This window comes from Tubulanus polymorphus, chromosome 10 (assembly GCF_964204645.1).
Source record: "Tubulanus polymorphus chromosome 10, tnTubPoly1.2, whole genome shotgun sequence".
Classification (NCBI taxonomy): Eukaryota; Metazoa; Nemertea; class Palaeonemertea; order Tubulaniformes; family Tubulanidae; genus Tubulanus; species Tubulanus polymorphus.
This window is the reverse complement of record NC_134034.1, coordinates 6,189,128-6,333,306: the sequence shown is the minus strand read 5'-3', so window position 1 is coordinate 6,333,306 and position 144,179 is coordinate 6,189,128. Positions and strand designations below refer to the sequence as shown.

Below are 144,179 nucleotides of genomic sequence, written 5' to 3'. Positions count from 1 at the left end.
ACTATCTTTTTAAATTTAACGGTGTTCGCGAGGCGGCGGACGAATTACTGGTTTTTAGTAGAGCGCAGAGTTTCAGTTGATAAAACTCACAATATACGCACTGGTACTCCGAGCCTGCGTATCTGAATAAAATCATATCGCCGTGTCGATGTAATTCTTTCCATGGTCGTTCACTCGCTACCTTTTGATCTTCTTTGGTTTGCGTCGAACCGTCTCTCACGTCGTTGTTCTGTTTAATCAGAGTAGAACTGGTATTACTAAGCGGCATTGTCGGTATTTCAGTATTGGTGAAGGCACATGACTCAGTCGACTATTCGGATTCTGTTATACTTGACGATGATCCGTTGATCTCGGGAAGCTTCACGCATGGAATTATCGGCTTCTCTGCGGCGAATGATTCTAACTCGGACACACACGGTGACTCAATGTCAGCTTCGAGCAGTGGTTTGGTCGTTTGGTCGTCTTCTTCTATTTTCGACACAGCAGATGTTTTTCGTTTAACGGAAATTATCCGCGCGGAGCCATCCAGTCGTGTCACCGTCGTTTTAGAGAGTAGCTGCAGCGGGCTTGGTGGCATTTCTTTCCTCATTTCTTCTAAAATTCTTTGGAGGTCGTCGTTCGTTGGAAATGGGGTTGGTATATAATCTGGATTCTTAGGCGTCGGTATTTCTTTGGTATTTGTGGGGGTTGCGAATGGGTCTTCTTCCTTAATAGCTGTCGATGTCTTCTGCCTTTTGTCGGAACCTTGTTGTCCTTTCCCGATTTTCTTTTAGTCGGATGATTGGGGTCTCCGGGCGACTTAAACACTGGATCTCTGGAGGGTCAAATTCATCATCGTCGTCTATCGCGACGAGTTTCACTTTTTCGATGATAAACCTAGTATCTTCTGAGTGTCTTCTGTGTGTCTTTCTGGCATGTTGTCGAATCAGGTCTCGACGTCCGTTCTACAGAGTTTGCATCGATATTCATACCCCTGATGCGGCTTACTTTGGCATTTTAAATCATGTGCCTCGAAATTCCTCATTGACGCAAAATCTTTCTTACAGTGGACACATAGAAATGGCGTTGTCCCGTGCATTCTGAAATGTATAATGATATTCAAAGTTACAGAGCGAGTAGCCGTGGTGGTACAACTCTTCTTCCCGACCTGGTATAGGTGGGTGGGTCTGGACTAGGTTTCCGGAAGGTCAATTCAGCGAATTGCGGTCTTGTTTCATTTTCTCGCTCGTATAATGTAAGTCGGTCGAAATGCACTCGTTTAATTTTCTCATCTTTGTGTATCTCATACACTACATCATTCACTTTACGGTTTTTCATACCCGAACATCAGTTACCGGTAGTTCGGGGTGAATTTAGTCGAATCATGAACAGCCGATCGATAGGCCATAGCGATGAACGGCAATTGTTCGTCCCAGTCAGAGTGGTTTTGATTAACGAACATTGACAAGCTATTAATTAGTGTCTTGTTCATTCGTTCGATCATGCCGTCGGATTGGGGTCTATAAGGGCAAGTTTTCGTCTCCTTAATTTCGAGAATCTTACATAACTCAGCCATGAGCTAAGACTCGAAGTTTGCCCCTTGATCGGTGTGCAATTCGAGGGGACACCCTAACTTACAGACAAAATGCTTTACGAACGTGTCGGCAACGGTAAGTGCCTCTTGATTCGGTATCGGAAAGAATTCGACGTATTTAGTGAAATAATCACCGATAACTAGATATATGAATTACCATTATCGGTCTCAGGTAATGGGCCTAATATGTCCATGGCGACTCTTTCGAGAGGTAAACCTGAACTTGAGGGTCGTAGTTCAGCCCTAGTTTTTCGAGCTGGACTATTTCGTGTTTGACATTCGCGGCAAGCGACGCACCAATCATGAACATCTCTGGCTATGTTATTCCAGTAGAATCGATCGTGAATTTTATACAATGTTTTCTTGATGCCGAAATGACCAGCTGTTTTTGTCGCATGAAGTTGGTCGAATACATCTCGGTGGTACGGTTTTGGTAATAACAAGAGTGTCGATGTAGGCAAACCCGAACGCTCTTTCTTTATATATAGAGCACCGTTGATAAGATGTAGCTTAAACCATCTAGCCCAAAGGAACTTTGTGGCTGAATTCTGCCCTGATACATTCTCCCAATTTGGCTTATCGTTACTCGGACCGAAATGGCGTATGATCCACTCGAGGTCGGCGTCAGTAATAGGGAAATATATCGAAATATATCGAAAAATAAATTCTCGCACACTCGAATTTATTTTCCGACCTTCCAACCTTTGACTTGAAACAACTTATTCCCTATTATTCTTAAAATATTCATCTAATAACTTCTAAAATCAATTTTAATAAAAAATATGTTATTAAAATAGAGAGTAAACAAATACACAGTGAATTCTTAAATAGAATAAAAGATACTACAAATGTCAAATCAGTAGATTATAAATTTAAGAAGTTAAATGAACTAACAATTCATAAGAAATATTTAATTACTACTATTGATACAGTTTCTAACAAATATGGAGATAAATTAGTTTTCCATTTAGAATATGAAGGATTAAAAGGAAATAAATATAAATTCAGAGCATATTTACCAGATAGATTTCATAGATTATCAAGTGAAGATTTAGAAGAATTATGTTCAGGTGATTTCTATTTCATATATAAAGGTAAGAATGAAAAAGGGCACCATGAAATAGATTTCGAATAAAATATGTAAAATAAATGGTAGAATTAAAAAAATATAGAATATACGTTGATTCTAGAAAACTATTAAATTCTAAATCTCATAATTTACTAGTACAATTAGATAGAGAATTTGAGAATTGTGTAGATTTAAAATTAGTAAATGTAAGTTTATGTAATTTTTTTTATAATATATCGGATAAAACTTTCGAACTTTGAGGTTTTGAAATTTATATGAGAAATAAGAATAAATGGTTTCATCTATTTTTGAAAGCAGGATTATATAATTTAGAATCATTAGCGCAGGAAATTAATAGAAGAGCTCGGTTGAAAATCGGGAGTACTGATGAATTTGGAATTAAATTTATCAAAATTGATAGTTCTAATCAAATAAGAATAAAGTTATCTACTGTACAAAATAAATTTATGGTAAACAAACCAATAGCTAAAATGTTAGGAATTAAACCGCATATTTACTGGAAACGCAGAAGGTAGCTCAAATACCTTTTACACACTTTTATATTTATTGCAATTTAATTGACCCAACAAAAACTTTCGAAGCAACTAAAGATACAATTTTTAATTCTAGTATATTAAATATTTTACCCTAAAAAAATGTTAAACAATTTGGAACGCAAATAGATTATAATTTAGCTGAGTGTGATTTCAAGCCATGCATTCCAAAATTTAATAATTTTAAATTAGAAATAAGAAATCATAATGGATACTTAATTGATTTAAATAACTATCCTGTAATTTATGAATTAGTTATAAGATGTAATGAATAAATTTTTCATTATATAAATGAATATAACTGTTGGACCGAGTATATGTTTTGGATTGGATTTTAAACGTGAGAAAGAAATGAAATTTAACATTAATGATGTAATAACTCATATCAAAAATATTACATTTTTTAATGAAATAACATTTGAATATGAAACAACAATCGATAAAAAAACTTTTAATGTAGAAAAGATTACTGATTTAATTAAAGAGTCTTCAAGATTTTATGAATTAGATGAAGATTAGATTATCGATGATGTTAAAAAAATTAGTAACTGAAATATATGATAATCATAAAAGTAGTGATGAAATAAATGTTGAAATAATTATAACTTAGTTAACTAAATATTTTGTAGATGGTAATCTTTTTGATTAATAAATGAGTGATAATAAGTGGATAATAACTGGTTTATATAATAGAGCATTACTATCAGTTGGAACTGTTGGTTATACATTATATATATATTGGTATTGAAAAAAGTATTTAAAATGGGAAGATTTTCAATCAGTCGATGAAGCTATGAGTTTATATAACGCAGTAACAAATAAAGAAATTAATCTAAAACTGTTTAAAAAAAAAGAAATTAAAATTATCAGATTATTATACGCCAAGTAGTGATCAACAAAATTATGAAATAATTTGGATTTTAGGTGGAACTCCATTCTCAGAACAAAAAGCTGTTTTTGGTTTGTCACATTCTTGGATTAGCACTTGCCAGTAGCCACTGGTCAGATCCCGAGAGGAGAACCATGACGATCCCGAAAGTGCCTCGAGGGTAGAATCTATTCGCCCCAATGGGTGACTGACTGTCTTTAGTTGTGACGTCGTTTAATTTCCTGTAGTCACAGCACAGACACAAACTGCCATCACTTTTCTTGGCTAGGACGATTGGGCTAGCCCAAGGCGAGTGGGATGGCCTTATAAGACCTTGGTCACACAGCTCTGCAGTGTACCCCTCAACAAATTGCTTGTAATGGGGCGGCAGACGTCGTTGATGCTGCCTAATCGGCTTCTGCTCCCCGGTATCGATCTCAAACTTAATGAGGGGTGTCCTCCCAATTTCAAATTCCCCGAGAAAATACACCCTGATACTGCGCTAGGACCCTCTTCAAATCCTCCCGATCACCCTCCGAAATCTCGAGACTATCGACATTTAGTTCGTCGTAAAGACCCTTTAAATCATGGGGATCCTGCTGGGGCTGAGGCAGTTCCGTATCTGACAAACCAGAAGTGTCTTGCACAGTGAGTACATCGACTGATTCGATAGGCGAGAAAATACCCACAAAGTCCCCTCGACGGACCCTAAGGGTGTCATCTGAAAAATTCGCCAGGCGAACTGTTACCTTCCCATCCCGCGGACATACCAGAGATTTGCCAGCCAGGCACAGAGTACTGTTCCCTCGACCAACCATACCAACAAAATTGTTATTTACACTATATATCTGATTGAAATACGCAGTGGCCGCGACCTCATGGCCTCCCGGAATATAACAAGTCTCGGTCAGGAACAAACGACAGCAACTAGGTCGTGCATCCTTGGTCTCCAATGGTACATGGGTAAGGCCATACTCGAGAACTCTACCAGGGTAATCAATAATGCAACCATTCTGTTCAAAGAAGTCACTACCTAGCAGGCACTCCTGAGCCAAGTCATCGGCTATTAGCATGGGGACCATGAATCTACAGGTTCTCAACTGGAGCTCTACCTTGGCCACCCCATTAACCTTCATGTTCTCACTCGTGGCAGTGGCTAATTCGAAGTCGACTGGCAGCAGATTTCCCTGATCGGTCCTACGACTTTTCTCCCAGAGGTTTTCAACAAAGTCACAGAAGCACCAGTGTCTAAGAGTATAGACGTACGTGTTGAACCATTAAGAATACCAGAGCAGTAAAGCCCAGTGTCTCTCAAATCGACACGACGGACCATTTTCTCATCCACGGCGCAGCTCGGACCTATTGACGCATCTCGCTGGTCAGTTGTTATTGTGGTTACGACCTACCTTCCTGTGACTTTATCAACAGAGAGTTATCTGGGCACGGAGGTAAAATATTTAAAACTGTCACCTGCCTCAGAGGAGAACCATCCGAAATCCCATCACCCGGTTGACCGACCGACAGTGAGGTATCTGGGTAAAAAGTTAAAACATTTGAAGTTGCCTGCTTTTCTAGATATGTACGACCTGTCGTATCGGTTCCACCAAAAATTTCGTTCCCAATTTCCGTTACGCAAGGGTCTAGTGAACTATTTACAATTATTAAATTATTTACAATTTGGGCTCTATCATGTAAGGAATCGTTAACGGGTGAAGGAACATGTTTCCGGATTCTACGATGTGGAGGCAGATATTTCTCCATCATATATGTGGAGGATCTCTCTATTGGCGGCGATTCCCTTGCACCCTGGAGGACCGCCTGTAATCGTTTCCCTATTTCCCGGGGCAATTCCTGGCATAATGACCTCTACCAGAACATGTATGACATGCAACCTGCGGACATGTTTCCGCTGTATGAACCGGTTCTCGACACCGCCAGCATATGTTGTCCCTCCCCTCCCCTGGGAGTTGGCCTGAGTCTGTGTGTTAACCCTGGCCTCTAAACCGTCCATCCGGACATTCAAACCCTTAACGAGGCCCACGAGTTCCGAAAGTAGCTCATCCGTCTGACTGGCCTTCACCTCATTTACGTGTCGACGAGGGGTCTGGACTCGTGTCTATCAGTCAGGAGCCGCGCAGTCTCATGACCCCGAGCCAATGACACCGATAGAGACTGTACAACTGCTCCCTAACACTCGAGGGTACCGCCACACCTGCCAAGAATTGGTCACGTGCCAACTCATCCTGCAAACTGTGATCAATCCCTGGGCACGCGCTCTGTGTGAGTTGTCAATGCATCCGCGTATTGCCCGATGTTTTCTTGGGGTTTCTGCTCTCGAGATTTCAACATCATTTTGAAATCGGAAGCTGACCGTGTCAATGACATACGGTCCTTTATCCCCTTAACGAAACTATTGTAATCCAGGGATGGGGCAAGACGTAGGTTTACGCCTGGTATGACTCGTGGTCCAGGTACGTTAGTAAATGTTGTTTCTTAAGCTCACTGCTACATACACCGGACAATGTGCAGTAGCTCTCAAAACGCTCTAACCAGACGGGAAAATTATGCCCCATACTGTACATTTTGGGGCACGGGACTTTTACTCGGGCATCCTCCCTGGTCCCTGATGGCGATTCGGATTCCCTTTTTATGCTACGTGAGACCTATTGGGTAATTGAGCTTAAAAAGTCATCCAAACCTGCAGTTGGATAAAAATAAAATTTCAAAAGTTAGGCCTATTTTATGAACCTATCAACCTATGTGCATAAACTGTAGCTAGTGTCTGAAATTATCCCCGCTATTAAAGCAAGCGTATAACAACGGTTTAACTACCCACAGAAATATTTGCGATATCTATATCAGTCATCCCCTCGGCGTAGTTTTAACAAAGAGGGAATCACTTAAATGATGATGAATGCTCGCTGCTCCACGACGTAGAAATATGCTGTTCTATAGTCACAAATCCCTTCGTTCTGAGGCATCAGGTCCAAATTAAATTGAATAATTTCGACTGTCTATTAATAACAACTGTTGACTTCCTAAATTCAGACGTTTGATTGGAATCTGATGTATTTGGGTCACTATTTTGCACTTTAATCGCTGTTAGTAACACCCGATTCTATACACTACACCATGTTGCTTTGGTCTGGGTTCTCAGAATGACGTCACACTTCCGGTTTGGGAAGGAATCAGCACGGCCGATCAAAAGTTTCGTTTTAACACTAATTGAAGAATTAAAAATTAATTTCTTGACCACTAAATCAATAAATAGTTTACAATTGATGAAAGAAAATACTTTTAGCCATAACTCAAAAACCTCTTCATGACCACTTTAAGCATAAAGCACTAATTTCCTGTGACTCACAGTCTAGCTGGGTACTACAGAAAATAATTGCAATTCCTGTGCCCAAATCAACTTGTGAGATTATAACCCTTTAAGGTAAAATTCCTTACTGCATAAATTAGCCCTAGAAAATTTGGGCCCTTTGCCGTTGAACTGCGAGTTGGTCCTAATACGGTGCATACAAAATTAATTGATTTAAATACGGTACACACCGTTATTTTAAATAGTTTCATGGAAGCTGGTTTGGTTTAAGAAGTTTTTAAAATTAAACGAACTGTCAATTTGTTTGACGTTTTGAAATTAGTAAATTGTAGTCGTAGCCTCAAAATTTAGTAAGTAAAAGCATAAGCCCGCTTGTGATGGATGATAGACCCTACACTGTCTTTAACTATCATGGACGTATTATAAACTAATACGTCCATCATTGATCTATATGATGATGTTCATGACGCAACATGCATACTATTTTGGTTTTTTTTCAATGGTTCCATGGTTGGCTTAACATACATTATTAATTTAGTAGGATTTTCTTATGACCTGGTATAACATTGTCTGATTTTATCATTTTAAGTCTAGCAAGAAAAGTAAACATTCACTTCTTACAATTCATTTTGTATATTTGCATACTTAGTGGATATTCCTTTTTGGATAATGTTGGACAAAGAATCATCAAATGGGGATAACGGAGGAAAAGATTGTAGCGATTCTTTATGATCGCGGAATTGGTTATATAAAGTCTTTGTATTTGAATTTGTTCCCCTCATCGTACGCGCACGTGGTTATGTTGGCCCATTCCACAGGAATAGGCACCAATTGGAGAAAATCACGTCATCGAACTTCCGGCTTACTGTGTGCCTACATTTTTAACAATATACATGAAAGGATGTTTTTATTAAAACCGCCAGATGAATTCTGAAAACAATGATACCTTATTTAGCTTTACATGTTAAACAAAGATTTTGTGGCTATTCAAATTTTGGATACATCAGCAAAATGGCATGTCAAGAGTTTTATCGATGTTTGCTATGTACCTATACAAAGAGAAAACGTGTTGGAAGCTGGTCCAGGCCGTCTCTTGGTGGAATTCACATGGAAAAATTACGTCATAAGTCTGAAATAAAAGTTTTCGCATTGACCTTTATTCTAGCATTACTTTTTCTTTGTCAATGAAATACTCGTAAATTACGTTACCGTTTTTACCGTATATAAAAAGACACATAATATTTCATTACACAAACATACAAACCTTCCATGTGACTTGGCAAATATCCGAGATAATAAAAAATCTTCTTTGTTTTAGAGAGTTTACTTTTAAATGAATTGTAGTGAAATCAGTTTTGATAATTGGATATGTTCAGTTTAAGATTTAAACTACGTTGCCAATTTATGGATATTAATACACATCTGAGTTACAAACTGCCAAGATTGATTAATAAGGCTTCTGTCCAGATTACAAAAATATCAAATGAATCTCAACAAGTAATTGGAAAATGACGTTTCCATACCAGAGGGCGAGAGGGCGACACACCACTCATCACCACAAGTAATTTTTTCTTTTAATAAATGGGAGATAGAAAAGCATTCTTAGCAACAATAAATAACAAAATAAAACCAGCAAAAAACAATTTGAAATAAAAAAGTTAGTCGATGTTACAAAAGAAATTGAACACAAAATATTGAAATTAGAAAATATAAAAACTAAATATGGAGAGAAAGTATCAGCAAATTTAAGTTACTGTAATGTTAGTACAACGAGAGAATTTAAAGTATTTTTACCTGATAAATGGGTTGCATTGAGTACAGAGGAATTAAAAGATTTAGAAGGATTTAAAATAATTTACCATGGGAAAGATAAAGACGGGCATCATGATTTAGAAGTTGTTGATTAAAAAAATAAATTGATAATGAAATTAATTAAATATTAAGAATCCGAAATGACTTATCTGGACAATTTAATTGCTCCGCATAGATAGACAATGGTAGTGAGATATTCAATTAATTAAAAATGAAATTATTTTTTGCTTTTTTTTCTAAAATATTAATCCATTTCTTTTATTGTAAATTTTGGAATTTCAGAAGTATTTTCATTTTTGATAGTAGTAGTTTCAGAATTATTAATAACATAAATGTTATTTGATTTTTTTATACCAACTACACCCAATCAAAATGAATACAATTACAAAACCAGTGGTGAAATATAAATATTTATCAAATATTATATTATCAGAAGGAGTAGAAATAAAAATATTTTCATCATTATCATTAACATTTTCATTATTTATTTTTTCTTTTATAGCTTTTTTAAATTCTCTCGATTTAATTCCTAATTGCCAAGACCATTCAATTTGTTTCTGTGATCTTGGTTTTTTCTTCACAGTTAATTCCTTCACTTCTTCCACCTCGCTCATTTATTATAGAAAAATTTTTACTTTCAATATTTGAAAATGTTATGACTCCAGTTGATAATTATGTCATAAATCCACCTAATTGAAATGATTAATATCCAATCCATTTATTAAATTCATTCATAAATAAATAATCATTTTTTAAATCGGAATATAATCTATTTTCATCTTGAATTGGTAGCATATATTTACATAATTTACTATAACCTTTTACTACATTTTCTGATATCGCATCATTAATTCTAGCTATTCATGCAGTTTCATAAATCTTTAATAATCTAATAATTTCATCTGATTTCATTGTATCTATTTCATTGTAAGTTGAATTTTTACTAATAAAACTTTTACATTTCCCAGATGCAATTAATATTTCTAAGTGATGTTTACAATAAAGATAATATTCATAATTATTGTTTGTAGTAATATCATTTAAAGCACCATTATTATCTGGTGTTAATTTTGTTTCTGTTATACCTAAATCATCCAAAGGTTTTCAATTGGAACATCACTTTTTTAGATTTTCTTTTCTTTTCGCCTCCCATTTATATAACAAAAAAATTGTGTTGTTACAACTAGAATTTAACTAGAATGTATCTAAAAATATACTAGATTAACAAGCTAGTCGAAATATTATTGTTTTTGTTTATTTCTTGTTGAAATTTATTTGATTTTTGTTTCAACTACGAATAACTAAGATTTGACTAGAATGTGACTAAAATATACTAGATTAACAAGCTAGTTGAGTTTAAATGAATTCATATTTAAATGGGTGTTGTAATCGAAATAGTAATTTTGATTTTTTGTTATTTTTCAATTTATCCATATATTCATTACGTAAATCATGTGGAATAATATCATTTTCCTCAAGCGCATTTTTCATCGATTTTCTATCTTTATTGTAGAATAATACTAAAAATCTAATTTTTTCTCTAAAATCTTTAACAATTGAATTATATTTTTGATTTAAAACCCACGTTGTTATCCCAAAATGTCTTCCAGAGAAAGCTAAATAACATAATTCACTCTCTCTCTAATTTTTGAATCATGTAAATTAGCACAATCATCTATGATAAATAATGTATTTGATCCTTTATAAATATCAATTGCTATTTTAATACAATTATCTAAATTTTCTTTAACTGTTTTAGGATATGATACAATAAATTTATTATTTGTAGTAATATTTCTATTATAAGTTTGATTAAATTCATACGTTGGACAAAATAATACTATATTATCAAAATAGTTTTTATAAATAATAAGTTTTTCCACAATTTGTTACACCAGAAATTAACATATTATGAGGCTCTAATATAAATAATTCCTTATTCATTTATATATTTTTAATTTTACTCGATAATATCCGTTCATTGAATTTATCTGGCCATCCAACCCATTTTACTAAAGAATATTTTTTTCTATTAACAGTTTTTGTTTTTAATACTTTTTCAATTTTATATTCTTGTTCTAGATTTTCAGTAGTTAAACTTAATTCTTCTTCGTAAAAGTAGCCATCAACTTCTTCACCATCTAAATCTTCTAATTTATAGACATATGGTTTTGTTGTTATCACCTTTTTTATTTTATATATTTCTCTAGTAAAATTACTATCGTATCCTTTGTCAAATATCTTTTTATACTTAGAAATTCTAACATTTCGACCAACTTTAAATTTAGGTTCACCAAAATCATCTACAAATAATGCTCCATATAAATTATTCAAAACAATTTATTCCAACCAAGTTTCATTCCAATAGAAGAATGATAAGAATTATTTTAACCTTCTATCAATTTTGGTAAAACCTCAATCCATTTAAAAGTATTATTCGCTGTAAAATATTTCCACATTCTTGTTGTTAATGTTCTATTAAATCGTTCAACAACTGCTGCTTTTTTATCCGACTTTGTTGAAAAATATTTAATATTATGATAATCCAAGAGTTCATGAACAGATGAATTATCAAATTCTTTTCCATCATGAAATTGTATTTTTTTGGCTTTATTTTACCACCTGAAAGAAATTTTCTTAAAACATTTGATATTTGTACAGCATCTTTTCTATAAAGTAGGAAGCTCCATACATAACGACTAAAAATATCAATTATATTCAATATCCACCAATAATCATCATTATCTTTCTTAACATTTTTCATATCAATTAAATCTCCTTGCCACTGTTGATCTACATAACTTACCATAGTTTTACGAGTTTTATATTTTCTAACATTTTTTTATGCGTTGTGTTTGTTGGTTGTTCTAACATAAAATCATTTATATCTTTATATTTAACTAAATTTTGTGGGATTATCTTATCTAATTTATCTTGTTTTACTTGACGTCATATATTTTTGGTAGAAGAATAAGCAACCGAACTCTCAGGGTTATAATATAAATTTTTTAAATATTGTTCTTTAGTATTTCGAGTTTTTTTTATCCCCCATTTATATATCGTTAATTGCGTTAATTTAATTTCGCATCAGATATAATATAAATGTGCATTTTGAAATTTTTGTCTCCTTTTTTCTTTCTCTCGAATAATTGTATTCCATCTTTAGTGTTCTGTAATTTTTTCCCAGAACCATGTAATGAATTATCCTCTGTTGTTCTTAAATCTAACCATAATGCATATTTATTGCTGGTATAATAATCAATTTGATTAATATTACAATTTTCAGATGATTTTTCAATTCTCATTCCTTGACAAAATATTATATTTGCTATACCTTCAATAGTTATTTCTACCTTTGATATTTCAGGATTATAATAATTATCAACATTTATTGCACCATTGGAATATGTTGCAATGGTAAGAAATATTAATATACCTTTAATAGATCTTCTTGGGAAGTTAATAATCTCATTAATTATTTCATCATTTGCTTTAATAGTTACAGTTTTAAATGTATCAAGTTAATCATATAATAATGAAAATCCTTGATTGTATTGAGTTTGAATTATGCTTGAAATATTTTCATCAGTTGCTGTATCATGTTCTAAACATATATTCGATAATTTATATCCCATATCTTTAACAACGCTAGATAGCACAATTTCATTAACAGGAGCAAATGTTATCTCGAATATAATATCTTCTTGAATTGCGTATTTATATATAAAGGGGCATTATTATTTATCAATTCAAAGTCCAATGGAATTTTATATTTGCTTCCATAAATCTTTTTTATCAAATTATCTGTAGCATTAGTTATTATTGCATTATTAGCTTCTGATCTTAATTTATTATGGTTTTCTGTTTGGATGCCTTGAAATATCATATTATTTCTCTTTTGTTAACCATAAATCTTTATAATGCATAAATGAATTATAATCATCTAATGAAAAAACTGTTTCTGGTCCAATCTTTATAGTTAATTTTTTAATCAAATATCTCCCAACATTATCTACAACATAATTATTATTATCACCAGTTACATTTATATCAAATAAATACTATTTGGAACATAAAAAGTATTTTGATTTAATCTCGGGATTCTAACATATAAAGTATCATCAGGATTAATATTAGAAGGATTATGAGTAATTATATTATGAGATCTCTCTGCTTTAATAGCATTAGATATTCTAGAATTCTTAGAAGGATTTATATAACTCCCACTCATTTATTTAACAAAAAAATTAATTTTACATTTTTTATCATATTCACTAACCCATAAATAATAGCACTAACAATTGTAATTAAAAATAAAATAATATGTTCAGCAGCAAAACTAAGAATATTTCCTGCAGATTTTAATACAAACCAATAATTGATGCAATAATTCCGGGTAAAGCTGCAGCAGATTTTTTAGATAGTTCCCATAGATATTTTGCTAATTTTTTAAAATAATCTTTAACTTTATCTTGTATAGAATTTTTATGACTTGGAGGTTTATCCGGTTTATTGGGTGTAGGCGTAGATTTTAATGAATTTGAAATAGCTAGACCAATTGTTGTAAATAGCATAGTTACAGCTGTTAGAATTGAAAGAATTGTTATAGCTTCTAACTTAGTTAATAATCTTATTCTATCTTTTAATGATATTTCAGAATTTGGTTTTATCAACAAGTCTTTAAAAATAACTTTTAATCTATTATTAATATTATAATCATATGGTTTTTTTTATAATTTAATTTCTTCTTTCTGAAATTCCATGTTATATTCTAAATCATCTTTTTCTTTTTCTTAATATGCATTTCTTTTTTAAATTCAATTTCTTCAATACCTTTATTATCTTTATCTAATTCCAATTGTTCTATTTCTTTGATTTTATAAGTTCTATCTTTTTCTAAAGTTCTAATTTTAAAATCTCTTATACTTTTATCATGCGCAATTTTATCAGATGCAAGTCTTATACTAATAATTTCTCTAATTGCTTTATCAGAAAATATATCTAATTCTTCTAATTCGTGTTCTGTTGCGTCAAGTAATCCATTCGGTAAAAGTTTTTCAATTGGAACTTTATTTGATTTAAGTTTACTAGTTTTCGAAGTTATATTCTGTTCAGAAGTTTCTGTTTCTAAATTATTTTTGATTATTTCAAATAATTCATTAATTCTTTGTTTAAATATCTTTTATTTTGATTTATTTCTGTGTCGGTAACATTTTCTATTTCATTACTATTACTTATTCTTTTAATTCTAGATGATTCTAAATTACTCAAAGTTGATTCTGCTAATATTTTAATTTGATTTTTGTAAGTGATATTAATATAATTATCATCTTTCAAATGTTAGTAATATCACCATCTAAAGATTTTAATTCTTGTACTAAATATCTGGCACCTCTATCATTTATATTATATCCAGATTTTTAAATATAGGTTTAAAATTATTTATATATTCATTATATTCTAAATTATACTTACAAAATCTGGATTTTCATTTTCAATATTTAATCTCCGTCCAGCTCTTCTATCAAAATCGCCTGTTGATATTATATTATCATTAAAACCACTATCTGCTAAATTATTATTATATTCTGGCTCATTACCGTCATTAAAACTTTTTTCATTAAAATCAGGCGGTTGTTCTTCAGTTATGCCGGGTTCATCAGAAGTATCCATTCCAATATCTTCTCCACCTTCTACATCCATTTATATAATAAAAAAATTAAAATTAAAAATAAAATATAGCTGTAAAGCAGCGATAACGGGTTTTCGGCACAGTCTTTGAATCCTGTTCAATGGTTAATACAGTTTTATAAGAGGAACCTCGACAAACAGTCAATTAGACCTTCTTGAAATCATGGACAACTGAACCAGATGTCCTATTTGACTCTGGAAAATCGACTGTTAGGCGATAATTACTCTTTATGATTTTGACAAAGCATTTAATAAGGTACAACATCAGCCATTACTAAACAAGGCTATTAGCAAACAGTATCAATGATAGGTTGCCGAAATGGCTCAGCATTATCTCTGAACGAAAACCTGTAGCCGAAATCAACGGGACGCTTCATCTTGGATTAAGTCGTTCTAACTAGTCGAGTCACGCTAGGTAGTATCCTAAGTCGTCTTCTGTTTAATGTCCTGACAAATGACATGCTCAGTAATCCAAAATATACCAGACCGAGTAAATTTCCAAAACGACCTTAACACGCTGTTCGACCAAAAAACTTAATGATCCGACAAGAAAATCTTGTACGCTTTTCGTTTGAACCAAAACTTTTCTTCATTCTGAAAGCTATGTTATTGTTGAAATGAAAAACTTTTTGTCCCGGCAAAAAAATTTGGTTGAGCGAAAACAATTTTTTCGAACGAATGTTTGAATGAAAACAATTCTGTTCGATTGAACAAAATACTTCATACTTTTGGTTCGGAGAAAAAACTTTTTCCAATATACTTGTTCCAACGAAAAACTTAATGTTCTGAAAAGAAAATTCTGATCAAATTCAAACGATTCTGTTCAATCGAACAATTGTTCGAACAAAAATCCTTTCGTTTGGACAAAAAAAAGTTTGTTCGACTTTGTTCTAACGTTTTTTTCGAATTGGTTCAATCGAACAGAATATTATTGGTTGGAACGAAATAAATTTTGTTCCGACAAAAGAATTTTCAAGCGAAAGGTCTTTTGAACAAAAAAAAAAGATATTTCTGGGGCTCCGCAGTAACTTAAGGCCGGACGTAGGTCAGCCTTGTGACGGGATGCGATCTTCGCGTTGCATCGCAAGTTTCGGTGCAAGTCGGTTGCGATACGATTGTCAGCGACTGTGTGCGACTAGTTTCTGCCAGTCGTAAGAGCGCGTCGGTTGGTTGTGACAGTCGTGTCGCGTCGCAGAAAGTAGAACACGTGCGACTCCTTGTGACTGGCGTTGCTGAAAGTCGCAACCCGTCGCAAGGGAGCGTAGGTCGATGAGTCGTTGCGACACAATCGTCGCTGGCGGTCGCAGTGATAGGCGTCGCAGCGAATCACAAGCCGTCGCAAGGCCGACCTACGCCCTGCTTAAATCATAAGAAATTAATGAAATACCAGTTTCATTTATGCTGAAAAGCTCAAATGAAAAGTCTGGCTTATAAAGCTGTCTGCTCAGACGAAATTTTCAAAAAAATCTTCATTTTTGGCAATAAAATTGATAATTGTGATTGATCGTTGCAAGTCACAAGCAGTTAATCACTCATTAACATGCATTTTAATAAATCTTGATTCCTCCTTTACAGTGAACTTAGCTTAAACCTAGTAGAGGCTACTAGCCTATGTAGGCCTATGTATATGCGTAGGCCTAAAATCTGGACGGATTGCGTCGTAGGCCCATTGAATAACAACCGACCTAAATATCGTACATTTTGTTTTGAAGTTCAATCCAATGAGTCCGTTAATAAACGCAATAATTATACTGTGTTTAGTAAAGCTCAGTACCGGTAGGCCTAAAGGCGCGTAAAACTCGATAAACACTTCAAGCGACACAGCGAACGATCTCCTTTCCCCCACAGCGAACGCTTACTCCGAATGTCAAGTATGAGTCCAGCATACGGAAAGGAGTGTGTTATATACTTGTATTTAGTAAATAGCTTGTGCATTTGACAATGATCGGTATGTACTGTAGGAAATATAGAGTATTGATGGTATTGATATAGAGGTTGAAGCCCGCGGCCGAATAAAGTAATATATTTTTTTATTTTGATACCTCGTCGACATAACAGCTTTTCTCCGCTATATCTCTTCGGCGTGTTTAGTTTAGGCCTACGATTCCCCGGTACACTAAAGATTTATCTTAGTAAATACACGGTTAATTCGGTAAAGAAAAATAGGTATTGTTAAACTAACTCCTTGAAACCCGCAGCCAAATCACTGGTAGCAATAAATTAATTTGTACTCGATTTGATTCTCATGATGAGGAGAAACTCGCAGCTGATCCCCGGAACGACGATGTAGTAACACACGTCGATTTGTCGATGTTTACGGCTCGACAGTGCTTTTAAAATCTAAAGTAGTAAATTTCCAGTGTATCGGTAATATGATTTGATGAGGAAAATGGGCTATTGTTGATATTAGTTTTTAAAAAACCGCGACAGAATGTGCAATCTGTGGGTAATAAATTTGTTAATTTATGCTTGAATTGATAATCGAAGTGACAGTCGGCCTGCGGGTTGATTTCGGGATGACGACTCGAAAAACATGTCGCCCCATTGAATGGGGCTAAATTTTCGATGTTTACGGCCCGACAGCGCTTTTGTAACGATGATTCGTGAAAAAACACGCAGGCTATTTGTAGATCTCAATGAGCTGAACGATATTATATGGATTGTATATGAAACAGCGGTAAGGTAACAAAGCCTATGTTCTTTTGGTAAAAATAGTGTGGAAGAAAATAATAATAATAAATATAGCTGCAAAGCAGCGATAACGGGTTTTCTGCACAGTCTTAGAATCCTGTTCAACGGTGGATTTCAACAAAGCATTTGACAAGGCTCGACATCAGCCATTACTAAACAGGCTATTAGGAAACAGTATCAATGATAGGTCGCCCAAATGGCTCAGCAGTTATCTCTGAACGGAAACTTGTAACCGAAATCAACGGAACGCCTCATCTTGGAATGAGACGGTCTAACTAGTGGAGTCACGCAAGGTAGTATCCTAAGTCGTCTTCTGTTTAATCACCTGACAAATGACATACACAGTAATCCAAAATATACCAGACCGAGTAAATTTCCAAAACGACCTTAACACACTGTTCGACCAAAAAAGTTAATGTTCCGACAAAACCACGGGCGACAAAACCAAAATTATGAATTGTCGCGGGTGACAAAACCAAAATATTGAATTGTCACGAGTGACAAAACAAAAATAATGAATTGTCGCGGGCGATAAAACCAAAATAATGAATTGTCGCGGGCGATAAAACCACAATAATGAATTGTCGCGGGCGTTAAAACCAAAATATTGAATCGTTGCGGGCGATAAAACCAAAATAATGAATTGTCGCGGACGGCAAAAACAAAATAATGAATTGTCGCGGGCGACAAAACCAAACTAGGGGTCCAGGGACACCATGCTCACTTGGGAAGTGGTTTCAAATGCAACTATCTAACAATTTCAATACATAACGCCCTCTAGTGACCATATACAAAAACCAATGACCTTGAAACCCACCACAATCATAGAACATGTGAGCAGCTATGATTTTGTAAATGATTGTGATAACAAAATATGCCTCGTTACCAATTTAATATGGAAATACTAAGTTATTCTACTATTCAACGCCCTCTGGTGACCATATGTAAAACCCAATGACCTTAAAACTCACCACAATCGTAGTACATGTCATGAAATACAATTTTGCAATTGATCATAGTAACAAAATATGCCTAGGTACCAATCTAATAAGGAAATACTAAGCCATTCTACTATTCAGCGCCCCCTGGTGACTATATGGAATAACAAATGTCCTTTAAAACTCACCACAATCATAGACGATGTCATGAACTACAACTTAACAATGGATCATGGTAACAAACTATGCCTAGGTACCAATCTAATAAGGAAAAACTAAGCTTTTCTACTATTCAACGCCCCCTGGTGACTATATGGAATAACTAATGTCCTTAAAAACTCACCACAATCATAGACGATGTCATGAACTACAACTTTGCAATTGATCATGGTAACAAAATATGCCTTGGTACAAATATAATATAGCGATACTAAGTTATTGTATTATTCAACGCCCCCTGATGGCCACATACAAAAACCAATGACCTTGAAACTCACCAAAATCATAGAACACGTTATGGGCTACAACTTTCCAATTGAATATAGTAACACAATATGCTTAGGTATCAATAATTTGTGGAAAAACTTTTTCCCACCTACGAATGAGTACTGATGACACCAAGATGGCCGCCAATTGCGTCATAATTGGCTGATCAAAATACCTGTCCCGGGTATAAAACATCCCTCTCTAAAGAATACCCATCAGCAATTGCAATGAGAAATGGCAAACCAGTAGGAAGCTACAGGACCTATAATTCTGGCCAAAATTGACATTTTTGGGCACTAAAAAGGTCATAGGACGGCCATCTTGAGTCAGATCGACCCAATTTTCTTATGCTGATGGGCCTTTGGTAGATTCAAATATAAACGAAAGATCAAGGTAATTGATCAAAGCGTCTTCAAAATTTCCCTCGAAAAACTTCGAAAATGTTTAAAAAGTGCTGATTATGGCAAACAACAATGGCTGCCAGTCGACCATCTTGAATCTGACAGGGCCAGGTTTTGGGCTGGCGATGTGTCTAGGGTAGATACATGTATAAACCAAATATCAAGACATTACCTTGAATCGTCTTCAAAACTTCCCGAAATAACTGGATTCCGTCTATGGACGAAAAGTGAACGCAATAGCCCGCTGGGACTAAAGTCCCAAGTGGACTGAAAAAGAATTGTCGCAGGCGACAAAACCAAACTAATGAATTGTCGCGGGTGATAAAACCAAAATATTGAATTGTCACGGGCGACAAAACCAAACTAATGAATTGTCGGGGGCGATAAAACCAAACTATGAATTGTCGCGGGCGATAAAACAAAAATATTCAATTGTCGCTGGTGATAAAACCAAAATATTGAATTGTCGCGGGCGACAAAACCAAACTAATGAATTGTCGCGGGCGATAAAAACAAACTATGAATTGTCGCGGGCGATAAAACCAAAATAATGAATTGTCTCGGGCGATAAAAACATAATATTTAATTGTCACGTGTGACGAAACCAAAATAATGAATTGTCACGGGCGACAAAACCAAAATAATGAATTGTTGCGGGCGATAAAACCAAAATAATGAATTGTCTCATGGGACAAAATTATCGCGGGCGATAAAACCAAAATATTGAATTATCGCGGGCGACAAAACCAAAATATTGAATTGTCACGGGCGACAAAACCAAACTAATGAATTGTCGGGGGCGATAAAACCAAACTATGAATTGTCGCGGGCGATAAAACAAAAATATTGAATTGTCGCTGGTGATAAAACCAAAATATTGAATTGTCGCGGGCGACAAAACCAAACTAATGAATTGTCGCGGGCGATAAAAACAAACTATGAATTGTCGCGGGCGATAAAACCAAAATAATGAATTGTCTCGGGCGATAAAAACATAATATTTAATTGTCACGTGTGACGAAACCAAAATAATGAATTGTCGCGGGCGACAAAACCAAAATAATGAATTGTTGCGGGCGATAAAACCAAAATAATGAATTGTCTCATGGGACAAAATTATCGCGGGCGATAAAACCAAAATATTGAATTATCGCGGGCGACAAAACCAAAATATTGAATTGTCGCGGGCGACAAAAAAAAAATAAAACCAAAATAATGAATTGTCGCGGGCGACAAAAACAAAATATAAAACCAAAATAATGAATTGTCGCGGGCGACAAAACCAAAATAATGAATTGTTGCTGGAGATAAAACCAAAGTAATGAATTGTCGCGGGCGATAAAACCAAAATATTGAATTGTCGCGGGCGACAAAACCAAAAAAAGAAAAGTCGGTGCGACAAAACCAAAATAATGAATTGTCGCGGGCGACAAAACCAAAATGGTGAATTGTCCAGGGGACAAAACCAAAATGGTGAATTGTCGTGGGCGACACAACCAAAATAATGAATTGTCGAGGGGCGATAAAACCAAAATAATGAATTATCGCAGGCGATAAAACCAAAATATTGAATTGTCGCGGGCGATTAAACCAAAATAATGAATTGTTGCTGGAGATAAAACCAAAGTAATGAATTGTCGCGGGCGATAAAACCAAAGTATTGAATTGTCGCGGGCGACAAAAACTTAATGTTGAATTGTCGCGGGTGACAAAACCAAACTAATGAATTGTCGCGGGCGACAAAACCAAAATGGTGAATTGTCGCGGGCGACAAAACCAAAATAATGAATTGTCGCTGGAGATAAAACCAAAGTAACGAATTGTCGTGGGCGATAAAACCAAAATATTGAATTGTCGCGGGCGACAAAAACCAAACTAATGAATTGTTGCGGGCGACAAAACCAAAATAATGAATTGTCGCGGGCGATAAAACCAAAATAATGAATTGTCGCAGGCGACAAAACCAAAATGGTGAATTGTCGCGGGCGATAAAACCGTAATAATGAATTGTCGCGGGCGATAAAACCAAAATAATGAATTATCGGGGGCGACAAAACTAAAATAATGAATTATCGTGGGCGATAAAACCAAAATATTGAATTGTCGCGGGCGACAAAACCAAAAAAAAAATTGTCGCGGGCGACAAAAACAGAATATAAAACCAAAATAATGAATTGTCGCGGGCGATAAAACCGTAATAATGAATTGTCGCGGGCGATAAAACCAAAATAATGAATTATCGCGGGCGACAAAACCAAAATAATGAATTATCGCGGGCGATAAAACCAAAATATTGAATTGTCTCGGGCGACAAAACAAAAATAATGAATTGTCGCGGGCGACAAAAACAAAATATAAAACCAAAATAATGAATTGTCGCGGGCGACAAAACTAACAAGAAGGATTGTCGCGGACGACAAAACCAAAATAATGAATTGTCGCGGGCGATAAAACTAAAATAATGAATTGTCTCGGGTGACAAAACAAAAATAATGAATTGTCGTGGGCGATAAAACCAAAATAATGAATTATCGCGGGCGATAAAACCAAAATATTGAATTGTCACGGTTGATAAAACCAAAATAATGAATTGTCGCGGCGACAAAACCAAACTAATGAATTGTCGCTGGCGATAAAACCAAAATATTGAATTGTCGCAGGTGATAAAACCAAAATATTGAAGTGTCGCAGGCGATAAAACCAAATCACTGGTAGTAATAAATTAATTTGTACTCGATTTGATTCTCAGAATGAGAGAAACTCGCAGCTGATTCCCGGAACGACGATGCAGTGACACACGTCGATTTGTCGATGTTTACGGCTCGACAGTGCTTTTAAAATCTAAGGTAGTAAATTTCCTGTGTATCAGTAATATAATTTGATGAGGAAAATGGGTTACTGTTAAAATTAGTTTTTAAAAACCGCGACAGAATGTGCAATCTTTCGGTAATAAATTTGTTAATTTATGCTTGAATTGATAATCGATGTGACAAGAAACGTGCGGTAGATTTCGGAAAGACGACTTAGAAAAACATGTCGGCTCTTTGAATGGGGCTCAATTTTCGAAGTTAACGGCCCGACAGTGCTTTTGTAACGTTGATTCTTCAAAATTCGCACGGAGTATTTGTAGATCGAACTGAGCTGAATGATATCAGACGGATTGTATCGGCAACAGCGGTAATGTAAAAAAGCCTATGTACTTTTGACAAAAAATGTGTGGAAAAAAATAATAATAATAATAATAATAAGAAACACGCGAATCTCAATAGGGTTTTCTGTGATGTAACGGAAAACCCTAATAATAATCACGCGGATATCAATAGGGTTTTCTGTGAAATAACAGAAAACCCTAATAATGAATTGTCGAAAATAATGAATTGTCGCGGGCGACAAAACTAAAAAGAAGGATTGTCGCGGGCGACAAAACCAAAATAATGAATTGTTGCTGGCGATAAAGCCAAAATAATGAATTGTCGCTGGCGATAAAACCAAAATATTGAATTGTCGCAGGCGATAAAACCAAAAACATTGAATTGTCGCGTGGGACAAAACCAAAATATTGAATTGTCGCGGGCGACAAAACCAAACTAATGAATTGTCGCTGGCGATAAAACCAAAATATTGAATTGTCGCAGGTGATAAAACCAAAATATTGAAGTGTCGCAGGCGATAAAACCGGGACAAAAAAAAATTGTCGCGGGCGATAAAACCAAAAAAATGAAAAGTCGCGTGCGACAAAACCAAAACAATGAATTGTCGCAGGCGATAAAACCAAAATAATGAATTGTCGCGGGCGATAAAACCAAAATATTGAATTGTCGTGGGCGACAAAACCAATATATTGATTTGTCGCGGGTGACAAAACCAAACTAATGAATTGTTGGGGGCGATAAAACCAAAATAATGAATTGTCGCGGGCGATAAAACCGCGACAAAAAAAAAATTGTCGCGGGTGATAAAACCAAAATAATGAATTGTCGCGTGCGACAAAACCAAAATAATGAATTGTCGCTGGCGATAAAACCAAAATAATGAATTGTCGCGGGCGATAAAACCAAAATATTGAATTGTCGTGGACGACAAAACCAAAATATTGATTTGTCGCGGGTGACAAAACCAAATTAATGAATTGTCGCGGGCGATAAAATCAAAATAATGAGTTGTCGCGGGCGATAAAACGGAAATAATGAATTGTCGCGGGCGACAAAACCAAAATTATTGTTTTGTCGCGTTATTTTAGTTTTGTCGTTTTGTCATAATGTCGCCCTCATTTGCATATACGTGTTTTTTTTACGCATGGCCCTTATCAGCCACCATACTAAAGCCTTAAGGTCGCGTAAAACTCGATAAACACTTCAAGCGACACAGCGAACGATCTCCTTTCCCCTACAGCGAACGCTTAACCTAGTAGAGGCTACTAGCCTATGTAGGCCTATGTATATGCGTAGGCCTAACATCCGGACAGATTGGTCGTAGGCCTATTGAATTTAACAACCCACCTAAATATCGTAAATTTTGTTTTGAAGTTCAATCCAATGAGTCCGTTAATAAACGCAACAATTGTACTGTGTTTGTTTGATACAGTAAAGCTCAGTACCGGTAGGCCTAAAGCCGCGTCAAACTCGATAAACACTTCAAGCGACACAGCGAACGATCCCTTTCCCCCACAGCGAACGCTTACTCCGAATGTCAAGTGTGAGTCCAGCATACGGATAGGAGTGTGTTATATACTTGTATTTAGTAAATACCTTGTGCATTTGACAATGATCGGTATGTACTGTAGGAAATATAGAGTATTGATGGTATTGATATAGAGGTTGAAGCCCGCGGCCGAATAAAGTAATATATTCTTTTATTTTGATACCTCGTCGACATAACAGCTTTTCTCCGATATATCTCTTCGGCGTGTTTAGCTTAGGCCTACGATTCCCCGGTACACTAAAGATTTATCTTAGTAAATACACGGTTAATTCGGTAAGAAAAATAGGTATTGCTATACTAACTCCTTGAAACCCGAATCCAAATCACTGGTAGTAATAAATTAATTTGTACTCGATTTGATTCTCATGATGAGGAGAAACTCGCAGCTGATCCCCGGAACGACGATGTAGTAACACACGTCGATTCGTCGATGTTTACGGCTCGACAGTGCTTTTAAAATCTAAAGTAGTAAATTTCCAGTGTATCGGTAATATGATTTGATGAGGAAAATGGGCTATTGTTAAAATCACTGTTTGAAGACCGCGACTGAATTTGAAGTATGCGGCAATAAATTAGTTCATTTATACTTGAATTGATAATCGAAGTGACAGTCGGCCTGCGGGTTGATTTCGGGATGACGACTCGAAAAACATGTCGCCCCATTGAATGGGGCTAAATTTTCGATGTTTACGGCCCGACAGCGCTTTTGTAACGATGATTCGTGAAAAAACACGCGGGCTATTTGTAGATCTCAGTGAGCTGAACGATATTATATGGATTGTATATGAAACAGCGGTAAGGTAACAAAGCCTATGTTCTTTTGGTAAAAATAGTGTGGAAGAAAATAATAATAAATATAGCTGCAAAGCAGCGATAACGGGTTTTCTGCACAGTCTTAGAATCCTGTTCAACGGTGGATTTCAACAAAGCATTTGATAAGGCTCAACATCAGCAATTACTGAACAGGCTATTAGGAAACAGTATCAATGATAGGTCGCCCAAATGGCACAGCAGTTATCTCTGAACGGAAACTTGTAACCGAAATCAACGGAACGCCTCATCTTGGAATGAGACGGTCTAACTAGTGGAGTCACGCAAGGTAGTATCCTAAGTCGTCGTCTGTTTAATGTCCTTACAAATGACATACACAGTAATCCAAAATATACCAGACCGAGTAAATTTCCAAAACGACCTTAACACACTGTTCGACCAAAAACTTAATGTTCCGACAAAACCACGGGCGACAAAACCAAAATTATGAATTGTCGCGGGTGACAAAACCAAAATATTGAATTGTCACGGGCGACAAAACAAAAATAATGAATTGTCGCGGGCGATAAAACCAAAATAATGAGTTGTCGCGGTCGATAAAACCACAATAATGAATTGTCGCGGGCGTTAAAACCAAAATATTGAATTGTTGCGGGTGATAAAACCAAAATAATGAATTGTCGCGGACGACAAAAACAAACTATTGAATTGTTGCGTGCGACAAAACCAAAATAATGAATTGTCGCGGACGACAAAACCAAACTAGGGGTCCAGGGACACCATGCTCACTTGGGCAGTGGTTTCAAATGCTCAACAATCTAACAATTTCAATACATAACGCCCTCTAGTGACCATATACAAAATCCCATGACCTTGAAACCCACCACAATCATAGAACATGTGAGCAGCTATGATTTTGTAATTGATTGTGATAACAAAATAAGCCTCGTTACCAATTTAATATGGAAATACTAAGTTATTCTACTATTCAACGCCCCCTGGTGACCATATGCAAAACCCAATGACCTTAAAACTCACCGCAATCGTAGTACATGTCATGAAATACAACTTTGCAATTGATCATAGTAACAAAATATGCCTAGGTACCAATCTAATAAGGGAATACTAAGCCATTCTACTATTCAGCGCCCCCTGGTGACTATATGGAATAACTAATGTCCGTAAAAACTCACCACAATCATAGACGATGTCATGAACTACAACTTTGCAATGGATCATGGTAACAAACTATGCCTAGGTACCAATCTAGTAAGGAAAAACTAAGTTTTTCTACTATTCAACGCCCCTGGTGACTATATGGAATAACTAATATCCTTAAAAACTCACCACAATCATAGACGATGTCACGAACTACAACTTTGCCATTGATCATGGTAACAAAATATGCCTTGGCACAAATATAATATAGCGATACTAAGTTATTGTATTATTCAACGCCCCCTGATGGCCACATACAAAAACCAATGACCTTGAAACTCACAAAAATCATAGAACACGTTATGGGCTACAACTTTCCAATTGAATATAGTAACACAATATGCTAAGGTATCAATTAATTGTGGAAAAACTTTTTCCCACCTACGAATGAGTACTGATGACACCAAGATGGCCGCCAATTGCGTCATAATTGGCCGATCAAAAATACCTATCCCAGGTATAAAACATTCCTCTCTAAAGAATATCCATCAGCAATTGCAATGAGAAATGGCAAACCAGTAGGAAGCTACAGGACCTAGAATTCTGGCCAAAATTGACATTTTTGGGCACTAAAAAGGTCATAGGACGGCCATCTTGAGTCAGATCGACCCAATTTTCTTATGCTGATGGGCCTTTGGTAGATTCAAATATAAATGAAAGATCAAGGTAATTGATCAAAGCGTCTTCAAAATTTTCTTCGGCCGACAAAACCAAAATAATGAATTGTCGCGGGCGATAAAACCAAAATATTGAATTGTCGCGGGCGATAAAACCAAAATAATGAATTGTCGCGGGCGACAAAACCAAAAAAAAAATTGTCGCGGGCGACAAAAACAAAATATAAAACCAAAATAATGAATTGTCGTGGGCGTCAAAACCAAAAGAAGAATTGTCGCGGGCGACAAAACCAAAATAATGAATTGTCGCTGGAGATAAAACCAAAGTAATGGGTCGTGGGTGTAATGGGTCGTGGGTGATAAAACCAAAATATTGAATTGTCGCGGGCGACAAAACCAAACTAATGAATTGTCGCGGGCGAAAAAACCAAAAAAAGAATTGTGGGGGCGACAAAACCAAAATAATGAATTGTCGCGGGCGACAAAACCAAAATGGTGAATTGTCCAGGCGACAAAACCAAACTAATGAATTGTTGCGGGCGACAAAACCAAAATAATGAATTGTCGCGGGCGATAAAACCAAAATAATGAATTGTCGCTGGCGATAAAACCAAAATAATGAATTGTCTCGGGCGACACAACCAAAATGGTGAATTGTCGCGGGCCACAAAACCAAAATAATGAATTGTCGCTGCCGATAAAACCAAAGTAGTGAATTGTCGTGGGCGATAAAACCAAAATATTGAATTTTCGCGGGCGACAAAACCAAAATAATGAATTGTCGCAAGCGATAAAACCAAAATAATGAATTGTCGCGGGCGATAAAACCAAAATATTGAATTGTCGCGTGTGACAAAACCAAAATAATGAATTGTCGCGGGCGACAAAATCATTGTTTTCTCGCGTTATTTTAGTTTTGTCGTTTTGTCGTCATGTCGCCCTAATTTGCATATTCGTGTTCTTTTATCTTATCAGCCACCATACTAAAGCCTTAAGGTCGCGTAAAACTCGATAAACACTTCAAGCGACACAGCGAACGATCCCTTTCCCCCACAGCGAACGCTTACTCCGAATGTCAAGTGTGAGTCCAGCATACGGATAGGAGTGTGTATATACTTGTATTTAGTAAATACCTTGTGCATTTGACAATGATCGGTATGTACTGTAGGAAATATAGAGTATTGATAAATGGTTGAAGCCCGCGGCCGAATAAAGTAATATATTCTTTTATTTTGATACCTCGTCGACATAACAGCTTTTCTCCGCCATATCTCTTCGGCCTGTTTAGTTTAGGCCTACGATTCCCCGGTACACTAAAGATTTATCTTTGTAAATACACGGTTAATTCGGTAAAGAAAAATAGGTATTGTTAAACTAACTCCTTGAAACCCGCAGCCAAATCACTGGTAGTAATAAATTAATTTGTACTCGATTTGATTCTCATGATGAGGAGAAACTCGCAGCTCATCCCCGGAACGTCGATGTAGTAACACACGTCGATTCGTCGATGTTTACGGCTCGACAGTGCTTTTAAAATCTAAAGTAGTAAATTTCCAGTGTATCGGTAATATGATTTGATGAGGAAAATGGGCTATTGTTAAAATCACTGTTTGAAGACCGCGACTGAATGTGAAGTCTGCGGCAATAAATTAGTTCATTTATACTTGAATTGATAATCGAAGTGACAGTCGGCCTGCGGGTTGATTTCGGGATGACGACTCGAAAAACATGTCGCCCCATTGAATGGGGCTAAATTTTCGATGTTTACAGCCCGACAGCGCTTTTGTAACGATGTTTTGTGAAAAAACACGCGGGCTATTTGTAGATCTCAGTGAGCTGAACGATATTATATGGATTGTATATGAAACAGCGGTAAGGTAACAAAGCCTATGTTCTTTTGGTAAAAATAGTGTGGAAGAAAATATTAATAATAATAATCACGCGGATATCAATAGGGTTTTCTGTGAAATAACAGAAAACCCTAATAAATATAGCTGCAAAGCAGCGATAACGGGTTTTCTGCACAGTCTTAGAATCCTGTTCAACGGTGGATTTCAACAAAGCATTTGGTAAGGCTCAACATCAGCCATTACTGAACAGGCTATTAGGAAACAGTATCAATGATAGGTCGCCCAAATGGCACAGCAGTTATCTCTGAACGGAAACTTGTAACCGAAATCAATGGAACGCCTCATCTTGGAATGACACGGTCTAACTAGTGGAGTCACGCAAGGTAGTATCCTAAGTCGTCTTCTGTTTAATGCCCTGACAAATGACATACACAGTAATCCAAAATATACCAGACCGAGTAAATTTCCAAAACAACCTTAACACACTGTTCGACCAAAAACTTAATGTTCCGACAAAACCACGGGCGACAAAACCAAAATTATGAATTGTCGCGGGTGACAAAACCAAAATATTGAATTGTCACGGGCGACAAAACAAAAATAATGAATTGTCGCGGGCGATAAAACCAAAATAATGAATTGTCGCGGGCGATAAAACCACAATAATGAATTGTCGCCGGCGTTAAAACCAAAATATTGAATCGTTGCGGGCGATAAAACCAAAATAATGAATTGTCGCGGACGACAAAAACAAACTATTGAATTGTTGCGTGCGACAAAACCAAAATAATGAATTGTCGCGGACGACAAAACCAAACTAGGGGTCCAGGGACACCATGCTCACTTGGGCAGTGGTTTCAAATGCTCAACAATCTAACAATTTCAATACATAACGCCCTCTAGTCACCATATACAAAAACCAATGACCTTGAAACCCACCACAATCATAGAACATGTGAGCAGCTATGATTTTGTAATTGATTGTGATAACAAAATATGCCTCGTTACCAATTTAATATGGAAATACTAAGTCATTCTACTATTCAACGCCCCCTGGTGACCATATGCAAAACCCAATGACCTTAAAACTCACCGCAATCGTAGTACATGTCATGAAATACAACTTTGCAATTGATCATAGTAACAAAATATGCCTAGGTACCAATCTAATAAGGAAATACTAAGCCATTCTACTATTCAGCGCCCCCTGGTGACTATATGGAATAACTAATGTCCTTAAAAACTCACCACAATCATAGACGATGTCATGAACTACAACTTTGCAATGGATCATGGTAACAAACTATGCCTAGGTACCAATCTAATAAGGAAAAACTAAGCTTTTCTACTATTCAACGCCCCCTGGTGACTAGATGGAATAACTAATGTCCTTAAAAACTCACCACAATCATAGACGATGTCACGAACTACAACTTTGCCATTGATCATGGTAACAAAATATGCCTTGGTACAAATATAGTATAGCGATACTAAGTTATTGTATTATTCAACGCCCCCTGATGGCCACATACAAAAACCAATGACCTTGAAACTCACCAAAATCATAGAACGCGTTATGGGCTACAACTTTCCAATTGAATATAAAAACACAATATGCTTAGGTATCAATTAATTGTGGAAAAACTTTTTCCCACCTACGAATGTGTACTGAAGAAACCAAGATGGCCGCCAATTGCGTCATAATTGGCTGATCAAAAATACCTGTCCCGGGTATAAAACATCCCTCTCTAAAGAATACCCATCAGCAATTGCAATGAGAAATGGCAAACCAGTAGGAAGCTACAGAACCTAGAATTCTGGCCAAAATTGACATTTTTGGGCACTAAAAAGGTCATAGGACGGCCACCGTGAGTCAGATCGACCCAATTTTCTTATGCTGATGGGCCTTTGGTAGATTCAAATATAAACGAAAGATCACGAAAACTTCGAAAATGTTTAAAAAGTGCTGATTTTGGCAAAAAACAATGGCTGCCACTCGGCCATCTTGAATCTGACAGGGCCAGTTTTTGGGCTGACGATGTGTCTAGGGTAGATACATGTATAAACCAAATATCAAGACATTACCTTGAAGCGTCTTCAAAACTTCCCAAAATAACTGGATTCCGTCTATGGACGGACGGACGGACGAAAAGTGAACGCAATAGCCCGCTGGGACTAAAGTCCCAAGTGGACTGAAAAAGAATTGTCGCGGGCGACAAAACCAAACTAATGAATTGTCGCGGGCAATAAAACCGAACTAATGAATTGTCGCGGGCGATAAAACCAAAATATTGAATTGTCGCGCGCGACAAAACCAAAAAAAAATTGTCGCGGGCGACTAAAACAAAATATAAAACCAAAATAATGAATTGTCACGGGCGACAAAACCAAAAAGAAGAATTGTCGCGGGCGACAAAACCAAAATAATGAATTGTCGCTGGAGATAAAACCAAAGTAATGAATTGTCGCGGGCGATAAAACCAAACTAATGAATTGTCGCGGGCGACAAAACCAAAATAATGAATTGTCGCGAGCGATAAAACCAAAATAATGAATTGTCGCGGGCGATAAAACCAAAATAATGAATTGTCGCGGGCGATGAAACCACAAGAATGAATTGTCGCGGGCGTTAAAACCAAAATATTGAATTGTTGCGGGCGATAATACCAAAATAATGAATTGTCGCCGACGACAAAAGCAAACTATTGAATTGTTGCGTGCGACAAAACCAAAATAATGAATTGTCGCGGACGATAAAACCAAAATAATGAATTGTCGCGGGTGACAAAACCATAATGGTGAATTGTCGCGGGCGACAAAACCAAAATGGTGAATTGTCGTGGGCGACAAAACCAAAATAATGAATTGTCGTGGGCGACAAAACCAAAAAGAAGAATTGTCGCGGGCGACAAAACCAAAATAATGAATTGTCGCTGCAGATAAAACCAAAGTAATGAATTGTCGTGGGCGATAAAACCAAAATATTGAATTGTCGCGGGCGACAAAACCAAAATATTGAATTGTCGCGGGCGACAAAACCAAACTAGTGAATTGTCGCGGTCGACAAAACCAAAAAAAGAATTGTCGGGCGACAAAACCAAAATAACGAATTGTCGCGGGCGGTAAAACCAAAATAATGAATTGTCGCGGGCGATAAAACCAAAATAATGAATTGTCGCGGGGGATAAAACCAAAATAATGAATTGTCGCGGGCGATGAAACCACAAGAATGAATTGTCGCGGGCGTTAAAACCAAAATATTGAATTGTTGCGGGCGATAATACCAAAATAATGAATTGTCACGGACGACAAAAACAAACTATTGAATTGTTGCGTGCGACAAAACCAAAATAATGAATTGTCGCGGGCGATAAAACCAAAATAATGAATTGTCGCGGGAGATAAAACCAAAATAATGAATTGTCGCGGGCGATGAAACCACAAGAATGAATTGTCGCGGGCGTTAAAACCAAAATATTGAATTGTTGCGGGCGATAATACCAAAATAATGAATTGTCGCCGACGACAAAAACAAACTATTGAATTGTTGCGTGCGACAAAACCAAAATAATGAATTGTCGCGGGCGACAAAACCAAACAAATGAATTGTCACGGGCGACAAAACCAAAAAAAGAATTGTCGGGGCGACAAAACCAAAATAATGAATTGTCGCGGACGATGAAACCAAAATAACGAATTGTCGCGGGTGACAAAACAAAACCAAAATGGTGAATTGTCGTGGGCGACAAAACCAAAATAATGAATTGTCGTGGGCGACAAAACCAAAAAGAAGAATTGTCGCGGGCGACAAAACCAAAATAATGAATTGTCGCTGCAGATAAAACCAAAGTAATGAATTGTCGTGGGCGATAAAACCAAAATATTGAATTGTCGCGGGCGACAAAACCAAAATATTGAATTGTCGTGGGCGACAAAACCAAACTAATGAATTGTCGCGGTCGACAAAACCAAAAAAAAGAATTGTCGGGCGACAAAACCAAAATAACGAATTGTCGCGGGCGGTAAAACCAAAATAATGAATTGTCGCGGGCGATAAAACCAAAATAATGAATTGTCGCGGGCGACAAAACCAAACTAGGGGTCCAGGGACACCATGCTCACTTGGGCAGTGGTTTCAAATGCTCAACAATCTAACAATTTCAATACATAACGCCCTCTAGTGACCATATACAAAAACCAATGACTTTGAAACCCACCACAATCATAGAACATGTGAGCAGCTATGATTTTGTAATTGATTGTGATAACAAAATATGCCTCGTTACCAATTTAATACGGAAATACTAAGTTATTCTACTATTCAATGCCCCCTGGTGACCATATGCAAAACCCAATGACCTTAAAACTCACCTCAATCGTAGTACATGTCATGAAATACAACTTTGCAATTGCTCATGGTAACAAAATATGCCTAGGTACCAATCTAATAAGGAAATACTAAGCCATTCTACTATTCAGCGCCCCCTGGTGACTATATGGAATAACTAATGTCCTTAAAAACTCACCACAATCATAGACGATGTCATGAACTACAACTTTGCAATGGATCATGGTAACAAACTATGCCTAGGTACCAATCTAATAAGGAAAAACTAAGCTTTTCTACTATTCAACGCCCCCTGGTGACTATATAGAATAACTAATGTCCTTAAAAACTCACCACAATCATAGACGATGTCATGAACTACAACTTTGCCATTGATCATGGTAACAAAATTTGCCTTGGTACAAATATAATATAGCAATACTAAGTTATTGTATTATTCAACGCCCCCTGATGGCCACATACAAAAACCAATGACCTTGAAAGTCACCAAAATCATAGAACACGTTATGGGCTACAACTTTCCAATTGAATATAGTAACACAATATGCTTAGGTATCAATTAATTGTGGAAAAACTTTTTCCCACCTACGAATGAGTACTGATGACACCAAGATGGCCGCCAATTGCGTCATAATTGGCTGATCAAAAATACCTGTCCCAGGTATAAAATATCCCTCGCTAAAGAATATCCATCAGCAATTGCAATGAGAAATGGCAAACCAGTAGGAAGCTACAGGACCTAGAATTCTGGCCAAAATTGACATTTTTGGGCACTAAAAAGGTCATAGGACGGCCATCTTGAGTCAGATCGACCCAATTTTCTTATGCTGATGCGCCTTTGGTAGATTCAAATATAAACGTAAGATCAAGGTAATTGATCAAAGCGTCTTCATAATTTTCTTCGGGCGATAAAACCAAAATAATGGATTGTCTCGTGCGACAAAACCAAAATAATGAATTGTCGCGGGCAAAAAAACCAAAATAATGAATTATCGCGGGCGATAAAACCAAAATATTGAATTGTCGCGGGCGATAAAACCAAAATAATGAATTGTCGCGGGCGACAAAACCAAAAAAAAATTGTCGCGGGCGACAAAAACAAAATATAAAACCAAAATAATGAATTCTCGCGGGCGACAAAACCAAAAAAAGAATTGTCGGGGCGATAAAACCAAAATAATGAATTGTCGCTGGAGATAAGACCAAAGTAATGATTTGTCGCGGGCGATAAAACCAAACTAATGAATTGTCGCGGGTGATAAAACCAAAATATTGAATTGTCACAGGCGACAAAACCAAACTAATGAATTGTCGGCGGCGATAAAACCAAACTATGAATTGTCACGGGCGATAAAACCAAAATATTGAATTGTCGCGGGCGACAAAACCAAACTAATGAATTGTCGCGGGCGATAAAACCAAACTATGAATTGTCTCGGGCGATAAAACCAAAATAATGAATTATCGCGGGCGATAAAAACAAAATATTGAATTGTCGCGGGCGATTAAACCAAAATAATGAATTGTCGCGGGCCACAAAACCAAAATATTGAATTGTCGCGGGCGACAAAACCAAAAAAAGAATTGTCGGGGCGACAAAACCAAAATAATGAATTGTCGCGGACGATAAAACCAAAATAATGAATTGTCACGGGTGACAAAACCATAATGGTGAATTGTCGCGGGCGACGAAACCAAAATGGTGAATTGTCGTGGGCGACAAAACCAAAATAATGAATTGTCGTGGGCGACAAAACCAAAAAGAAGAATTGTCGCGGGCGACAAAACCAAAATAATGAATTGTCGCTGCAGATAAAACCAAAGTAATGAATTGTCGTGGGCGATAAAACCAAAATATTGAATCGTCGCGGGCGACAAAACCAAAATATTGAATTGTCGCGGGCGACAAAACCAAACTAATGAATTGTCGCGGGCGATAAAACCAAAATGGTGAATTGTCTCGGGCGACAAAACCAAAAAAATGAATTGTCGCAGGTGATAAAACCGTAATAATGAATTGTCGCCGGCGATAAAACCAAAATAATGAATTGTCTCGGGCGACAAAACCAAAATAATGAATTATCGCGGGCGATAAAACCAAAATATTGAATTTTCGCGGGCGACAAAACCAAAATAATGAATTTTCGCAAGCGATAAAACCAAAATAATGAATTGTCGCGGGCGATAAAAACAAAATATTGAATTGTCGCGTGTGACAAAACCAAAATAATGAATTGTCGCGGGCGACAAAATCAAAATCATTGTTTTCTCGCTTTATTTTAGTTTTGTCGTTTTGTTGTAATGTCGCCCTCATTTGCATATTCGTGTTTTTTTATCTTATCAGCCACCATACTAAAGCCTTAAGGTCGCGTAAAACTCGATAAACACTTCAAGCGACACAGCGAACGATCTCCTTTCCTCCACAGCGAACGCTTACTCCGAATGTCAAGTGTGAGTCCAGCATACGGAAAGGAGTGTGTTATATACTTGTATTTAGTAAATACCTTGTGCATTTGACAATGATCGGTATGTACTGTAGGAAATATAGAGTATTGATGGTATTGATATAGAGGTTGAAGTCCGCGGCCGAATAAAGTAATATATTCTTTTATTTTGATACCTCGTCGACATAACAGCTTTTCTCCGCTATATCTCTTCGGCGTGTTTAGTTTAGGCCTACGATTCCCCGGTACACTAAAGATTTATCTTAGTAAATACACGGTTAATTCGGTAAGAAAAATAGGTATTGCTATACTAACTCCTTGAAACCCGAATCCAAATCACTGGTAGTAATAAATTAATTTGTACTCGATTTGATTCTCATGATGAGGAAAAACTCGCAGCTGATCCCCGGAACGACGATGTAGTAACACACGTCGATTCGTCGATGTTTACGGCTCGACAGTGCTTTTAAAATCTAAAGTAGTAAATTTCCAGTGTATCGGTAATATGATTTGATGAGGAAAATGGGCTATTGTTAAAATCACTGTTTGAAGACCGCGACTGAATTTGAAGTATGCGGCAATAAATTAGTTCATTTATACTTGAATTGATAATCGAAGTGACAGTCGGCCTGCGGGTTGATTTCGGGATGACGACTCGAAAAACATGTCGCCCCATTGAATGGGGCTAAATTTTCGATGTTTACGGCCCGACAGCGCTTTTGTAACGATGATTCGTGAAAAAACACGCGGGCTATTTGTAGATCTCAGTGAGCTGAACGATATTATATGGATTGTATATGAAACAGCGGTAAGGTAACAAAGCCTATGTTCTTTTGGTAAAAATAGTGTGGAAGAAAATAATAATAATAATAATCACGCGGATATCAATAGGGTTTTTTGTGAAATAACAGAAAACCCTAATAATAATCACGCGGCTATCAATAGGGTTTTCTGTGAGATAACAGAAAACCCTTATAATAATCACGCGGATATCAATAGGGTTTTCTGTGAAATAACAGAAAACCCTAAATATAGCTGCAAAGCAGCGATAACGGGTTTTCTGCACAGTCTTAGAATCCTGTTCAATGGTTAACACAGTTTTATAAGAGGAAGCTCGACAAACAGTCAATTAGACCTACTTTAAACCATGGACAACTGGACCAGATGGTCCTATTTGACTCTGGAAAATCGACTGTTAGGCGATAATTTCTCTTTATGATTTCGACAAAGGATTTGATAAGGTACAACATCAGCCATTACTAAACAAGGCTATTAGGAAACAGTATCAATGATAGTTTGCCGAAATGGCTCCGCATTATCTCTGAACGAAAACTTGTAGCCGAAATCAACGGAGCGCCTCATCTTGGAATAAGTCGGTCTAACTAGTGGAGTCACGCAAGGTAGTATCCTAAGTCGTCTTCTGTTTAATGTCCCGAGAAATGACATACACAATAATCCAAAATGTACCAGACCGAGAAAATTTCCAAAACGACCTTAACACGCTGTTCGACCAAAAAACTTAATGATCCGACAAGAAAATCTTGGTCAAATGAAAACAATTCTGTTTGATCGAACAATACGCTTTTTGTTTGAACCAAAACTTTTCTTCATTCTGAAAGCGTTGTTATTGTTGAAATGAAAAACTTTTCGTCCTGGCAAAAAAATTTGGTTGAGCTAAAACAATTTTTTCGAACGAATGTTTGAATGAAAAAAATTCTGTTCGATTGAACGAAATACTTAATACTTTTGGTTCGGAGAAAAAACTTTTTACAATATACTTGTTCGAACGAAAAACTTAATGTTCTGACAAGAAAATTCTGTTCATATTAAAACGATTCTGTTCGATCGAACGATTGTTTCGAACGAAAAACCTTTCGTTTGGACAAAAAAGTTTGTTTAACTTTGTTCTAACGATTTTTTCAAATTGGTCCAATGGAACAGAATATTACTGGTTTGAACGAAATCAATTTTGTTCCGACGAAAGCATTTTCAAGCAAAAGGTCTTTTGAACGAAAAAAAGATATTTCTGGGGCTCCGCAACTCGATAAACACTTCAAGCGACACAGCGAACGCTTACTCCGAATGTCAAGTGTGAGTCCAGCATACGGATAGGAGTGTGTTATATACTTGTATTTAGTAAATACCTTGTGCATTTGACAATGATCGGTATGTACTGTAGGAAATATAGAGTATTGATGGTATTGATATAGAGGTTGAAGCCCGCGGCCGAATAAAGTAATATATTCTTTTATTTTGATAACTCGTCGACATAACAGCTTTTCTCCGCTATATCTCTTCGGCGTGTTTAGTTTAGGCCTACGACTCCCCGGTACACGTATGATTTATCTTAGTAAATACACGGTTAATTTGGTAAAGAAAAATAGGTATCGCTAAACTAACTGCTTGAAGCCCGCAGCCAAATCACTGGTAGTAATAAATTAATTTGTACTCGATTTGAATTTCATGATGAGGAGAAACTCGCAGCTGATCCCCGGAACGACGATGTAGTGACACACGTCGATTCGTCGATGTTAACGGCTCGACAGTGCTTTTAAAATCTAAAGTAGTAAATTTCCTGTATATAGGTAATACGATTTGATGAGGAAAATGGGCTATTGTTGAAATTAGTTTTTAAAAACCGCGACAGAATGTGCAATCTGTGGGTAATAAATTTGTTAATTTATGCTTGAATTGATTATTGATGTGACAAGAAACGTGCGGTAGATTTCGGAAAGAGGACTTAGAACAACATGTCGACTCTTTGAATAGGGCTCAATTTTCGATGTTTACGGCCCGACAGTGCTCTTGTAACGATGATTCTTCAAAATACGCACGGGGTATTTGTAGATCGAAGTGAGCTGAATGATATCAGACGGATTGTATCGACAACAGCGGCAAGGTAACAAAGCCTTTGTTCTTTTAGTAAAATAGTGTGGAAGAAAATAATAAATATAGCTGCAAAGCAGCGATAACGGGCTTTCTGCACAGTCTTAGAATCATGTTCAACGGTGGATTTCAACAAAGCATTTGATAAGGCTCAACATCAGCCATTACTAAAGAGGCTATTAGGAAACAGTATCAATGATAGGTCGCCCAAATGGCTCAGCAGTTATCTCTGAACGGAAACTTGTAACCGAAATCAACGGGACGCCTCATCTTGGAATGAGACGGTCTAACTAGTGGAGTCACGCAAGGTAGTATCCTAAGTCATCTTCTGTTTAATGTCCTGACAAACGACATACACAGTAATCCAAAATATACCAGACCGAGTAAATTTCCAAAACGACCTTAACACACTGTTCGACCAAAAAACTTAATGTTCCGACAAAACCACGGGGACAAAACCAAAATTATGAATTGTCGCGGGTAAAAAAACCAAAATAATGAATTGTCGCGGGCGATAAAACCACAATAATGAATTGTCGCGGGCGTTAAAACCAAAATATTGAATTGTCGCGGCGATAAAACCAAAATAATGAATTGTCGCGGACGACAAAAACAAAATATTGAATTGTTGCGTGCGACAAAACCAGAATAATGAATTGTCGCGGGTGACAAAACCAAACTAGGGGTCCAGGGACACCATGCTCACTTGGGAAGTGGTTTCAAATGCTCAACAATCTAACAATTTCAATACATAACGCCCTCTAGTGACCATATACAAAAACCAAAGACCTTGAAACCCACCACAATCATAGAACATGTGAGCAGCTATGATTTTGTAATTGATTGTGATAACAAAATATGCCTCGTTACCAATTTAATATGGAAATACTAAGTTATTCTACTATTCAACGCCCCTGGTGACCATATGCAAAACCCAATGACCTTAAAACTCACCACAATCGTAGTACATGTCATGAAATACAACTTTGCAATTGATCATAGTAACAAAATATGCCTAGGTACCAATCTAATAAGGAAATACTAAGCCATTCTACTATTCAACGCCCCCTGGTGACTATATGGAATAACTAATGTCCTTAAAAACTCACCACAATCATAGACGATGTCATGAACTACAACTTTGCAATTGATCATGGTAACAAAATATGCCTTGGTACAAATATAATATAGCAATACTAAGTTATTGTATTATTCAACGCCCCCTGATGGCCACATACTAAAACCAATGACCTTGAAACTCACCAAAATCATAGAACACGTTATGGGCTACAACTTTCCAATTGAATGTAGTAACACAATATGCTTAGGTATCAATTTAATGTGGAAAAACTTTTTCCCACCTACGAATGAGTACTGATGACACCAAAATTGGCTGATCAAAAATACCAGTCCCAGGTATAAAACATCCCTCTCTAAAGAATACCCATCAGCAGTTGCAATGAGAAATGGCAAACCAGTAGGAAGCTACAGGACCTAGAATTCTGGCCAAAATTGATATTTTTGAGCACTAAAAAGGTCATAGGACGGCCATCTTGAGTCAGATCGACCCAATTTTCTTATGCTGATGGGCCTTTGGTAGATTCAAATATAAACGAAAGATCAAGGTAATTGATCAAAGCGTCTTCAAAATTTCCCCATGAAAACTTCGAAAATGTTTAAAAAGTGCTAATTTTGGCAAACAACAATGGCTGCCACTCGGCCATCTTGAATCTGACAGGGCCAGTTTTTGGGCTGACGATGTGTGTAGGGTAGATACATGTCTAAACCAAATATCAAGACATTACCTTGAAGCGTCTTCAAAACTTCCCAAAATAACTGGATTCCGTCTATGGACGGACGGACGGACGAAAAGTGAACACAATAGCCCGCTGGGACTAAAGTCCCAAGTGGACTGAAAAAGAATTGTCACGGGCGACAAAACCAAACTAATGAATTGTCCCGGGTGATATAACCAAAATATTGAATCGTCGCGGGGATAATACCAAACTAATGAATTGTCGCGGGTGATAAAACCAAACTAATGAATTGTCGCGGGCGATAAAACCAAACTAATGAATTGTCGCGGGTGATAAAACAAAAATATTGAAGTGTCGCGGGCGATAAAACCAAAATAATGAATTGTCTCGGGCTATAAAACCAAAATATTGAATTGTCGCGGGCTATAAAACCAAAATATTGAATTGTCGCGGGCGATAAAACCAAAATAATGAATTATCGCGGGCGATAAAACCAAAATATTGAATTGTCGCGGGCGACAAAACCAAAATAATGAATTGTCCCGGGCAACAAAACCAAAATAATGAATTGTCGCGGGCGACAAAACCAAAAAAAAATTGTCTTGGGCGACAAAAACAAAGTATAAAACCAAAATAATGAATTGTCGCAGGCGTCAAAACAAAAAACAAGAATTGTCGCGGGCGACAAAACCAAAATAATGAATTGTCGCTGGAGATAAAACCAAAGTAATGAATTGTCCTGGGCGATAAAACCAAAATATTGAATTGTTGCGGGCGACAAAACCAAACTAATGAATTGTCGCGGGCGACAAAACCCAAAAAGAATTGTCAGGGCGACAAAACCAAAATAATGAATTGTCGCGGGCGACAAAACCAAAATGGTGAATTGTCCAGGCGACAAAAACAAAATGGTGAATTGTCGCGGGCGATAAAACCAAAATAATGAATTGTCGCGGGCGATAAAACTAAAATAGCAATTGTCTCGGGCGACAAAACCAAAATAATGAATTGTCGCGGGCGATAAAACCAAAATAATGAATTATCGCGGGTGATAAAACCAAAATATTGAATTGTCGCGGGCGATAAAACCAAAATAATGAATTGTCGCGGGCGACAAAACCAAAATATTGAATTGTCGCGGGCGACAAAACCAAAATAATGAATTGTCGCGGGCAACAAAACCAAAATAATGAATTGTCGCGGGCGACAAAACCAAAAAAAAATTGTCTTGGGCGACAAAAACAAAGTATAAAACCAAAATAATGAATTGTCGCAGGCGTCAAAACATAAAACAAGAATTGTCGCGGGCGACAAAACCAAAATAATGAATTGTCGCTGGAGATAAAACCAAAGTAATGAATTGTCCTGGGCGATAAAACCAAAATATTGAATTGTTGCGGGCGACAAAACCAAACTAATGAATTGTCGCGGGCGACAAAACCCAAAAAGAATTGTCAGGGCGACAAAACCAAAATAATGAATTGTCGCGGGCGACAAAACCAAAATGGTGAATTGTCCAGGCGACAAAAACAAAATGGTGAATTGTCGCGGGCGATAAAACCAAAATAATGAATTGTCGCGGGCGATAAAACTAAAATAATCAATTGTCTCGGGCGACAAAACCAAAATAATGAATTGTCGCGGGCGATAAAACCAAAATAATGAATTATCGCGGGCGATAAAACCAAAATATTGAATTGTCGCGGGCGATAAAACCAAAATATTGAATTGTCGCGGGCGACAAAACCAAAATAATGAATTTTCTCAGGCGACAAAACCAAAATAATGAATTATCGCGGGCGATAAAACCAAAATAATGAATTGTCGCGGGCGATAAAACCAAAATAATGAATTGTCGCGGGCGATAAAACCAAAATATTGAATTGTCATGGGCGACAAAACCAAAATATTGATTTGTCGCGGGTGACAAAACCAAATTAATGAATTGTCGCGGGCGATAAAACCAAAATAATGATTGTCGCGGGCGATAAAACCAAAATAATGAACCAAAATTATTGTTTTGTCGCGTTATTTTAGTTTTGTCGTTTTGTTATAATGTCGCCCTCATTTGCATATACGTGTTTTTTTTACGTATGGCCCTTATCAGCCACCATAATAAAGCCTTAAGGTCGCGTAAAACTCGATAAACACTTCAAGCGACACAGCGAACGATCTCCTTTCCCTCACAGCGAACGCTTAACCTAGTAGAGGCTACTAGCCTATGTAGGCCTATGTATATGCGTAGGCCTAATATCCGGACAGATTGGTCGTAGGCCTATTGAATTTAACAACCCACCTAAATATCGTAAATTTTGTTTTGAAGTTCAATCCAATGAGTCCTTTAATAAACGCAACAATTGTACTGTGTTTGTTTGAGACAGTAAAGCTCAGTACCGGTAGGCCTAAAGCCGCGTTAAACTCGATAAACACTTCAAGCGACACATCGAACGATCCCTTTCCCCCACAGCGAACGCTTACTCCGAATGTCAAGTGTGAGTCCAGCATACGGAAATGATTATGTGTTATATACTTGTATTTAGTAAATACCTTGTGCATTTGTCAATGATCGGTATGTACTGTAGGAAATATAGAGTATTGATGGTATTGATATAGAGGTTGAAGCCCGCGGCCGAATAAAGTAATATATTCTTTTATTTTGATACCTCGTCGACATAACAGCTTTTCTCCGCTATATCTCTTCGGCGTGTTTAGTTTAGGCCTACGATTCCCCGGTACACTAAAGATTTATCTTAGTAAATACACGGTTAATTCGGTAAAGAAAAATAGGTATTGTTGTACTAACTCCTTGAAACCCGCAGCCAAATCACTGGTAGTAATAAATTAATTTGTACTCGATTTGATATTCATGATGAGGAGAAACTCGCAGCTGATCCCCGGAACGACGATGTAGTGACACACGTCCATTCGTCGATGTTTACGGCTCGACAGTGCTTTTAAAATCTAAAGTAGTAAATTTCCTGTGTATTGGTATTATAATTTGATGAGGAAAATGGGTTATTGTTAAAATTAGATTTTAAAAACCGCGACAGAATGTGCAATCTTTGGGTAATAAATTTGTTAATTTCTGCTTGAATTGATAATCGATGTGACAAGAAACGTGCGGTAGATTTCGGAAAGAGGACTTAGAAAAACATGTCGGCTCTTTGAATGGGGCTCAATTTTCGATGTTTACGGCCCGACAGTGCTTTTGTAACGTTGATTCTTCAAATTCGCACGGAGTATTTGTAGATCGAACTGAGCTGAATGATATCAGACGGATTGTATCGGCAACAGCGGTAATGTAAAAAAGCCTATGTACTTTTGACAAAAAATGTGTGGAAAAAAATAATAATAATAAATATAGCTGCAAAGCAGCGATAACGGGTTTTCTGCACAGTCTTAGAATCCTGTTCAACGGTGGATTTTGACGAAGCATTTGATAAGGCACAACATCAGCCATTTGTAAACAGGCTATTAGGAAACAGTATCAATGATATGTCGCCCAAATGGCTCAGCAGTTACCTCTGAACGAAAACTTGTAGCTGAAATCAACGGAACGCCTCATCTTGGAATAAGTCGGTCAAACTAGTGGAGTCACGCAAGGTAGTATCCTAAATTGTCTTCTGTTTAATATCCTGACAAATGACATACACAGTAATCCAATACATACCAGTAAATTTCCAAATCGACCTTAACACGCTGTTCGACCAAAAAACTTAATGTTCCAACAAGAAAATCTTCTTCATTCTGACAAAAAATGTGTTCGAATAAAAAGCTATGTTATTGTTGAAATGAAAAAAAATCTGGTTGAGCGAACACAATTTTTTTCGAACGAATGTTTGAATGAAAACAATTCTGTTCGATTGAACAAAATACTTAATACTTTCGGTTCGGAGAAAAAACTTTTTTCAATATACTTGTTCGAACGAAAAACTTAATGTTCTGACAAGAAAATTCTTTTCAAATTAAAACGATTCTGTTCAATTGAATGATTGTTCGAACGAAAAACCTTTCGTTTGGACAAAAAAAAGTTTGTTCAACTTTGTTCTAACGATTCTTTCAAATTGGTGTAATTGTATAGAATATTATTGGTTCAAACGAAATAAATTTTGTTCCGACGAAAGAATTTTCAAGCGAAAGGTCTTTTGAACGAAAAAAAAGATATTTCTGGTGCTCCGCAGTAACTTAAAGCCAGACGTAGGTTGTTCTTGTGACTCGATGCGATCCTCGCGTTGCATTGCAAGTCGCTTGCAATACGATTGTGTGCGACTAGTTTCTGCCAGTCGCAAGAGCGCGTCGGTTGGTTGTGACAGTCGTGTCGCGTCGCAGAAAGTAGAACACGTACGACTCAATGTGACTGGCGTTGCTGAAAGATGAGGACGCCAGTGATATGACGACTGAGTTTCAAGTCGTCAAAATGTCACGATATGTCGACATATTCATGTCGAATTGATGCGATATATTGACATAAATATGGCGACTTGTCGAGTTGGAACGCAACAACTCGAGTCCCTTTATCGCTTCCGTACATCTTTCATTAAGTAGGATCACTTGAATGATCGCTTTAATATCACTTTAAAAGAAAAAGAATCTGCCAAAATGACCTTAATATTCGACACTATATCTACGGAAGCGATAAGGGGCCTCGAGATGACGCGTTCCAACTCGACAAGTCGCCATATTATTGTCGACATACCGCGATATATCGCGTCAGGTCGACATGAATATGTCGATATATCATGACGTTTTGACGACATATTTCGTTTTCTCAACCATTTTCCTCGCGACAAGTCGACATATTCATGACGACTTGAAACTCAGTCGTCATATTACTGGCGTCCTCATCTTACATTTAGACATCTTCAACGTCTTCAAATGACGGCTTGTCCCGTGGAAAATGAGCAAATAAGCGAAATTTGTCGTGAAAAGGTCACGATACGTAGACATATTCATGTGGACTTGACACGATATATCGCGATATATCGACATAAATATGGCGACTTGTCGAGTTTGAACGCGACAACTCGAGGCCCTTTATCGCTTCCATACTATATCAGATTAATCGACTTCAAAATAGGCGAATGCATAAGTCTTTATTACGTTATTAATTGGCGTAATTATTCAAAAGCTAATAATGTGGGCGACAAAACCAAAAAAAATAATTGTCGCGGGCGATAAAACCAAAATAATCAATTGTCGCGGGCGATAAAACCAAAATAATCAATTGTCGCTGGCGATAAAACCAAAATATTGAATTGTCGCGGGCGACAAAACCAAAAAAATGAATAAAACCAAAAAACCAATAAAACCAAAATAATGAATTGTCGCAGGCGATAAAACCAAAAAAATGAATTGTCGCGGGCGATAAAACCAAAATCATGAATTGTCACGGGCGACAAAACGAAAATATTCAATTGTCGCGGGCGACAAAACCAAACTAATGAATTGTCGCGGGCGGTAAAACCAAAATAATGAATTGTCGCGGGCGATAAAACCAAAATATTGAAGTGTCGCAGGCGATAAAACCGCGACAAAAAGAAAAAAAAATTGTCGCAAGCGATAAAACCAAAATAATGAATTGTCGCGGGCGATAAAACCAAAATCTTGAATTGTCGCCATTGTCGCGTGCGACAAAACCAAAATAATGAATTGTCGCGGGCGATAAAACCAAAATAATGAATTGTCGCGGGCGATAAAACCAAAATATTAAATTGTCGTGGGCGACAAAACCAAAATATTGTTTTGTCGCGGGTGACAAAACCAAATTAATGAATTGTCGCGGGCGATAAAACCAAAATAATGAATTGTCGCGGGCGATAAAACCAAAATAATGAATTGTCGCTGGCGATAAAACCAAAATATTGAATTGTCGCGGGCGACAAATCCAAAAAATTAATTGTTGCGGCAGAAAAACCAAAATCTTGAATTGTCGTGGGCGACAAAACCAAACTAATGAATTGTTGCGGGCGATAAAACCAAAATAATGAATTGTCGCGGGAGATAAAACCGCGACAAAAAAAAATTGTCGCGGGCGATAAAACCAAAATAATGAATTGTCGCGGGCGATAAAACCAAAATAATGAATTGTCGCGGGCGATAAAACCAAAATATTGAATTGTCATGGGCGACAAAACCAAAATATTGATTTGTCGCGGGTGACAAAACCAAATTAATGAATTGTCGCGGGCGATAAAACCAAAATAATGATTGTCGCGGGCGATAAAACCAAAATAATGAACCAAAATTATTGTTTTGTCGCGTTATTTTAGTTTTGTCGTTTTGTTATAATGTCGCCCTCATTTGCATATACGTGTTTTTTTTACGTATGGCCCTTATCAGCCACCATAATAAAGCCTTAAGGTCGCGTAAAACTCGATAAACACTTCAAGCGACACAGCGAACGATCTCCTTTCCCCCACAGCGAACGCTTAACCTAGTAGAGGCTACTAGCCTATGTAGGCCTATGTATATGCGTAGGCCTAATATCCGGACAGATTGGTCGTAGGCCTATTGAATTTAACAACCCACCTAAATATCGTAAATTTTGTTTTGAAGTTCAATCCAATGAGTCCTTTAATAAACGCAACAATTGTACTGTGTTTGTTTGAGACAGTAAAGCTCAGTACCGGTAGGCCTAAAGCCGCGTTAAACTCGATAAACACTTCAAGCGACACATCGAACGATCCCTTTCCCCCACAGCGAACGCTTACTCCGAATGTCAAGTGTGAGTCCAGCATACGGAAAGGATTATGTGTTATCACGATAGGTAAAACACAATATCCGTGTTGACGCGATGAGGAGAGAATCCCACAATGATAATAAAAAGTCCGAAAATGAAACTTCGAGATAGTAGTTTATTCAACGTTTCGACTATATCCTAATGCTTAGTTTGCTTCCCTTTAATCTATTTTAGCGTGTAACTGTTTCTACGTTAATTTTCCTTTAGTTTGTATCATCTCTGATTACTTGAATTAGTCTCTTTGTCCCTGGATTGTATATATATCTCATAATTTCTGTAGTATCTCATTATTCCTGAAGATGACTATTAGGATATAGTCGAAACGTTGAATAAACTACTATCTCGAAGTTTCATTTTCGGACTTTTTATTATCATTGTGGGATTCTCTCCTCATTATGTGTTATATACTTGTATTTAGTAAATACCTTGTGCATTTGTCAATGATCGGTATGTACTGTAGGAAATATAGAGTATTGATATAGAGGTTGAAGCCCGCGGCCGAATAAAGTAATATATTCTTTTATTTTGATACCTCGTCGACATAACAGCTTTTCTCCGCTATATCTCTTCGGCGTGTTTAGTTTAGGCCTACGATTCCCCGGTACACTAAAGATTTATCTTAGTAAATACACGGTTAATTCGGTAAAGAAAAATAGGTATTGTTATACTAACTCCTTGAAACCCGCAGCCAAATCACTGGTAGTAATAAATTAATTTGTACTCGATTTGATATTCATGATGAGGAGAAACTCGCAGCTGATCCCCGTAACGACGATGTAGTAACACACGTCGATTCGTCGATGTTTACGGCTCGACAGTGCTTTTAAAATCTAAAGTAGTAAATTTCCAGTGTATCGGTAATATGATTTGATGAGGAAAATGGGCTATTGTTAAAATCACTGTTTGAAGACCGCGACTGAATTTGAAGTCTGCGGATAAATTAGTTCATTTATACTTGAATTGATAATCGAAGTGACAGTCGGCCTGCGGGTTGATTTCGGGATGACGACTCGAAAAACATGTCGCCCCATTGAATGGGGCTAAATTTTCGATGTTTACGGCCCGACAGCGCTTTTGCAACGATGATTCGTGAAAAAACACGCGGGCTATTTGTAGATCTCAGTGAGCTGAACGATATTATATGGATTGTATATGAAACAGCGGTAAGGTAACAAAGCCTATGTTCTTTTGGTAAAAATAGTGTGGAAGAAAATAATAATAATAATAATCACGCGGATATCAATAGGGTTTTTTGTGAAATAACAGAAAACCCTAAATGGGTTTCTGCCTTGCTTGATAAGGAGTGCCATCTAGGGGTCAGCTGATAACATGGCTATGTGGACCCACATGGGCTACTACGCGTACCAAGGTTAGGGGAAATCGCCAACGGTTAAAGACCTAGGAGCAAAAATCGTTGTTTTCACAGTCCCCTGGTGGCAGTTGTATGAACTAATCATGCAGGGTGGCATATTACACACATGTCTTTGTACTTATACCAAGTTTTGTGATGCGAAAAATGGATGCTGAAATCGATTTTTCAAAATTTACGCCCCCTAGTGGTTAAAATGGGAACTAATCATATGAAGGGTTCGTTTCGTGTAGTAACCAGGTACATGTGTATCAATTTTTATAGAAATCCATTGATACCCTTAGTCGATATAGATGAAAATGCGTATTCCAGCGTCTTATAGGTGGCGCTACTTGCGAACCATATGAGCTATATAGTTATACCATACATCAATACAAGCGTCTCGCAAGGGCTACTGGTCACTCGTTGCAACCACAATTCTATCTCCACCGGTTAAGGAGCTAGGAGCAAAAATCTCTTTGAAAAATTTGGGGGCCCATTTTCGAGCCCGTAGAGCCCAAACGGTTAATCGCAGATAGGGCGTGCCATTGACTTTTTTAGCCTCCAGGCTGTTATGAACAACTTTCGTGCTCGGCCGAAGCTGAAAACTCAAAGACAAAATTTTTTCTCACACAGTAACTTTTCGATGTCCGAATTTTCAAAAGTAAAACGCCCCCTGGTGGGTGAACGTGGTCCCCAATCAAAGATCCCTTCGACTCACCTCAAGGTACCTGTGTTCCGTACATCTCACGTAAGTTTCAAGTAAATCCTTCACGCAATAGTCTTGTTACTAGCCGAATTCGAAGTATTAAAGCCTATATATGATGCTCTCTATCTTGTGCTGCCGAATTCGAAGCTACATATGATGCTCTCTTACTTAATGTGTATACGACACAAACAAGCTATAAAAATTCCTCAGTTGCGTTCAGTCGAGCAATGTCCTAATTCAACAATCGACTCTAGAGGAGATAAAAATATCACTATGTGTTTACTACAGATCTAGAACAACTCAGCTCTATCAATATAAGGACACAGACACAGACACACACACGTAGGCGCTGTGGGAATAGGACACGTATACAATATATATACGTATATGGATACTGTTTGAATCGGGCTTAAATTTCGATGTTTAGAGGCTCACAGTGAGTAAACAGTGCAATTCTAATTAATATCATATACAGTTTTGTCAATGCAGCGTAGTACTTGTGATACAGAATGGTTTCACCGACAGTGAAAGTAAATTGCAGTTGTTTATATCCTTTCAATAAGAACCAGTGTGAAAAAGAATATAATAATAATAATAATAATAATAATAATAATAATAATAATAATAATAATAATCAGCAGGAATACAATAGGGTTTCTGCGAAGGCAGCAGAAACCCTGATAATAATAAGAAACACGCGAATCTCAATAGGGTTTTCTGTGATGTAACAGAAAACCCTAATAATAGTAATCACGCGGATATCAATAGGGTTTTCTGTGAAATAACAGAAAACCCTAAATATTCCTCCTATTACAATTCCTATACAAGTAATAGCTAACTTAGTATTTTCATGGGATTTATTATCATTATAAGTTTTAATTATTTCATGTTGAATATTATCAGTTTTAATATTTTCTGTAGTATTGTAATCTTTTATTTTAGAATCATTATCCAATTTAATATTTTTAGTTTTAGTTTCTGTTGATTGAATATGTTTTTTAATTTTTGTCACCTTCCATTAGTTTTGGAGCAGTAATAATCTTTTTATTTATATCATTTAATCCAAACTTATTATGTATTGTTGCAGTTTTAATTAGATTATTAAAATCAATTATTATTTCCCATTTTTAATATTAAATCATTTGAAATAATTAACAAATTAGGGCCTATACAATAATTTAATCTTGCATGAGATTTATCTAAATAATTTAGATATCTTACAATGTTGTCTGGAATGGGTATATTTTCATCATTATGAATAGAATCTTCAAATAATACTTTGAATTGTTTTTGTGTATCGAATGATGTATTTAAATTTCCAATTATCGGGGATCTTGTTTCAACTTGTGCACCTAGAATACAATACATATCAAATAAGTTCTAATTGATTGATTTATTCTTTGTATACCTGATTTTGTAAAATCTTCACTATTTTCTAAAATGAAATAAACCCAACCATTATTGTTTTCTTGTTTTAAATTATCATAAAATTTCGGTAATTTATTGAAATTTAATGTTTTTAAATCCAAAGTTTCTATTTTGCCATAGCCTAATTTATTATTATAGATATTATAAAAACTATTAGATGGTATGGGAAGTGCTCAATATTGTGCAATCTTTTTAGGGCAAGGAAAACATCTTATTGTTCCAATTTTTGTTCTAAAATCATAATTATTTAAATCTATATTATATTCATTACAAATTTTATAAAACTTTGATAATAATATTATTAATATAATATCATTATCTTATTCTTTAAAATACCTAGATCCTGGTAAAGGACACTCTAATTCATTTAATATTAATCTTATTTGAAAGTATGTATGGAATCTAAATAAACTTTGAATTAATTTATATTTAGAATTATTCAAATGATCATTCCAACTAATTCCACAACCTGTTGTTGCACAATAAACTGCAAAATTTAATTGGTTCTGCCAATACTTCATACTAGATTTTAATAGCCATTGTTTTTCATCTTTCAATTTTTAAAATTAATTAGATATACATGAAATATATTTTCCATCTTTGCATTAAAATTATTAGTTTCAGTAACATAAATATCTAAATTAATTAATGAATTTAAAACTTCATTTCTATATGAAATATCTTTATTAAAATCTATTGCAGGAATATTATATCTAATTGATTTATTATATTGGAAAGCTTTTGGAAAACTATCTATTTATATAATAAAAAAATTAATAATTTATTAATTTTTTAAATAATTTATCTTGTTCTTTAACTGTTATATTACCATTTAAACTCATTGTATAATCTAATGTATGTTTTAATTTATTAATTTCTTTCATATAAGATTTTATTTTTTCTTTATAACTTGTTATATTTAATTTTGAACTTATGCCGGTTAATACACTTGAACTTAAACCTAAAGCTCCAATTGAGATAGCTAAAGGTGTTAATGGCGAGAATAATGCTAGAAATGTTATTACAGAACTAATTGTAGCTGAAATACTAATAATAAAATAATATATAATTTTACTTTTTAAATATTTTTTCTTTTTAATCTTTAAATCATTTTCAGATTCTAATATTTGTTTTTCCAAATATAATTTTAATTTAGTTTTATTTTTATCATGAGGAATAATATCAATATTATCAACTTTATCATCCATTTATTTAGAAAAGAAATTACTAATTAGTAAATTTATAAGCAACAAATAATACAATAACTGTTCCACCTAAAATCCAAATTATTTCATATTTTTGTTGTTCACTACTTGGTGTATAATAATCTGATAATTTAGGTTTATACAGATGTAATTTTTCTTTATTTGTTACTGCGTTATATAAACTCATAGCTTCATCAACTGATTGAGAATCTCTATTGATTACATTAATAAAGAATTATATAATCAGAAAATTACACAATGTAGTGTAATTTTGTCTCTTTTCTCTGTATTCTTCTGCAGCTTTATTGTATTTCTCTAATGCTAAGTTATGTCTTCTTTGTTCTGCTAATGAACTATTTTTATCAATATGCTTAAATAAATACCCACCACCAGTAAATGCTAAAGCGTTAACAATTGCCGATCCTATAATAGTTATAATTGCAGGAGCCATTTATTTAGTAAAAATATTACGTATTTATATAGGAGGAATATATTTATATATAAATAATCAATTTTTAAATTAGATAAAGTTACTGCTAATGTTAATTTCAAAATATCATTGATATCAAATTGATCAACATTAATACTTCCCATTTTAAATACTTTTTTTAATACCATTGTATAACCAACGGTTCCCACTGATAATAATGCTCCATTATATAAACCAGTTATTATCCACTTCTGATCCGCCATTTATTTAGAAAAAAATTTACTGTCTTCAAAATATTTAGTTATCTTAGTTATAATTATTTCAACCTTTATAATATTATTAGTTTCATTTTCATATATTTCAGTTATTATTTTTTTAATATCATTAATAATAAAATCTTCATCTAATTCTTAAAATCTTAAAGACTCTCTAATTAAATCAGTATCCTTTTCTACATTAAAAGTGTCTTTATGTATTGTTGTTTCATATTCAAATGTTGTTTCATTAGTAAATGCAATATTTTTTATATGAGTTATTACATCATTAATATCAAATTTCATTTCTTTCTCACGTTTAAAATCAAATCCAAAACATATACTCGGTCCAACAGTTATATTCATTTATATAATGAAAAAATTACTCTCTACATCTTATAACTAATTCATAAATTACAGGAAAACGATCCAAATCAATTAAGTATCCATTATGATTTCTAATTTCTAACTTAAAATTATTGAATTGTGAAATACAGGGCTTAAAATCATTCAGCTAAATTAGGATTTAATTGTGTTCCAAATTGCTTAACATTTTTAATGGTAAAATATTCAATAAACTAGAATTACATGTTATATCTTTAGTTTCTTCGAATGTTTTTGTAGCATCAATTAAATTGTAATAAATATAAAAGTGTGTGTAAGGTATTAAGTTTGGTGTAGCATCAACATTTGAATAAAGTTTATCTGGTGTAATTCCCAATAGTTTAGCTATAGGTTTTTTAACTAAAAATTGATATTTTTCATCATTAGTTAACCTTACCTTTATCTTATTAGAACTATCACTTTTTGAAAATATAATATTAAATCTGGAATCACTACCTAATTTGTGCAAGGCTTTTCTATAAATTTCTTGAGGTAATGTATCTAAATTATATAACCCTGGTTTTAGAAAAAGAGGATACCATTTATTTTTATTTTTGTTAATAACTGCATAACCTCTATGATCAATAGTTTTATCTGATATATTATAAAAAGAATTAAATAAACTAATATTTATTAATTTTAAATCTACACAATTGTACTAGTAAATTATGTGATTGATAATTTAACAGTTTTCTAGAATCAACAAATATTCTATATTCTTTTAATTCAACCATTATTTATAACACAAAAAAATTACCTCGAACCATCGAAAATTAATCTTAATAAAATTGTTCCGAAATAATGGATGAGAAGATAGGATGTGAAATTTGTGGTGAACTTCAAAGAAAAAGTAATATGGCTCGACATATGAAAAAACATGATAGAAATTATAAACCCCCTAAAATAAACTGCCCAAATTGTAATAAATTATTCTCAAGAAATTATGTTAAAAAACATTCAGAGAAGTGTAAAATTGATGACTCAAAGGTTAATGTTGATAGTAACGAAAGTAATAATGATTCGGTTGAAACTGAACCTGAAATTATTTGAAAAAGACCTTTCTTATTCTATGACAAGAATAATATAAAAGATCATTTCTGTGAGCCTTGTCGAATAAAATATAGCACTGAAAATGTAGAAGATTGGGAAAATCATCAATTTCGTAAAGCACATATAGTTTACATTTCTGATAAATTTGAAGCAGAATTCAATGAAAGAAAAAATAATATATTAGAAAACATAAAATATGAGAAAACGTTACCAGATAATGAAGAAAGACTTGAAAAGTTGGAAAAACAATAAAATGAATTAGTAAGAAAAACATATTATTGCAAATATTGTAAATTGATTATTACAACAAGTAATTCAAATCTACATAATAAAACAATGAAACATAAAGAAAACGTAAGAAAATACCAAGAACTTAATGAAGATCTATTGCCAAGATATGATTAAAAAAATGCCCACAATGTATTTATGTGTACTTAAGACAAGAAGATTCTGTGGTATTTTCTAATGAATGTGGATGGCAAAGGAATTTATGGGGTGATGAAAAAACCAGAGATATTCTTATAGAACCAAAATGAAAATATCTAGATGCAATTTTTAAGATATTTTCTATGGAAGATCATACACCAGAATACAAGCAATGGCTTGACAAAATGAAAATGATAGAAAATAAAAATGGTGAAATAATTAAAAAAGATATAATAAAAACAATTATTCCATCATCATTTAACACAAAAGAAAGGAAAATTTATTTATATTGATTATTTAACGATTATTATAAAAAACCTAAATTAACAAAAGAAGATATGGAAAATATAAAAGAAACATTCACAAACATATTAAAGTTTTATGTGGATAATAAAATAACAGATTCAATTAATTATGAATCCTGTTTAAATAAGATTGTACATTTTTTAAACATCGATATTATAATTCCATTTGATGAATTAATGAACAAAAAGAAACAAAGAGAGCGAGATGAAATGTGGAATAATATAGAATTTTATTTAAAAGAGAAATATGAAATGGAAGAACCTAAACAATTAAGTAAAAATGATGAAACCAGTAGTGATTTCGAGAATGATGATATTGATTTTCTTTTTTAATGGCCACAAGGTAATGTTTTTATTCCATCACCCAAAATATATCTTTTATCATCGAACGGATTTAAACTAGTTTTTTCAACTTCATTAATGTACATCTCGTCATCTTCTGATTTTAAACAATTCATTTTATGTTTCATTACAATTGAGTTGTATAAACACTTTATATAATCTTGAAATTCTATGTGTTTATCAACCACATGTTTTGTTATTCCTTTTAACTTTTTAGCTTCATGATCTTTTGTTCTATAACTATACATTTTCTTCTTATCCCAACAAATTCAATCATTTCATCGTCCCTAATTCATCTTTAGATTTACCAGGAATTTTTTTATTATCATTGCTAGATAGTTCATGATCTTTTGGATAATTGCTAAAGTCAAAATGATGTTTTAATGTTTTTAAGTCTTTTGTTATATCATTTGTCTTGATTTTTAGTATGTAGGCGTCCGTATTGACCGCTATTAATGGAAATCCACAGTTAAATGTTCCATCTTCAGTTGATAAATCATAAACATAATCTGTTGGGTTATATATTTCAAATAAATCTCTAACTTCTTCAGTTATTTCTTTTTCTGTGTGCCTTAGAATAAAACAATTTGGTTTAGATTTAATCAATCCAATATTCATATTAAAACCTAATGAATTGCATAATATATTTAATCCTGATATACAAACTTTTCCTTTTTGTGCAAATGTTATTACTGGAGAACTCGTAAATTTTTTAGCACCATCTGCTGCGTAGAATCCAATGAAGAACTATTTTCTTAAATTATCTTTTGCATTTAATACATAATCTGGAACTATCTTTTCTTTTGTTGAGGTATTACTTTGACTATTGCATGAATATAGAATTCATCATTATATTTTATAACAAAATCTTTAGGATTATTTACAAGTATTTTATGAACTGCTGATGATTTCATAACATCCATGATTCAAAATGTTTTGTGTGAATAAACTTCTTCACAGTATTTCTTTATTCTTTCTAATAATTTCAAATCTTGATTGCATAAATACCAACAATATCGAGTGCGACTAACATAATTATTCACACCTGCTGAACCATCGCCCATAAAAAATCCTTTGATAAAATATTCTTATTCTTCTAATGTTACAGGTTCTATGTTATAAATATTATCAATTATTTCATCAAATGACATATGATTCATTCTTGGGTAAAATCTCTTATGTAATAATTCATCTCCAATTTTTATATCAGTTGGTTTTATTTCATCACCATTATTTCTAATTAAACTTTGATCCTCGGTAACATCAACAAACCCAAATTTAGTTCTAACTCTATAAATTCTTTTATTTGTTTTATGCCTTATAATATTCTTTAATTTTTTCCATCCATTTCTTGTCCACACATCCGTTAATCCTTTTATTTGTATTAATTCTTTTTCACCATATGAAATATAAAGTTCATTTTGTTTTGGAATTATTTCTGAAATTCTTCTTATTAATATTTGGTTATTGTATTTCAATAATATTGGGGTATCAGCTGTTACAGAATCAAAATATAATATTTCAATATGTTTTTCCCCAAAATGTGGTTGTAAAACATTATAATAAAAATCATACATTAATAATTTTGATAGTTCTAAAACAGTTGAACCAATGAATATAGGTTTATTAAATTTCATTGACGTTCTGTTTAATTTTACTGCTGTTAAATAATCTTCAAATCTTTTATTTCCTAAATGTCTAGGACTTGATTGTAAATGTCTCAATCATTCGGAATTATTTACTAATTCAATATCATTTCTATTTCTAATATATTCACATGTTTTCCATAAAAACTATTATTCATTAATTTGAAGAAATCTTTTTCAAAATCTGTTTTTGATATGGTTCTCTGTTGAGTATTAAAATCTATATATTTTTCTAACCACATCGATTGATTAAATTCAATATATCTATGTACTTTCTTTAATTTCATTCCTTGTTTTAGATAGAATTTTAACATTCTATAATGAACAATATAATTGTATTTATTATTTTGAGTAAATATTAATTTTTCTGTAAAAACATGATCTTTCGGTTTTATTTTCTTCTGGTATTCACTTAAATAACTATCATCTACGGCTAAATGTTCTGGGCAATATGGTTAGTGTCTTGTTTTAAACTTTATGTTATCAGGATATTCTAAATCAACTACAAAGAAATAACCAATTGGTGCTTCATCTTTTAAACCCATAATTGCACTTTCCCAATCAGTTTTATCATCATTTTCAACTTCTGTTAATATAAAATTTTTGTATGGTTGAGGTTGCATCATTGCCCAACCATATAGATTATTTGCATCAATATACAATAATTTATATTCATCATTTACTTTAAAATACCTATTTCCCATAACACCACTAATTCCACCTGTAATTGATTTTTCAAATAATAAAACTTTGTCTGGTTCTTTTAATAAATCTAATTCTACATTTGTATATTTTAAACCATATTGCCAGGTTAAACCAGGACTTGAATAACAATAACAAGGATCAACATTAAAATGATTTAAATTAACTTCTCTAAATTTTTCAAATATGTCAGCCAATATCATAACATCTGATTTTAAGTATAAATCTACTAATTTACCGTGATTTTTTATCTTAAAATGATTCCAAATATTTAATGTTCTATTAAACACTTCATCTTTCACATACTCCTCTTTTAATTGATCATAAAATTGTTCTTTTAATAATTCTGTTACATAAAAATCATCATGTGTTTTATAGAGTGAATAAGGAATTGCACCTTTAAATCTCAATAAATTAAAATCTTGTTCATTTGGATAATGTCGAGTTATTATAAAATCATTATCAACTAAACTTTTTGCTAAATTATCTAATGAAGTTGCTAAAAATCTATAAGAATCTAAAAATCTAATGCAACCAAATTGAAATGAAATATAATTTTCAGATGTCTTAGCTAATAGTTTAAAATCATATTTTCTTACATTTGCACCATTCATAGCATTATATTCTTCTATTTCTTGATTACTTGCGCCCATTTTCCTGATAATTGTTTGATGAATAGATGGGTATCATAGCCTGATAAATTATGAAATCATATTGATATGAAATTAACTTTCTTAGCTTGTAAATTGCAATCTTCATGAGCAGCTCCACGATATTTTGAATTTAAATGATCATGATCTCTAACTTTTTTATCAAATGAATAAAAATGTTTTTCACAGTAACAACAATGAGTTGCATAATTAAAATCAATTTCATCTTCTTTTGTCATAACTATTCTTTTATTTTTGTTTAATAATTTGCACAAAATCACTTTCTAATTCTATAATTTTATTACAAAATTCATTTACAACATTTTCACCTCTAAAAGAAATATATTGACTTGCATATAATCCAGTATAATTTGATTTTATATAAATTCCATAAGCAGCAGCTCTTTGATGAACTTTTTTAATTGTGTTTATAATTGGTGGGTCTTGAATTATGTCTTCATTTAATTCATTTCCTTTATCCATTGATTTTAAAAATTGCTTTTTATTTTATATTTCTTTTCTATCTTGATCAGTTAATTCTTTATTCAACGATTCAAAATCCCCATAACTAACAAATGGAACAATATTTTTAAATTTATGATTATTAAACTTACAATTTCAACTTACAATCTTTCTTTCTTGGCATTATTAATTTGCAAAAATCTTTATTATCACACAATTCTTTATGTTTTAGTAATGCATTTTCAGTTCTAAATTTAGATAAGCATTTTCTACATAAATATATTTTGTTATGACTGTTGAAATCACTTTCTGTTCTAAAGAATAAATCAATTTGTTTTAACCACATATAATGTTATTTTCATCTTTTTCATAGTATAATAAATGTATAACATTTTCATTATCATAATATTCTGTTAAATATAAAGCTTCTAATGTATAATCTTTAATATTTTCACCTTTTGTCTCTGGTAATTGCATTTATTCGAATACATTTATTTTCAAATTATTAACTTTTTCTATTTTAGGAATCATCTTCATAGTTACTGGATATTGATCAATTTTATATATAATGTTTCATATTTCCGATAATCTGTTATTCTAAAACTATGCGTTATACCTTCTGTTGGATGTAAACAACTAACAATTGACCATAGAAAACATTTATTATCTTCATTCTGAACATTTATTACTGCTTTTGTTGTAAATGGTAATTTAATATAAGATGATGCTTTAATATCCTTTTCTGTTGTAAAGTTTGAATTATTTGTAAACATTGTATTACTTTTTGATGCTTTATTCCTTTTTGTATTATAAATATTTAAATCTAAAAATATAATTTCATTCAATGTTAAACCAGAACCCTCAAAATATCTTTCTTCAATATGACGTTTAAATTCATTAAATATTTTTTCTAATTTCTCCTTTATTTGTGTTTTTGAAATTATTTCTTCAGAATGTGTTTGAATATTATACTCCATTTTTAGTTCTGATTTCATAAAACTTACTTTTCCAGAAATACTAATTTTTGGATATTCAACATCTGTTACAAGGTCCATTATTTTTTCCATTATTTCAATATATTTGCTATAATCTTCTATTGTTGATCCTTTAAAAAATCTAAATATAATAGCTGCCGGTCCAATTTTACTACGTAATGTTTCTAAAATTTATGTTGTATCTTTTATTTCTAGTGATAATAATAGTATATATAATATTATATGTAGTGATCGATATAATTTCTAACATTTTCCATATAAGGTTTATTTGAAATAGATTTAGTTTTTGAAGCTGGTTTTTTACTTGTCAATCAAAACTTGTTATCATCAAAATATTCTGTTCCTAAAATATTTTTATTTTAATTTTGTTTGTGTCTTTGTGATTCGAGATGTCTTTTAAAATTCCTTTTTACTATAAATTCATTACAAACAATACATTTAATTTCATCTTTTTTCATATTTTCTAATTGTTCTTTTCTTTCATTTGAATTTTCTGGTGTTTCAAAATCTATAACTTTTTTTATGATTTGCAGTTTTTTCATGTCGAGATTTTTTAGATTTATCGATTAATTTTTTACAATATGGACAATAATATTGATTTTTATTAACGTTAATATTTTCTGTTTGGTGGTCATGGTCTCCCATTTATTAGGAAAAAAAATTACTTGTGGTGATGAGTGATGTGCCGACCTCTCGAATGAAACCCTCATTTTCCAATTACTTGTTGATAAGACCAGATTTCCATTTGTAAGGACACATTGCATTAAAATTCAAAAGTAATCCAGTATTAGAAGCTTTTCTATAGACGCATGAGATGAAATCAATACTACCAGTGTCAGTCTGTGCTAGAATGAGAGTATCTAAAAAGGGTAAAATGTTCGGGCCAAGTTCAAAAGTGAATTTCAGATTAGGATGCATAGTATTTAGTGCATCAAAAATGAATTGTAGTTGGAGTTAATTCGAAAAATACAGAAAATGTCATCAACATATCTAAGGTACAATGTGGGTTTGAATTTGCAATCAGTCAATAGTAAATTCTGAAAATGTGTGCCAGATAGAAGTTAGCTAAAGTAGGGCCTAATGGGCTGCCCATTGTTACATCAACTTGTTTAAATAGACGATTGTTGTGCATAAACATTCCAGATGTTGCGATACTGAGAAGTTGTTTAAACGTAGCCTTAGGCTAAAAAAAATTGATACTTTGTTTCTCCGCTCTGCTGAGCTTAAATGTTGACCCGGCCGGCCGCCTATCTACCCTATACATTACTTTTTTTAAAATCGTGATCAATTTTACCATAACAGACCCGGCCGCTATAGAAATGAACTGTTTATAAATTTGATCATATTTTACAAAAATGACCCGGCCGCTGCGGAGAAACAAGGTATCATTTTTGTTTAGCCTTACCGTACGAGGGTTTGGAATCTGATTTGTAGGTATAATCCGAAATTAGGTCTATAGTTTCTTTGAGCGGTACGTTTGTAAACAGAGATTCGACATCAAAACTAATGGGTATATCAGAAGGGTGAAAAATGAAAACCTTAAGCCTTTCCAGAAACTCCCAGGTAGAAATAAGTGGTTTGATAATTTTATCCAGATACTTAGCCAGATTGTATTTAGCAGTGCCGATGATCGAAGCTACAGGTCTGAAAGGAAAGTTATCTTTATGAACTTTGCATAAGCCATACAATTAACCAGGTTGAATGCCACTTGGATAAATTCTTTCAAAAATTTCAGAATTACATGTTTTCTGAGAAAATTACAAATTTTGGTCTCGTTGATTATAATTAGATGATTTTTTCGAGTGTTCTTAATTCACAATACCAGTTCCCTTATCGAATGAACTAATTTTTATATCCGGATTGTTTCTGAGTTTTTCGATGGTGTCGTGAAAACGTTTATTCGAACTTGAGCCGCAGACCGATTTCGCGCTGTTAATAAACGAGGTTGTTGCATGTCTGAGGTTTTCAATAAAGCAACTGTTCGCGCTCGAGTTTCCATCGGTTATTATTTGAGTAATTGGGAATACGGGGGTTCATACCAAAGGTCGAACGGTCGAAAAATAAATTCTCGCACACTAGAATTTATTTTCCGACCCTTCAACCTTTGCCATGGACCCCGTATTCCCAATTACTCTTAAAATATTCATATATCTAAAACATTATTTTAATGAATTTCATATATTTTAAAATAAATTTCATGTTTTAAAAGTGAGAGTGAAATGTACGCATAATAATCTAGAAAAATAAGATCGAATATAGATTTCGAATGATTAAAAATAAATTTTTAACATCAAAAGTGTGAGTGAAATAATTCATGTTTAAAACAGTGAATATTTATATTTATATGTTAAATTCTTGATTTTCACATAAAAGTAACGAGTAATTAATGAGTTGAAGAAAATATCAATTTTAATAAATGATGACTAATAAATGAATGAACAGATACTACAGTTCAACGATATTGATTTAAATGAATTAGAAAAATATTTTACAATTAGAAATTTCATTCCTATTAAAGATTTGATTGAAACTGGACGTTTTCGTTTTCAAGTGAACTATATTACTGAATTAATGTTTAAAAATCATTATCTAATGATAGAGTTATCGAAAGATAAAGATAAAATCTTATTCAATACAATAATTCCAAAAATCACAACATTTGATGAAATAGATCAACATTTAATAATTACAGATGAAATACGATCACTTTTTAATAATGAGAATTCACATAAATCTTTATTTTTACATTTACGTTATTGCCCTTTTAGAGAATGCTATATAATGTTTTTCAGAGTAGAAGAAAAAAGATTTACCCCTGACATTCCAAATGAAAAATCATTCAAAGATGTTGGAATTCAATGTAACTTAGAAAATAAAATCGAAACACCTAAATATGAACCAAATGAAAAAGCGTTATGTTATTGTGGAAAATATTATACTCGAAGCAATAAATCACACCATCTTAAATCAAAATATCATAACTCAAAAATAATGATTCAACTCTAATTATTCAAAATAAGATATTTCAAATTACTTTTAATTTTTTTCTTAAATAAATGGATGGATTCATTCCAACTGGGAAAAGTGATTTGAAGCATTATCTTATAGCAGGAGGATTAATATTGGCTGCGCTTTTCTTTTACTATGAAAATATCAGTAAGGATCTCAATTTACTCTCAGGTTACTCAATTTCATGTTTTCATTCATTAGATCCTTACTGATATTTTCATAGTAAAAGAACGGTGTTTTAAGGCGTAACGTAAAACTTCAGTTTCTTCGAGAGAGAGTTTATATTTTGAATGGTTGATGAGACAATCGGGTGCAGGATGGCGTTGCTGTTTCCATAAGTTGAGAAGTTTCTTGCCGTTGTTGTGTGTCATATGACACTCTTTTGCCTTGTAATAAATTATCTTTGTATTATAATTATCTTGTCACTCAGTTATTTGAAATTGTTTGTAATTAGCTTCGTCTTTTTCTATATAAATACCAGTATGATATGTAAATTTAATCACTTGCGCTATGCCTGAAGAGGGGATAATGTAACTCCCGAAAACGTTCGCTATAATAAATATATATAACTCATTAGAAAATGAGATTTGTACTGTTTTTGCTTCTATTGATTTGGAATTATCTAAACTCTCTACCTAAGATCTGAATCTATATATTGTCCAACCAAACTATCAGTAAACCAAGGGACCACATTACATAAAATGAACACTTCTAATAAACATTCACGCGAAATCATGGAACAACTAGGGGTCCAGGGACACCATGCCCACTTGGGAAGTGGTTCCAAATGCTCAACAATCTAATAATTTCAATATTCAACGCCCCCTGGTTACCATATACAGAATGCAATGACCTTGAAACTCACCACAATCTTAGAACATGTCAGCAGCTATGATTTTGTAATTGATTGTGATAACAAAATATGCCTCGTTACCACTTTAATATGGAAATACTAAGTTATTCTACTATTCAACGCCCCCTGGTGACCATATTCAAAACCCAATGACCTTGAAACTCACCACAATCATAGAACATGTCACGAACTATAACTTTGTAATTGATGATGGTAACAAAATATGCCTAGGTACCAATATAATAAGGAAATACTAAGTTATTCTACTATTCAGCCCCCTGGTGACCATATAGAATAACTAATGGCCTTAAAACTTGCCACAATCATAGATGATGTCATGAGCTACAACTTTGCAATTGATTGTGGTTACAAAATATGCACTGATACAAATATAATATAGAAATACTAATTCAACGCCCCCGGTGGCCATATACAAAAACCAATGACCTTCAAACTCACCACAATCATAGAACACGTTATGAGCTACAACTTTCTAAATGATTGTGGTAGCAAAATACGCTTAGGTATCAATATAATGTGGAAAAACTTTTCCCCACTTACGAATGAGTACTGCTGACACAAAGATGGCCACCAATTGCGTCATAATTGGCTGATGAAAAATACCTGTCTCAGGTATAAAACATCCCTTTCCAAAGAATACCCATCACAAATTGCAATGAGAAATGATAAACCAGTAGGAAGCTACAGGACTCAGAATTTGGGCCAAAATTAACATTTTTGGGCACTGACAAGGTCATAGGACGGCCATGAGTCCGATCGACCCAATTTTTGTTATGCTGATGGGCCCTGGAGGCATTCACATATATCCGAAAGATCAAGGTAATTGATCAAAGCTTCTTCAAAATTTCCCTCAAAAAGTTCAAAAATGTGTAAAAAGTGCTGATTTTGGCGAACAACAATGGCTGCCAGTCGGCCATCTTGAATCTGACAGGACCAGTTTTTGGGCTGAAGATGTGTCTAGGGTAGATACATGTGTAACCCAAATATCAAGACATTAAATTGAAGCGTCTTCAAAACTTCCCAAAATAACTGGATTCCTTCTACGGACGGACGGACGACGGACGAAAAGTGAACGCAATAGCCCGCTGGGACTAAAGTCCCAAGTGGGCAAAAAACTAATCGAACAGGGTGATACTGTTAATCTTGGACTTAATCAAGATTCATGTAGATTAAAATTCCATTTATTATATCTCGACATATCCCGCAGACTATCATTATTGTTATTTGTTGCTCTTAGGTATACCCTTATCTCTCTTTGTCTATTTTACTTTGATATATTTTTACTTTGATTTATTTCTCTTTGATTTATTTCATTGTGTTGTTCTGTAATTAATTCTACTCACTCACTTAGTAGTCAATTATCATGTCACTCATTAATTTACTTGTAATTACCCTGCCTACACAGTCCTCTCTAGTTAATAGTGTCAGTCTGCCTGTAAATGCCGTTGTTTTTCCATCAACTATACTAATTCACCTGATGAAGCTACTACACATTACATGTAGTAGCGAAAGTTTGTGTGTCAAACAAGAAGTATAACGTATAAAGTACTACTTGTTATTTCATATCTAAAAGGTTAGATGAACTTGATTAGTTTTCTGCGCATGTTGTTGGCTGTCATCGTCGCACAAAATGGTGTTGGAGATGCCTGTCTGTGGATGAAACCATGCTCAAATCGTACCATAAATGAGCTGAAATGTACTCTCACATATCGTGAGCTTGTAACCGGCCAATCGTTTTATTGTAAATAGTCATACTCATATCACCTCATGTGCATTTCATGTTGGACATTTCATTGGTTCTTCATTTCCCGCCAAACTTCATACTTCATCAGTTTTCTGTATGTCAGTACTGTGTTTCCAATAAAGTTACAGTTTAAACCAAGCCGTCGCGGAGTTGTCATTTCCTCTATATTCGGAATAAAGATTTCAGTCCCCTGGTCACTCTCCATGTGACAAATGTCCACTTTCCACGCAGGTCATCTTGGGTGCAGTTTTTTCACACCTTAGTTTGGAAAATTCCGTTCTCATTATTATGGAACGTTCCTCACAAGGGACCAATAATTCAGTATGGTTTGGTCACATAAACTGTTCCAAAACTGTCATCAATTTGGTGTGTGGTTAAGGTAGTTTTGTCAACTTTCTTTGCGCCAAAAAAGCTCACAATGGTAATACGATTCAAATCACAGTTTACAATTGTTTGACTTTCTTGCACCAAGTATAATTTCTGGAGATAAAAAGATAAAACAAGATTTATTTTAACAAAATTTATTTTTATTTAGCATCTAATAGTCAAACAAGCCACGTAGGATCGATACAGAATGGTAATTCATTTTTAATTTCTTAATATTTTATAGCCACTTTCAAAACCCCAACTCGAATTCCCCTTAACTTGTTTTTTTGGTCCCATTCAATTTGAGTTGAATGGATTGGAGTCTACAGTAAGTAACAAGCCTCACTGTTGTGCCTCAACATGTTGTTTCTTCTTAAATTCATAGATGTTAACCGATGGTAATAAATATGTGATATTCATTGCATTTGTTAGGAGTAATAAATAATAGAAAATTCTTTGATTTTAATCACAACATTAATAGCAACAACAATAAATCGAAAGGTAGGATTAAGAATTTGTTATCACTTTGAATGAATCTATTTCGTAATGATAATGTAATGATACCGATAAAGTATAAAATAATCTAGTTGTGCTAGCACATTTGGATCATTACTGACTACATGACAATACCTAATAGGTTACATGATTGTAACTGATCGGCGCATTATCAGCTTATGCACAGGGGCTTGTCACAATTTGATAATGAATGGATGATACCAGTATCCCTGAATAAAAAAGAAAAGGGAGCTAACTAAATCGACTATCTGTACATTACCTTCCCAATTCAATCGACAGTCATTTCCCGAATTTTCAACCGATTTACACGAAATAAACTCTTTTAAAAACTAAGACTGTTGTGCGTCGTTTGATGTATGGTTTGTGGTGTTTAATGCCTGAAACGGACAAGATGTCCTCAATTTAATGCGCGCACTCGTGTAAATCGCGTCGAATCATTTGCCGTGCTGGGTTTTTTTGGCCAATTTTTTGGAGGATAACAGCGATTTCGATGTGAAATATTCATCGTAGAGCGATAGTCATAGGCTCAAAAAAGTAAGTCTTCTAGTTTTTATAAGAGTTTATTTCGTGTAAATCGGTTGAAAATTCGGGAAATGACAGTCTATTGAATTGGGAAGGTAATGTACAGATAGTCGATTTAGTTAGCTCCCTTTTCTTTTTTATACAGGGATACTACTGGTATCATCCATTCATCAAATTGTGACAAGCCCCTGTGAGCTTATGAACTTAAAGCAGAAGTATGAACAGGCCCTGTCAATGCAATAACTTCAATAGTAATATCATCAAATGTTGTTTGAATGAATCTTGGTTGCAAAATATACCTAAGAACAAATATGATATTGATATACAAAGCTATTCTGCTATTCAATGCCCCCTGGAAATAATCATATACAAAACTAGCACAATCACAGAGACTTACCAATAAGAAATTTAGGGCCTTTTTCTAAGCTTTGCTGCAATTTCGTTGTTCCCATACAAAATGGTTTTTAAGGTCTTCCAAGAATTGGTAAAACAGCTCATTGCCACAACACAGTCATTCAGTGATAATTTTGATCTTCAGAAAATATTCAGTCTAGAATATTTGAGAGGATGGAAATTTCAAGGCACCTAAAAATTTCAGGGGAGTTGTCCAGATCCCCATGGGCACCATTTGGATCGGCCATTTAATCATAGAACATGTCCAGCAAGGACTTTGAAATTGAGAGCAGTTACAAGATATGTATCCGTAAGTACCAATATGTATTAACAAATTGTTTATAATTCAAAATTGTGTTGCTGCTGCCGGGAAGTACAACAAGCAGCCTATTGGCTTATATAGCTCCACTGTGTGATTTGGTGTCGAAATAGAAGCTCCATACCAAAGGGTGCCCCCTCATGGCCAAATCCAAAAATGGCTCTGTCCTTTGTAGGAATTGGTCCATTGAACATCCATACCGAAGGCCAAATCCAAAAATGGCTCTGTCCTTTGTAGGTATTGGTCCATTGAACATCCATACCGATGGCCAAATCCAAAAATGGCTGTGGGAAAAAGCTGTGGGACAAGTAGCAATATGAATAAATAGAAGCTCCACCCCATGGTCACACGCCGGAGGAAAAATCTGCAAAATGGATCTACAACTTAGTAGGGTTGGTCAATAGAACATTCAGACCAATTTTTGCATTTGATCTGATTAAAACTGTAGGACTAGAAGCAATTTGAAGAAATAGTTGACAGATGCCTGAACGAATTAACAACTGAATGAATGGATGACGGCTCAATGACCTTGAAACTCACCACAATCATAGAACATGTCAGCAGCTACGATTTTGTAATGGATTATGATAGCAAAATATGCCTCGTTACCAATTTTATATGGAAATACTAAGTTATTCTACTATTAAACGCCCCTGGTGACCATATTCAAAACCCAATAACCTTGAAACTCACCACAATCATAGAACATGTCATGAACTACAACTTTGCAATGGATCATGGTAACAAAATATGCCTAGGTACCAACATAATAAGGACATACTGGGTTATTCTAATCAACGCCCCAAGGTGACCAGAATAATTAATTTCCTTAAAACTCACCACAATCATAGACGATGTCATGAGCTACAACCTTGCAATTGATTGTGGTAACAAAGTATGTATTGGTACATATATAATATAGAAATACTAAGATATTGTACCATTCAACACCCCCAGGTGACCATATACAAAAACCAATGACCTTGACCAATATCTCACCACAATCATAAAACATGTTATAAACTTCAACTTATTCATTGTGGTAACAAAATATGCTTAGGAATCAATATAATGTCATTAAACATTCCTTTCCAAAGAATACCCATCAGCAATTGCAATGAGAAATGGCAAACCAGTAGGAAGCTACAGGACTCAGAAATTGGGCCAAAATTGATATTTTTGGGCACTTAAAAGGTCCTAGGACGACCATCTTGACTCCGATTGAACCAATTTTTGTTATGCTGATAAATATATACGAAAGATCAAGGTAATTGGTCAAGACGTCTTCAAAATTTCCCTCAAAAAGTTCAAAACATGTAAAAAGTGCTGATTTTGGGGAACAACAATGGCTTCCAGTCGGCCATCTTGATTCTGAGAGGGCCAGTTTTTGGGCTGAAGATGTGTCTAGGGTAGATACATCTGTAACCCAAATATCAAGACATTACATTGAAGCATCTTCAAAACTTCCCAAAATAACTGCATTCCATCTACAGACGGACGGACGCTAAAAAGAATGGACGACGGACGAAAAGTGAACGCAATAGCCCACTGTGACTAAAGTCCCCTTGTCGGCTAAAAACTGACTGAGCCCATTTCAAAGTGAGGATATTTATCTTATGACAAGTATCAAGACTATTAGTTTAAATTGGTTGACATGAAACAAGAAAACAACTTAACAAATATGTCAATGACACTTCCCTAAGAAACCCAACATGAATTTTAATGAAAAATGGCAAACCATTAAGAAGCTACAGGCCTCTGAATTAAGTCACTGGATGGCCATTTTTTGTTCAATTGATCTAAATTCTCTTACTGATAGGCACTCGGGGATACAAGTATATATGAAAGATCAAGTATATAAGTGCTTGCAGCATCCTTGAAAAACTTTATAAAAAGTGCCACCAATGATTGCATGATTTCAAGTGAATGACTTCAAAATATCGTTAGGCCAACATTAGTACAAATCTTTATCGATAAGTGGTTTGATTGGCCTGCACTATAAATATCTCAATCTGGAAACCACTGTATAACAGGGGGTTTCGTATTAAACAAGATTCAACAGTGGTTGGTTGTATGTAAGCAGCGCTAAAGAACATAAGAATTTATCAAAATCGAATTCATTGGTCCGCACTTGTATACATCTGATCTCATCCTCCAATGGCTCAGAAAACTCATAACAATGGATCGGTGCCATTCCAATCAATGCAGGCATCATGCCACCTGTAATAAGATAGATAAACACACCGGTTCTATCATGGATAGATAAAACAAGGAATTTTGGGTTTATCAGTACATTTCTAATTGGGTACTCCAATGAGAAAACTCACAGGCTTAGATTTCAAGATGCTGAATGTTATTTGAAAAATCTGGGTAATGGCAAATTTTAGCAAGGGTCAAATTATTGTGTGTGAATTGCAGCTGGTATCAGAAGTGACTCACTCTGTCAAGGCATAGTTTGGTATCAAGTGAGTTGTTTGCGTGTGAATGCGGGCTCTTCTTAGGACAATCCAAAATTTACTCAGCCTGATATGGGCTAATTGTCTCCGCCTGATCAATTGCAGCTTTAATTGACTTACTTAGTTCGTATGCAGTGTTCTAGAGGCGAAATCAATTCATCTTCTTCCGAGGGGGGCTCATAAAATTGGTTAGTAGTGTCTATAATAAAAAGTTGAGAGTACTATAGTATAGATGAAAAGACTTAACAAATGGGTTATCAAATGGTACGACCAAATTATGCTGATCACACAGTAAAAAAAAAAATTTGGGCTAATATGAGACCACATAGACTATCATTTGTGTTTCTCAATAAATCTTAAAGGACCAGGAAAAATGTGGGGTAGTAGATTAGGGACCTCAAATATAATGTTATATGCATCTTTCAAAAACATGTGCAATTATAAGTTTGCACACATCTCCTTCAAGTGATGTTTCCTTTCCTATTCTGGTTTCTTTCCTTCCCTAAGACATTTTCCAAAGGGCAGTATCATGGAGGGAGGGCTGGCAAACAACCCTATGGTGCTAGGTGAGGGGTTTTTGGTCTGAAGAAAAGTTGTATCAGGTAGAGAAATCCTGCAGACATATCATTCGGCTATTCAAAAACTGTCTCCAGAGAATCAGGGTGCAGTTTTGCTGCATTCGAAAGGCTGTGCTTCCCTGTCCATTCGGGAAAAGCCCTCACATGAGTAGATCTCTTAGAATTTCAAAATCTGGACTCCCTGTCCATTAGGGAAAAGTCCTCACATGAGTAGATCTCTTAGAATTTCAAAATCTGGACTCCCTGTCCATTAGGGAAAAGTCCTCACATGAGTAGATCTCTTAGAATTTCAAAATCTGGACCATCCGGAGTTCAAGTCGGGATATTTCAAACTCAGGAATTGTATAGTTCAGACTCGGAAGTCCTGGATGTTGGAGATTCTAATTTTCATGATGCATACATGTGAGAGGCTCATAAGGAAAAAAGCTGAAAAAACCCAAACAGTGGCCGCCGTGGCTACTAGAAGTTTTAGAGTTTTTAGTTCTGCTTAGACTCAATTTCCAGGCATCTGAGACAATCAAAATGAATTTAAAGTCATATTCCATTTCTCATTCATACTAACTAAGTTTTATTGTAAGTACATGTATTACAAGTAATTATTTCTTAGAGGATTTTCTTTTTCTTGATTTCTCAAGAAAAACAAGGCGTGCCTTTTTGATGGATTTTAATGAAAGTTCTTTCTGTCTTTTTTTGGTCAATCTCTCGGATTCTTTCAGTTTCAGTTTTTCTTTCTGTCTTTCTTTTTCCTCTTCACGTTTATCAACTACACTACGATATTTTTTAAATGCACATCTCATGTTATTGCGGAGTTTTGAATCAATTGGGTCATTCAGAACATCTGTTCTTCTGAAATACTGAACAGAAGTTTTTCCACTGGCTCGCAATTTGTACTTAACAGATTGTACAGCACTGTAAGTCTCTATATGCATCTGTCCGGATCTCTTGTCAATCACGTCTGACATTACATTAAATGAACCTTCAACTTTGGGTCCATGGAAACACGATAGCACCGCTGCAACAATTTTAAAAAGATTCGGATATGCCCCTGTCTCATACACATTGCACCACCATGTATCCACCCTATCGCATTTTGGATCATACGGAATCTTAGAAAAAGCCGGATCAGAGTGGAATTTTCTCACCTCTTTTTCATAACATTCAATTTCTTCTGGCTGAAGAATAGTTGTCAATACTTTCTTCGGGATTTGAAGCATGTATTTAAGCGCATTATAACAGCCACGACAAGCAGGGTCTACACTAGAAAAATACAAGAGGGCCATATTCTCAAGAGGCATTTTCATAATGAGATATTTTCCACAATCAACATACGCTGTAGAAATCATGTTCAAAAACTTAACACGGAGGGAGTCGTCTTTCCTAAGTCCTTCAGTCCTACAGTCCCTCAGCTTTACTGCCAATAAACATCTCTTTGTCACGCATTTGGCTTCATGACCTAGGGAGTCATGCAGACGAACCATTTCTGACCAGATGCTGCTTTACAGAGAATATCTGGTTTAGCAAAACTGGAGAGAAAGTCCCTGACTAAGTCAGTTATCATGTCATACAAAACGTGTATCATTGGCTTATTCATTTCCAGCGTCATTACATATTTCTTGAGAAATGGGAGTACAGACTCATAGAAATATGCGTACAAGACCGTTCCCTTAGACTTAATTACAATCTTCTCGTAGATTTGTTGCTTGCGGTTTTTACCAGCCTCTGTTAATCCTTTAGATGACAGTTTCAGCAAGATACTTTTGATGTGATCTCGAGCCTCAGTAGACGTACCATGACGTTTATAAATCTCAACAATTGATGATAGATAAAGCACTTTGTCATTCTTGGACAAAAAAGAGTAATAAAACACAGTATAAGCATCCTTCAAGTGCAAAAACGAAAGTGTAGCATCATAGGCAGAAAGCCATCGATGGCCAACGAATCTGTGTGGCATCCGAAATGTAATACCAAGCGAGTTACATATCTCTTCCAGTGCGACTACGAGATCAGTTAAGAAGTTGAAATCATTGTACAGGTCATTGTATAAGTTTTCCAGATACCTTTCAAATGGTCTACACAGTTTGTGACTTGCATTATGAGCATGATGACAAGTGTCGCCATCAATATCAATTAAATGTGGAGCAATGTTGCTGCGAACCACGCATAACACTACAACTGTCCATCAATATGGAAATAACATTACACCAGGGAAGTTCACGTTTCACAAATGCATTCGTAATACAGTCATAAACAGTCTGGGAATTGACGGTCGACATTGAAATAGATTCGAGATGTTCCACGAGAACTTGCTTTCTCTCTAGCGAAAGGTAGGCCACAAGTAAAGCCAGTACACGAGAATGATTGGAGCTGGTGGCTTCATCAATGTTTAAGGAAAACGGCACTACAGCTAGCTTATCTTTTAACTGGTTTTCAAAAGTTTTCGCAATACCATACTTCATCTTATAAGATGCACTTGTTCGATCAACTGACAATGATGATAATGCAGTCTTGTCAGCTGCCATGGCTTTAGACAGTTCTATTAAAGCAGGTGATGCTGTGAACGGCAGCGAATGTTCAGCCATAATCCCGAGTAACATGGATTCCATGTTACTAACCCTGTCTTCTTCTGGTACATTTCGTTTTGGTGGATCTCGAAAGACAGTCTGTTGCTTGCCAAACATCTGATGAAGACCATAAGTAGTTTCATCAGACTGGCCACAGGAAGTCCCTGAAAAGATAAAATTTAATAATTTTAGACTTAAAAATGCATGCAAAAAAGAAAAAAATCCACTCAACCTTCACATGGTGCAGCAAAAAACAATTATTAGGCCGACCTTTAGGCATCCTATAAGATTCTACTACAGAAAAAATAATAGCAAAAAGATTTACAAACCTGGGAGAACGTAATTAGACGAAATATCTTTGACGTTTTTCCGATGTTTATTCGACGCAACGTGGTCTGTCAGTGCAGGTTTTCCCCTGGTATCGTACTTTAACAGCATCACAGGCCGTGCAATACGCTTTCCCCAGAGCTTGAATTTTTCTTATGTATTTAACGAGAAACTCTCCACCTACGTCAGCCTGCAGCCAGGCCCACCTCCAGCCATTCGCGAGTGATTTTTCGGATTCAAGACTGTCACCCGTGCCGGCACGGCGAATGAGAATGTCACCTCGCATTTTACTACTAGCGTATTGTTATTTTAATTTACCAATTGAAGACGGAAGGCATGCTTGGCACGCTTATTCTTCAAGTGCTCTCATTCATGAGACGAGCGATATTATTGGCTGACAACCATGAGCTTTAGGCCAATCACAATCACAGTTTCGAATAGACACAGCTTGGACCGCGGAACGACAAATTTAAAGGGGAAGCACGTCGTTCGCGTTCATTATCTGTGAGGGGATATAGGTTCATCGATATTCCATCAACCAACCACCCCCGCATGTTTTCTCATCAGATATGGACGAATTGCGAAACTGATATTTTTCGAAGAGGAGAAACGCGGAAATCCGCGGAACTCTCAAATGTATGATGATGGGGAGATCAATGATTGATGCATGTGCAGTTGTTTGGGGTTGATGAAAAACGCTACGCTAAAGACATCAGTTGTCTGCGAAAATGAAAAAATTTTCTTTTATTTCCAAGTGAAACTAAAATTAAATTGCTTTTTTTCTATAAGCAAATAAGTATCTGTGATTCATGCATGTACTGAATGGCTTAAAGGTAATTGCATATGTGTTTACATTTTGAGATGTCAGTCACACGTTTTGCAAGTTTTTCCCAATGTTCATAGTATAGCAATAGCAAAATAAAGGAACATAGGTCAGAGACTAAAGTTCCGTGTTGGCTAATAAAGAATCTACATATTTTGTCCTGACCCAATCTCAAACCAATTCATTTCAAAAAGAATAGGCTATGGAATATTGGAATGCATGGCTGCATGACAGAGGGCTTCAATGGATGATTATTTGGGACAATTAACAAAGCTCTAAGTACAACTATGGCTTCACACTACGGCTTCTATACATAGCCTAAACAGCCAAAACAGACACCAACAATTGCTAACAGCTATTTTCTAGCTATCTGAAGAGACATCTACCGGTTCTCTCTAAGCTGTATGAGATGCCTAGAATTGTTCTATGAAAACCAACCTATGGTTAATTTGATTTCTTCATCTTGTCGAGCAAGTCCATCATAGTAATATAAATCAAATCTCCTTTCTGCTTTCCAATCACTCGTAAGTTCTTTTTTTGTAGAGAACAGAACACTGAAATGGCTTTCACTGCACACAACCCAGATTGGATATCTTGGTGTTTTCAGATATGTCCCAACCTAAAACAATGAAAATATGCTCAGTATAAACTTCATGATATTAGAGGCATGTCTAATATCCTAAATACCACTATCAATGAAAACCCTGAATCCCCCTTCCTGGTGGCAAGAACAAACTAGGGGTCCAGGGACACCATGCCCACTTGGGAAGTGGTTCCAAATGCTCATCAATCTAACAATTTCAATATTCAACGGCCCCTGGTGACCATATACAAAAACCAATGACCTTGAAACTCACCACAATCATAGAAAATGTCAGCAGCTACAATTTTGTAATTGATTGCGATAACAAAATATGCCTCGTTACCAATCTGATATGGAAATACTAAGTTATTCTACTATTCAACGCCCCCTGGTGACCATTTTCAAAACCCAATGACTTTGAAACTCACCACAATCATAGAACATGTCATGAATTATAACTTGGTAATTGATCGTGGTAGCAAAATATGCCTAGGTACCAATATAATAAGGAAATACTAAGTTATTCTACTATTCAACGCCCCCTGGTGACCATATAGAATAATTAATGGCCTTAAAACTTGCCACAATCATAGATGATGTCATGAGCTACAACTTTGCAATTGATAGGGTTACAAAATATGCATTGATACGAATATAATATAGAAATACTAAGATATTGTATTATTCAACGCCCCCTGGTGGCCATATACAAAAACCAATGACCTTGAAACTCACCACATCATAGAACACGTTATGTGCTACAAGTTTCTAATTGATTGTGCTTAGGTATCAATATGTGGATAAACTTTTTCCCACCTACGAATGAGTACTTGCGAATGAGTACTCATAATTGGCTGATCAAAAATACCTGTCTCAGGTTTAGAACATCCCTTTTCAAAGAATAACAATCACAAATTGCAATGAGAAATGGCAAACCAGTAGGAAGCTACAAGACTAAGAATTCGGGCCAAAATTGACATTTTTGGGCACTTAAAAAAGTTATAGGACGGTCATCTTGAGTCCGATTAACCCAATTTTTGTTATGCTGATGGGCCCTGGGGGGATTCACATTCACCTGAAAGATCAAGGTAATTGATCAAAGCGTCTTCAAAATTTCCCTAAAAAAGTTCAAAAATGTGTAAATAGTGTTGATTTTGGCGAACAATAATGGCTGCCAGTCGGCCATCTTGATTCTGACAGGGCCAGTTTTTGGGCTGAAGATGTGTCTAGGGCAGATACATGTGTAACCCAAATATCAAGACATTACATTGAAGCGTCTTCAAAACTTCCCAAAATAACTGGATTCCGTCTACGGATGGAGGGACGGACGGACGACGGACGAAAGGTGAATGCAATAGCCCGCTGGGACTAAAGTCCCAAGTGGGCTAAAAATGGGTAACTTTACTTTCACATGACGATGCCGGCGGAATCGCTAAAGCAGCTCAGGCTGTCTACGAAGCTAAGGTACAGCTTAGAACTAACTTAACGAAAATAGCGCATCATTTGAGTGTTGAACGCTTAGCGTTCTCGTTTATCGTTCCAATTGAAATTTACTGTACACGCGATTGGAACGCGTTATAAAGCCGATACAACAATGGATGGTATGGATTTAATTTCTTTCCTAAACGCCAATCAATTTTCGTTTTTAAACGTAAACGAAACGGAAAATGAACGTTAACGATGTTAAGTAAATTCTAAGCTTTACCATAAAAATCATGCAAGTGCAATCAATAATGCTTTTTAGTAGAAATATCCTCAAATTCCGCATCTGAAATGGTGTCTTCAAGTTGGGATTAAATTTGGTTGAAAATAGTTGGGTAGGTTTTACCGTGCCCTCTTACGTGACATCACACATCATGCGTTGCTTATGACGTAGAGTATAGTGAATGACAGAAGCGCCACCCTTAAAATCATTGTATGGTGGATGTTAACTTAAGAGGACCGTACGCAGTCTAAAGGTGAGTGTCAACATATGGTGACTTAACTTAATTACTTTTGAACGCACAGAGGCCCTCTGAGAATCTAGAGACGCTCACACCATTGATAATTATCACAATGGTCCGCTCAACACGCACACACGCGGTGAGTTTGGCCTATGTGAGCTGCCATTAATCCGAAGCAATCCACTTCAAAATTTATGAAGTGAATATCATAATTAATATTTATCCGATATACACCAAATAACCTTTTAGAGGAAGGTATTTGGCTTTGGATTTTGTACCGAAAATCCCGGATTGATACACTGCATAGTTTTTTTTAATCCCAAAGAAGAATTTTTGAATTACGCTGGATGATGACACTTGAATACCCGGTATTCAAAATTTCCAATCAATGTGGCAGGTGTCAAGGTATACATGCATTTCATAAACAAACGTCCTCTTTTAAAGTTTCTTTCTAGTTATTCATTTATAACCCATTCTTGATTTATTGTTAGGTATAAGTTGGCTTCATTGAGTTTCAACCCAGTCTTTGAAGTTGGGAAAATACAGTACGTAATTTTTTCCTTGACTACCATTATATCTTTCCCAGTTTGTCATATTTCATGATTAAATTATCTAATTCAGTCAGTGGCAAAGTCTCAACAAGTCAGTGGAAAAGGCAAAAATGATAATAATCAGACGAATCATTATAGGGTTTCCTGTGAAATCCTGAAATCCCTTAAAATACAGATTCCTACCTGACAAGATTTATAATGCTCAAAAAGAGATAGCAGTCCTACATCACTACGCTGACGTATGCCTTTCAGAATTAATGATGATCCATCAGCAGCACCACCTAACTCAACGGTATCATTGAATACATTTGAAGCAGCATATCCTAGAAGAATCAAATTCACCATTTCTTGTGTACAGTAACCATGTGCACCCATTAGTTTGTTACTGCGGTCATCCATGTCTGACTTCACCCTACATAAATGTAAACATGACTTGGGCTTGAATTGTTTATATTTCAAAAGCGGGGAAAAACTAGGCAACTATTGAGTCGATTTCCATAGCAAACTTATTCACATGTAGAAGTTGACACACTGGACGAATCAATACGGTACCTGAGAGCCTTGCATATCGTAAAACTAGGGGTCCAGGGACACCATGCCCACTTGGGAAGTGGTTTCAGATGCTGAACAATCTAACAATTTCAATATTCAATGCCCCATCCAATGACCTTGAAAAAATCTAATGACCTTGAAACTCACCACAATCATAGCACATGTCAGCAGCTACATTTTTGTAATTGATTGTGGTAACAAAATATTCCTAGTTACCAATATGATATGGAAATACTAAGTTATTCTACTATTCAATGCCCCCTGGTGACCATATGCAAAGCCCAATGACAAATTGACACACTAACAAATTCAAGATGGCCACTGTTGGGGCCATATTTGAAGGCCCATGACCTCTACTTTGAACAGGGGTGGACTTCTAACCTGCCCCAATCCTAACACTGAGTTTCATGACTGAGTTTCATCCATCAAGAATTGTAGATTGTATGGGCCTAACAAAAAATTAAAGATGGCTGCCCTGAACCTCCATTTCCAATAGCACAGATTGTCTCATGTGCCCCAATCCTCACACTAAGTTTATGAAAAGTCCAACAAGAATTGCAGCCTGTATCGCGCTATCGAGGTAGCAGGGGACGGTGGATGGTGCATGGCAGACACGGAGTCAAACATAATGTCTCCCACAACCAGGGAGACATAATAATGTAATAACCTGATGCTAGCAGCATTCTATTACCAATTTTGTCATCACGGGAAACATTGGAGAACCATCACTGGCCAGTAAATATTGCTCTCCAGGTCGCCATTGCCTGACACCCTAGGCCATTTGAATCGATTTCTATTGCCATGACCAAATAATCAGGCAATCCAATGTAACATGTTGGATCTGAGCAACTCATTGTCAGTGGAATACTCCAAACAGGAACAGGGTTATATTTAATCCAAAATGGCTACCAGTAACCGCCAGTCAACCATTTTGAATGCAACTATGCCCAAAATTAATACATATCATTAGGTGCAGTGGATATTCCGTTTCAAGCTAGACTTACGCCTTGCAGCCTATCATACCATCCCCAAAACACTCTCCCCCAGGAAGCCATTATCCTTCATACATCAGTTTTGTTGCAGGGGGCAGAAAGTAACCTTGAAACTTTGACAAGGGATGGCTAGCCTTGCATCCATATTTGATGGCTAATGACCTCCTCATTCAATTAGGCTTGCAAGCCTACTGGCCCCAATCCCAAGGCTGTAAATAAGCGGCCGGTCACGGACATTGGCCGGCTCAAAACGCTACGATGTCCGTTGCAAAATCGCTCCTGCCTGTCACGCTGACCGGCGTGAAATATTTCATGGTTCTAATAGTTTCAGCTTTTGAACCGATATGAAAATAAATAGCGCCGTTTCCTATCACTGATCAATTAATTCCTTTGTTTATTGCGATAAATCGCGCCAGTTGTCTTCTGATCAATTCCGTTGCTTATTGCGGTGAAATCGCGCTACCGTATTTTCCGGCCAATAAGCCGAGGGCAGTTTTTTAGCCTAAAATAAATAAACCGAGGCCCTTCTTCAGAGATTTTAATTCACTGATTTGTCAATTAGTTCGTCTTAATTGACGATTTAAGAGGCTGACAATAGCACCCGCCGATGTGTGAGAGTGCTGTGTATACTATCATCGCCGAGTGACTGTGCTATATATAGACTCACTCAGCAGATTACTATACACACAGCCATACACGCAGTACGCAGCTCACTGCTGATTTGCATATATACTAATGTATGAACTGACACTTGGTAGTACGATGAACTCGCGCGTTATATAAATGTATACCATTGCCGCTGTGCGGTGATGAAGCAATCAAAGTAAAAATAAAATAGTTCAAAATAGATTATAATTGGTAGTAAATAATGACCTCAAATAAATATCGACCACTTTTCTTGATTTTGATGATCATTGAGAGCATTAGAGTGGCATAGATCAGGAAGTGATTTTTTATGTCAGATCGTATCCGCCCAATAAGCCAATCACGATATTTTGGGTAAAAATCTGAGGCTAGAAAATCGGCTTATTGGCCGGAAAATACGGTAGTTCTGTTCAGTCAGTGTAGCCATCTGCTAGCTCCACCGCGCCGCGTGTTGTCAAGCTTGCGCACGCAAACGCGGAAGTAAAATATACTTTTATTATTTTAGTAATTAGGTAATTCTCTTTAAAACAGTAGTACTTTGCTAAATGGCAGGCACCAAAATCATTTATGTCAGGCACCATACAGTTGGTGCCTGCCATGTAAATGGCAGGCACCAACTCATTAATGTCAGGCAGCATTATAGTTGGTGCCGGACATGTGGCAGGCACTGGCAAAAAAATCATTTACAGGCTTGCAATCCTCACACTAAGTTTTATGAAAATCCTTTAAGAATTGTAGGCTGTATCGCACTTACAAAAATGGCTGCTCTAGCACACATATTTCATGGCCAATAACCTCGATTTTCTAAAGTGGTGGACAGCTCACCTGCCCCAATCCTCGCGCTGAGTATCATGAAATCCATCAAGAATTGTAGGCTGTATCACGCAAACTAGAAAATTCAAGTCTGCTGCCCTGCCCATATTTGTAGGCTAACGCCCTCTATTCTTCAATAGGAGTGGGCATCTCACCTGCCCAATCCTCAAATTGAGTTTCATGAAAATCTTTTAAGAATTGAGTCATATCATGCGAACAAGAAATTCAAGATGGCTGCCCCAGTGGCCATATTTGATGACCTATGACCTTTATCTGGGATATGGACACATTTCACCTGCCAAAAACTCTTTCAATAAATCTTATGAAAATCCATCAAGAATTTCAGGCTGTATCGCGCTAACTGGAAATTCAAGATGGCTGCCCTGGTGGCCATATTTGATGACCGATGACCTTCATCTATGATAAGGACAAATTTCACCTGCCAAAACTCACTCAATAAATCTTATGAAAATCCATCAAGAATTACAGGCTGTATCGCGCTTACTGGAAATTCAAGATGGCTGCCCTAGTGGCCATATTTGATGGCCAATGACCTCAATTTCCGATAGGGGTGGACATCACACCAGCCCAATCCCCTCAGAGAGACATAATGAAGTATGTTTCATTAACAAGGTGATCTGAAATCATCACTTTTTCAAGTATTCAACTCCCCCTGGTTGGTGCATGGGATATAACGTAACGTGGTAATTTTGTGCAGGGGCTTATCATTCCACCAACTATATATCTGCAACACATCTTCATTATAACATCAAATATTTGAAATTTTCAAATATGCTCTTGGGGAAAATGGATAATCCAAGACGAGCAGAGTCTACTGTAGTTAATTAGACTTACATTTCAACTGTGGAGCTGAGAATGGATGAGAACAAAACCATTATAACACCACCACTTCCATCAGTTTCAAAATGGTAAATATTTCTCTTCATGAAATCAATGAGTCCATCATACGAGTCGAAATAATAGAGCACTAACTGAAATATGAATGGCATGGAAAATTAAATTATAAGTTTTCATAAAGATTTTATTTTTCTATCAAACTTGGATTTTGCCTTGAATTTTCTGAGGAGTAATTAACACTACATAGTGAATTCCTGAGTGCTAATGGGTTACACAGAGTTCTTCTCCAAGTGATGCCCCTACTTGTGATTATCGTAAATTTCAAGTTTAATGGGCTTAATTTCTTCAAGATCGCCACAAGCTAGAAGATTTTGCAAGTAATTCCTTTGTAGGTGAATGTTTGATGCTCTAGGCCTACCCAATAATGATTTGCAAAATGCATATTGTGGCACATTTTGCACCATATGCAATTAAATGCTATCATAGCCTATGTGTTCTCCATTAACCCATTAGACGCCGCGACTTCATATATATGTTCCAGAATAACAAACGCTTAATTAGCCAATTGAATTTGCATATGAAGATTAGTAGAGATGCAGTGTGAAAACTACTGAAAATGATGCACTACAATTATTGGTTATTTTGAAGATAATTATACAGGCTTTCTATTGCTGTATAGATTTGGTCACTCAATGGTCAAAAGTTTGACCTTTGACTCCCTCAAACTATAGGTAGTGCTATACAAATACCTAACTTTTTATAGTAAAATAATTCTGCTTGATAAAAATTATACATACTCCCTACATGAAATAGGGTTGCATCTTTTGGAAGCAATTTTTTTAAACCCTTTCCCTGCATCTGACACATATATGCCCGTACTGTACGGGTTAAACTATCTACTGATATTAGTGTAACTGACCGTTTCAGTGAAATTGTCAGCCTTATATTTTCCACCACCAGAGAAGTGGGAGCTACCTGATGACCTAGAGAAAAAAGAAACATTGATTTTACTGTGCTGTGTTTGATAGATGCAGTTCTCCTAACCTCAATGTTGACAAAATTATTACTACCTACAGAGAAACTATTGCTTGTCGTCCATTTCCTGCTCGCCAAAATATGGATGACAATGTAGTGGCTAATGTTTCACTTTTTTGCTGTCTTTTTGGAGACAATCTACAAAGAAATAAATTTAAGACAAGCTTTTGGATGGTTGTTATTTGCATACTGTGATGTCTTAACAGAATCTATCATATGTTGATAATTGCTAAATTACTTATTACTCGGATTGTGTTAAAATAATTTTGCTGTATAGAAAAAAAAAAATTTACTGCTGAGAGAAAAAGTGTGACTAACTCGAGTGACTTCATGTCTTCAGGTGAAGAGATGCGAACACGAAAAATAGATTAGAGCCACGAAACAAAGAAAACGACAACTGATTGAGCAAATATACGAAAGGAACCTAGATTTTATTACTGCATGAAATGTGTGTAAATATCAGAGCCCATGAAAGTTTCTAACTAAAGTTATCGACTCCCCAAACAAGTTATCAATCCGTGTGATAGCAATATGGGCTTGAAAGCCTGCAAGCCCATGATGAAGAGGAAGCACTTTTTGTCAAAAATGGCTACGTGGTTATGAGGTTTTTCATCGGTTGCCAGCACCTGGTGAGAGTTTGGAAGATAATTTTGAAATTTCAATGCATTTTTGGTGCATCCGAGGCCTATTTTCCAGTTAAGACTAATGACAAAATTAGACTGCCATTATAGATCCTAGTTGTGCTGAGAATCCTTTTTATTACATTGATTGCATTGATTTATAACAAGAGCTCCAAGAGGCACTATAGCCAGCCTGTCAAATTTGCTTTTCATAAATGATGTTATCAGTAAGGGCCTATATGGGTTATATTTGTCAAAGAACTGTCCCCTCTCAATATGATCTAAACAGTACAAATGTGTTTTATATGTAACTGTACTAACAAAGACAGAGAGATGGCAGGAATTAATATCTTTTCCATTTGTCTTATAAATTTGAATGCAGAATGATATTGGATTTGATTCAATTTTGTTCAATGAGGTAAAATTGACTTGGATTTTATATTTTTTGCAGAATAAAATTTGATTTAGTTTGCAATTCCAGCACATGGCTAACTTGCATATCAAGGTCATCCATCCGATTTGAGAAAGAGCCATTTTTCCTGAACCTTGCACAATTGCTGATTTTTGCAGATAAACAATCATAAAAGAGACTTGGTTTCTGATTGGCTTTTTAAATCTGATATCTTTGTGTTCAGATTTTCCGAAAAACCTTTAAATCCAACAAGGCCCCTTTTCATAAATTTGGCTTCCTAGGAATTGGAGTACGGGTAATGCTGCATGATTTGCATGAGTTGCTCAGTTGCACAGTCAAAGGGCTTTTCCTGGAAAATCGTTAGGCCAAAACATCAAATTTCCATCTAATTTTTCATTATGTTATCATTTTTGCTTCATTACTATCAGACAGTCACTTGTCCGTGGAAACCAACAATCTAAGGACTAAAGTTTGTTAAATTGACTGATATTAATCATATTGTATAAATGATTTTCAAAAATAGAGGAATTGTTAGGGGCTATGTCTATTGAGTTTATCTTGTATTACTACGCTCTGAAGTAGAATTTGAATTTTTGGGGTTTTCTGCCTAGTTGCAGAAAACCCTCTTGTTATTCTGCTGATTATTAGTCCCTTGATTTTCCAGTGTCAATCGGTAACCATTGAATTGGTCAAATTTGTAAATCAAGATCACTGGGACATGGTCATACATGTACAGACAATTTTGAAATGACAAAAAGCATCAGGTGGTTATTGATAGCCTAATATGTTCGGTTGATTTTGACAATTTAGTAGACTTCGGCTTAAGCAAAGCAGAACGCCTACCGGTCTTCATTCAATACTGATTGTCAAAAGTGTGAAAATTCCGAAAATCCATGTAAATTGCAATATAGCCTAGTATACCGGCATCATTGATTTTGCTGGAGCCGGCGCTACTGCTATATGGTACGAAGTACTGTTGTAGTTTGAAACTTGTTCCTTCACTCCCTACCGTATCAAGGGCGTAATTTGTCCTACATTTGGCTGGGACATACTAAAATCATCATTATACTGCAAGTTTGGTAATGTCATCTTGTATTAACAAGGTTCCAATGTACATGTATTAGTTGTGCGAATGAATGAATTAAATGAGGGCACTGTAATATTACAATACATGCTTTTTTCTCTTCTTTCAGCATTTAAGTATTTCAAAATTTGGTTCAATATCTTCTATGAGTTGCTGAAGTAAATTCTGACCGCTATGAAAATACAACAGGATAGCACTCATGCAATTAGAAATTTACGCTAACCTACATATGTAAAAAGTTAAGATTTACAGGATTGTGGCAATTTTGAAAGAATAAGAATCTTAGAGTAATCAGGGAAGGTCTAAAACATGGACCTACTGGCGTGACATAATTGAAGATGGAGGTCACCTTCAAATTCTGACCCCCTAGTTAGAGATCCGCTTGGTCGTCTATAATGTTTGGCCAGCAATCATCATCACTATCAAGGCATAATTGTCTTCATTCCTCTCAAGAGATAATATCATCAGAATTCTTCATCACTATGTCCTAAACATCAGCCTATTATCTAGTTTATTGCACCATTAATAATGACAATCTTCTCTCTACTTCAGAAATCTGGCTCCCACGAAACGTGGTTTTATACATGTCATATGTATGAGGAATCACTTTCATCTTAGCTAGATATCAAAGGCTGTCTGGTGTCGCCATCTGCCACAGAAAAATGAAATGCTTCACTGAAAACAATGCTTCACTATTCTATTCACTATACTTGACCAATTCAAATCAGTATTCAAACCATGGTTTCTAAATTGACTTGTTTTCCTTCCCAAGAATAATTTGACATTTCGGATTCATGTATGTACTTGATGTCTAAATACTTTTCATCACAATGTCTGAAGGGGCTAGTCAATTAGTGAACAACTTTGGCTTAGTAATTTGCCATATTTTACTTTACACAGCAATGATATCAAATGTAATACATTCAACAGAGAAAAGCTTTGAGACACAGAATGTGAAATGAGTCATTACCATTAAAATGTTCGAAGCCTACCTTTTATGAGTTGCAATTTCAGGATTTTGAAAAAGAAGCTGCTGTAAGAAGCATGCCTGGACTGCAGCAAGTACACCACATGGACCTCCCTAAAAAAAGAATGAATCTAACCTTTAAGTTTAGATAGAGGCAACCCACAAAAAATTAGGTTTATTCCTAACATTCAGGTTGCTTATTCATTACATATCAGTTACAATTTGTAATCAGGTCCCTTATATGTTAAAAACCCCAAGTATAGCACGATATACATATCCATTAGGGTAGCTTTTCTTCCTATGATATAGCCAGCTCAGTCAGTAAGGGCACTCATCGTGTTTTTGATATTACCAACCAGAAGGTGACTGAACATTTAAAGTCTTGGCAAACTCTTCCAATGTAGGAACGTGGAAGCTAAATTACAAGTACCATAAGAAACCGGAGTATATATGGATATATATATATATATATGTATGTATGCAGCATAAAATACGTACATACGTACGTACGTACGTACATACATACATACATACATAGTTTTTAACCCCGATTTTACCACTAAAATATTGACCTTAATTATAAACTGAGCAAAAATAGTCAGCTGCTTAGTATTTTCAGGTTACACAAAATGTTAATCAACGATGTTTTATTTCAATGACTTTATTGAAAGAACTCTCATTTGAACGTCACTTGTGACAATGCATTTATACAAGTGCAAGAGAGCAGCATTAACCCTTTAACTGGCAATCGGTCTGTAGTGACCGATTTGAATAGACCAGCTATAATGAATAGAATAGTCAAGTATTGATTTCAGTGTAGCATTCTAACTCATTTGACTCCCGTGAGCATTCTAACTCCCCTGAACCGATGCCGATTCCAAACAGCCACAATGTCTAACAAAGCAGGAAAGTGATGTATTACACATTTGGCATGTAGTAGGGGGTAGGGGGTATAGAAACCACGCGTCACGTAGGTTAGATTTCTTAAGTTGAGAAGATCATCAGTAGTAATGGCCAATGCACTAAAGACGTTCTCTAGTGGGTGTGGCTGATATCTTGGACATAGTAATGAAAGATTCTGATGATAATTCGTCGTGGGATAGGATCAATGTGTTCTAAATAATGGGATTTACTGACCATTTTTGTAGGATTACTAATGGATGCAGTTTACAATGTAACACTTTTTTACATATAGAATTAATGTGATCATCCCATGAAAATTTTACATCTATCAAAACCCCGCAAAAGTTAGTAGTACGGACACGTTTGATTTCTGGATTACCCATATAAATCTTAGTATTACTAATAAAAGTTTTAATAAATATGACAAAAGTTTTACTAATTTTAATTGATAACTTGTTAGCGCAAAACCAAATAACAAGTTTCGAAAGTTCCGTATTGATTGTATCGACTAGGCGGTATTTGATTGTATCTACTGAAGGTAACCCCCAAAATTCGCTAACTAAATATCATTCGAAAGCTTGTGAAAAGAGCGTTCATAAAATACACACTTTTATGAGGTTATCCCTCATATCTACTGAGTAATTAAGATTTCCTCTTTCATGGCCCAAAACACTCACAAGCCGAAAAACACTTCCTGGTTAAAGGGTTAATAGTGTGTATTACACCCCAACTACAGTATCACTATATGATAGTGCACCTGTGTGTGTGTGTATGTGTGTGCATGCGTGTAACCATCTATTGATTAGTTTCATTAAATACCCATTATGAGCATAAAATGAAACAATACTGATGGTGGATATATATGTGAAATATATTTATCATATTCTCACAAGCTAAGATGGTCGGAATTCATTATTTTATCTTCCAGTTAGTCAATAAAATATTTTTGCTTGGCACCTTTTTGACAACCCTACCGGTAAACAAAGGTTTCTTTGGCCGAAAACACTGACAAGACAAATCTAAGGGTACTAAGTAAGATAGCCAACTCAATTAAATTCATCACAACGAACAAACTATCAGCGAACTAAGAATGGTACAAATATCGAATGAAATGCCCGCCATTTTGTGGCTTTCCCACAATTATGTCAGAAGCGCCGAAATTCCCGGAAATGCTGAGAATCTCCCGTTTTAACGTCGGAAACAAAAAGACAGGTCAACGCAAGTAACAGAAAGTTTTTAGGTTTTTTCTCAGAAAATATTGCATCATCTCATCGAAGCTTACCGGCTTCGATTCGGTAGAAACTGATAAATTTATTGGATTTTGAACCTTCCCAGTCTGTTTTCAATTTATGCAGAACTGCAGGCTAAAGGTTGCAGTCAACATCCAGTTTTTCCACTAGACCGCGCCGGTCAAATATAGTTTCTAAAACAATGAATTTAAAATAAGAGAATGTGGACGAGTCAGTGTTAATTAATTACTTTTGTTTACTGTGAACTCTGACATTATCTGACATATGTTAAGTATCATACAACTTTATATACACTAGAAAAATCAGCTTTTTAAGAGTACCAATTTAGTTCCGGTAATAGCCAAATAATCAATTGCTGGCCTAAAAATGAAAACTTTGTAACACGTATTTGAATATTGTGGTGTCTTGTGTCGGAATCTATCATCATGTTGATAATTGCTAGATTACTTATCGGATTGTGTTGAAATGATTTTGCATAGAAACATTTACAACTGAAAGAAAAAACTTGACTAACTCGAGTGACTTCAGGTGAAGAGAAGCGAATACGAAAATAGATAGGAGCCATGATTTTTCTTTTTGCATTTCCTTCAAATGACAATCCATTACGATCATCCGATAGTTTATTGCCACCATAGACCATCTAGGCCCAAATTCAAGGGGTAGCACTCATTCAAGAGGGCACCTGTCCGGATTTGTATTACCACGGCGAGGCGAGCACCGAAGGTACGAAGCCACCAAGGGGTTTATAGAATCAGTTAAAAATTGCAAGCACCCAATGAAAGTATAAGAAAATTAAAAGAATTTTCTAACAAGAAAGAAATAGCTGGCTTGGTGGTTTTGTTTTTCTGTAGCAGAATTAATCAAACTTTGAACTGATTACTTTTTAAAGAGCTAAGAGATCGGTGTTGTCTTACATCACTTCATGAAAAACACACGGGGACTGGGAATCGGAATGGTTTTATTGTAGCCGTGGACCAAGTTAGTGCAAGCTTTTGGATAGTTGTTATTTGAATATTGTAGTGTCTTAACGGAATCTATCATCATGTTGATAATTGCTAGATTACTTATCGGATTGTGTGGAAATGATTTTGCATAGATACATTTACAACTGAAAGAAAAAACGTGACTAACTCGAGTGACTTCAGATGGAGAGAAGCGAACACGAAAATAGATAGGAGCCACGATTTTTCTTTTTAAAATAATGAAGACATTGAGCAAGAATTAGTTGCATTTCCCTCAAATGACAATCCACTACGATCATCCAATAAAGTTTATTGCCACCATAGACTACTGCCCCCTGGCTCTTTGGAGACAGGGAACCAGTCTTCGATTCAATTCAGAATTTATTTTACAGAAAAGCGGTTTTGATGTTTTAGATATTTAAACTGAAAAATAAACATGTTCATACAGAGATTTTTCAAATGGCCGCTAAAGCAAGCACCCAAGTAAAAGAAAATTAAAAGAATTTTTTTTAAACATGAAAGTAAATGTTTTATTGTGAAATTTTAATTGCGTCAATAAAGAATGAATTGAATTGCCGGCAGCACTATGCCACGCATGAATACCAATTTCAAGACTGATCATGCACGCTAAACCAAGGTTGGTATGCGCTGCTGAAATAACAAAAACGATTAAACAAAATCATAAAACAATAAAAACGACAACCGATATAGCCAATAAAGGAACCTAGATTTTATTACTGCATTAAATGTGTGTAAATATCAGAGCCCAAGAAAGTTTCTAACGAAAGTTATCGACTCCCCAAGCAAGTTATCAATGCGTGTGATAGCAATATGGGCTTGCAAGCATGCAAGCCCATGAAAACGTGAAAGTAAATGTTTTATTGTGAAATGTTAATTGTCAATAAAGAATGAATTCAATTGTCGGCAGCACTATGCCGCGCATGAATACCAATTTCAACACTGATCACGCACGCTCAACCAAGGTTGGTATGCGTTGCTGAAATAACAAAAACGATTAAACAAAATCATAAAATAATGAAAATGACAACCGATATAGCCAATATATGAAAGGAACCTAGATTTTATCACTGCATTAAATGTGTGTAAATATCAGAGCCCAAGAAAGTTTCTAACGACAGTTATCGACTCCCCAAGCAAGTTATCAACCCGTGTGATAGCAATATGGACTTGCAAGCATGCAAGCCCCCGAAAAATCGCCGCTTAGTGATGTCAAGCAAAAAGTAAATGACTTTTCCGAGGCAAGGGATAAAGTAGAACTCACACATGAATCGTTTATAAAACTAGTGCACGAAGATGAGCTCGAAACTGAGGAAAAATGGATGGATAAAATGCAAGAATGATATGATGACACGGCCAGCAAGTTCTGAGATTCTCTAATAATTCAATATTCAGACCATCCAGATCAACGCAAAATAAAAACCAGTTCTCTGAAAGCCGAAAAACGATCGATTATTTCCAGTTCCGAAAGGATTTTTAATTTCATTTACGACGAATACTCCGACCAAGAGAAACTCTATTGTATAAGACTACGTTTACCGAATTCAGCAAAAAAAAATGGATTGACGAGTGCGCGATATTGAAGAAGCCTTGGATCTTTTGAATGCTGTCTATGGAAACGCGCGAAAAGTAAGCGACGATTTTTTTTCTGAATTCAATAAAGCACCAAACGTCACCACTGCTCAGCAGTTTGAAGAACATAACCATTTAATGCACCGAGCAAGAACCATTTTTGCAAAAATTGAAGTGTTCCTCTGATTTGGACAATAGTACCACGATCGCCGTGTTAGAAAGTAAATTGAATTCCAATGATATCGAATGTTGGGCGATATATCAAGTAGATAACGATTTGGAGAACAACATTGAAAATTTGCTCAAGTGGATGCGTAAAGAAATTGAAGTGAAGCGTAGATCAAGTAGCGCCCGGTGTTCTAAATCGAAATCCAATAAGTCCGGGAAAACAAATATTGTTCAATCACCATCTGTAGCAAGTGTAACCTCACATCTGCGATCCGATGCACCAAAGCCGATGATAAGATTTTGCATTTGTTCGGCTGAAGATTCGCACGTGGTAATCGAGTGCCCTTGATTTTTAGCTATGACGCCAGATCAAAGGTTAGCCGCTGTTCGGGAGAAGAGATGTTGTTGGTTTTGTTGGCTGGCTGACTATTGTCCCTATCATCATAAATTTGGCCAACCGTGTCGTCAAAAGAAAAGGTGTATTCATGAACATTGCGAATATTTCCACCATCCGTTTCTTCATGGTGCCGATTTTATGAGACCCAGAGTCGCAACTGGTCAGACAACCCTTGTGTCAGAAGCAAGTTGGAAAAGTATCAGACTACGAGTTAGAAATTACGATGGTCCCATCTGGTATTTAAATCATCATCCAATATATTGAGATAGTGAAAGTATGCCGATTTGTCCAGTTTTCAATTCGAAGAAACAGTTCAAGGAACATTCGTTGAATGACTTTCAGATGAAAGGACCAGATTTGTTGAATGATCAATCGACAGTCATTCTTAGATTTCGAGAAAACTGCGTAGTTATCGGAGATGTAAGGAAAATGTATCATCAAGTGCGTACACGTCCAACGTATGCAAAAATCTACGACGGATACCTCTTGGAGAAATTTTGAAATGGATCGCGGACCAGATGATTAATAAATTAATCGTAATAAGTTTCGGTGATAACTGCTGGCCAGCACTAGTGAATATCGCTATGAATTTAAACACCGAGGAATTTAGCAAAGAATTCCCTACGGCCGTCGATACGACTATCAACGCAGGCTATCACTTTGAGATTAAGCAATGGATGTCGAATGCAGATCTCTCAGTTAAAATTGTAAATGAAGCGAGAATAAAACCAATTACCGAAGCAGAGAAAATGCTTGGACTGGTTTGGGATCCAGACTGTTTGCAGATTGTTTTTGAAAGTACCGAAAATTCTGAAATCGTTGAAAGACTGGACCGTTCAAGCAATCTTAACTAAACGCATAATACTAAGTTTCGTTGCAGAGATTTACGATGTCACTGGATTCGTTGGTCCATGGAAAGATGGCGAAAGCTGAAGTACAACTGCAAAATATTTGGAGACCTAAAATTAGTTGGGACGAAGAATTACATCAGGAAATGCAAACATACTGGTATGGGTTTTTGTTCGAATTATCCCAATTGTCTGAAGTAAAATTTGATCACTGTTTAATGCCAGAAAATGCAGTGGGTCGACCACAGTTAGTCATTTTCATTTTCGCGATCGGTATATCAATAACCTTGGAACGAAAAATGATGATTTGTTTCGAACTGGCCCCCTCACCCCAGAAGAAATTATATGTGCGGAAAAGACTCTAATTCATGATGCTCAGAACGAAATGATGCCGCTGATTAAAAAGAACAAGAGCCCCAAGGGGAACTTTGGCCAGCCTGTCAGCTTTTCACAATATGGCAAATGATGTGGGTTAAATTTGTCCAAATACACTCCCAGCTCATAGACTTAGTCAATCCCAGGCTTATATTGTGTTTTCAGCACATCAGCGACTGGAGCTGGCAGGAACAAATACCTCAGATAAAAATCTTTTCCCTTGGTTTTATTGATTTGAATGTGGAATAGAATTAAATTTTGTAAACCCTTATGAAAATAAAGTGCACTTTAAGTGCACTTCCATGAGTAAAGTACCTACAAAGTATTGAGTGTACTTTTGTGAAATGAGTGCACTTTTTCATAGGGAAAGGCAAAATATATTATTTTCATTCGGCTAAATCAATGAGATAAAAGTTATTTTACGAATTAGCGTTCATCCCGTGCTTTACTTACAAAAATTCAAATGTTCAAAAACGACTTTGAAAAAATATCAGGTTTTTACCGGATTCGAACCCATTCACGACAGCTAGCGAAGGACTGGGATTGAGCATGCAGTCAGCACGGCGCCATTTGCAATTATTTTGAGCAAATTCATTGCTGTCTTTAATCAATTTTTGTGGTTAATTTCCTAGTTGGGACAGTCTGGTGTTTAAATTCAAGATCCAAGGCAAGTATGATTAATTGTGTTGTATAAAATATTTGACTTATTGTCGGCGTTATGTTAATTGAGTGAACTGTAATTGGTACAATCTGTTAATCTAATCAATTAACCCTTTAACTGGCAATCGGTCGCTAGCGACCAATTTGAATAGACCAGCTATAGTGAATAGAATAGTCAAGTATTAATTTCAGTGAAGCATTCTAACTAATTTTCCTATCAGCAGATGGCGACACCAGACGGCCTACAATGCCTAACAAGGTTGGAAAGTGATATATCATACATTTGGCATGTAGAAGGGGGTATGGAAACCACGTGTCACGTGGGTCAGATTTCCAAAATTGAGAATATCGTTAGTAGTAATGGCCAATGCACTAAAGACGTTCTCTAGTGAGTTTGGCTGATATTTTGGACATAGTAATGAAAGATTCTGATGATAATTCATATTGGGATGAATCTCATGACAGTTTTTTATTATGGGTGGCCCAAAAATCTGGATGACCTTGGGATCTGTGACCTTGGGATCAGACCCTGAAGGTAACCCCCAAAGTTCGCAAAGATCGTATCATTTGAAAGCTTGTGAAAAGAGCTTTCATAGAAAACATACAGTATGGGGTTATCACTCATATCTACTGAGTTATTAAGTTTTCCCCTTGCAAGGTCCAAAATCTCTCATAGACCGAAAAATACTTGCCGGTTAAAGGGTTAAATCAAATGCAAAACTTTATTTTAATTTCATTCATGATGAATGGGATGTAATGTTAAATGTAAGTAACAAGTAGGCCTAGATTACACCATGAGCGTTTTTAATCACAATCTGTCCATTACTGAAAGAGGCTGGTTTGTATTCTATTACTGATGATTTCTTACATTTGAAATTCTACAGATGGAACTACCACCACAAGGATACTTGGAGGCTGGCAACGGTCGTCGTTGATTCCAGTAGTAAAAAACGACCAAGTCATCGGTCGAAGGTGGCGGCGCACTTGCGCTAGTACGGTCTGGCTGCCCGTCGTTGTCATTGGTGTCTAGTAGCGAAAGAAGACTAACCGTAGTCACCACGATTCTGATAATTATGGTATACTGAACGATTAGGTATTGCACAGTATATGCCAATTATTTCTACATTTATATTATAACTTATAGAATGAAGTTTTCCATTAATTTCCATTGATTTAGACAGTGAGTAAATAAAAGTCATATGTCCTCACATATATCACATATATATATTTCCTCAAGTAGTAAATTATGTTTACATATACCTGAAAAATGAAACAAGTATATGTACTTTCAGCAAGAAAAAATTACTGAAAAAGAGGTTTTGTGTCGTGTTATGGTAAGTGTTAATTGAAAACCGTTGTCCAGCAACTTGTTACAAAATCCCCATTTAATTTTGTCTGTTTTACTGATTAGATTGTACCTTTTTCCTCCAGATGACTGATGTATTGACAGATGACTTGTGATATTGTGTCGAATATTTAAGAAGCCATGTGCTCAAAGGGATTGGACATTCAATAAAGGCTTCTCTTTCGTCAAACCAAGTGCAAGTAATTAGAAGTGAGTAGTTTGGAGTATACTATTTGAGTTTTACAGGTGCCTTATTTTCATTGACAACCTGAATCAAACAGATTGATATCCATGATTGGGAATCATTATATTAGCGGATCTGCAAATAATCAAACTTTAAGTTAAGAGGCCCTGATCCTTTTTTAAACTGAGCTTTATTCACATACTCTGTATATTACAGCATTAGATAATAACTTGCTGCTGAAGGTCAAGACAGTAAGTCAAAGTTATTGCAAGAATATACAGGTGGCTAAAGCCTGGCGCACACAGGCGACAGTTTCGAGCAATTCTCGAGCAACCACCCGAATTGCTCGGCGTCGAACGAAAAAATCGCTCGTCTGTGGCAAGGGGCGACAGCGATTGCTCGTTGTCGAAAGGAATTGCTCCGTGTTGCCCAATATCAAACATGTTTGATATTGGGCGACGGAAAATTGCTTGTCGCTCGGGAGTTGCCCATGTGCGGTAGCTGGAGACGCAAAGCAACGAGCACCTCATCAACCTAGCCAATGACTAAACGAATAATTATCATGTGATACTTCCAAATACGGCATCACCCAGGTTAGTAGCGTGGCCATCTTGACAAGTCACATGATAAAAATGGTTGGGGCGAAAGATAATCGCCTCTCCGTCGCCAGTGGTCGCATACGGGCGACACCTAGCGATCGATTGCTCAACGGTTGCTCAAAAATTGGTTGCAGCAACCGGCGACTGAAAATTGCCTCGTGTGCGCCAGGCTTAAGGTTTAAAAGGTTTAAGTTACATACCTTTTAAAATTGTGCCCATAAAAGGTTTGGAGCTCTCTGATACACACTCTCAAGACTTAATTAAAATTCAAGACCCAATAATTAACTGACTAAGACAGCATTTCATACCATAACTTATATCCATTGTCACTTTTATTATTTCAGGTTATGTGAAAGCGCAATTCCAAAATGCTTAAAGAGCATCATTCACGGCGGAAGAAGCCTAACAATGTGAAAAGTCGTATTACTATTAAAATTGTAAATATGGCTGAATAATAATGGAGACAACATAAATGAAACTGGGCATTCAAGTTTTTTTTAAGGTTTTCAGGATTTTTTCCGTGCAGAGAAGTGCACTCAGAAAGTACACTTATTGAGTTCATTACACTAAAAGTGAACTTAAAGTGTGCTTTAAAAGAAGTGCACTTTGTTCCAATTCAGTTCAGTATGAGTGTACTTTTTGAGTGCACTTAAGAATAGAACTTTTAAAGTGCACTTTAGGGGAAAGTGCACTTTGTTTCAATTCAGTGCACTTCTAACGTGCACTTAAAGTGCACTTTATTTTGATTAGGGAAATTTGCTCCATAAAACACAATTGAATTAGATTTGCTGATTTACTGTGTTCAATAAAGTAAAATTGAATTGGATTTGATATGTTTTGCAGAATAAAGTTTAATTGAATTTGCAGTTTGAGCACATGGCTTATTAGCATATCAAGGTCATCCATCCAATTTGAGAAAAAGCTATTTTTCCCGGACTATGCACAATTGCCAATGATATTTTCTGTAGTGCAAATAAAAATATTCCTCCCAAAAACCAAATCAACTAAAGATTTCACAGAAATCGATAATGAAATACAATTTTAGATCTTAAAATAAAACATGGATGTAAAACGGTAGACGATAGCATGGGTTCACGTGAACACCTGCTGGTCTTTGCGGCTAATCACAGAGTCTTTGCTCTCTGATTGGCATTTTAAAACAGATATTTTTGCGATCAGATATTCGCGAAAAAGCTCAAATAAATTTTAATAAGGCCCATTTTCAAAATTCAGCTTCATAGGGTTAGGGGAATGGATAATGCTCTAATGAATGATTTGTATGAATATATGCTCAGTAGCACAGTCAAAGAGCCTTTACTCTGGAAACCATGTTGTAATATTATGAGTAAACATGTACTATTATGTATTATGTATTAGGATACGTACCCCGTTATCTCATGGCTATTGTAGCCTGATACATGTTCTCTAGTTCTGCAGCCTCTTCCGGTACTGCAGCCATTGTGTACAGTCATGTTGAATAAAAAGCTCTGATATAATCCATGATAATCGTCCAATTGTCGATTGCTGGGCATGAAATCGCTGGTGTCAGAAGTTGAAGAACGATATGCCATGCCACATCAGAAGACTTTCGGATGTTAAGGCGTAAGTGTGATTTTTAACATTTTACTGGGGGTGTCCTGTGTGGTGAAATTTTGGGCTAAGGCCGAAGGTAGTAGGGTGAAGAATCTTGCGACAGTGACTAAGCGACTGCTATAACGGGACAGAATGGGTGAATTGAGTGGAGTTACGCCGCCAGTGATGGACTGGGGTTCAACAGCTTTTAGTGAGTTTCGACATTACTGTGAGTTGATTTTTAAAGGCCCGTTGAGTGAAAAGGCAGCTAAATGTCACGCTACATATCTGCTAATGTGGGTATGCCATGAAGGCCGAAGAGTGTACAACACATGGAATCTATCCACAGAAGACTCAGTAAATCCGGAAACGATTTTTGACAAATTCAAGACCCATCTTGAGCCTAAAACAAACCATCGGCTGTCAGGGTTTGAGCTGCAGCGCCTGCGACAAAGTGATGTGCAGACTGTAGATGCGTTCATCACGAAATGCCGAACTGTTGCCGCGAAATGCAAGTTCTGTGATCAAGCCAAAACCGACGAGAGGTTGATTGAACAGTTAATAATAGAGACAGCGCATCCGCTGGTACAGAAAAAGCTTATCGGGAGAGAGAATCTGACGATTGACGATGCCCTGGACATCGCAAGAACACATAAGGCGACAACCGAACAAATGAAGAAACTGATGCCAAACGACGGCTACGAAGAAGTCAACAGCATCAAGGGAAACTAGGGTTCCAGGGACACCATGCCCACTTGGGAAGTGGTTTCAAATGCTCAACAATCTTAGAATTTCAATACATAACGCCCCTAGTGACCATATACAAAAACCAATCACCTTGAAACCCACCACAATCATAGAACATGTCAGCAGCTATGATTTTGTAATTGATTGTGATAACAAAATTTGCCTCGTTACCAATTTAATATGGAAATACTAAGTTATTCTACTATTCAATGCCCCCTGTTGACCATATGCAAAACCCAATGACCTTCAAACTCACCACAATCGTAGTACATGTCATGAAATACAACTTTGCAATTGATCATAGTAACAAAATATGCCTAGGTACCAATCTAATAAGGACTAAGCTATTCTACTATTCAAGGCCCCCTGGTGACTATATGGAATAACTAATGTCCTTAAAAACTCACCACAATCATAGACGATGTCATGATCTACAACTTTGCAATTGATCATGGTAACAAAATATGTCTAGGTACCAATCTAATAAGGAAATACTAAGCTATTCTACTATTCAACGCCCCCTGGTGACTACATGGAATAATTTATGTCCTTAAAAACTCACCACAATCATAGACGATGTCATGAACTACAACTTTGCAATTGTTCATGGTAACAAAATATGCCTAGGTACCAATCTAATAAGGAAATACTAACTTATTCTACTATTCAACGCCCCCTGGTGACCATATAGAATAACTAATGTCCTTAAAACTCACCAAAATCATGGAAGATGTCATGAGCTACAACTTTGCAATCGATTGTGGTAACAAAATATGCATAGGTACAAACATAATATAGAAATACTAATTTATTGTATTATTCAACACCCCCTGGTGGCCACATACAAAAACCAATGACCTTGACACTCTTCAAAATCATAGAACCAGAGATGCTAGGGCCAAAGTACCAAAATTCCGGAATTTAGAAAGGGGGTCTGGAGGCCCTCCCCCAGAAAAAATTTTGCGTTTTTGCACCGCCGGAGATGCGTTCTAGAGCGATCTGGGTGGTCTCGGTAACTGTTACTACATTTTCAATATGCGGAGCAGCACCATACGGGACAGATACTTTTCCTTGTGTCGATGTACTAGCGGCAGTATCACGATCGGCATCTTCCATCTCAAAATACGACGGAAGGCATTCGTTGTGCTTCACACCCCTCGCTGCCTTCTTATGCCGCGCGCTATCCGGGTGACGAAGAATATCTTTTTTCTCGCCACTACCGTATTTGACCTGGTCTTTACAAACGATGCAGTACGCCACGCCAGCTAAGTCTAACTTACGAATGTAGTTTGATAAGTAGTCCCCGTTACTGTCCTTATACTCTAGCCAGTGCCAGTTAAATTTATTTTTTATACCGCTGTCAATTGCCTTTATATCGGCCGACTCCCGACTGACAATCTTTCCGTGCGTGCTCATTTTGCAGACCGTCCCGCTTGACAGCTGCAGGTAAAAAGAAAGTTACAAAGCTGCGTGCCTCAGGACATAGCACGCACGTGCTAATAATTGAGATGATATTTATTAAATATAATCTTAATTATTACCACGTGCATCTTCACATTGTTGGCCGTCAGTGGGACGATGTACAACGGCGCGTAAAGATTTGACTATTAATTGGAAATGGAGTCACAACAGTGGCACTCCGCCTATGCACGCACAGATACCACAACAAGCACACGTATATACATTGTAGCAGAACGTCCTCGGAAACAGAGACCAAGATAAAATAACACAGAAGCGATGACGAGTACAAGCAAACGAACGCTTTTACAGTCCGTGCCATTACTGGTCGCCGCAAGAATTCTCACCCAATTTCCGGAATTGACATCGGCGATCCTAAATTTCCGGAATTCCGGATATTTCCGGAAAACTAGCATCTCTGTAGAACACGTTATGGGCTACAACTTTCCAATTGAATATAGTAACACAATATGCTTAGGTATCAATTTAATGTGGAAAAACTTTTTCCCACCTACGAATGAGTACTGATGACACCAAGATGGCCACCAATTGTGTCATAATTGGCTGATCAAAAATACCTGTCTCAGGTATAAAACATCCCTTTACAAAGAATAACCATCACAAACTGCAATGAGAAATGGCAAACCAGTAGGAAGCTACAGGACCTAGAATTCTGGCCAAAATTGACATGTTTGGGCACTAAAAAGGTCGTAGGACGGCCATCTTGAGTCAGATCGATCCAATTGTTCTTATGCGGATGGGCCGTTGGTAGATTCAAATATAGACGAAAGATCAAGGTAATTGATCAAAGCGTCTTCGAAATTTCCCTCGAAAACTTCGAAAATGTGTAAAAAGTGCTGATATTGGCGAACAACAATGGCTGCCAGTTGGCCAACTTGAATCTGAGAATCCAAAATAACTGGATTTTGTCTACGGACGGACGAACGCTACGACGGACTAATTTTTTACTAATGTATTCAGGAGTACGTATTCCAGAGAAAGCATTCTTCAAAAATTCTAGAATTATAATCAAATTCTGTGAAGTCATTTAAGATCTTTTGCTCGAATCAAGCCAAGGGCTCAGGTGGCTAAAATACAATTCCTCACTGTCCTGTAACGCAGAGTACGACGGAGTTTACACACTGAAAAACGTTGCGTTGTGTAAGTGTAATTTGGATAAGTCAGCAATACAATGACAACCCTGCCCCGCGCGCTCCATCTGAGACATAAACAAGTTGAACTGTATTATACTTCGATGCTTTGACAAATGGACTCCTGATATCCACATATCCAGCATAATGTTGCATCATGTTGCGTTTCTTGGCAATAGTCAAATGTTTTGGGCTAGAATTATTTCGATGAAACGCTTCCCAGTTCGACATATGAACCATTTAGGCAGAAACCCGTTATCGCTGCTATGCAGCTATATTTATATCTTTTTTCCACTACACGCACCAAACAGCTTATTTTTCGTCAGTCAATCTGAGACAGCCTGTGTTCACACAAGGCAAGATGCAGCCGCTTATCTGGCTGTGTGTACACAGCACTGCTGTCTCTAGCCTACTACATGTGCTTACTCACTCAAGGTAAAAAATCCCTCACTTGCAGTGCTCTCAAGATTACATAAAATCTGGGCTAGCCACTGACAAACCCTGCAGAGACAACCCTAACGATCCACTCCCAGTCAGTGTAAACCATGAACTGCGCAGTTTCCATGAACTACTTACAAATGTATCTGTGCGCGAGCACCTGTGAGGATAATGATGGGGATAACACTTCATTGCCGGGTAAAACCGATATAGACAATTCACTGACAGGTAGGCCCTTCATGCCACTTAAAACTTTCCATAATTCATTACGATTTTGGGAACCTAAGTACAACAGGCTATGGTAGTCATAGCTAGGATCATGGATAAAGGCAAATGACGCGTTAGGGACAATTTTTTGTCGGATTATCAGTTCTGTATTCATTATGGGACTATATCCATGGCAGTAGCTATACTACAGGTGTTGTTCGGTGAAAGGCAGAATCTTACTAGAGACCGTGCCTATGGTCTTCGACCATTAAAAACCACTTCTTTCTTAACATACCTTCATAATCATTAAATTCATTACATAGATATCAGCCAACAACCGATGACTTATTTGTACTTTCCATTTTTGATAAATGAACGTACACACAAAATCAAATACCATATGATTACAGAAAGGACTAGAAAATGTATAGCACTAACCTTTTTCTGAAGTATGCCATATGAGAGGTGTGGTAAATCCAAGAAGACTAAACTTTGATATCGCCATTCATCATTAAATGTTTGATTAGCTGAGCCAAATATCACCATTTTCAAATCCTGAAAATTAAATGTTTTATTCATGTGAAAGGCACACAGTACAGTACATCCCAGATAAAACAGCAATAAGCATCAATGGATGTGGATAACATACATCTTAGTATAGATAGTAGTGTAATTAGTTGGTGCAAGCTAGTATCAAGACGATATTACATTCAAAGGTGGCTGCCCAGAGAAGCGGCAGAGGCAGAGTGGCAGAGGCAGAGGCAACACTGCTCTTATTTATACTTATGCTGTAGCGATGGGATTAGGGCCTACTGTTTGTTAATATTCAACTCCTCTTTTGACAAGAACAAACTAGAGGACCTAAGGTGTTGTTCTCTCGAGTCCAGTTTTCATAATATTCATTTAAAAGTCTGAAGGAAAAATTAAGCGAGTTCTACTGTAGTACTGTATAAGAATCAAACATCAGTTTCCCAATATTTGCTAGTAAAAAACCTATCTCTGGATGTCTGCCATGGAAACCATATTGGAAGAGTGATTGACTAAAAGGGGTCATGAAGAGGTTTTGAAAAAAATCTTTAAATCTAATCTTTTAGTAAAAACATTATCCAAACTCAAGAAAAGCCCGTAGCAAAAGCCCTAGCAACGGGTTGCTCGTGTTTGCACGGTGATATTGATGAAGTCATTCTGAGCACACATCGCCTGCAGCACACTCAGAAGCGTTATAATACAATGCTCATTTTTGTCGAATATAGCGCCAATTTTTGAAATGACTTGGCTGTGTGTAGCTATGAACTCTTCCCACAAAAGCAGAGACAAAACCACAGATTTCGGTGCTTAAGATAATGGACCGTAAGAAGACTAAAAGGAAAAACATCCAGCCTACGTGTAAACTAGCTTCGCACTTTAGAGAAGGATTCTCGCAAATATGACGGCAGATATAAACTCAGATACACAAAACTTATGTTTTCATTATCTGAGAGCCTTTCATTCTGCCAACTGATGCTACTCCCGCGAATTCAATACTTAGTAAACTAGGGGTCCAGGGACACCATGCCCACTTGGGAAGTGGTTTCAAATGCTCAACAATCTAACAATTTCAATATTCAACGCCCCCTGGTGACCATATACAAAAACCAATGACCTTGAAACTCACCACAATCATAAAACATGTCAGCAACTACGATTTTGTAATTGATTGTGATAACAAAATATGCCTCGTTACCAATTTAATATGGAAATATTAAAATATTACAAAGTTATTCTACTCTTCAATCCCCCCTGGTGACCATATAGAATAACTTATTCCCTTAAAACTCGCCACAATCATAGACAATGTCATGAGCTACAACTTTGCAATTGATTGTGGTAACAAAATAGGTATTGGTACAAATATAATATAGAAATATTACGATATTGTATAATTCAACGCCCCCTGGTGGCCATATATAATAACCAATGAACTTGAAACTCACCACAATCATAGAACACGCTATAAGCTACAACTGTATAATTCATTGTTGTAACAAAATATGCTTCGGTATCAATATAATGTTAAAAAACTTTTTCCCACCTACGAATGAGTATTAATGACACCAAGATGGCCGCCAATTGCGTCATAAATGGCTGATCAAAAATACCTGTCTCAGGTATAAAACATCCCTTTCCAAAGAATACCCATCAGCAAATCCAATGAGAAATGGCAAACCAGTAGGAAACTACAGGACTCAGAATTCGGGCCAAAATTGATATTTTTGGGCACTTAAAAGGTCCTAGGATGACCATCTTGAGTCTGATCTACCCAATTTTTGTTATGCTGATGGGCCGTGGGGGATTCAAATAGGCCCTATATACGAAAGATCAAGGTAATTGATCAAGGCGTCTTCAAAATTTCCCTCAAAAAGTTGTAAAAACGTGTAAAAAGTGTTGATTTTGGCGAACAACAATGGCTGCCAGTCGGCCATCTTGATTCTGACAGGACCAGTTTTTGGGCTGAAGATGTGTCCAGGGTAGATACATGTATAAACCAAATATCAAGACATTACCTTGAAGCGTCTTCAAAACTTCCCAAAATAACTGGATTCCGTCTACGGATGGACGGACGAAAATTGAACGCAATAGCCCGCTGGGACTTAAGTCCCAAGTGGGCTAAAAAAGAGATACGCGCTTTCACTGCGCATATAGTACTGGCTTTCCCCGGTGACCCACTTAAGCTGTAGTATATACAACATACTGGCTGGCTACGAATGTATGCAGCACATTCCAATTACATGGGTCGGCGCAGGCTTGGCTGGAATACTACACGAACAAGTTTACGGCCAAATCCTTCTCATTTACAGTTATATTTTATCGGAAACAACCCCTTTTCTAACAAACTTTCGGTTATAACGACCTTAGTTTTGGAGTCCTATTACATATTTTCATCGGTTCTAATGATCGCTAAGCCACGATCAATCACACTTGTTTATTTATTGTCAGTTTCAAACCGAGAGACAGAGTTGCTTTATTTACCTGAGATTAGTGATACAGATTAACGTGTTGCTGGCTGCTACAATTTGTAATATGGTAGTTGGTCATTGTTTCAGCCCGTTAACAGTGATCTGCACACATGCTTAATGAAAACGTACTACGCAACACGATCCATCTGAGAAACTGAAATAGGGACTAAACGCTCTGAAGTTTTAAAATTGTTCTGACATTTTAACTGGCATAGCATTGTTACATTCATTTCCTTGATCTCATTCCATTGCATCCTTTGGGAGGGACTCATGTGTCCAATACATGTATTTGCCACTCAAAGTTAACAGAGAGAATCTCTGAATTTGGTTTAAATTTATATTTCATTTCATAGTTTACAGTTCTCAATAAGTGATTTATTAGCTGTCAGTATTTATACTTTAATAGTAGGTCTACTCCAATCCAGGAAGAAAGCCACTAAATATTTGGATGGATATATGAAAGCTGTGGGTACTGGAGTGTGTAATGGGTAGTGTAGTGTGATCTGTGTGCATTTGTGGCCAGCACACAGATCACATTGTTCATTGGGGTTTAGTCCAGGACTCGCGAGATTTTCAACAACACGGAAGTAACGTGTAATAAATGATGACTTGAATTGCATGACTACCTACCACCCCTCATTATTGTTGGAAAACTAAACGTTCCGCACTGACTAAAAATTAGTAATAATAATTAATAACATTTTAGAAATGGCCAGAATTTTAACTTAGGTTCTATCTCATTTTTATTTTACAATTGCGATTTGGTATAATTTTTTTTTCAAACGGCCGTTAAGGCTTCATGTTTCGTCTGCAATTCACTGCAAATAGTTACGCAACTACGCACATTTCAGTGTTTTTGGCAGCTGTACACTCAATCGGCACCGTTCGTGACTAGCTTCACTGCGGAATTATCATTAATCAACATCGCCATATCACATCATCAACTTATATTGTGTCTTAAAACCCTAACAGCCGATATAATTGAAACGCAGACACGATTTCTATCATTGAAAATTGAGAGAGTGGCCGTGTTTGTGTTCTGCTGCTTCGCGTAAATCCCGCAGGGTGGTGCCACCGCGCGGAGTGGGGCCGATACGTCCAGTTGGTTCGTGTTTCATCACACCAGGGGGTGTTCTCTTTTCATACATAAATGATATGAAACGGATCTAACGAACTATCCGATATTACCATCTTATTATTTTTCCCGCAGGGGTTCGTTAGAACGAGGTTCCACTATAGTCCCAAATTTCTTCGTTTTGAGGCGTCAGGTCCAAATCAGTCAATTAATAACAACTGCTTCATAAACTTTTGATTGGAATCAGATGTATTTGAGTCACTATTTTGCATTTTAATCACTGTTAGTAACACCCGTTTCTATACACTACACCATGTGGTTTTTGTCTGAGTTCTCAGAATGACGTCACACTTCCGGGTTGGGATTAAATCAGCACTGTCAAATAATAAGAGCTTGTATAGCGCAGAATCCGTGTTTCCATGCTCAGTGCGCTGTCTCCACATAATGCCTTCTATACAACTGTAGACAGTTCTCATTTAACACAAAGTGAATAACTCCTCCCGTGTAGATACGATCTAAACCAAGACAAAGCACCATCACATATTCCCATTCGCGCATGAAGTCTTTGTAATAGAATCTGATGGTCAACGGTATCAAATGCAGCCGATAAATCCAGAAGGACCAACAAAGCCTCATGACCATTATCTAATGCTGACATTATGAAGTCAGAAACTTTAAGAAGGGCAGTTTCAGTGCTATGCCCACAGCGATAGGCTGATTGATGGGGATCATACAGTACATTAAGCTCCATATGCCTCCTCAGTCGGGCAGCTATTATGCGTTCAACCAACTTCGAAAGGAAACTCAAGTTAAAAACTGGTCGATAGTTAGACAGTTCCTCTTTGTTGAGATTAGTTTTCTTAAGAAGAGGTTTAACAATCGCGTGTTTAAGTACTATGGGTACATGTCCACTGGTAATGGACATGTTAGTTATACGAACTAGTACCGGTAAAAGTGGTTCAATACATTCCTTAAGTAGACTGGTAGGAATTGGATCCAGGAAGAAAGACACTAAATATTTGGATGGATATATAAAAGCTGTGGGTACTGGAGTGTGTAATGGGTAGTGCAGATCACATTGTTCATTGGGGTTTGGTCCAGGACTCGCGAGATTTTCAACAACACGGAAGTAACGTGTAATAAATGATGACTTGAATTGCATGACTACCTACCACCCCTCATTATTGTTGGAAAACTAAACTTTCCACACTGACTAAAAATTAGTAATAACATTTTAGAAATGGCCAGAATTTTAACTTAGGTTCTATCTCATTTTTATTTTACAATTGCGATTGGTATAATTTTTTTTTAACGGCCGTTAAGGCTTCATGTTTCGTCTGCAATTCACTGCAAATAGTTACGCAACTACGCACATTTCAGTACTTTTGGCAGCTGTACACTTAATCGGCACCGTTCGTGACTAGCTTCACTGCGGAATTATGATTGATTAACATCGCCATATCACATCATCAACTTATATTGTGCCTTAAAACCCTAACAGCCGAAATAATTGAAATGCACACCCGATTTCTATCATTGAAAATTGAGAGAGTGGCCATGTTTGTGTTCTGCTGCTTCGCGTAAATACTGCGCGGTGGCGCAACCGCGCGGAGTGGGGCCTATACGTCTAGTTCACAACTCTTGGCAGGTAGAGACATAACCAGACGTTTAAGTTTGTCATCCGAAGTGAGTGCGAATTGTTTGATAGGCTGCATAACTAAACAGCTCGATTCTGCGACAGTCTCATTTCCAGAGCAATCAAGATCATCACGAATTCGTGCAACCTTCTGACTAAAGACGACGGAAAACTCATCAAAAACTCATCTGTCGATCAAAAGTCTCCTTTTTACAGTAATTGAAGAATGCTAAATAAATTTCTTGACCACTAACCATTAACTAGGTTATAATTGATGATAAAAATTACTTTTAGCCATATTTCAAAAACCTCTTCATGACCCCTTTTTCAATCAGTATAATGAGTGTGCCAACCTCATAACACCTAACGAGTTAAAAAGAAAATGCACATAATTTGATGTGTGTAGAGCACTAATGAGAAATTCAAGATGTTCACCTTGTTGGCTTTTTAGGGATAGCTACCTCATATCAAGTGTCTAGAGCACTAACAATTATGTCTCATAATGTTCACTAATTGGGCATCGAAGACCATTGGAAGAGCAAGAAACCCGGGCCCAGTTTCATAGACTAATATTGAATTTTAACTGGGGGTTTACTCAATTTAAAATTAATTTGAGATAGACCTCAGGTTAACCTTAATACCAGATACCAGCCTATTAAACCAGCGCCAGATTATAAAGTGCAACACTCGCTTGCACAGCAGCAGGCGCGGATCCAGACTATCGCACATGCAGCACGTGCGGTAGTCGCAGATTTCAAATGCCCTTGAAAAATTTATGTTTCGGGTAAACAGTAAATAACAATTTGTGATAAAAAATAATTACCTTTCTGTATTAGGACTAAAGCAAAATGTGAATGAAAATAAATTGCCCAAAATCTAAAAAGGCAATCTAAGGCATTTTCCTTTACTCAAAAGGGCACTATTCTAAAAGAGACATTATGTTGCTCTAAAAATCTAATTGGAAAAGGGAAAATTTCGCCAAAAATCTTAAAAAAGGTTCATGCAAATTGAATGTGAATACAAATTTAGTGGCATGATACCAATAAATGGCGTTCAAACTCAAATTCGCTCGTTGGGCATTAATACTGGCCCTTTTCAAAGTTGGTGCCCTTTTTTCACTGTGCTGTAGTCACCGAATGGCCCTGGATCCGCGCCTGAGCAGTCGGTTCATTTCTGAGATTTGGTCACAAAAATTATATTGATTTCTATATTATTTATGATACTCTAAAACTGAGCCCCACTTTTACATGGATTACATGAAAAATCTTCTTAGGCCAAAATCCTAGGTCAACTTTTACGCGAGTATATACGGTAAGTAAAAATTTACACATTCTCACTGATTTTCACAGCTTACAAAGGTAAGCTTACATTTCAGCCTAAAGGAGTATGTTATGTATGAAGGCTAGCAATGTTTTTTCTTGGAATTGTATTTAGATGGACCAGGGGTTTCATTCAGCTTATAATCTAAAGACAAAGAGCGTGCTTGAAATTTCACTAGGTATGCAGAGCATAAACCTTTCATGCAGCAGTAGTTACTACTTCATGGATCAGATAGAGCTATGTGTGAGATGCATGTGAAAAAGAAATTTGGAACCAGTTTGAGGATCTTGTAGATCAATAACTGCATCTGATAATAAAACAATAAATACTGAATTGACTACAGCATTAACATGCAGAAAACCTACATGACTATGTATAATAGCAAAGGATTAAAGATTATTGTGCTTACAATAGCAGTTTGAAGATCAATTGGCTTAGCATTTGAAAACTTTGATTGTTGTATATGATGATCCATGCTGATTGGTTTTCCAAGTTCCAATTCATTGAACTCACTATCCAGATCATCAATATCGCCAAATTCAACATCACCTACAATAGTTGTCGCCTGTTGTTGTCCAGCATTATGATTGATTTTGCTATAACCACCTACTTTCTGGTCATTTTGAAAAGTTTCACAATGATCAGCATTTTCGTGGACATCATTGCCATTAATAATGTTAGATATTGACTGCCGCGGTACTTTTCCTTTACGAGAAAAATAGTCCTCAACAACTGGGGACCGTTGTACTGATCGACCCTGTATGCTTATTTGTCCAACTGACGGGTCATTTTTATTTAATATGCCATTCACTGATGATCGATTTATTTCAGAAGTGGGAAGAATATCAGCATAAGATTCCGGGATTTTATGCTCCAAGTGTGAACTGTTCAGCTTATTGGCATCTGACATTTTTTTGGAGTTGTTTTCTGAACATACGCCAGTTGTTTTTGTCACACACCCATCGATACTTTTAGATGATAAATTGCCTTCTAACGGAGAGTTGCTCGTTAATTTAGTATCAACAGCTGAATGCAGAGCAACACCAGATCTGTGAGGTGGATGTTTCATTCTTCGCCTTGCTCGATCCTGAAATTGTTAACATAAAACTATACAATGCATCAATCAGTAGATTCATAAGGTTACACATTTTATATATAGCAATCAGTAGGTCATTCATGTAGTTGGTCATGACATCTCCCTTTCTTGTTAACGTTTAGTTCTGTCAACATTCGTGTTTAACTTTTCATCCATTGATAGTGTCACTCTACTACATATATCTGCTAAGTCTGGTTTTTATTGGACTGATTCACGAATTTTCTTCTGGCATGGAAACCTGATAGAAGGCCATGTCGTGAATATAGATTACAAGTAGAAAACCCATGGAAAACCATGAGCATTCTCTTTTTAACGTAGAACTTTCAACTTTTCAAATCACTTCTGAATCACATGTGAATATAGAAGGAGCATTTTATAGTAGCCTACTAAACATGTCTTGTTCCCTGCTACCAGCACTAAGGATACCAAACTAATGTGTAGAGCTTATTCGCCCATGAAACAAGTAGGATTACTCTAAAATGTATGAATATCATATGGTTTTGCAATTCACTATGGTTACAAAATATGCCTGTGTACCAATACAATATGAAAAATATTAAGTTATTTGGCTATTTAACACCCCCTGGTGATGCTATTCACCAACTGATGACCTGGCAATTCACCATAATCATAGAACTTGTCATGAGCTAAAATTTTGCAATTGATTGTGGTAATTAATCATAAATTACCAATCGAAGTTGGGAGATATAACCGAATTAATTGGGAAGAACGTCATTGCACGAAATGTGAAATTCAAACCCTTGGCGACGAGGAACATTTTTTACTTTATTGCCTTTTCTTTCATGAACTTAGGAATAAGTATATCCATCCCCGCTTCCAGAGGGCTGGTCCAGGCCAGCTCAGCAGATTGCTTAACTCTGCTGAAACTTCAAAAGTAGCAGTATTCATAAAAAAAGGTTTAGCATGCTATGTTTAAACATAAACCATAATATGTGTGTTGAAAGTTCTGTCATCACTGGCTGAACGATTAATACAATTGATATGATTAATTTGATTAATACCTGCCAATTTTTTTACCCTTTGGGTCATGAAGCATAATCTTCCTAATATCACGATGAAGATAATATAAGATGATGTTTCATGTCCGAAAGGGTTAACCTCTATAACTTCCGCCTTTACATTTCTATTTTGCAGTACTACTGTGCTCTGTGCAAACTTGTACAATTTTGTGGAGCAATAAAATAAACTTAAACTAAACTTAACCTTAAACTAATAAAATATGCCTAGGTTCTAATAAAACATGAAAATACTTAAGTTATACGGCTATTCAATTGGTGAACATATACATGCAGAAAGAAACCTTCCATAATGGGTTTTGGCATATTGACTTTGAACTTGAAACGAGAATGGAAATAACTATGTCGATGCGATGCATGTTTAATCCATACTATCAGGGTGAAACGTCATTATGTATACTTGCCATGGCCAATGGAGCAAGCAGTACACGGGGTACAAGCTTGACATCCATGATTCAACATGGGTGTTTTGAAGCCGTTCACGCACTGAACCTTAAGGCCAACTTCTAGCAGTAACCTGAGGGCCTATAGCTAGTCTTACAATTGACCAAGTCGAACAGAAAAACAATATTCACCAGCAGAAGAACGATGGTTCTAGAGTGATATGTACCCAAGATTGATTATGGGAATTTTAGAATTAACAAATGTTCATAATTTTGATCCCGTGAGACTATGACATAAAACAACTAAAACTAGCAGACCCAGCACGGTAATAAAATCAAAAGCTCTACTAAACACACTTTGTCATTTTAATTACTTAAGAATAGTTAGAAGATTTTCGGACTACGATCTCCGTATACTGTGTGCAGTGTGGTCACTTAGCGGGAATGCAGAATAGGCTAACGCTGTGTATGCTACACATGCTGGTGCGCTGGCATTATTTCAGTGTTTAAATGAAAAGCTTTTTTAAACAAAATAAACTTTATATATCAAAGTGCCTTGTTTGTTTCGTGGAATATGTAATCAAACTTTGACTTAGTCATCAATATTTCTTGCGACTTTGATAGAAGATCCTAAATCGAAGTCAATGAGTGGTATAATTGGGGTTGAATTTTTAGCTTGCCTAATAATTTATACTGGTTTTTACAGCTTCAACACTTCTCAAAATAACTGGATTCTGAATAACTGAAGTTCGAGACTGTGCATGCACTATCGATCACGATTGTGCTGAGCTACCGAGAAAAATCTAAAATTCTATATTACGATGCCTTCACACTTCCAGGATCAGTGTTTAAGTGTGGAAAAAAGGAAATCCCCATACAATCCTACAGAAAAGTCGCAACCGGCAAAATTCAATGGCTATATAACCTCTGATAAGCAATATACTCAGGTATGTTTACAAAACATTGGCATGGAAACCATTACTTCTGCCGGTGGAATGCCTACTGTAAATAATGATCTTTTGACGAACAATAGTACAATCAGCTTATCGTCATATTTACAACCTACCACCAATCTGCAGGGTGCCCAATGGATGTCATACTTAATAACAAAAATATACCGGAATATTTATCACGGAATTTCTTTGAAAATATCCAACAGGCTCAAACTGATATCAACATCCCCCTCACCCAATACAAAATAAGTACAGGAAAAAAAAAGAAAATAAATTGCCCATGGGCAAAGTGTTGTGTACCTTGAAAACTGGAGCCTGTTTGTTGGCAAGGGCATTGCTTATGAAAAATCATTTTAATTTGTGAATTCAAAGTTCAATTATTTTATTTCATCTTACGTATGACAATACCCATAATTTCCACATTACAATCGTGTTTTCATAAGTAGCACAGACAGCGACTGGAGCTGGAAGGAACAAATACCTCAGATAAATCTTTTCCCTTGGTCTTATCGATTTAAATGTGGAATAGAATTTAATTTTCTGAAGTTTGCTTGATAAAACAAAATTGAATTGGATTTGGTATTTAATTTGTGTGATAAAGTAAAACTGAATTGGATTTGATATATTTTGGGAAATTAAAATTTGATTGAATTTGCAGTTTGAGCACATGGCTAATTAGCATATCAAGGTCATCCATCCGAATTGAGAAAAGCTATTTTCCCGGACTTTGCATAAATGTCAATGATATTTTCTGTAGTGCTAACAAAAATATCCCTTCCAAAAAAACCAAGTCAACTAAAGGTTTCACAGAAATCGATCTTGAAATGCAATTTTAGATCTTAAAATAAAACCCGGAAGTCAAACGGTAGACGATACCGCGGGTTCATGTGAACACCTACTGATCTCTGCAGCTGAGCCAATCACAGAGGAGTCTTTGCTTTCTGATTGGCTATTTAAAACAGATATTTTTGCGTTCAGATTTTCGCGAAAAAGCACATATAAATTTTAACGACGCCCTTTTTCAAAATTCAGCTTCATAGGGGTTGGAGAATGGATAATGCTCTAATGAATGATTTGTATGAATATATGCTCAGTTGCACAGTCAAAGAGCCTTTGCTCTGGAAACCATGTCATTCAAATTCCCTCCATTTGTATAGTAATAGGCTCAGCCTACGGCTAACCTAAAAATTCATATGATTTCACAAATCAGAGGGTGGCTAAATATTGAGTCTTGACAATTAAGTGATTTTACATACCGTAAAAACCGGCGTATAAGTCTACGCGGCGTATAAGTCGAGGTCAATTTTTAGACCTACATTTCATGATTTTAACATATATCCGGCTTATAAGTCGAGTCCCTTCTCTTAGAAGAATAATTACTTGTATCATATTAAATAGTTTGTTTTGATAACGATGTGCGCCTTCAGGCACGCCGCCGCGCGTCAGCCTGATTGCTGCAGTGCGTTAATCAATAGACTGTTACACACACACTCAGGTATAATACACTACCATACAGTGATACAGTAGTGTGAGTCACACGCTATTTATAGCCTAATGTATTAAGTGCTGCTATGAGCGCGCATATATGAATACATCGTTTTTAATGAAGCTGTGTCAAAATGAAAGAAGTTTTTTTTCATTAAATAAATTTATTTATCATGAATAATTAATGAAACTGTTATAGCAGTGAGAAGATGAACACTGTCTTTTTTGTCTGGTAGAATCAATATTTCTTGTGACCTGAAAATACTTAGTAGAAAACTGTACTCGGCGTATAAGTCGAGGTCAATAATTAAGTGGTAAAATCAAGGGTTAAAAACTCGACTTATACGCCGGTTTTTACGGTAATGTGCTCAATGCCAACTTTAATATCCCTAACAAAGGTAAACCAAAAAGGTGGTTAACAAAGGAATGTGGAAAATCAACAAATAACTAGGGGTCCAGGGACACCATGCCCACTTGGAAAGTGGTTTCAAATGCTCAACAATCTAACAATTTCAATATTCAACGCCCCTGGTGACCATATACAAAAACCAATGACCTGGAAACTCACCACAACCATAGAACATGTCAGCAGCTACGACTTTGTAATTGATTGTGATAACAAAATATGCCTCGTTACCAATTTAATATGGAAATACTATGTTATTAATCTACTATTCAATGCCCCCTGGTGACCATATGCAAAATCCAATGACCTTGAAACTCACCACAATCATAGAACATGTCATGATCTACAACTTTGCAATTGATCATGTTAACCAAATATCTCTAGGTACCAATCTAATAAGGAAATACCAAGTTCTTCTACTATTCAACGCCCCCTGGTGACCATATAGAATCACTTATGTCCTTAAAACTCACCACAATCATAGACGATGTCATGAGCTACAACTTTGTAATTGATTGTGGTAACAAAATATCCCTAGGTACCAATCTACTAAGGAAATACCAAGTTCTTCTACTATTCAACGCCCCTGGTGACCATATAGAATAACTTATGTCCTCGAAACTCACCACAATCATAAACGATGTCATGAGCTACAACTTTGTAATTGATTGTGGTAACAAAATATGTGTAGGTACAAATATAATATAGAAATACTAAGTTTTTGTATTATTCAATGCCCCCTGGTGGCCATAAACAAAAACCAATGACCTTGAAACTCACCAAAATCATAGAAAATGTTATGAGCTACAACTTTCCAATACATTGTGGTAACACCATATGCTTAGGTATCAATATAATGTGGAAAAACTTTTTCCCACCTACGAATGAGTACTGATGACGCCAAGATGGTTGCCAATTGCGCCATAATTGGCTGATCAAAATACATGTCTCAGGTATAAAACATCCCATTCCAAAGAATACCCATCACAAATTGCAATGAGAAATGGCAAACCAGTAGGAAGCCACAGGACTCAGAATTTGGGCCAAAATTGACATTTTTGGGCACTAAAAAGGTCATAGGACGGCCATCTTGAGTCCGATCGACCCAAATTTTCTTATGTTGATGGGCCCTTGGGAGGTACAAATATACACAAACAATCAAGGTTATTGATAAAAGTGTCTTCAAAATTTCCCTCAAAATTTTGTAACAACGTGTAAAAAGTGTTGATTTTGGCGAACAACAATGGCTGCCAGTCGGCCATCTTGAATCTGATAGGGCCAGTTTTTGGCCTGAAGATGTGTCTAGGGTAGATACATGTATAAACCAAATATCAAGACATTACCTTGAAGCGTCTTCAAAACTTCCCAAAATAACTGGATTCCATCTACGGACGGACGGACGACGGTTGAAAAGTGAACGCAATAGCCCGCTGGGACTAAAGTCCCAAGTGGGCTAACAAACCAACAAGATGCGAACGCATCTATACACGTTCAGTCAGATGCTAAATAAAGGCACAATATGTATAATTTCAGAATTAAAGATGGCCACAAGGCGGACATATTGGATGGTATCTTGACCTAGTCTAGCTATATTCCATTGACTCAGGGTTTGAATTTCAGAATTTGTCATCCACAGCAAGTTGCTTTGAGAAATCACCACAGCAAGTGCCTATCTTGAAAACAATACCCGGTTAATAATGTATTCCATGAACAATGAAAACTAATTCTATATGATGTTAATGTTATTTCGTTACTTGACTTAAACATTTAAATGTACATCAAATCAATCATAATATTGTCAACAATATCTGTAAAAATTATACACTAAAAATGAAATCATCAGAGTTGGGTCATTTCATAATATGTGATTGAAATTGAATAATTGATTACTAAATCATTGAAAGAACTTATAGCATAGTTATATTCTAATAATCTGTAATTTCTCAAAGATAGAATATGGCACTGCGCATAACTATTAAATTAAACTACTGAAGGAATGAATATTGGGCCTACATGTATTGGAAGTTTAAAAATTCAGATCAAAATTCATGTTTATAGCAGTTGTTTTTGTTAGGTGGCAGCAATAGATGTTGGTCCTAGCACAGGAATTTTGCAAGGTGGCAGCACCGTACGGGATACAGTTGAGGCATCAGCTGCTGTAACTTTCGATTTCATGTCAAACTTTTCAGAATTTTTACAGAATTTTGATTACAAAATCTGGTGTCAGTAATTGAAATTGTCAACGGCTTCTTTAAGAAATTTAATAGGTGGCATTTTGAAGCCGTCGGTACAAAGATACGTCAACGGCTATGTACTAATACATCGTCGGCAAAACTACATCTACTTACATCTAAATTACTAGTGATCAGACCACCAGTTGATGAAATGGCACTCTTTTTATTACGAGACGCTTTTGTGGCAGGAATGTATATATCACAATCTTGGATGTATTGGTTTGATTGACGTCCAGCTCCCAAAACTGTTTCACCATCATTATCAGCATCTTCTAACACTAAGTCTTTACCTACAAAATTGAATACAAATAGACCAACATTAAATATGGTAAACATAAGCTATCATGAAGCCTCCTCTTTATTATGAAAACTTACAGTAATCTAAAACTAAGGGAGTTAGGGAGTACAACCAACGTACTAAGCCATGGGATAGGATGATTTTGGAGAGTGTAATAACAGTTCCATTTGGTTCATCTGTCATTCTTTTCATTCCCTAATTTTAAGTAATAATAATCTATTATCAATGCCATGTTGCAATTGCCGCAGTGCCTTAGGGGCCGTGCATAAAGTATGTAGTCTTGACCTCTGCGTATGTTGAACTCCCATACTCATGTACGCGCCCTGTACATTGTTCTATAACTCACCTTGCGTACATACTTTTACGAATGAACCCCTCCCCCCTTGTAAAAGTGCCTTTTTCAGAATTTGTGTACAAATTTCTAACCCTCCCTTACGGACGCACGTTCCTAATGCACAGCCCCTATGCCATCAGCCAATCGATAATTGCTTATTTAACACCCTTGTCATAACCCTTAGTAGACAAAACACTACCTTCAAAAAGAGCGCTAGTATACGGAAAATGAATATCTTATCATTAAATTGTATTTTGTTATAAAATTTCTAATAGTAATTTAGTAAGAATGTTGAATATTCTTGTTGAACCCACTCACACGTCAACCCATTAGCACTCAAGCAGCCCATATCCGCCCTGCCTATTACTCCTTTTCTCATCTGCTGAACAAAAACAGTTATAGTGGGATTTGAACCCAAATAGCTTATGATTAACTAGACACTCAAGTCCTCAAAATACCCTACAGAAATCGACATCTTCCTATTTGAAATTCTCAAGTATTTAGAGTAGGAACATGACACCCAAGTAGGTTTGGATGAATTTCAGGGGCTACAAGGAACTTATACCATATGAAAGCCTCGACTAGTTACTACAAAATAACACGAACTTGTAACGCATGGAAATAAACAGCAAATAAGCTATTAGGTATTGTGACAACTTGTATCATCCCTCGAATTTTCTGAGGATAATAAATTCTACGTAGTGAGTGCTAATGGGTAAACTATAAGGGCATAATACCATCAAACCTTGTATCTCAAAAATCAATGCAACAACGCGCGGAAGTTGCAATAATGCAATTCTGGCATGAAATAGTCAGCATTAGGCCTATGTTCATAGCTCCATTTTTCTGGCACGAATTGAAAGGCTTTTCGTGTTGAATAGGTTAACCCTCTCAGTGCGTCTACACCGCAGTGCGGTGTATAAATCAGTGATGGATTTTGCTAGTACACCGCACTGCGGTGTATTGATGTAATTAGTAATTTGTAATTATCTCTATTGAAAAATGGCAGCAAGTGTCAAACATAGTGAAATACTAGTAACTAACGATACACCGCACTGTGGTGTAGACGCACTATAGTGGTATTCCCATTGTTCAACACACTAGGGTGGAATTTTTTAGAATTTTCAAATTTTCTCCAGCACTATAGGGTATTAATTAGTCAGCACTGAAAGGGTTAACCCATTCGCACTCAGGAATTGCACTATGTAGTGTCAATTACTCCTCAGAAAATTCAAGGTAAAATCCAAGATCATCACGATACTGAATAGCTCATTTGCTGTTTATTTCCATGCATTACAAGCTAGTGTTATTATGTAGTAAATAATAAAGGCTTTCATATGATATAAGATTTGATGAGGTGGGCCACCAAAATTGTGTCCTTTTGGCCCCCCGAATCTCATCCAAACTTACTTGGTTTTGAAGGGAGGCCCAGATGTGTCATGTTTAAATTCGATAGGAGCATGTTGATTTCTGTTTGGTATTTCTAGGACTTAGGTGTGTAGGTTATCATAAGCTATTGGGTTTGAATCCCACTATAACCGTTTTAGTGCAGCCTACGAAAAAAGTACTGGGGCGGATTCGGGCGGCTTGAGGAGTAATAGGCAGGCCAGATATACGGGCGGCTTGAGTACTAATTGGTTTACACAGTGCAGATAAGCATACGTAACACAGATAACAGTGCAGATAAGCATGTGTAAACTAGCATCTCTAAAACATATATCAAAAAGGTCAATGAAAGCTGTGTGTGAATGGTACTGAATAATTGACAGTACACATTTTTTTCAATAACTGTTGAATTTGTGCAAGAAAAAATGCAGTAATTCTTAAATATTAAATGTGTCTCGCTACAAAACCCTTTCACTGTGTCTACATGCTATGCGCTGCATAAATTACCAGCATTACATAGCATCTACCCAGTGGAGTGGTGTATCGATATACCAATAATATGATTCACCATACTACGAGGTAAATAGAATATTGGTACGTTCTTAACGCACTGAACTGAGGTGGAAAAATTTCAACCTGATGTATTTTGGCAGTGAAAGGGTTGTATTATTTTATCTTACAAATTGTGACCTTATTGACCTGCATTCACTCTACCATTCTCAGAATCCAAAGGAGTCAGATATTTACTGCGGCTGTAGTGTTGTTGAAGGTTCTGGGTTGATGATGGAGATAATCTGCTGTCCGAGGGATTTGAATGTAGAGAGGAAAAAGCCTCCTGAGAAATACAGCAAGATCCAGGTGTTGGTACAATGTTACTGCTTCCTGATTGCCTATTGTGTCCTGCGAAATCCTTGGTCATTACTTCAAGCATAGCTCTGTATGGTGCAGGCTGTTCCTTAAGACAAAATTAAACACAGTTTTGAATTAGATGTTAGGTGCTGATGCTAAATCCCACTTGTGCTCCATTAAGTCAAGGGTCACAGGAGCATAATTCCTTTGGAATCCCACTTGGGGAAAACGGATCCCAGCAGACCAAATGCAGCAATTAAAGACCATGGGTCCAGTAGAATCAACATGTACTTCATGCATGTACTAAATGGCTTAAAATCTATTGCATATCGTTATTAGATTTTGGATGTCAGTCACATGTTTTGTGAGTTTTTGCAATATACGTACTATCGTAACAGCAAAATAAAGGGCCATGGCTCCAGTAGGATCAACTGAGTACATTATACTTTTAAGCACAAAAATCGATTTTTTCGCGATGCTATTCTGAAGGGCTTTTCCCGTGATGGTATCATCCAGAAACAAGGTCCAGCATCAATTAGTAGAATGGAGAAAAATTCACTGATATTTTCTCCCAATTCTTCCAAACGGCTGAGTTGATGGATGAAAGTCTCCATGTCAATTCCAACACCTATTTCCCTCCTAATGACAAAATATCTGCTGTTTATATCCAGCGGTTACAATTTGTGCCACCAAGAGCTAACATAAAGTTACTCTCAGGACCTTTCTAAAAGGATCAACAAAGTTGATCCTAAAAACTCCTCAATTCTTCCTCTAAAATGCTGTACACCACTGTCACCCAGATATACATTAGTTAACACATGTAATATCATGTAATGTCGTACATGTAATACATAAACATAATAATAATAATAATGATAATAATAATAATAATAATAATAATAATAATAATAATAATAATAATAATAATAATAATTAAATAATAATGTGACATAACTTATAAATATAGTCAATATGTGCTTTCAAGTCGTAATCAATATGTTTTCACAGTAATTAACTATTGTCAGTGCTCATCAATAATTAATTAATGTCTTTCAAACATGTTACAAGGTGTCAGTTTGTGACTCCTGAGGTCTACAACTTGTCTGACAAGTTCTCACATCATTCTCATGATTCTGTATATAAAGACTATGTAAAGTTATGATAATCATTCTCATTCCGGGATGCAATTAAGATTGTACGTGTAAATGCCTTGTTGTTCCTGATGGATGGAATCCTGTACCGCTGGTGTAAATGCTAGTTCCCCAGCCAGCCTGGGGATCATTCATTTATTACGTACGCATTAGGGGAGGGGGAGGGGTAAGTGCAATTGCGTAACTGTAATGCATAATGTATATGAAAAAATGGCCGATTTTGAGTACAGGGGGAGGGGGGTTGAAAAAGTAAAATTTCATGGATACGTAACAAATGAATGGTCCCCTGCCGATACAACAACCAGCCAGTTACACCAGCTTTCAATATTCGGCTTCAGCAGATACAACTTCAAAGCGCCAACTTCATTATAAATCTACCATTTGGATTCCCCCACTTACAACATTCCTAGATCTGCATTTGGGATGACATTCAAAAATTTCAGGTTCATTAGGCCTACCTTATTTTTTTTGAGTAAGGTTTCTAGATTGCATTCTTTAGCCAAGAGCATCCTGTTACTGATGCTTTCTTTAGTACGAGGCATTTCTTCATCCATCACTAAAAGTGTTCGTTTTAACCCCTGTAGTTAAAGTTAAGTAGAAAGAGTAAGCAAAAAGAACTAGGGGTCCAGAGAAACCAGGCCCCCTTGGAAAGTGGTTTGAAAAGCAAAAAAATCAGAAAAATTGCGGTTACAAAATACCCATAAGTACCAATAAAATATGAACATTAGTTATCTGGCTATTCAAAGCTCCCTGGTGACATACTAGGGGTCCAGGGTCACCATGCCCACTTGGGAAGTAGTTTCCACTTGGGAAGTGGTTTCAAATGCTCAACAATCTAACAATTTCAATATTCAACGCCCCCTGGTGACCATATACAAAAACCAATGACTTAAGAACTCACCACAATCATAGAACATGTCAGCAGCTACGATTTTGTAATTGATTGTGATAATAAAATAGGCCTATGCATCGTTACCAATATAATAAGGAAATACTAAGTTATTCTACTATTCAACGCCCCCTGGTGACCATATAGAATAACTAGTGTCCTTAAAACTCACCACAATCATAGACGATGACATGAGCTACAACTTTGGAATTGATTGTGGTAACAAAATATGCATGGGTACAAATATAATAAAGAAATACTAAGCTATTGTATTATTCAACGCCCCCTGGTGGCCATATACAAAAACCTATGACCTTGAAACTCACCACAATCATAGAACACATTATGGGCTACAACTTTCCAATTGATAGTAGTAACACAATGTGCTTAGGTATCAATATAATATCGAAAAACTTTTCCCAACCTACGAATGATTACTGATGACACCAAGATTGCCGCCAATTGTGTCATAATTGGCTGATCAAAAATACCTGTCTCGGGCATAAAACATCCTTTTCCAAAGGATACCCACCACAAATTGCAATGAGAAATGGCAAACCAGTAGGAAGCAACAGGACCCAGAATTCCGGCCAAAATTGACATTTTTGGGCACCAAAAAGGTCATAGGACGGCCATCTTGAGTCCGATCGACCCAATTTTTATTATGCTGATGGGCCCTTGGGGTTTTCAAATATATACGAAAGATCAAGGCAATTGATCAAAGCGTTTTCAAAATTTCCCTTAAAAAATCTTCAAAAATGTGTAAAAAGTGCTGATTTTGCCGAACAACAATGGCTGCCAGTCGGCCATCTTGATTCTGACAGGGCCAGTTTTTTGGCTGAAGATGTGTCTAAGGTAGAAACATGTGTAACCAAAATATCAAGACATTACATTGAAGCGTCTTCAAAACTTCCCAAAATAACTGGATTCCATCTACAGACGGATGGACGAACGACGGGCGAAAAGTGAGCGCAATAGCCCGCTGGGACAAGTCCCAAGTGGGCTACAAAGGGCGAGCATCCATCCCCAGCGAGCCACGTAGTCGTGAAGCAGATGTAGGCGAGTGGTGGCACTCTTTTCATGTTATTTCAAAGCATTTTCCAAGCACTTAAGTTGAGCAACATACAAGAGACATGTCAACAAGGCACTGATTCCAAGTGAAAACTTATCTCAACTTGCCTTTTTATTAGATTAGCTCAAAGTTTATGTGCTCTTTATTTATATATCATGATGCCATTAAATTTGCGGAGACCCATGCCAATCCTTCACATGCAATTTGTTTGTACCTTTTTAAAACATTGTGGCAAAATTTGCCCTTTTCAATTAAACTTTAACGTATCAATAATATCTTTTCTAAAATAGGCCTAGTGCCCTTTTGAGCAAAGGAGAGTGCCTCATATTGCCTTTTTAATTTTGGGGAATCTATTTTTTCATCCAAATTTTGGTTTAGGCCTAGTGCAGAAAGGCAATTTTTTTTTCATGGCTCACTAATCGCATTCCCTTCTATTTTTTGCCCAAAACCAAAATTTTTTGAGGGCAGTGTAACACTGCAACTATCGCACGTGCAGCAGGTGCCACAGTCTGGATCCGCGCCTGCCTAAATACCAAACTTCAGTTGGTAGGCATGGAGACATATTGTTAAACTTTCAAGTCATGGAGTCTCTTTTCTCTCATGAACCCCTTTCAAGGAAGAATTTTTGGATATCCTTCAATACAGTGAAGACTGGATTAAAAATCAATGTTTAAGGTCAACTGCCGGTCCTTTCTGGTCCTAATAAGACTTTTATCAGGTACGTACTAAGCCTACCAAAAATAAGCAAGCTAGACCACCCAATGTGCTCTCAAGTCAAGTTGAAATAGACATTAGGCCTAACTCATTTATCCAAACGCTACTCAGAATTGACTACCGGTACTCATCAAGTAGGCCTGACCTACCCGCAATAAGGTAAGTTTGATTAGTCGAGAGGAAAACACAATATTATATAATAACCGCACCATTATGGATAATTTACCCTAATCTACATGACTGCATATTGCGCACTTAGTGTGCGATTAAGAGAATTCGAGGGAAGTGGGGGGATTGATTTTAAAGGCGAATTTATCGAACTTACAAAAAACTCGAGAAATCCCACAATAAATACAGCCAAAATGAGAATCTTGAATAGAAGAGTAGGCCTAGGCCCTATATAGTTACGCAACATTTCGGCTAAAGACTATAAGCCATCATCAGGCGTCTAGCACTTATGGATGCTTTACAGCATTATGGTGCCGTTTCTGACATTTCCTCAATTTCCGGAATCATCTAGAAATTTCTGGAAAAATCTAAGGAGGGGTCTTACAATTTAAATAAATAATTCTAGAATTTTCCGGAAAATTCTAGAAATCTCACTAGGAATTCCAGGAAAAAAATTCCAGATTTTTTTGGAAATTTCCGGAAATCTCATTCCAAAACTAACGTGGACAGTGAATATTTCACAGATTATGATCTGTTACCACGGAAATTAACAGGGTTGGAGTTTTTTTAGGTTTTGAGGGTTAGGGTTTGGGGTCTTAGGGTTTAGAGGATTCAGGGTTTAGAGCGTTAGAATTTAGAGGTTTAGGGTTTAGTTTTAGAGGCTCAGGTTTTAAAGGGTTAGGGTTTAGAGGGTTAGGGTTTAGTATTTAGAGGGTTAGGTTTTTTTGGGGGGAGGGGTTAAGCTTTAGAGTACGGTACCATAGTTTATAAGTTTAGGGTTCAGATGGTTAGAATCACTAATTCCTTAGACTCACATGCTTTATTTTGCGATCATATGAATCGCACTATACATTAGTGATATTCAACTCATAGAATCGCGTAGGCCTATACTATTCTGATTCTCCGGGATTCCGCAGTACCCCCCCCCCCCTCCATGCCGTTACCTGAAATTTCTGGAAAAATAATTCTGATTTTCCGGAATTCTGTGGCCCATCCAGGGCAAATACAGGGGGTCACACACTGCAGCACGTGCGACCACTTAAATTTGTCAAGTGCCCTTTTCAAAAATTAAAAAAAATTCTCATAAAAATACCATCCGGCCCGCTACAGCGCCCGCAAACTCCAACGTCCAGACCTATGTACTGAATTTGAATTTGAATCAATTGCCAAAAAGGGCACGTTATATTGAATCAATTGCCAAAAGGCGCGTTATATTGCCAAAAAGGGCATGTTATATTGTCAACAATGGCACATTATTTTGCAAAAAAGGGTGTATTATATTGTCAAAAAGGGCACTTTAATTTGCCAAAAATTTGCCTCGTCGTTGTAATACAAATCCGGACAGGTGCCCTCTTGAATGAGTGCTACCCCTTCAAATTGGGCCTGGATCTCCACAAATTCCGCCATTGGCCGCATTTCTCTGTATTGCATACATGTGGCATGATAGCCAAGGTGACCTACAAGGATTTATATAAAACTTCCAAGACGAAACGACAATTTTTATTTTTGATGGTTTTCCAACATATATTTCAAATCTTCGTGCTTTCCATGATAGCTAATGAAATAATAAATTCTGGATGAAGAAAAATGTGAATTAGTGTTGATTTCTTTCTTTTTCAATTTCGTTGTTTCGTTTCGTTAGTTTGTGCTGTTGTCCTGGCCTCAGTCCACAGGTGCCAGCACCCTCCACAAGTTTTCAAAATGGTCGCCGTTGAATTGACGGAAATTTACTCTCACTTTACGGCTGATTTGCGCATGGATTAAGATCGTCAGGTAAGAGGTGTTAGAGGTATCAAACAAACTACGAATCTGTTGTGCGTTGATTACAACAAAAATGAGACGGATAGGCCTAACTCAAAAGACTAGAATATGCCAGCAAAATTACTCGTCAGTCAAATTGGCTGACGAAGATTGCATACAAAAATGACCTTCCCATTCCTGACTGACTGTGGTTTGCGAAAATATCCGATCGTGAAACTAAACCATACAGGTTACTGACTAATATATCCGTAGGCCTATACTAGGTAGGATCGTAGAGCAATGTAGATCACTGTGATCGTGTGGAGACATCCACACTGCCAGGACTGGGTGTGAAAATAGGCCATGATGTATAGACAACAACAGACAATTTTTCTCAATTCTCAATCTCTTGACCACTGACTGACTGTGTTGTGTGTGGTGGTACCTTTCTGCTTAGGTACTCTCTGACGATGGACTCGCTTAAATTTTCTATATAGTCTTTCTCTGACATGAAGGAGTCCGCCGCTGACGATTGGTTGTATGAAATCTGATGGAAGACCTCAAGATACTACACTATACAGGCCTGGATGCCGATGACATTCGAGATTCCATTTATTTACAGTTGGTATGTACGCGATTGACAACTACGCCGATTGCTCGACCGTCCGCTAGCGCCACCTCCCGTATATTTTCCATTTTTACCACCTGAACCGGCGTTTTTTTTGTCTAAGCAAATCGCTTTGGATTTGCAAATCCACCTGTCTCGCTGATTTATAATATATTATATGAAATTGTTGTATGGTACCGTGTCAGTTGATTGATCATTGGTTTGTTCAAAAAAACAAACCAGCAAGGTCTTTTCAAAACAGGCTAATTGTTTCAATGCGAGGACTATCGGAAAGATGTCTTAAACACCGGTAACCAAACAATTGAAGATTATTAGGCCTAAGATTTTGGGGGTTCTAGGCATTGGTGACATTTGACACGGCATGGTGTTTTTCTTGGTTTTTCTCTACAAATCTGATGTCATCATGTTTTTAAGTTTATGGATCGATCGTACGTATTACTATTAAACGTAATTGAATTAAATGTGATGGAAATGATTTTAAAAAGCTTTTGACTGCGCCCGGAAGTTTGGGATAGGCGCAGGTATTTGTAGCGAATATTCCAAAATTATTGTTTCACCACGTATTCATTTCATTTTAGTAGATGGATGTATCGGTGACAGACTTTTTAAATTATATATAGTCATTGAAAAGATATTTGTGATACGGTCCCTGTTCCTTTCCGTTCCTCTCTGGCATTCCGTTCCGTTACTTGATCACATTTAAGCCGTCTTGAACCTGCATCACAAAAAGCTTTTTTGTTCGATACAGCTGATTCGAGCTTGTCTGCTCGACTTCAGGTCAATCTCTATCCCCCGGCCCGGTTTACTTCACATGCGCGGATCCAGGAGGGAGGTGCTTTGGGTGCTGATATATACGATGGTCATTAAGGTGTGCCCCAGCTTTAGAGTCATCAATACCTTTCCGATGCTGACATTTTTCCTGCATCTAAAGCCCGCCGTACGCCTTTTTGCGATTCATTGAAGGCTACGATCCCTCCTTGACCAGATAAAGGTATAATGTGACCTCTAAGACGATCACATCAAATCCAACATGTTTCATATTTTTGCATGCAATTTTTCCGTGCGAAATAATCGTAAATATAAATGTGCGCGGGCTTAATATAGGCCTACTACGTTGCGGATATTTTGACCGAAAACCATCAGAATTAAAACCCTGCTGTAGGCCTACTGGGGCTAGTTCCATAGTCATGGTAGACCTACAGCACGGCATAAAGGTCAGGTGATATCTGTAACGGTCGTCGCTTAGCAAATTTTTTCGTGCCCATTTTATTTTCTCACACTGTTGCCTGACATTGTGGCTGTCTTGCACGCGCTTTGAGGCGACCTGAAGATCCATGACAGACTTTTTGACAATACAATCGCCATTATCTTTCAGGGCATTTCAACTGCCCAGTCTGCAGCGCAATATTTCACTTATTCTCTTTAATGTCCCTGAATCGCAGGCCGCGTCGTCGGTGGGTCGATGCGACCACGATCCATATTTTGAAGTGTCATTTTCCATTGGTCAACAAAAACAACGTGTTGCATTTCAGTGCGGGAGGCTTCGTGTTTTTTTTTGGACATCGTGCTTTTGGGGAGTAACAATTTCCAGGTCATGAACAAGCGACAAAAGGCCAGTTTACTGCCCCTCAGTGCGGATTGAAGTGAATGTGCCTTCACGGGACATCAAAGTGCCCGGTATGTTTTACTCGTTTTCTAAGTAGTCCAAAAGTATTCACAATCCGACCGAAGTAGTCCAAAAGTGTTTACGTGTAGTTTTTAGTATCGTATTACTCTTCGAGTATAAGATGTTGTCGAGGAAAAAAGTCCGGTTGATTTCCATCGTCTTTGACTAGGATTTATCCTGAATTAAGTACGGTACATTTCAAAACGCAGATTTTGCATACCCCCCCCCCCCCCCGCTCAGCTACCCAAAAACAGTTTTAATCGCTTTCTTGAAGGAATGTACTCAAGACAGCGCGGGCGGACAGTACGTACCACATCATCGGTACCATACCATCCTCTGTATATATACCCCTGTTTTTAGTTCATATCTCACACCTGACGATGATCTCTAGTGTGAGATCGAAACGTCGTGTTCTTATATTTTAGATTGTTTCAATTAATAAATTCTCGATTTTTGGATTTCTTTTAATTTGTAAATAGTGGGTTTTTATCTTATCATCTATTCACCACGTTTGAGTGTGGTTATCGTACCACCATATCATCTTGTTTTTGGCCAAACAATATGCCGCATATCATTAATTGTCACGATGGGTATGACAAGCACGCACTTGGTGCGTTTCATTTTCTTTATGAAAATGTATTAAGCTAGTTCACACATTTCTTCTTCAATAATGCAGTTGACAGATGTACCCCAACAAAGAACCTCGCAGCCGTGTATTTTCAAAATTGTTTGCTCCCCCCCTGTGCCTCACTTTATATTCGTTACGTGCTCCGCCCTTCGGCAACTTAAGGCCAAAAAATATGCCTTGTTTCTCATCACACTTTTGCCTTTTACCATGACGAGGCGGGCGGTTTTTAAAAAAAAGTAGAAATAATAAGAACTGTTTGCATTTTTTTGGAGACGCGGGAGGTGTCTTTTTATTTTTATTATAACATTAATATCCCTATGACATATTCTCTTCAGATGCGGGAGGTATTTTTCTAAAATTCTTAGCAGCACATTTGCACGAAAAATAAGAGAAATTATGGAAGCGGCTGAGACGATATCTTGAGTTCATGAGTTCCGAGTTCATAACTTCCTGAGTTCTCAAGTTCATGAGTTCGTCTAATGACAAAAAGCCTGCGATACCGAAACGTCGAATGTAAACACGATGCTCTATCAAAGATCCACGTCTCAGGCTCAGACACTGAATAACCAGCGAATGGCATGTTGAAGGGCGCCTCCGTTCCTCCTCTGGCAGGTAGCTCGGGTGCTCCGATTTTCTGTGCGCGGGCTAGTGAGGGGGGTGACTCCGAATAAGTGGTGACTCTCGATGTGTCTGCTCGGGTTTTAATGATGAAAAAGATAACAAACGCTCGTTATTAGAACATTTTAAACATCTATTTATTTTCTATAAACCATCAAGAAAGCAGATGGCTGATGATAGACTGGTTGCCGGTCGACTTCAGTTGACTGCCAGTGCAGAATTGGACACAGTCAACCAGTCTTGGTTGATGCATGACATCATTTTTGTAGTTAATTCATGATGTAAACGGATTTAATATCCTTATAATAGGATTCTTTATGTCGCGTAATTTCATAGTGTTGTACATGCCCAAATACACTCGAAATATCATAAAATCTGGAAGTTATGAACTGGGGAACTCTCATGAACCTAAGGTGTCGTCTCAGGGCTTCCATAAGAAATAGCTTCGAAATGAAAATAACACCAGAAATCAAACCCGGAAATAGCACCGCAGCGACCTTGGTATTTGACATAGGCCTACGGTAACCGACTCCGTTGATATGGGTTCGAGTCACCAGTGGTGCCGATGATATCTATACGATCAACTTTTCTCGATTCACGTTCATAGAGAAATGGAAAGATAAAAAGATGACGATGTGTTTATTATATCAATGCGGGCGGGCGGATTTGAATTTTTATTTAAAAAAAACACATTTATTTTCGAGCTATGATGCGGGAGGGCGGACTTATATTTATCGCTAATTTGCCGATGATTTTTTCGATGCGGGCGGGATTCCAAAATCACGAGAAACAAGGCATCTTTTTGGACTAACATTAACATTTTTTAATATGCACCCCCTCCTGGAAAAAATCCTGGATCCGCGCCTGCAAGTTTTTACTTAAGTGTCTCGCAATTTTGTCTTTAGGCTTCATAAGTCTTCGTTTCCCATTAAAAATCGTAAGCAGGACATTGAAATGTTTTTAATGGGAAACCGAAGACTTATGACGCTTTCAAGATTTTCATAACCGTTTTCTTCAGTGGAGTTTTCCGGTTTGCTCGGCTACCCGTACTGGCGGGGTAGTCTAGAGAAGCTAATGAAAACTCCGGTTTGCTGAACCACCCCTCTTTGCGGGGATGCGGTATGATGTTTGATCTGACAGTTTCAAGTGGTTAATGGCTGTTTCAAGTGCTTACAACGATGCTTATTACTTCGTGGTACATGGTGGTTTAAAAAAAGATTTCATAATAATACGCTCACCGCGTGGGCTTCGTAGAAAGACCACTACCTGTGGCCTTCCCAAATTTTAATTGTCCTGTCCGATTTGGTTTCATCCAATTGAGAGACTGCCTTTTCCAGTTAGGGCGTTTTTGGATCACGTCACTCCAGGAAATGACTTAACGCTTTTGGGCCCCTTCGTCGGTTCCACATGTTTCATTTGAGCTATAGACCACAATGGTGACACCATGATGGTCAGTAACTGACCAATTGAGATATCCCCGAGTTTGACCACTTGACTTCGAATTTCGGAAATTCATCATGTAATGTTTGTTTTCAAACCTCTAAGGAATCATCATTGCAAATTCATCACTGACCATCACTGACCACCAATGACCAATTCAAACTTCTCGAATATGAAAACGATATACCGCGTTATGGTGTCAAACTAGAAAGGATTCGCCATTGAAAATTCATGAATTGACCATCACTGACCACCACTGACCAATTGAAACTTCTTGAAAGAACGATATACCGGTACCGCTTTTGGTGTGAAACTAGAAAGGATTCGCCATTAAAATTCATAAATTGACCATCACTGACCACCAGTGAAACTTCTCAAATATCGTGGTCGAATTCGAAAGTGCTTGTCGTCGTATTGCTATTTCTAGAAACCAGCAGAAAGTTTTGCTACTGTTTTTGAATGGCGTTGACATGATGGAAATTTATTACCCATAAATGGGTTACACATCTGGATCACAGCACCTCACTTGCCGCAGTGCTTTATTTTCACTGCATAGTAATGCTAATACATAAACTTTTTTACTACTTGACTCGAATCATCTGAACAGTACTGCGTTTGAAAACTCAACGAATAGAAAATGTTTGCGGGATGCGCCTACAAATAAGTTATAATAAGATTAATTAATCGATGCATGAAAAACAATTAAATCACAAGGTGACTAACACCCGTCTTTCAACCAATCTGCGCGATACCAATTAATTAAATCATCAAACGCATTGGGTTCCTAATATTTGAAATCATGTGATACAATAGTTGTTCTTTAGACTTGGCCACTTTCATTTCAGAAAACCGCGTACTAGACCAGTGGTCACCGAGGCATTAACCATTCCTTCAAGTTTTGAAAATTCGATGGTAACGCGGATTCTTCGCCTCTAAAAACTGTTTCGTTAATAGTTTTCTTTATTTTAAAAGTGTTCATAGGAATTGAAATTTGGAGCGATATCAGTCTGTAACCCTTTTTCATTGTCAGTTCTTTTTTGGAATTCAAGTAGATTAGTGAAAATATCAATGATGAAGTTCACTTATTATATCAAGTACCGTTTTTACTGTCGCATGCGAGTCGAAACAAAAAGATCTATCCAACTGCATATGTTCGGGTATAACCTGTGATATCCTTCAGTATGTTATGAATATCTTTAAAAATTTGTGTTCTAGTATAATACCCGAAGGTTTAACTATCGGACACATAAAAGATTCGCCATAATCAAAGTTTTTAAGAAAATCTTTCTTCGAGAAAAAAAGATCTTTAAAAGAACGATTGGCGTCAAACTAATCCATAATGGACTGTTGTGAATTTATTGAATAATCCACCTGATAGATTTTAAGATTCATTATGAGTTTTCCGGTTTGCTCGGCTACCCGTACTGGCGGGGTAGTCTAGAGAGGCCAATGAAAACTCCGGTTTGCTGAACCACCCCTCTTTGCGGGGATGCGGTATGATGTTTGATCTGACAGTTTCAAGTGGTTAATGGCTGTTTCAAGTGCTTACAACGATGCTTATTACTTCGTGGTACATGGTGGTTTAAAAAAAGATTTCATAATAATACGCTCACCGCGTGGGCTTCGTAGAAAGACCACTACCTGTGACCTTCCCAAATTTTAATTGTCCTGTCCGATTTGGTTTCATCCAATTGAGAGACTGCCTTTTCCAGTTAGGGCATTTTTGGATCACGTCACTCCAGGAAATGACTTAACGCTTTTGGGCCCCTTCGTCGGTTCCACATGTTTCATTTGAGCTATAGACCACAATGGTGACACCATGATGGTCAGTAACTGACCAATTGAGATATCCCCGAGTCTGAACACTTGACTTCGAATTTCGGAAATTCATCATGTAATGTTTGTTTTCAAACTACTAAGGAATCATCATTGCAAATTCATCACTGACCATCACTGACCACCAATGACCAATTCAAACTTCTCGAATAAGACCAAGTGCCTTCAAACTGATACAATTATTAAATTCTAAAGGCAAACAGCTCTGTAACCTGTCTCGCTTTATACAGCAAGGATCAAAGTTTCTCTAACTCATATTAAATATGTACTGTTCAATGCCCGCCTTAAGCTATTGTTGATTGATAAGTATTCATGTATTTCTTTTCATTTAAACCGTGTTTGTATGAATTCTGTAAACTGCATGGATACGTGTACAATGTATGAACCTGTTTTTTGTGCTCTGTGCAAATGTAAATTTTGTGGAGCAATAAACTAATTGTAATTGTAATTCAAACTTCTCGAATATGAAAACGATATACCGCGTTATGGTGTCAAACTAGAAAGGATTCGCCATTGAAAATTAATAAATTGACCATCACTGACCACCAATGACCAATTGAAACTTCTTGAAAGAACGATATACCGGTACCGCATTTGATGTGAAACTAGAAAGGAGTCGCCATTGAAAATTTATAAATTGACCATCACTGACCACCACTGACCAATTGAAACTTCTTGAAAGAACGATATACCGGTACCGCATTTGGTGTGAAACTAGAAAGGATTCGCCATTAAAATTCATAAATTGACCATCACTGACCACCACTGCCCAAGTGAAACTTCTCAAATATCGTGGTCGAATTCGAAAGTGCTTGTCGTCATATTGCTATTTCTAGAAACCAGCAGAAAGTTTTGCTACTGATTTTGAATGGCGTTGACATGATGGAAATTTATTACCCATAAATGGGTTACACATCTGGATCACAGCACCTCACTTACCGCAGTGCGTTATTTTCACTGCATAGTAATGCTAATACATAAACTTTTTTACTACTTGACTCGAATCATCTGAACAGTACTGCGATTGAAAACTCAACGAATAGAAAATGTTTGCGGGAAGCGCCTACAAATAAGTTATAATAAGATTAATTAATCGATGCATGAAAAACAATTAAATCACAAGGTGACTAACACACGTCTTTCAACCAATCTGCGCGATACCAATTAATTAAATCATTAAACGCATTGGGTTCCTAATATTTGAAATCATGTGATACAATAGTCGTTCTTTAGACTTGGCCACTTTCATTTCAGAAAACCGCGTCCTAGACCAGTGGTCACCGAGGCATTAACCATTCCTTCAAGTTTTGAAAATTCAATGGTAACGCGGATTCTTCGCCTCTAAAAACTGTTTCGTTAATAGTTTTCTTTATATGAAAAGTGTTCATAGGAATTGAAATTTGGAGTGATATCAGTCACAGCTGTAACCCTTTTTCATTGTCAGTTCTTTTTTGGAATTCAAGTAGATTAGTGAAAATATCAATGATGAAGTTCACTTATTATATCAAGTACCGTTTATACTGTCGCATGCGAGTCGAAACAAAAAGATCTATCCAAACTGCATATCTTCGGGTATAAACTGTGATATCCTTCAGTATGTTATGAATATCTTTAAAAATTTGTGTTCTAGTATAATACCCGAAGGTTTAACTATCGGACACATAAAAGATTCGCCATAATCAAAGTTTTTAAGAAAATCTTTCTTCGAGAAAGAAAGATCTTTAAAAGAACGATTGGCGTCAAACTAAACCATAATGGACTGTTGTGAATTTATTGAATAATCCACCTGAGAAATTTAAAGATTTCGAAGCGAAATGTATTCATATAAATCAAAAATGCATGAATAACTTGACGTTATTTGCGGGTCTCATGAAACATTTTCGTGCGCTCTTTTTAAATCTAAAATAGCATAAATACATGCGTGTTTCGTTATAAACAAGGTTAAATTCCAAACGCACATGAAATATGGAGCCTGTATCACACGATATACACATCTTGAATTTTCTCTAACTACGTAGGCCCTTTCCAAATGGGAATTGTTCAGTTTTTTAACGGCCGACATTCAGAGGCACCTAAAAAACCGGTTGTATAGCACTTGAGATTTTCAGTGAAGGGCACATCTCACATCGACTCGGCTCGCGGTCGGTGGTTTAATGGGAACACATCTGGTTGTTACTAGTTTAACAGTTGACGAATTCAGAAAACTCTTTTCCAATGTCTTTGATAACTTTTTAAACATAGTATTCTTCTTAATTACATTTCGATGATTCCATAGATATTTTTTCATGAAAATTGCTCCAGTTATAACGGATTTAAACATACATGTAAAATGATTATTTTCAAAATATTCAATTTTCTCCGATTTTGAAGAAATTCTGACACAATATCATCTCCACTCGACACATGATTTTACTTCGGTGCCTTTGATGGGAGTGTCACTTGTTGTTGAGTTCATATTTAGTCAAACAAGAAGATATGCCTGATTCCTTTTTAGAATTTAGATTTCGACGGATATCATCAAATTACTAGAAAGGGACAGCAGCTTTCGGTCATCCGCAAAAAATACCTAAAATTCTCTCCTAGGGTTATGGAAAAACATGTCACGAAACATACGGAAAATCCTTTGTTTGGTAGACTGAAATTATTGAACTCTTAAATAGCAACATTCAGAGAAACAAAAACATAAGAATATATTCTCGCCCACCCTTGAAAAAACAACGTGATTTCAATTGAAGATGACACGTAGCCTCATATCAAATGATTATGAACGATACAGAGCCTATTCATTCTCTTTACGAGGATGGGTCTCCACATTCATAGGATACGATACGAGATTCGTGGGTACGAATGATGACTACAACTGATAAAGCCCCAATTTCACTGATTCTTGCACATAAAGGTGTTTTAGAGTAATCTAGTTAACAGGTGTGTTTTAGGAGTATTTTGAATTTAAATTCAAATCGGGGTTCATGACGAATATTGAGCATTCTAGGGCTGGAGCAAGAAACGTGTGGGATCGTCCGCCAATGGTATCGCCAAAGAAATAATAATGAGCCAGTCCGTGGTGGCTATTGAAAGCGACGACCGCATGTGAATGCATTGATTGAATGACATCTCAAAAGTCAGATTATATAAAATTGAACATGATATATGGATAGGTTATTCCATAAATACTGGTAAAAATGATGCCCAATATGTGATATGAATATTTAATCAAAAAGTAGAAACCGAATCCATAACTCAGTCTGGTATTGTTATAACATCAAACACTCAAATTTAATCCTTTGTTAGATTGGTAGCCAGTGTGTAGATGAGCAAGAATAGTGGTCCCTAATTTTAATGTGGACTGTTCAACAAGTTGGAGTTTGTGAAGAGATGAATGAGTTTAAAATGGAGTGGAATTTAGATAATACTGTTTGAATGTCTATTACTCAATATTTTTATTGATCATAAAAAATTGTGGTAAAATATTTGATTCTAGGGTTGGTTTTAGATTGTATCTCTCCACGCCAGAGGTAATCACGGATATTGGACTACAAAAATTTCCTTGTGTACAGCTCAACTTTTTAAATCCCTGGAAAAGCTCGCCACGGATATATCTCAGTAATGATTAATTTTCCCACAAATTCTCCCCTTCAAAAAACCTGAACAACCAATGTACGCTTGCTCTCAGTTTCCCAATGCACTATTGTTACCTTTTCTAGCTATTTGCACTAGCTGTTTGTCGCAAATAGATTGCATCCTCTATTACAGGAGTAAAGGATACAGCTCTGGGACCCGTTTCTCAAAAGATAGTTTAAATTAACCATCATCCAATATGATACATGACTAAATACATTGAAAAAGATCAACTATGTACACATTTCAAATTTCAAACCATGTTTTATCATTAGAAAATTACGACACAACGTTCGATCTCTCACTAGAGATAATCTTTTTGAATTTGTACACTGAGTTTTCGTATCGTATTATCGTATTTTCAATTCTCTGCTTTGAGTCAACAAGTACAAAGTTATTTTAGCAATGAAAATTTAATTGTCATTATAAATGTTAACTATCCACTGGTAAACTTAATAACTTTTGGCAACTGACCTTAGATCGTGGAATGGTCTCAGGTGGCCTGCTGATCCACTCTTTATTTATACTAATAAAGAAATATACAGTATAAGACGTAAAAAGTATATGAACATATTATTTATCTTTATATCGCGATAATTCGTGTACGTATGATTGAAAAACGATATTCTATCGAATCTCATGGTACTTATGATTAATGTGTATTAGCAACCCTCCACGGATACGAAGCAGCCTAAGTTTACATCCTACCAAAATTATCCTCGGAACTCTCAGCATTTTTTCAAGGGTCGGTCTTAGAAAATATACGAAGGACGTGTTCACAGGTTAACGAGGCCAAAAATCTTCCCCAAAATTTCAAATTTTTACAAGCAAAGATAATATACTTCATGCTTTTGGTGCAGAAAAAAATACATGTCCACAAAATGCAAATTGTGTTTTCAAAGTAAACGATTGAGTGTGGAATTGTTTCGAATTCAAGGTTTTCCCATTAACACTCCGGTTTTTTCAATAAGATAAGTCAAACTATTGTTGTGATGGCCAGTTGAATACTTCATCATTATATTGAAAGATATGTTATACTTAATGCATATTTTCTTAGGACTTACAGCTTTCTCTATAGGTTAGCGTTGTGATCACTCAAAATTAACCATAAGTTTGAATTCTCACTGATCTACTACATCTCTATAACAAAAATATATTTCATATCAGGCAATTAGCTTTGATCTGTGGTCAGTGGACAGCAGCTGCGAAACATTTAAAACTACTACATTATCATTCCATCTATTCATGTATATATAATATGATATGATATCTTCTTTGTTCAGGTTAAAAGTCTTGATAGTAAAAGTTTGACAAGTCTCGCATGTTGGTACCGATACGCACATTCACGCGAGTGAAATGTGCACGTTACAGGCTCAAATGCGCACGTTACAATTACAAATGGAAACGTTGTTCGTTCAAAACCCTACGTAAAAATCTTATGCATTTTAGCGGAATTTCAAAGTTAGCTCGCTACCTACAACAAAAATCGGACAAGACTTTTTCAAGCGACAAATTTAAATGTAAGAGCTAGTAGTACCAACGAAGGATTCACTAAACATATAAATTACTTATGGGGGTTCTGGTTAGCACTGGTAACTGGTCAGTACTGGTCAAGCATTGGTCAGTTAAACAATTTTTAGATTAATGCCCACATCATATCTAGTTATTTGACACCAAACAACTTAATTGTTTGCAAACAAATAATTTACTACATGGTCAGTACTGGTCATGCATTGGTCAGTTAAAAGACCATGGTCCACGCCACATTTGTTACCAAACATGATTGGATTGTGTCGTTTCGAAAATTTATCTGTTGGGCAATTTGTGGTCAGCCCTAGTTCGTTAGGTTCTTATTTTGCGGGCATTTTATCTCGAACCACCGAAAGACCGAATCACTAATTAATTCACCAGATCGTTAATTGCTGATAATGAAGATTAGTGTTTAACTAATAGTCCTTGTCTGAACAAAATGTCTCTGGTATGGGTCCTATGGAATCATGTCCTTAACTGTACACCGTACTGTATATTTGTACTGTATCTTTTTATTGTTCACTACTACCGTAATTGACTATGATGTTTTCAAGTGGTCTTAAGTACCGCTAATAGCCGAAAGTCGTTGATTTATGTGAAATTTACACACAGCGCCACCCGTTGATAGTAAAACTAACCCGAGCAATACGGGTGTTAAAGAGATACGCTAGCAAACCGGCATTCTCATAATGGGAACCGAACCTATTGCGAGACGGCCCATTACGTGACTCGTCGTACATCTCGGCCACATACATTACACATGTATAGTACAAATTACTAACGAGACGAGTACCTGGTGAAGTTAGATTAGTAGTAGCGAAAGCTCGTGCGTCAAATAAATAGTTAACCTTTGTCTCGTTATTCTAAACCCGGCGAACACGGCTACTCTACACGAATCTCATCTAGGCTAGCGTAGTATAAAATCAGTTGAATCCGAACGAGATTGGTTTGAAAATTCTCGGTGCCCGTCTCATTCCACTCGTAGGCCAGTCAATGCAGTTGATTAAATACGCCTGGTGGATCATCTACGTATATCGGACATACCGGATTTTTACATCGTGCCGAGAGTTATCGGTCAACAAATGAATGATATATATATATATTTGAAAAAAAATCTATTCAATTTTATCTCTTATATTTTAATTATTCAGAATCGTGTACATATAGACCTGACAGCAAAGGACCAACGATCTCTCCAAATAGGGCGGGCGAGGAATGCAACTTGGCATGTTCTGGATTGCATGGTTATATACTACATGTACGAATTCTCCGATTGAATGATATTGTATTGCCCCAGGTAGAGCCTTCATAAACGAAGTTCCGCCGTAGAAAGACGTTTTCTATATCATTAATGAACGATAAAAGAGGAATGACCCAAGTCAGGCGATGTGACTGTTAGGTCAATATCTGCGCGCGGATTGCTCCGAAGCGCCATCTGCTAACAATCACCTGAATCACGGAAGCAGATTTGTCGATAAATGTGATTAAATGCAGTTCTATGACCATGTTTTTGGTAGGACTAACTGGAGGTATAGCGACCGGAAAATCTTGTGTTGCAAGGCTACTACATGATAAGGGATGTAAGATCATAGATGCTGATAAAATTGCACGAGAAGGTAACTAGTCTCCATACCTGGTAGTTCGGACCATTATATTTAGATGGCAGCACAATTGTTGACCCGCTGAATTCAAATAAGTTGTATGCCACGGTACGTAATGGGATACCTCAAGACTTAAGACGACTATTGAGGATACCGGCTTAGATGCCCAGGGGCTCGTTTTTGAAGTTTGGGGGTGAACTGTAGCTTAGATCATCCAGTATCCCTGGTACTATATATATAAAAAGAATATCTTATATATGACGTTAGTGTTGCTTTGTAAATATACGTATAAAAATTATCAAATTACAAAACGAATACTGGTAATCAGATATCATCAGATTTCATTTCTCATTCAGTGTATGGTATTTATTTCACTAAAAAGATTATTTACAAATGGGAAAATTGACTCGGATTTAATTGAAATATGTTGAAGCTATTGAAGCGCGGTCCCACTAGCGGTACTTTATGCGGATTATTGCCGAATCTTTGCCTCCCTCAGTAGCCTAACTGGTATCCAGTGTTCTGTATACCGGTATTTGAATATCATCATCTCATGGTGTATCTGTCAGGGTTCGAGAAATGGAATGAATCTTTTCAAATAAGCTGCAAAATTCAGTTACTTGCACCACCTGCATTATAATTCGTTTTGATTACGGTATTTCTTTATCATCAGACTCATAAGGTCTGTGAGGCTAAATATTCAAGTCCTAGTGATATGAATATGAATTATAGTTCTCAATAAATATCAAATCATGTACATAATTACAATATATAACATTGACAAAATATAATTTATTGACAACTCCAAGTCTTAAGACTGTACCAAATGATTGGGAGGGGGCCCAAGAGATCAATACGTAACTAGGTCTTATGTCAATTAGTTGATAATAAATATTATGAAATTGTATGATTGAATAATAAAATTGATAACAATGATAATAATGATAATAACTATAATGATTAGTATGATACCGGTTTATGTGCTCTAATCCATTTATCAATGGATGAGACCTGTGTTTCTGGGGTACGGTACATACTTTATTTGATTATTTATCAACCCAACTTGTAACATTTCTTGAATTTGAGCATTGTACCAGTAAATGGTTTGACGTACTCGAAGGTAGGAAACGTTGTCTGATTCATACGATCAGACGCCTTGCCTATGTTTAATATCTGCTGTGCTGGTGCTGGTGCGAGCGTGAACTTTAAGTGCAGACTTATGGGTATTTTCGTAAGAATCAAGTCAGACAAGCTCACCCGTAAATCTTACGTGACACGTAACTTACGGGTGCTTCTTGAATAGGCCTGGTCCTTGGCTACCACTAATTATACTATGTAAGCATTTTCTACTTAAAGGTTTTTAGTAATTGATGGTGTTATGCGGTGTCTGTTGTTTATTTCTAGTTGTTGAACCCGGCACCAAAGCTTACAGAAAGATCGTTCAGCATTTTGGTCGCCAGATCCTGAGATCTGATAGAACCATAGATCGCTCTAAATTAGGAGAGCTGATCTTCTCAGACGAACAAGAACGTAAACTATTAAATCGCATTACGCATCCCGAGATATATAAAGCGATGTTATGGAAAATTATAATCCATTTATTCAGAGGTGAGATCAGCAAGTTCAATATACGTATGAACCATGGAAATCAGCTTTACAAAGACAATTTTACCCCACTTTGGACTGAAACTCCAGCGAGCTAATTGTGTGCGCTTTTCATCAGTCGTCCATCTGTCCATTCGTCCGTAGGGAAACCATTTATTAAGTTTCGTAGACGCTTCAATGGACTGTCTTGATACTCGTTTTATGTCTTTGCATATTGTCTTTATTTGGTTTATTTATCTGCTACGTACACATCCCTAAACAGGCACGATCGATTCAAGATCAAGCCCGTAGCCAACCCTGTCATGGGAGGGTGGATTTTCATGAAAGGACAGTGGAACTTAGAGGTGCAATTTATAAATTGGCAGGTGGCATATATGCCACCTAAAGTGCGCGTAAATTTTTTACAATTATAAATGGGGAGCAATTTTCACTGCTTCTTATATATTTGGGTGGCAACGAATGAAATCCCTTCAGTACTTCAAATCACCGTGTCCCCAGAAAATGTTGCTTCATTAGCCCACTCGTATGGGCGGCCATCCCCGCCTAACAGACGCTAAAGTCATCACGTGAAGGATAAACCCATAACGTGAAGTATAATGTAGTAACGTGAAGGATCAACTCATAACGTGAAGGAAAATGTCATGACGTGAAGGATAATGTCATGACGTGAAGGATCCTTCACGTCATGACATTATCCTTCACGTTATGAGTTGATCCTTCACGTTACTACATTATACTTCACGTTATGGTCACCAGGGGGCGTTGAATAGTAGAATAACTTAGTATTTCCTTATTATATTGGTACCTAGGCATATTTTGTTACCATGATTAATTCCAAAGTTGTAGTTCATGACGTAGCTGCTGAAATGTTCTATGATTGTGGTGAGTTTCAAGGTTATTGGTTTTATATATGGTCACCAGGGGGCGTTGAATATTGAAATTGTTAGATTGTTGAGCATTTGAAACCACTTCCCAAGTGGGCATGGTGTCCCTGGACCCTAGTTTTTTCTCAACAGTTTAGTAAGTATAAACCTATTTTGAAATAGAGTACTAAATATTAATCGGTAGTATCACCCGACAGGCTGCTTGTTTATATATTGGTACATGCATATTTTCTAACGACAATCAATTGCTAAATTCTAGTTCATGACAAGTTCTACGATTGCAGTCATGATCATTCAGTATTGTATTTATAATTATAATTATAATTATAATTATCATTATAATTATAATTATCATTATCATTATCATTAATTATTATAATTATCATTAATTATTATCATTAATTATTATCATTATCATTATCATTATTATCGTTATCGTCGTCGTCGTCGTCAATATTATTCATAACAGAATTCACAATTTCAGATATACTATGGTTGACGATGGACTCTAAAACGAATTCGTTTGGAGAGTCCATGGGCTGACACAATCCGTTAGCTTGCTTCCCCATACAATCCATTGTAGTAATTATGTGAGGAAACTAAAAAAAACAAATTTCATACCTATTGTTAATATTGAGAAGTTGTATGTCTTTAAGTAACTGATGGATAGCGTATGGTAAGATTTGATATACTGCTTTCTGATATCGTCAAAACGAGGACATTTGATTGCTAAATGATCATCTTTTTAGCCGTTGTGGTTACAAAACCTACATTTTCTGTCACCTCGTGCGAGTGAAGGCCTTTGCTATCTTCCCGTTTCAATTAATAAATGAAGGCTGGACATTCTGGTTCTTGCTATAGGTAATTCGGGGCGGTTATATCCAGGTATTTCACTCTGATAGATAAAAAGATAACTTGAATATATTGAGGACTGTATGAATGTCAAGCATTTCACCAAGTAGGCATGGTTGTCCAAGTTTATCTATACGTTAGGGCGTATAGTATACATCAAATGGTTGGATCAGTGTAATTGATAGAAAAATATATGAATACAATTTAATTCAAGATGTCTTTGTATATGATTTATAGGAGAACAGTTTGTCATTCTTGATCTACCATTATTATTTGAATCGGCAGTCACTTTACCTTACTTAACCGAAATAATCGTCGTTTATTGGTAAGTACATTATGTATTAGACACTTTCGTGTCTTGCATTCTTGGCTACTAATAGTGGAATCATGGGTTAAAGAACCGTACACCCAATCCGGATTTCTCAATCTTTATAAAATCAAGAAGAATTCTTTAAACGATTACCAGGCTGCTGTATATTTTGTTATGATTGGTCGGCGAAACTTTCGAGAGAATATATGGTGGTGTCATAACCAACCGCATCTACAAAAACAGCAGAGCATGAATACCTTGGGCGCGTGTAGCTAGATGATATGCCATGCCCTATTATTTCCACGTTCAAATTTTAGGCCTTAACTGTTCTTGTAAATATTTTGTTCGTATATCCGCATGACAATTTACGGCCTGACAATTGATATTCAATATGTACTATCATCGACATATTAACTAGACATAAGTTGAAATACTAGTTCACATTGAAGGGTCCTATTTATGATGAACTTTTATAAGGTAGTGGACATCATTGATTGTCCCTTTGAACGTAGTGAATTGACGATATTTACCCAATATTCACGAAGACTATAGTCTTTAAAAACCTTTGATAAAACTCACATTCAAATAAACATTTATCATAGATCAAAATTTGATCTTCCAAATTTAAATGTGTATGTATTGTTATGGTGGGATTTACTTCAGATGGTTATTTTGATTCTGATATAGCGCAGGCATACGGGCCACTTAAGTTGAATTATTTATATTTCCATAATGGTTAACTTATACAGTAGACTCCGCATACTTTCACTTTTTTATGTCAAACGTAAGAAATACGAACAAGAACGGTACAAGTGTACAAACTTTTTGTAAATATGTCACAGGAGGTGCATGACTTCCAAGCTAACAAAACAACGACAGTTTCAAATATCAATGGCTTACTATCAAATTAGCAACTTTTATTGAACAATGTTGGAGTAAAAGGAGTTCATGTACTTTCAGTGCCACTTGAACCTATTTATAAGTAATTATAATAAGTATTGGTGACTTATAAGCCCATTGAGGGCTGGGTTGTGTTGAAACATAGAAGACTTCTAACACATGATACAATAATACAATAAATATACATACATACATACCTCGGGATACTCGGGACTACCTAAATTGTTCAGAGGTAAACGATTTCCGAGCTGTACGATAGGGAATATAATTTTCTATTCTTTCAAATGGTTGAAAGTATTCCGTAAGCCTACAAAACTATGAACACGAATAAACCACTTTCAACAAAATATTTTCTTACGTACTTCTATATGTCTTTCATGAACTATTTTTGTATATTCTCCTGTGTACAGACTATGCAGTCCAACTGATACAATCCCCGAAATTTACGAGTGCACTTACTTCTGTTACCACAACAAAAGCGGGATTCCTCAATACTGTGGTGTCCTGACAGCAAAAGTGAAATCAAGTAGAATAATCGCTATTATTCAGCGTCCTCCCCGCCAACTCTTTCAGCCCAAACATTTCTCTGCCTTCGTTCCTGTTGTATTTCAGAAACACGGCCACCAGTCTAGATATTAAGTCCATCGGATGCGATATTTTTCACCGGCAGATTCATTATATTATTACCACACATCTGATTGGCTAGATATATAGGCTGGTGGCCGCTGGCCATTTAGTATGCGATATTTTCGTCAAACTCTTTTAAAAAATGTTCCGAGGTGTGCCATTTTTCGCGGTATAGAATTCCGAGCTAGACAAAGAAATTTATTTGAGAATGAATTATTTAAAAAAATGCTTAAACTTCTGTCTGAGCAAACCGATATTTCGAGCTATGTGGAACCGATGTATGCGGGTTCTACTGTAGTTACTACTGACCGCAAATTACCATTGAGGTAGGATATTGAATTTCTTGATATCTAAATATTTTTCAGCTATGAACAACAGCAATATTCCCGATTAAAAGTGCGAAATCAACTTACTGAGACTGAGGCTTGTCAGCGAATACAATCCCAGCTCCCGCTAGCGGATAAATGTCGAAAGGCTACAATTGTCATCGACAATTCTTCTACTAAGGAAGCTCTTGAGGTTGAAGTAGATAATGTTTTTGCAAAATTACGTAGCTCACGGGCTCACTGGAAAGTACGAACTGTGGTGTTTTTATTAACAGGAACATTGACAGGGGCATTGGGTTTTATGACGTTTAGTTTGTACAAGTTATTTGCTTAGTTTTCATTTAACTGGATCCACAATGGAAATTTTTGGAAAGGTGTGCGCTAAATTCTTTAAAAAAGTAATGATATTCTCGAAACACTGCAATGTTGCTTAGGACAGCGCTCACGGTTGGATATGATTTTATAGTTTTTCAACATGAACATCTTTTTAATCACGTCTAAATCATTTGTATGAAATTGGAATAATGAAGTCATAGAGATATCAAAAAATGAAAAGCTCTAAACATAAAAAGGATCTTGGAAGGTTTGGTTTTGAACCTGGTGTATGGTATATATGGCATGGCATTGCTAAATATTAGAGATTCAATCGTCGGATAACAGTTCTGTTTTAAACTAGGTCAATGTTTTCCAAACCGTTTCAGTCGAAGGTAGAACGTGCTACGAGGAGCATTCGAGCGGTAGATAAGGATTCGTTACTGGAAGCAGTTCGCAACATATCTTTCGAGAAGTACAGAATGGGACTGTTTATTATCTAGCGAATGACTACGATGGAAAGATGACGTCAATCTTGGATTATCTAAAGCCAAAAAAGACTAAAAACTTTACTACTGATAAACTTCGTGACCATGGTTTAGACCAAATATCCAGGCTGCTATGCGTATTTACATAGCCACGGACGGAAGTGGATATCATCCAAATTTTACGTCGAAAAACAGACTTATTCGGCCAATCGGACTGAATATGTGTTGCAGGAAGCGACTGCATCCTATCATCGCGGTAGGCTAGCGGTCTATGCCAATCAGAGTAAGTTGTCGATCAATGATGAATGGAGTGGTATGGCTTCAGCTCTCCCGGAGCGCATTAGTAATTCAAAAGAACTGGCTAATCGATTTTTTATGCAAATATTTGTAAATTATGCGATTCTTTCGTTGGCGTAGCACTTTTGCAATGAACCGTGAGAATCAACACAAACCATTTGGGAAACGAGAGGGCCCAGGCCATCCCGCCACAATACGGACTCGTCATCCAGGAAGCTTCTTGGCAAAATATGCAGTGGCAGATTACACTGATGTCGCTGATGTCACATAGAAATTATCCGTTTGCCCAGTTACACCAACTCCCCTCCTACTCGCCCTCTGTAGAGTATTGGGAGGAAATGACTCGCTTTCCAATGGAATATGTAAGGACCCAGATGACCGAATAGGGCGACTGTCTATCCGAGTAATTCCTCTTTTCTATTCCCAAAACTCATCAATAAAAAAAGGAGGAAGGAGAGGACAGCCGTTGCTTGATGGTAGGCTACCACAAGTTCAACCTGAGGCAAAAGTCCACCCCCGGTAGCCAAAACAAATTCAGTGAATAAAATGAACGCAGATTGTGTCAAATAAAACGACATATAACCAAGGGTGCAGGGAAGCCTCGGGCCTTATTCATGTGAACAAAGTCCACGGGTTATAAGTTACCCCGAGAACGGCGAGGGAATTCCCATAAGTCAAAAGGGTCATCCTCGCTTTCTATGGTCCAGCATCGCTCCCCGAACTCGCTTCCACCAGCCCCCTGGCCTCACGACGCGTGATTAATTTACTGTTGCTGTTGCGCTTGACGTCATATATCGATTTGCAAAATACTTTCTTGTTCGGTAAAACATTCGTTGATCAATCCATTTAATCTTATGTTAAACACGCACATTTCTAGTAGGCAAAATATTACTCAATTCATTTTCTAAACAAGTTAAGATTCTTATAGTCCATAATCATAGTTATCATAGGCTTGCAGGCTTGCAAGCTCATATTTTTATCACCGGATTGATAACTTGCTTGGGGAGCCGATAACTTTCGTTAGAAACTTTCTTGGGCTCTGATATATACAAACATTTAATGCAGTAATAAAATATTGGCTATATTGGCTATATTGGCTATATCGGTTGTCGTTTTCTTTGTTTTATGATTTTATTTTATCGGTTTTGTTAGTTCAGTAGCGCACGCCAACCTTTATCGGCGGCCATCCCCGCCAAACAGACGCTAAAGTCATCACGTGAAGGATAAACCTATAACGTGGAGTATAATGTAGTAGCGTGAAGGATAAACTCATACCGTGAATGATAATGTCATGACGCGAAGGATCAACTCATGTCATC

The 144,179-nt window shown here is 36.4% G+C and overlaps 2 protein-coding genes across 4 annotated transcripts; one reads left to right on the top strand and one right to left on the bottom strand.

Annotated features, from left to right (window-relative positions):
• Window positions 1-64,557: 64,557 nt before the first annotated feature.
• Window positions 64,558-123,316, bottom strand: LOC141911871 (putative ubiquitin carboxyl-terminal hydrolase MINDY-4). Of its 3 annotated transcripts, none has more exons than XM_074802950.1 (14): window positions 123,140-123,316; window positions 118,570-118,689; window positions 116,859-117,066; window positions 114,208-114,383; window positions 106,909-107,586; window positions 99,911-100,027; window positions 84,644-84,732; window positions 81,575-81,673; window positions 81,420-81,483; window positions 80,498-80,634; window positions 76,824-77,052; window positions 74,002-74,182; window positions 69,395-69,473; window positions 64,558-65,182 (listed from the first exon to the last, which is right to left on the bottom strand). In XM_074802950.1, the coding sequence occupies exons 1-14, from the start codon at window positions 123,203-123,205 to the stop codon at window positions 65,146-65,148; spliced, it is 2,280 nt and encodes a 759-aa protein (XP_074659051.1). In that variant the 5' UTR covers window positions 123,206-123,316; the 3' UTR covers window positions 64,558-65,145. The 3 variants fall into 3 exon arrangements, with proteins under 3 accessions (XP_074659051.1, XP_074659050.1, XP_074659052.1); XM_074802949.1 differs by lacking the exon at window positions 64,558-65,182 and adding an exon at window positions 65,242-69,038; XM_074802951.1 differs by lacking the exon at window positions 64,558-65,182 and adding an exon at window positions 65,242-69,038 and having other exon boundaries at window positions 123,120-123,313.
• Window positions 123,317-136,097: 12,781 nt separating this feature from the next.
• LOC141911914 (dephospho-CoA kinase domain-containing protein-like) lies at window positions 136,098-143,863 on the top strand. The gene is made up of 4 exons (XM_074803016.1): window positions 136,098-136,274; window positions 137,664-137,867; window positions 139,838-139,925; window positions 141,803-143,863. Exons 1-4 carry the CDS (start codon window positions 136,157-136,159, stop codon window positions 142,095-142,097), a joined length of 705 nt encoding a protein of 234 aa, XP_074659117.1. The 5' UTR covers window positions 136,098-136,156; the 3' UTR covers window positions 142,098-143,863.
• Window positions 143,864-144,179: the final 316 nt, after the last annotated feature.

What these genes read in the sequence shown, in the direction of transcription:
- LOC141911871 (XM_074802949.1), bottom strand. Translation starts at nt 123,205, where the DNA reads ATGTCAGAGAAAGACTATATAGAAAATTTAAGCGAGTCCATCGTCAGA. An exon ending in CGACAAGCAATAGTTTCTCT is followed by an intron (nt 81,484 to 81,574) that starts GTAGGTAGTAAT and finishes TTTTTTCTCTAG; the next exon opens with GTCATCAGGTAGCTCCCACT. An exon ending in AGCATTATAAATCTTGTCAG is followed by an intron (nt 74,183 to 76,823) that starts GTAGGAATCTGT and finishes TCATTGTTTTAG; the next exon opens with GTTGGGACATATCTGAAAAC.
- LOC141911914 (XM_074803016.1), top strand. Translation starts at nt 136,157, where the DNA reads ATGACCATGTTTTTGGTAGGACTAACTGGAGGTATAGCGACCGGAAAA. An exon ending in TATAATCCATTTATTCAGAG is followed by an intron (nt 137,868 to 139,837) that starts GTGAGATCAGCA and finishes TATGATTTATAG; the next exon opens with GAGAACAGTTTGTCATTCTT. An exon ending in GAAATAATCGTCGTTTATTG is followed by an intron (nt 139,926 to 141,802) that starts GTAAGTACATTA and finishes AATATTTTTCAG; the next exon opens with CTATGAACAACAGCAATATT.